Source organism: Ochotona curzoniae, unplaced genomic scaffold (assembly GCF_017591425.1).
Source record: "Ochotona curzoniae isolate NIBS_2020 unplaced genomic scaffold, NIBS_Ocur_1.0 contig_1071, whole genome shotgun sequence".
In the NCBI taxonomy this organism is placed as follows: Eukaryota; Metazoa; Chordata; class Mammalia; order Lagomorpha; family Ochotonidae; genus Ochotona; species Ochotona curzoniae.
This window is the reverse complement of record NW_024464939.1, coordinates 10,370,935-10,515,113: the sequence shown is the minus strand read 5'-3', so window position 1 is coordinate 10,515,113 and position 144,179 is coordinate 10,370,935. Positions and strand designations below refer to the sequence as shown.

The 144,179-nt window shown below is 42.7% G+C and overlaps 4 protein-coding genes across 9 annotated transcripts; 1 reads left to right on the top strand and 3 right to left on the bottom strand.

Annotated features, from left to right (window-relative positions):
* Positions 1-33,710: 33,710 nt before the first annotated feature.
* Positions 33,711-54,636, bottom strand: IMPA1 (inositol monophosphatase 1). Of its 3 annotated transcripts, none has more exons than XM_040994002.1 (9): positions 54,594-54,636; positions 51,544-51,609; positions 51,029-51,162; positions 49,395-49,499; positions 48,050-48,095; positions 45,477-45,585; positions 44,164-44,272; positions 36,875-37,026; positions 33,711-35,104 (listed from the first exon to the last, which is right to left on the bottom strand). In XM_040994002.1, exons 2-9 carry the CDS (start codon positions 51,604-51,606, stop codon positions 34,989-34,991), a joined length of 834 nt encoding a protein of 277 aa, XP_040849936.1. In that variant the 5' UTR covers positions 51,607-51,609; positions 54,594-54,636; the 3' UTR covers positions 33,711-34,988. The 3 variants fall into 3 exon arrangements, with proteins under 3 accessions (XP_040849936.1, XP_040849944.1, XP_040849955.1); XM_040994010.1 differs by lacking the exon at positions 54,594-54,636 and adding an exon at positions 52,179-52,210; XM_040994021.1 differs by lacking the exons at positions 33,711-35,104; positions 44,164-44,272; positions 54,594-54,636 and having other exon boundaries at positions 36,957-37,026; positions 51,544-51,789.
* Positions 54,637-60,114: 5,478 nt separating this feature from the next.
* On the bottom strand, positions 60,115-62,988 carry SLC10A5 (solute carrier family 10 member 5). Its single transcript, XM_040995417.1, has one exon. It carries the CDS (start codon positions 62,516-62,518, stop codon positions 61,211-61,213), a length of 1,308 nt encoding a protein of 435 aa, XP_040851351.1. The 5' UTR covers positions 62,519-62,988; the 3' UTR covers positions 60,115-61,210.
* A 4,011-nt stretch (positions 62,989-66,999) lies between these two features.
* Positions 67,000-84,198, bottom strand: ZFAND1 (zinc finger AN1-type containing 1). 3 transcript variants are annotated; one of them, XM_040993979.1, is made up of 8 exons: positions 84,128-84,198; positions 81,724-81,766; positions 80,013-80,052; positions 79,390-79,517; positions 79,194-79,285; positions 77,671-77,792; positions 67,675-67,830; positions 67,000-67,583 (listed from the first exon to the last, which is right to left on the bottom strand). In XM_040993979.1, the coding sequence occupies exons 1-8, from the start codon at positions 84,180-84,182 to the stop codon at positions 67,413-67,415; spliced, it is 807 nt and encodes a 268-aa protein (XP_040849913.1). In that variant the 5' UTR covers positions 84,183-84,198; the 3' UTR covers positions 67,000-67,412. The 3 variants fall into 3 exon arrangements, with proteins under 3 accessions (XP_040849913.1, XP_040849921.1, XP_040849925.1); XM_040993987.1 differs by having other exon boundaries at positions 67,675-67,809; XM_040993991.1 differs by lacking the exons at positions 81,724-81,766; positions 84,128-84,198 and adding an exon at positions 80,845-81,689 and having other exon boundaries at positions 67,002-67,583.
* A 12,831-nt stretch (positions 84,199-97,029) lies between these two features.
* CHMP4C (charged multivesicular body protein 4C) lies at positions 97,030-124,238 on the top strand. 2 transcript variants are annotated; one of them, XM_040995409.1, is made up of 5 exons: positions 97,030-97,318; positions 116,957-117,134; positions 120,058-120,172; positions 123,769-123,889; positions 124,136-124,238. In XM_040995409.1, exons 1-5 carry the CDS (start codon positions 97,129-97,131, stop codon positions 124,177-124,179), a joined length of 648 nt encoding a protein of 215 aa, XP_040851343.1. In that variant the 5' UTR covers positions 97,030-97,128; the 3' UTR covers positions 124,180-124,238. The 2 variants fall into 2 exon arrangements, with proteins under 2 accessions (XP_040851343.1, XP_040851334.1); XM_040995400.1 differs by having other exon boundaries at positions 123,769-123,922; positions 124,115-124,238.
* The last annotated feature ends 19,941 nt before the right edge of the window (positions 124,239-144,179 follow it).

Genomic DNA, 144,179 nt, shown 5'->3' with positions numbered 1-144,179 from the left:
TCTTTGCCAAAAGGAGCAAGAGGAAAAAAGCCACAAGCATAAAGGCAAATAAGGACACTTCTATCCTAACGCATCAGAAGGTATTCTTTCCTATATGCCAAGAGGCCGCAAAACAACTAGGGTAACAATTTCTCCAATACAGTGCTGACGTTGTGGCATTGTGGGAATAGTTCCCAGCAGTGACACTGCCATTCTACATGAGGGCCCATCTGTGTGTTGCTCCTCCATTTCTGATCCAGCTCCCTGCTAATGTGCTAGGAAAACAGTGGAAGGTGAGCCACATGTTTGGGTCCCTGCCAAACATGTCGGAGACTTAGAAGAAGCTCATGACTTCTTACGTAGACCTGGTTCTGCCTTGGCCATTGCAGCCACTTGGAGAGTTAACCAGGGAATAGATCTGTCTTTCCCTCTCTGTAACTCATCCTCTCCCGACGCCCTCCCCACCCCCACCCCCCCACCCCCCCGCCGCCAAAAACAAGGAAGGTGAAGGGAAGAATTTTGTTAGTGCATCTTCAAGGAACTTGGATTGTGATCTCCACACAGTTCTAGGAGGATCATCTTGGAAATTAGGAAGACTTAGTCTAGACATACAGATGCCTCTTTCCACTGTCTTTTCTGCCCCACAGTGAGCAGGGGCTCAGCTGCCCACTTGTCCTCTGGGCTGCCTGTGCTGTGAGTCTTCAGTTGCGGGAAACTGGGTCAATGATCTCTAGGAGGAAGGACAGGAAAAACAGCACAACTGTAGCCGAAGAAGATGCCATTATCCCAACAGTGTCTCTCTGCCTCCAAACTCACAAACTCTTCTGAAAAGGACCTTTTCTCTTCAGAAGGCAGCATTCAAATGGGTTCAAATGTATCCTCTTTGTAGTCTTACCATATCTTCCACCCAGTCCTAGTAGCTTGTGAAGATATTCCTTTTTAAAACTTAGCAATTCTCTCCCTGGAGGAAATTCCAGTGATAACGTGTTCTCCATCCTGGGATATTGTTAGTGATGTTTTATGCTCCTGGAGAGTGGTGTCCTGGTTGGCCAAATATGGAATCTACAAAGACTACACCATAGCTTTTTTCTCACTTATGAATCTTAGCACACTTCCTGTTCATAGGACATGCTAATAAAGGGGTTGGTTTGAACAGAGCCAAGGGTGATTTGAAGAAAAGGAGATCCGGTCTCAGTTGCCTTGCCAGATGCTTAATGGGGAAATCCTTGGTGTATCTTTTCCTGAGACCTAAAGAATAAACTCTCCCTGGTAACACAGGCCCATCCTCTGTAGAAATTTCACTGTCTGATGCTTTGTTCCTGAGAGTTCAAGAAAAGCCTCGGTGAACATTGCAATATTACTGCTTCCAAGCCACTGGCATGTTAAGGGTTATAATTTGTGTGCAGGATGAGTAAGTAATCAGTCTCTACAATTCAGTCCAGGGTCCAGGAGAAAGCATTTAATTTCTAAACTACTGAACTATAATCCAAGAGGAAGAGACCCTCACGTTGTTCAAACGATTCTTTATAGAAATGTAAGGTTCAGGCATCACTAAATGGGAAAACTGAAATAATCTGTTTATTTCTTATTCCTTAATGCCCTCCATCCTCATCCTCATCCTCAGCTAAAATGCAATCTTTCCTCCTGAATTTATTTTGAGAATAAAACTCAAGAAAAATATTTTCCCAACAGAATCATTTCCCAACACACCCTCAGCTGTATTTACCTACACCTGCCACAGTGATCTCCTGATAGAATAAAACCAAGATTCATAATGAGGAACATCTATTGAAAGAAAGAAAGAGATAGCTGGCCGTAATTGCTCGTCCTGTCTAGCCAGTTGGCAGCTCAGCACTCTTGGTCCCTGCAGTCCTCAAATCCCACGCTGAGGCAACTGGACTTGGAACAATGGATCCCATCTTCAAACTCAAGAGAAGATGCTGGAATTGAGGTCCCAACTTAAAAACTGAAAACAACAAACTAAATGCAAACTGTATTCAAGGACTTCTAGTATTATCTGTGTTGATTTATATCTTTTATACTGGATGGGCCATCTCTGTGTTAGCCAAACTGTCCAGTCAGAGGAACACAACCCTGCGAGTCCCAATAATACACTCAATACGTTATCCATTTTGTCTCCAGCATTTCTTCCATGCTCCTCCAGAACTCTGCAGGACATTCTAACCTAGGTATCAGAAAGATCATGTATTGTCTCATTCATTTTTCCTAACAACCTAAGAAAAGAAATATCATTACTTCCATTTTATAGAAGCAGACTTGGAAAGGTTACAAGAGTGATCTCTAGAGCATGCAAGCTTGCAGGTGGCTAGTAGGCTAGTTAGAATAAGTGCGCCTTGACTTTAAAATGCCTGTGGTGGCCCGGCGCGATGGTGTAGTGGTTAGGGTCCTCGCCTTGCACGCCCAGGATCCCATATGGGTGCCGGTTCTAATTCCGGCAGCCCTGCTTCCCATCCAGCTCCCTGCTTGTGGCCTGGGAAAGCAGTCAAGGACGGCCCAAAGCTTTGGGAACCTGCACCCGCGTGGGAGACCCAGAAGAGGCTCCTGGCTTTGGATCGGCATAGCATCGGCCGTTGCGCTCACTTGGGGAGTGAATCATCGGACGAAGATCTTCCTCCCTGTCTCTCCTCTCTGTATATCCGCCTTTCCAATCAAAATAAATCTTAAAAAAAAAAAAATGCGTGTGGTTACCCATGGGTGGTGTTGCTTCTCCGTGGAGAGTGAACTTGTTGAATTGATCCTTGGCTGCTTTGTCCTCGGGATCTGGAGAAGCCAGAGTGCTGCAGGTGGTCCTTGCCACTAGGCTAAGGCACGGCATCTTGGCTATCCTCCTCAGCACACCACCTTCCTGGGCAGTACACTCTATGATTAGATCGAGCAGAGTGTATGTCTTCTTTGAGAACATTTCTCACACATTTCACTTTCCTTCTCCAGCTCCTATAGCAATGAGGTATAGTGAAAACGTGACAGAAAGTTTCTTTTCCTATTCTGAGTTTATTTTTAATCATTGTGAGATCTTAAGCAAGTTATACTTGTTTTCAATTCAAATTTTCTAAAATAAAATAATTAGTCCCCACTCTCATTGAAAGAATTAAAAAATAGTAGGCCCAAGCTCACATTCCAAAAAGTTGATCATTGTGTTAGTAACAATGAACCCATTGATCTAAACTGAATTTTCATACATGAGATTTTCTTTTTTTCTGCACTGGTGCTGCAGATTAGAATCTCATATTCACTCATGTTAAAATGCTGATTTAACAGATGACTTTTGGTAGAAACCAAGATGGTTGGCAAACAGGTTTCCTATTGCTGTGGTTTGTAGTGTGGCTCTGTAATATAGCCACATGAAACATTGGTGTGTTCAGGTGGAGAGGCACAGCATTCAAGCCTGGGGCCACAGGAGCTGGCAGTCTGATTCTGAGGGCTTGGGCAGCAAGCAGTGACGATTGGGAAGATCTGCCTTCATTTTCTCTGTGGTGTGGGCTTAGCCTGAAAACAGAGCAGACACTGCCATCTTTCTTTCACCTGTATCTCTTTCTACCAGGATGCAGGAAACAAAACACCGATTTGAGAGACATTCTTTTCCCTAGGGTTAAGTTCCAGAGGACTGTGAGTGAGTAGCAAGGGATTGGCACAGTGTTGTGGCATCTGTTGGCAGGGGACGTTGGGTCTGAAGTCATCAGTCCTGGCAGGTGCCTGTGCTCATGACCCTCAGGTGATGACACTCTCCCAACCGTGCTTAGGAACATGGGGCTCTTGGTGCGGCTTCTGCCCCATGCTTGGACACAAAACCTCCAAAAAACTCTCCTGATCACCACTGGGCCATCTCCCTTTGGAACGTTTGTACCCTCTTGTGTTGTGACAGAATGGCTCAGCGTGACTTGCCAGGGGCAATATCTACAAGTCTACATGGAATGGACAGAAGCAAGAGAATCGAAGACAGAGAGCCTGGCATATAATGTCTGAAATCTATTTTACCTATCAACTGCTTGTTGTGCAAAACTGTAGATTTTCCTCATTTTTATTATTGAAGAGTTTCCATTTAGTCAGATGCCCTTATTTGCCCATTGAAGCATCATTATAGAGACCACATTTGCTTATAATTAAAATGTGTTTTCTTTTTAATTTTTTCAAACTTATTTTCATTTTTATTCAAAAGATAGAGAGACAGGATCAGATCAGCAGATAAATAAGGGTTTTCCAGGCTCTGGTTCATTCACTCCCCAGGCCTGAGTGAGGCCAGGTCAAAGCCAGCAGCAAGGAACTTGGTCCGGAGCTTCCACAGAGATGACAGATGCAACAACTTAAACCATCACCTGCTGCTTCCCAGGTGCGCAACAGCAGGGACGATAGCCATCACTCGGATAGGACATGTGGCTATCCCATATGTCATCTTGGCTGCTGTGCCAAACACTAGCCCCCTCAAAGTTGTCAGTCAGTTAATACTTGAAGATTCTCCATCCCCTCTCCAAAAAAGCCTAACGTCTTTCTTTCCTCTTAATTTCTAACTTTTGCTTATCATCTGACCTAAGCCATACAATGGCTAGAATGATAAAACCTAAAGTCAGAAGCACAAAAACATTTTATTTCTATGCCACATTTACTGGGCTGGCACATCAAGGGAGCCTTAAGGTCACCCTTATGAAGGATTTATATAAATTTCTTTTGCAATTCCTTTAAAATTTTTTTAAAGATTTACTTTTATTATTTTCTTATTGGAAAGGCGGAGATACAGAGAGGAGAGACAGAGACGAAGATCTTCCTTCCGATGATTCACTCCCCAAGTGAGCGCAACGGCCAATGCTATGCTGATCCAAAGCCAGGAGACTCTTCCGGGTCTCCCACGCGGGTGCAGGGTCCCAAAGCCTTGGGCCGTCCTCCTTTCCCTGGCCACAGGCAGGGAACTGGAAGGGAAGTGGGGCTGCCAGAATAGAACCAGCGCCCATATGGGATCCCGGGAGTGCAAGGCGAGGACCTTAACCACTGCGCCACCGCGCCGGGCCCAATTCCTTTAAAATTAATTGTAACCTATATTTTCACAGTTTAAAAACTCAAGTAGTTATAAAACGAAAGGTCTTCTCCCACCTTTGTCCTCAATTTAGTACTTTTCCTTAGAGACAAAACCCCCATTTCTGAGTGTATTTTCAAAGGTGTCATATATTATAGAAAATATCCATATATGTTTCATATTATATATACTGTTTACACGTTAATTTTTCCACTTCATAGTGTATCTGTGACAGTATTGCATCCTAATACACAGTTGATTTTCTTTTTTTAGTTGCTTTGTTTTCAATTAAATGACTACATGGTCAGAATAGCCTAGAATATACTGCAGTGGCAAACCATCTCTGAATTGCAGAGACTTAATACTGCAAAGCTCCACTTCTAGGTCATGTTACATGTTTGTCAGGAACTGATTCAGAAATCTATTCCGTGTTTATTTCTCTGGATGCACCAGGCCAATGGAGCAGCCTCTATTTGGTGACTCTGGCCAAAGGTAAGAGAATTCTAGAGGGAATCACACTGCATTAAATGCGGCTGTCTTAAGTGGCAAATGTCATTTCTGTTAACAACTTTGGCCACTCACAAGCAGAATGGACCCAGGGAGCTGGAAATGTTCGAGTGTCTTTACCAACAACCAGTGAACACATCGTACTCTTAGAATCAGTTTTCTGTTCATGAACCTTTATTTTTAATCCTTGACATTTCGAAGAAAAGGCCAACTGTAACCTTGAATATGTGAATCTACCCTTAGGATATATTCCTAGAAGTTGAATTTTGCCTCTAAGAAAGCCCATCCATGGCACAGGGCATGTTAGGAATTCAGTTTCTTCACATTTGATATTCACAGAACACGCAATAACAAAATTGCATTTTCACTTGTAGAGTGGGAAGTGAACGTGAATATATTTCAATAAAAGTGTTTCCTTCAAAAACCTCAAGAGCATATTTTGTTTGTGTTTGTCTAAATGCATTGGCTTTAACAAAAGTCAAGCTTGGGCCGAGCCCTGTGGCCTAGCAGCTAACATCCTCGCCTTGAATGCAACAGGATCCCATATAGGCGCGGGTTCTAATTCTGGGGGCTCTACTTCCCATCCAGCTCCCTGCTTGTGGCCTGGGAAAGCAGTCAAGGACAGCCCAAAGCCTTGGGATCCTGCACCCGTGTGGGAGACCTGGAAGAAGTTCCTGGATCCTGGCTTCAGATTGGCATAGCATCGGCTATTGATTCACTCACTGATTTCCTAGGTGTTTCAACTAGCAGATGGGCTGTAAAACTGAGCAGCTGGGACTCAAACAAGCCCTCTGCTCTGGGCTGCTGGTGTTGTGGCTTACCTATGCTCAATGCTGAGCTCCAAGCTCTTGCTCCTTAATTGCTTTGCCATGGTTACTTTAGTGCTTTCTCTTAGAAGTCTTCCAGAGATACAATTGACCACAGTACATTCTAAGCTAGAATGGGAAGCAGCAATGATTATAGTATGTGGGTTGCTGTTCTTCATCTTAATCTTTTAGGAGTTACCTTTAAGGTACAGTCAAATCAGAACTATAATCACGAATGCTGTCTTGAAAGTTGCCATTAGGGATCCAGTGCGGTGGCCTAGCAGCTAAAGCCCTCACCTAGAACTCGCTGGGATCCCAAATTGGTACCGGTTCTAATCCTGGCAGCCCCGCTTCCCATCCAGCTCCCTGCTTGTGGCCTGGGAAAGCAGTACAGGATGGCCCAGAGACTTGGGACCCTGCACCCACGTGGGAAACCTGGAAGAGCTCCTGGCTCCTAGCTTCGAATCAGCACAGCCCTGGCCGTTGTGGTCACTTGGGGAGTGGATCATCAGATGGAAGATGTTCTTCTCTGTCTCTCCTCCTCTCTTTCTCTTTCTCTCTCTCTCTCTCTCACTATATATATATATATATATATGACTTTGTAATAAAAATAAATAAATCTTAAAAAAAAAAAGAAAATTGCCATTAGGAAATGACATCTCCTAATGATTTATTTTCATTGGTTTTTCCAATAGTCCAAGGGGAGGTTAATTATACTATGTGAAAATACAATTCTATCATCGAATTATGTTTGCAAAGCATCATGAGCTGACTTTTTCTTAAGATTTTTTTAATTTTATTTTTATTGGAAAGGCGGATATACAGAGAGGAGAGACAGAGAGGAAGGTCTTCCTTCTGATGATTCACTCCCCAGGTGGCCGCAACTGCTGGAGCTGAGCCAATCTGAAGCCAGGAGCCTCTTCCGGGTCTCCCACGCGGGTGCAGGGTCCCAAAGCTTTGGGCCATCCTCGACTGCTTTCCCAGGCCACAGGCAGGGAGCTGGATGGGAAGCAGGGCTGCCGGGATTAGAACAATATTTTACACAGCTTAAATGAGAGCAGTGAAGTAACTATAAATTCCCAACAAAGAAATATACCTGGTAGTTTCTCAAGATTGTTTGGCCAAGAGGCTATTATGAGGCTAATAATAACCTAATTCTCATCAGTATTTGTAGGGAAATATTGATCTATGATATTAATGACATCAAGCAGCAAGTAAATATTGAGGATAAATTTTATTCTAACTCCATGTTCATCATTCTGCGATCACAAAGAAGTAAGTTAAAACCTTGTCTCAAGTAGGCTCTTGGGAAATAAATACCAAAAAAATAACATTAAAACTCCAACAAATCCCTGCTATTTATACAGAATATAGATACGCATTTTCTTGACACAAAATATTTTGTTTTCCATATAGATTCTAACCCTTTGAGTCAGTTCTAGTGTCCCTTGCGGCATTTACTAATTCATTTGTAATGAGATCAATTCTTTCAGTCCAATGGATAGTACAAGTGAAATTCAAAGAAAACAAATGTTGGTAGATTCATGGCATCCATCTCTTTCTTTTATAAAGATTGATTGATTGATTCATTCATTCATTCATTTTGAAAGTCAGGGTTACTGAGAGTAGGGCAAAGAGAGAGTAAGAGAGAAAGAAATCTTCCATCTGTTGGTTCCCTTCCTAAACGGCCACCATGGATGGAACTGAGCTAAGCTGATGTGAGGGTCTTCATCAGTGTCTCCCACCTGGACCAAGCATTTAGGCCATCTTCCATTGCTTTTCCCAGCCCGCTGCTAGGGAGCCAGATCAGAAGTGGAACAGTCAATGTTAGTTCTTACGTGCAACCAAGGCCTCTTTTAGGATAAGTTTGCCACAATAAGCCAAAATACCCTGGTGGCAGGAGAGGGCTGCCAAGGAAGGGGAGGGGGGCAAGACGAAGAAGGACGGGGAAGAGCTGGGTGGGGGTGGGGCAGCAGTGTGCCTGTGGAGGCAGGCAGGACCGGGCTGTGAGGCATTGGTGGGTAGGACTGTGTCAGTGCCACAGGTAGGTGGGCGGGGATTGGCAGATGGAGAGGGCTTTCAGGTCCAGCACCATGAGGTTACAGTTACCAGAATGATGTGGGCAACCAGAATGATGCGAAATTTGCCAACCACCGGAAGGGGAAGCAGATATTTAAAATAATGCCGAGCCCCAAAATAGCAGGGGCCTTCAGGGCTGATGTTTGAGTCACTCCTGACAGGACACAAACGCATGCCCATGTGGAAAGCTGGCATCACAGGCGGTAGCTTTACCTGCGTGCCACAGTGTCAAGTCATAGTTTCCATCTCCAGTCTGTCCTCAGAGTCCTCCTGCAACACTGAATGAAAATTCTTGCATAAAAAGTCTGAGCCGGGCCCGGGCCCAGCACTATGGCGCAGTGGTTAAGGTCCTCACCTTGCACGCCCCGGGATCCCATATGGGCACTGGTTCTAATCCTGGTGGCCCCGCTTTCCATCCAGTTCCCTGCTTGTGGCCTGGGAAAGCAGTCGAGGATGGCCCAAAACTTTGGGACCCTGCACCCACGTGGGAGACCCGGCAGGGGCTCCTGGCTTTGGACCGGCATAGCATCAGCCGTTGTGCTCACTTGGAGAGTGAATCATCGGAAGGAAGATCTTCCTCTCTGTATATCCGCCTTTCCAATAAAAAAAATAAAATAAATCTTAAAAAAAAAGTCTGAGCCCAAAAAAGAAACCAGAATATATATATATTTATGTATATATATATACACATAAATCTTCTTTATAAGTTACTCGGTCTGTGGTGTTGGGTCATTACAAAAAAGTCAAGTGAACTCCCATGCCTCCTGTGTTCAGGAGCCTCATGGCCCTCAGGATGGCAGAGGACTTCTCTCTAACCTAAGACTGGATTGCTTAGTATCCTGGGGAGGAAAGCTCAGTAGGAGATCAAATCTGAGTTTGCACAAATAAGAAATTTGACCCAAGTGCTATGCAGCAAATCCATTGCCCTGATACAAGCCACTGCTCAGGAGTCTAAATCAAATGTTTCTAGAAGAAAGCATTAAAAAAAAAGGTTCCGAGCAAAGCAAAGCTTATTGCTTAAAGAGGAAACCTAGGAGGCCTTCCAGATCTGACGGTATTCTGTAATTTGTCATTGGCTTTTGCAAAGCAGAATGGAATTCATGAGGTTTAAACTTGCCAACTTACTTCACATTGCAAGGAAACTAGGTCCTCAGAGTCCCAGAAGGAAATAATTGCTCACTGATAAGAGCCCAAGCAGAGGAGTGGCTAGGAACATTCCAAAAATGTGTGGAATCCACACAAGGCATTGTCTGGTCTGGGCCTCCAAGGGAGGCTCTGCCGTGGCGCCATCAGTGGTGCAAGCAAGGCTGATGAGCTGGTGGATGGCCAATGAGGGCCACAAGCGGAACACCAGTGTGATTAAGCTTGCGACTGGAACTGGACGTAGAGGAGGAAGCAGATCATTCAAGCCTGCTCTTTAGATGGATATTTTTTCCTATAGGACAGGCTTTTGTAGAGGACCAGATTTCTGATTAGCAATTTGAAACTTCTATCAAAGGACAAAATTACAAGAGTTTAGTTGAAACATCTTAATTAGTTTTAGTTGCAATTGTAGAATCAAGCAACTCTTCATTTTGTTAAGAAGAACAGGTATTCTAATGGGCTGAGCAGGACAGGCTGGCTGAAGAAAGCAGAAACCCAAAGAGCAAAAGGCAGGTCGGTCATTTCCAAGTTAGAGAGAGGGCACAGAACCGCAGAGGAATAGCTAGAGGGTTAGCACTAAGTTAGTTCTTTTCCATAAAGGTTAAAGCAGAGAGAGTTTCATTATCATGCCTTGAAAATCAGTGTGTTTATGGCAAATCGGGCTATTTTGTTTTTGATTCTGATTTCTCCAAAGTCAGATAAACAGTTTCAGCATCCTGATGTGGAACTTTAGCCTAACTACTACGTTTTGATATTTTTCATGGGGGTCTGGTGTTAAGATCTTACACCAAAGCAATGAATGGCCTCTTGTAATTTTTACATTACATTTCATGGGATTATCTGAATGGATCCTTCCATTGGCTGAAGCAATTCATTCTGCAAATCTTAATTAGATATCCACCATGCATAATGTGCTACTGGGAGACACAAATGTGAGAGAAATACAGCGATGTAGACGATATCACCTTGTCCCTTCCTTCAGGAACTCAGTTGGAAGGGAGAACAAACAAAAATTGCTGCAAGAAATACTTGTCTTGTGTTAAAGCAAGGCAGCACAAATCACTGAGACTTGCAAGCTTTCTATGATGGACTTAGGACCGCTTTTCAAGGACTATATATTGTACTAATATAGGAAAAATCAGTGGGGGCATGACGTTTGCATGGAGGGGACATCCCAGAGCCTATGGAACTATGTAATAAAATTTTTCTTAAATTTTAAAAAGATAATTAGAATAAAAAGAATTTCCTAAGAATAAAGCATTAATCTTTTTAAGCCTATGAGATATACATTATTGTTGTAGTTTTTATAGAAGTCAGGTTAAGGAACTTGCCCAAGTTCCCATAACTCAGAGTACATCTAAAATTTGAACAGAGTCCCAGGCTCCAGACTGCAAGCCCTTAAATGCTTCTGTGAAATCTGGTAATACCTAAGAGTGGGAGGGTGACACCAGGCAAGGATTGCCGGCAGAAGTCAACAGACACAGCAAGAGGCAGCAGAGATGCTGTCCCCAAGAGCCTCTGCAGAGAGCTGGCGCCTAATGACATCTCTATGTGGGCCCACGGTGAGAGGGCACGTTTCTGTGAAGTCACCATTTCGTGGGAATTTTCTATTAAAACCACAAGAAGCCAATATAAATTATTATTTAAGAACATCTACATATGCTTGTACCACCACATATACTCAGGATTCAGAAACGGGACCAAGCTGCCTTGGCTGAGATCGGTTAGCACTGATGGCAAAGGTTGGACAAGGGCGGTCTTCAGAGTGGCACCTGGAAAACACACTCCTCTGGGCCTGGTGTGGTAGACTAGTGGCTAAATCCTCGCTTTGCACCTGCCAGGATTCCCATAGGGGTGCTGGTTTGTATCCTGGCAGCCCCACTTCCCATCCAAGCTCCCTGCTTGTGGCCTAGAAGAGCAGTGGGTGATGGCCCAAAGCCTTAGAATCCTGAGCCCATGTAGGAGACCCAGAAAAAGCTCCTGGCTTCGGATCAGCTCAGCTCTGACCATTGTGGCCACTTGGGGAGTGAACCAGCAGACAGATCTTTCTTTCTGTATATCTTCCCTTTCCAATAAAAAAAAAGATAAAATAAATCTTTAAAAAATGAAATAAAGATGGATGTGGTAGGGTGTGCAATGGTTTACAGGCTCATCTTCTACCTGCAGAGCCAGCTTCCTGGCTGCGCCACTTCCAATCCTGCTCCCAGAGAATAAGCTGGGAAAGAAGCAGAGAATGATCTGAGGACTGGGACCCCTGTACCCATGTGGGGAACCCAGCTACAGGCTCTTGATTTCAGATCGACTCAACGCTGGCCATTGTGACTGTTTGAGAAATGAACCAGCAGATGAAAGAACCCTCTCTCTTTCTCTGTAACTCTGTCTTTCACATAAAAATAAATCTTACAAAAGAAAAAAGATGTGGTGAAAGAATGAAGTCAGCCATATCATCTAAGTTTTACCTAATATGACTCTTTCAATATATGAAGACATTCTTGTTTGTTCTTATCCTATTAATATAGGTCTCCCCACCCCCTGGAAAATATTTTAAATGTTTCCATCTAGTAGTTTTTAAAATAATCAATATTTACTCTGAGTACAGCATGTCAGTTTGTGTGTTTTCCGTTTTTTATGATTTCTTCTTATCATGTGCACTGTTTAAGATTACTGGAAGTCTTAAGATATGGAAAAAAATGTGAGTGTTGCTAAACTTAGCATAGCTGTTTATATTCTTGTCATTGGACATAGGAGAGTGCTTCAGAAAGTTCATGAGACAGTTCAATCAAAAACAAAGCTTATTATTGTACAAAAAAAAAAAAATGAAACCCCTGCTTAGTTTTCTCACCATACGCATGATCCTTAAACTTCCAAGTTTTCAAGCTCTGCCCTTGACCTTGGCCTCTGACCTCTCTAAGCTTCCATCTCTGCCTGATCTCGCCTCTCAGGGCAGTTTGAGGACCAGGTTAGAATGATAGTTAATCCTTGCATGGCCACAGCCATAGTCACCCTTGTGCTGCGGCTGATTTCAGGAGACTATTTCTACCGAAACGGCCCACTTTAATGTCATAAACTGACATTTCAGGAACTGAGTGAAATTCTTCATGGGTTTGCCCCAACCTTCAACCTCATTTTACTTAGCTCCCCAAATTCAAGCTCTCCTCTTTCTCCTGAGCCCTCTGCATGCTTTCTTTCCTCAGCTTCCAATCTCAATACCCTAATGGCTAAAGTCCTCCTCTTGCGCACACCAGGATTCCACATGACACCAGTTCATGTCCTGGCTGTGCCACTTCCCTCACAGCTCTCAGCTTATAGCCTGGCAAAGCAGTAGACGATGGCTCAAAGCCTTGAGACCTTGCACCCATGTGGGAGACCCAGAAGAAACTCCTGGCTCCTGGCTTCAGCTCAGCTCCAGCTGTTACAGTCACTTGAAGAGTGAACCAGCAGACAGAAGATCTTTGTCTCTCCTCCTCTCTACAAATCTGCTTTCCCAATAAAAGTAAATGGGCCCGGTGCAGTGGCGCAAGTGGTTAAGGTCCTCGCCTTGCACGCCCAGGATCCCATATAGGCGCCAGTTCTAATCCCAGCGGCCCCGCTTCCATCCAGTTCCCTGCTTGTGGCCTGGGAAAGCAGTCGAGCACGGCCCAAAGCTTTGGGACCTGCACCCGCGTGGGAGACCTGGAAGAGGCTCCTGGCTTTGGATCGGCATAGCATTGGCCGTTGCGCTCACTTGGGCAGTGAATCATCGGATGGAAGATCTTCCTCTCTGTCTCTCCTCTCTGTATATCCGCCTTTCCAATAAAAAAATAATAATAATAAATCTTAAAAAAATAAAAGTAAATGATAAATATTTTTTAAAATATTATGTTTGAATGGCAAAAGCTCAGAGACTGAAGTGCTTTGCCCCATCACTTAACTGTTTTCCTCCCTTCAGCCTTTGTTTCATCCAAGTGTCCTAAAACCTGATTGCCTCCGCCTCCAGACTCTTACATGTGCTTCTCATCAACTTCTATTTTACTCTTTACTCTTGCACCTGTTCATTTAAAAAAAAAAAAAAAAAAAAAAAGACTTTCCTCTTGGACACCTTCCTGCTTGATCTTCCCTAGGATTCTTGAGCACAGTCACTTCTTCACTCACTAAAACACCACAAATACGTGTCCTATTACAATGGAAAAAACTGCCACTGACAAAGTCACCTAGCTGACTGTGGACTCAGTGGTCCTTCTCAGAGAATAAAGGAGATGCCTTGACAGCAAGGTGTAAGAGCTTCCAGCGGCTCTTTCGCCATTAGCATCTGCTTGGTGCATAACCACGAACTCAGCCTGTGAACCGCAGGCTTCTTTAGTTGTCACAACAGTCTGTACAGAGATGCTGCGGGTGACAAGCTGACACAAGCGTAATCCGTGACAAGCTTCGTGGAGCATGCGGCGTGACACCAGTACTGACAAGCAATGCAGAAAACACAACAAAAATGCAAAAGGGCTGTAAGTTGAATCCTCTGCCCTGAGTGGAATGTCAAAAATAACGTACTTGAAATGTACTTGAAATACGGTACTTACTAGAGAGGGAAATGATGGACAAAAAAGCACATGACGGCAAAAGACACCAGCGGATCGAGTTCAACTGAGGGCTAATGTTCTGCCTGGAAGAGCTGGAATGGAAAACAGAAAACCGTCCCAAAGCCCCCGGAGAAAGAACAGGCGCTGTTTTGTCGACACTCGCAGCTCCACCGGCAGTCCCGGCTGGAACCAGGCGTGGCTTTTTTTTTTTTTTTTTTGCTTTCTTATATCTCAAATGTAAACTCACACTTAAGATTATGAGACATGTCTACCTCGTTCCAACTTCTGTGAATCCCCAGCAGAACCTGTACGGTTCCACTCGGCTTCAGGAGCTCAGCAATCCCCATGGGGGAAATGTTCGCCCAAGTGTTTCGCTGCTGGACGGGCCAGCGGACGGGAGCGATGGCATGGCGGAGGCTTTCACACCCAAGCACATCTCAGCCTGGAAATCTGTGTTACTCCCTGTTCTCCCTACGAAAGGTCCTTGAACTGCCCCCACTGCCAGCTTTCCCGCCTGCTCAGCTTCTCCCCTGCCTTGCCGACATCCCAGCCCTATGCCCAGGTAGGAGGGGTGAGCCGGCCCTTCCCATGTCACATGGGACACCTCCAAGGTGAGCCGAGGTGAGGACAGCTGTGCCACCTGTCTCCAATGGGCACCTTCACCCAGCTGGGTCTGACACCTGGGCCTCTCTGCTTCCCTGTCCCGGTGTTCCCAGGAGCCCTGGAGCCCTGCTCTGCTCTCCCCTTGAAGGCAGCTTCAGCAGCTGGCAAGGACGTGGCATCCATCCGGCTTGCCTTCCGGAAACCACAAAGAGCTCTGGCTCCTCCTTACGAGGCAGCCCTTGAGACGCCAGTTGATCCAATTAGCCCTGATTAAAGAGAAGAGTTTAGATCGGCAAGCTCAGATCAGGCGGCCGTCTCAGGGGAGGAAATCCCAGCTCGTTTTCTTTCAGGTGGCACGGAACCAGAGGAGCATTCCCTTGGCACCAGTTCTTGGGGCTGCGGTGAGCAAAGCACCTATTTCTCCTGAGCCCTGCTTGCTCCCAGGTACTTCCTCACTCTGCAGGCAACTCCCAGGTCCCCTGTGGGAGCCAGCCAGCCTGGAAAGCAGGCTAGCCTTCCAGGGCGACTGGCCTGAAGCCCAGGTGCCTTCTGCAAGTTGGCATTTGATCTATAGAATGAGTTGGGTTCACAGCTCTAAGTCGCTGAAGCTCCAAACGACAAGAACGTTATAACAGTCTCTAGATTTTACAAATCAAATCCATGTGGAAAGCATTTCTAAACATACCATAATTATGATGATTTAAAAAAAAAACTGCATTGAAGCAATAGCCTGGCTTACCTGTGAATTCCAGGCAGTCACATGCTAGTGGCCTGAGTCCTGGACGTGAGGCTTCCACCTGTGTGCTATGCAGAGGCAGCACGGATCGCCAGTCCCCGCAGCCAGGAGATTTGCAGCCTCGGTCTGGGGATTACCGTTCTATTTCTGCTTCCCTTCTCAGCAGTTGAACATCTGTTCCACACTGCTTGGGTACTGATCATCTACTTACAAACTGCATTCATGGATCCGAGATAAGAAGAAAAGAAGTTTAACAGAAAGCAAAATATTATGATCTCGCATTTATCTGGATCAAGCAAGCAAGAAAGTGTGAAAAAAGAGAATGTTGTCCAGCTTTAATTTCTAAAACAATCAAGTAATAACGTAAGGATTCTTATTGCATTGTAGTTTGAGTATCCAAAGATTTTTTTAAGTGAGCAAATGTTTATCTTTTATAGAAGATTGTGTTTTCAATGATAATTACACAAAAATTATTTAATTCCTCTACTGTTTTTAAAGACTTAGTTTGAAAGTTAGAGAGACAGACAGAAAATTTGGCATCCTCTAATTCATTCCCCAAAGGACTCCAAAGGCTGGGCCAGGCCGAAGTTAGGCGCCAGGAGCCAGGAGCTTCCTCCAGGTCACCCACATGGGTGCAGGGCCCAAGCCTTCAGCCATCCTGTGCTGTTTTTCCCAGGAGCTGGATCAGAAATAGAGTAGCTGGGTCGCGAACCAGCACCCATTTGGGACGCTGAACCACAGGCAGTGCCTTTGTCTGCTATGCCATGGCACCGGCCTCCCTTTGATTTTGATTCTGCTGGAAAGATTACAGAAATTGCTCCTCAATTATTTCTTTTTGGCTACTACTTGATTTAATCTAAGGCTACTAGAGAAAAGACATTTACTTAGACCCACAGAGTCAGGCCAGGTCATAAACTCACCATCACTTACAGGCCTTCAGAGTCAGAAGTGTTTGAGAGAAGCTGACCTGTGTTAAGTTAGATTTTCGTTTTACTGGATAATGACAGAAAAGAAATCACTTGACTCTCTCACTGAAGATTCATTATAATGTCCATTTCTGGTTTTGTTTGATTGTTTTTACTTGGCTTCTCCACAGAAGGCTACACTGCCCGGGACAGGCCGTTGACCTAGTAGCTAAGACTGGGCACTTGTTACCCACATCAGAATGCCTGAGTTTGAATCCTGACTCCCTGTGATTCCAGCTTCCTGGAAATGCACTCCTGACAGCTCAAGTGGCTGGGCTCCGGCCCCGCCCATCAGCAGCTCTCAGCTCCTGGCTTCCGCCTGCTCTAGTCCTGGCTGCCGTAGGCATTTGGAGAGAGAACTAGCAGGTGGAGGGTTCTCTTTTTCCTGCCTTTAAAAACAAATGAAGCTAAAAATTCAAAACGTATGTTCAATTCACCAAGGTTCTATCAAACAGGTAGGAAGGGCATCATACCCAGGGGTTCCAGTGTGGAACACGGGTGTCTTATTCAGGTCTTAACTGTTAGGCCAAATGCCCACCCACTCCATGAAAGGCTTTGCATTGTCCATCTCCTTCATCTAAAACATGCTCCCCTCCAGAAGAGAAAGCCCACTTGTTTGTTGCACAACCCCAGCACCTAAGGCCTGCCTTTTAGTCCTTAAAAAGAAGTGGTTAAGTGACTCAACAGTAACGAAATAAATAAGCAGAGAATTAAACTAAAGGTGTTGATGCTGACATCCTTCTTAACAGACCCTGCCGAGCTGGCCACAGCTCCTACCAGTCCACTCGATGGTCTGCTTGGACAGCCACATGTCCTCTCCTTCCTGTGAAGAAAAATGAGGCTAAAACGAACCAATTATGATTCTTTCCAAAGACTCAAAATCTTTTAAGCAGCTTCTCATGTGCCACCCCCTCTAAATCTCACCACGAGGGGGCAATACAGAGCAGTTTCAGGGGAAGGGATTCCCCTTTGAAGGGTCTATACTGTTGTGATAATACGGGGCGCGGGGTGGGGAGGTGGACAACAGCGAGGGAGGAAGTAGCAGTGGAGGGGGGAGTACCTACATCTACAAAACCATATCACAGAAAAGAATAATAGCAATAGAAAAAATATTTTGCCAAAAGGTCCCTCGTGCCTTTTATGTCTGTGGAAGCCCTGTGCTGTGCCTGTGAGTGCAGAGCAAGGGCAGTTGGAAGGGGTCACTGTGCGTGGTTTTGTCATTTATTTCTAGTAGTTATTTCCTCCATCTTGAATGGCTTACAGAGCATTAGTTTCATGAGCAGAGTCACTCGAGAGCCTGATAGCTATCATTCAAGGCTGTTAACCTTTTTGGTGAGTTTGAAAGTCATTAGCAATGTCCTGACCTAGGCTGTCAATTGCGGAAGGGTAAATATTGAGCGAGTGCTCTTGCCATTCGAAGCGCTGCTGGCTAGAGAGTGTTTGTTCAAGGTGGAGCACTGCCCAGGTAATTACAACAGAATGAGGGCAGATCCCCTTTCAGTGCTAGGACACGCAGGAAATATGACTGAAGCCAGCAACAGCTTCCAACAGCTGTTGGCAGCAGTGAGTCTCTCTGAACCTCCTCTTTAGGTGTGGGATTCGGACAGTAACTGCCAGAGTGCTCCTATTAACAAGAATTAGACAACCTAGGGCCCAGCACAGTAGCCTAGCAGCTGAAGTCCTCACCTTGAATGCAACAGGATCCCATTTGGGCGTCAGTTCTGACCCCAGCTACCCTGTTTCCCATCCAGCTCCCTGCTTGTGGCCTGAGAAAGCAGTCGAGGACGGCCCAAAGCATTGGGATCCTGCACCCACGTGGGAGATCCAGAGGAAGCTCTGGGCTTCTGTCTTCAGACTGGCTCAGCTCTGGCTGTTGCAGCCACTTGGGGGGTGATCCAGCAGATGGAAGATCCTCCTGTCTCTCCTCCTCTTTGTATATCTAACTTTCCAAAAATAAGTAAATAATCTTAAAAATAATTAGGAAACCAAAGCAAAAAGAAGAACTGAGAAGGAAGTTGTATCAGGCCAACAATGATTAAAACATGTGCATACAGACATGCGTACGCATCATAGGCGCACACTTGTACACTTGCACAGGCACACAGCTAAACACACCCACCTGTGCATACATGTGCACACACACACGCACACTGGGAGATCCTGGGAATCCCAGACTAAGAGGCCTACCTTGTCATCCAAACTTTACTGAATTCACAGAGGTAGTTCTTCCCCCCTTGTTAAGTTGCTCATGTTGCAGCTCTGTGAGATCAGCTGCTGGCTGAGTCTGTGCAGTTCTTAACCCCGTTCAACTTGTGATCAGAACTGATCATGGACAGCTCATTTTGACAGGTCAAGAGAGCAGCTTCTGAGGGAGTTACACTGTGTTAGCCACCACTTTCATGTTGCTCATTCTGCCTGCATTGTCAAATCAAGTTCTCAAGATAAACCCAGGTGGCAGACAGACTGCTCCCATCTGTTGACTGACTCTCCATGCCTGCAATGGCTGACTGGGCTGGCCAACACAAGGAGCTGGAAACAGAATCTAGGTCCCTCAGATGGGTGATGGGTGACGGGAGCCCAGTCATTGGTGTCGTTGCTTAATGCCTAGAAAGGTGTTATTTGCAGAAAGCATGAATTGGAGGGGGAGCTATGGTGAGAACCCAGCACTGTAATATGAAATGTTGGCACCTTAAGGACTAGACCAAATGCCCAGCCCAGATTTTCCCATTTCTGACCTCTTCTTGCCTTCCTGCAAACACCTGTTCTGTGGAGTCAACTCTCCTGCCAAACGCAGGTAACTCTTGTGTCTTCCTCATTCTCCCTCCCTGATCTCCATATCTACATTGGCTCTTCTCCTGGGCATCTCCCGCTGGATTTCCTGCACTGGCTGGAAGCTCAACTTCTCCCAAGCAGAACTTACCCCCAAATTAGCTCCTGGGTCCCCATCTCCCTAATCATCAAGATCGGGGCTCTGGAATCATCCCGCCTTTTAACTGATCTCCAGCCTTCCAGAACACTCCTCATTGCAAACTGCCATTGCTTCATCTCTAAATCCTGTGTGCAAGCCTCTAGCATCCCTTCTGATGCCTGGGAGCTTTGCCTAGTGCATTGGCAAACTACAGGGAGATGCCTCAGTGCAGCCTGGCCCCCAAGGCCCTCCACAACATGGGTGCTTACCGCGGCCCTTAGACCTACGCTCGATGCACACACATTGGAGTTCTCAGCGTTCCTTACTCTAATCAGTTCCTCCCTGTCTCCAGTGCTCCTCTCCTGCCAGCCTCAACTCCATCTTCCCTGCTTGTATCCATTTGTAAAAGACTTCCAACTCAAATTTTGCTAATTTGAGTTGCTAATTTTTGCTAGTTCTGCTGAGATATTTTCCCCTCCAAACCTTTTTGATCACATTCCCATGATGTTTTCCTTACTTTCATCTTGGTATTAGTTATTGATGTGTATGCGTGTGTCTTAGTCTTTGTACACACACACACATACCCCATGCTGGAAGAGGGCACAGGGGCTGAGAAAAAGCAGGTGCTTGGGTCCTCACCCTGACACCTATCCAGAGAGCCTTGTGCAAGTTTCTTATTCACTCTAAACCTAGTATCCTACTTGTAAAAAAGAAATATTAGTCAACTTTTCCGAACTACATCCAGTGATACATGTTAATTACCAGATGCTCACTGCGTGCTAGCTCTCATTAACCACCCGCCTCAGGACACAGGGCCCTTAACTTCCCCTCCTCCAGTGCTGGGGAGGCTAAGCCCACGCCCACAGAAGAACCTGCTCAGAACACCAGGTGATCTGAGAGAGCTCATCTTGAGGAGGGATGCTTGGCTTAGCACTTATCCCAGAACTCAAGAGCAGTGCACTCGCGCTGGGTTGATGCACAAAGCACTGTACAGCACCTCCAAATCAGGTTTACCAGACTCTGGGATTCCTTGCTGCGCTCAAGACAGCCCTGCTTTTCCCTGGTTGCTGCAGCACTGCTCCAGGTCTGGGCAAGTCCAGCGGCCATGTATGTTTCAGGGCACATGGGACCCTGGGACAAGCAAGTACCCCAAAACTGAAAACTCAGGCAGCCTCTCTCCTACTTTGCAAGCCAGAGAATGGCAACAGGCTGCATTCCCCAACGCTTCCCTGGGGTCATTTAGCTGAGTCTCAGTGGAGCTGCTTCGTGGGAATCACTGAGGAGAGCAAAACAAAATGAGAATGTCTGGCCCTTCCAGCTGCAGCAAATGGCCAGTGGGTAGATACAGTAACCAGCTGCTGTGTGGGATAACTCCCAGACTCAAGCCGGTTTGTAGTAATTCCACAGGCAGGGCGGTGCGCTGGAGATACCAGGGCAGGGTAGATTTCTCCCTTATCGATATGTATCAGCACAATAAGCATTTCCTTCCTCCTGGTCGCTCTTTTTTTAAAGATTTATTTATTTTATTGCAAAGTCAGATATACACAGAGGAGGAGAGACAGAGAGGAAGGTTTTCATCTGACAATTTACTCCCCAAGTGACAGCAACAGCTGGAGCTGAGCCAATCCAAAGCCAGGAGCCAGGAGCTTCCTCTGCATGGTCCACTTGGGTGCAGGGTCCCAAGGCTTTGGGCCATCCTTGACTGCTTTCCCAGGCCATAAGTGGGGAGCTGCATGGAAAGTGGAACAGCCAGGATTAGAACTGGCAGCAATATGGGATCCTGGTGCATATAAGGTGAGAATTTAGCCATTGAGCTGCCTCACCAGGCCTCACTCCCAGTGGTTCTGATGATCACTTCCAGAAGCTCTGTAAGTTAGTGGCTGCGCAGGAATCCATCAGCAAAGTAGTAATGCATGATCAGACAGACTAAGCTGGCAATGTTTGGGGCCCCGGAAGAAAGAGCCAGAGAAGGGAACCGAGTACCCCATCAAATGCTCACTTCGCTGAGAGGAGTTTCCTGGCTCCTGTGTATGCTCCGAGTGTAAAGCAGAGGAGCTTGAAAAGCAGTTGCATTTCCATAGACAAATAAAGGCATACAGTAATTCTAAATCACACGCACAAGCTCTTCCAATCTTACCCTCAGCAAGGGGAAGTGTGTGCCCGCACCCCAGGGGCAGTGTGTGCCCGCACCCCAGGGGGAGTGTGTGCCCGCACCCCAGGGGCAGTGTGTGCCCGCATCCCAGGGGCAGTGTGTGCCCGCACCCCAAGGAGAGTGTGTGCCTGCATCCCAGGGGCAGTGTATGCCGGCATCCCAGGGGCAGTGTGTGCCCGCATCCCAGGGGCAGTGTGTGCCCGCACCCCAGGGGGAGTGTGTGGCTACACACTCGCCCTCTCACTGGACCCTCTGCAGGTCAGCCGGGGGGGGACTGACTCCACACCAATCACCAATATTGCGTTTTCTTCCTAGTATAATAATTATTATTTACATAGCTGTGTGATTACGTACCTGTTTCTTGTCATGCTGCAAAAAGCATTTGAGATGGTTTATGAGGGTATGTAATATGGCAAGAATTTGCATTAGGACTGAATTTAACTAAGAAATCAAAACACACCAAGAATGACAGCACAGGAGACAGGAAAAGCACCTGAGCAGCAACGGCCCACACGTCTGCTCCCACACAGCACAGAGCTGCACTGGCTTTCTGCTGAAAGGCTAAGGAGCAGCCCCATCAGTGACGTCAGGCACGTCTCTATGACAGATCCTCAACAGGGACGACAGTGTCCAGCTGCAGGCGGCATGATGCCCACAGAATCCTTTAGTCCTGTCTGCCAGACTTAAAAGTCAGTAATCCACAGTAGGTTAACTTTTGACCTGATCACTCAGTACACAAGTGATGTGATAAATACCCAAATGGCCTTTGGCAGGAAAAAAAAACTGGGTTCCTATCCCTGCGTTACCTGAAGACCTAATAAAACTAGAATCATTCAGACCTCGCATTCCAGATTTCAAATTCTGTAACTCTGAAATGAGATCCTTAACACATCCCTCCAGAGCTCCCAGGAACCTCTCAGATTAAAGCAATGCAAATAACGAGGGCAAGAACCATTACTTTTGATATTACAACTGTAGATCCTTCTGTTGAGAAAGACACCTTTTAGAAAGAGAGCCTTGAGACACATGACCAGCATCCTCACGGCACGCCAGACAGGTCCAAAGGTCCCTCAGGAGGTGGCCTTGCCTCACCATAGGCCTGAGCAGTTATGTGGGAGCAGCAGCAACAGTCAAAATACGTTTTCAGGAATCTCCCCGTTTGGCACTTTGGTCTAACCCAGACTAAGAACTTAAAAAAAAGAAAGAAAAAAGTGTTCATTTCTAGTCAACGTCATTGCTTCTATACCAGGCTAACGATGAAAATCGCCTGCATGAGGCGGCCAGCACAGCACACACTCCGCAGGGCCTGGTCAGCGCCGAGGTTTCCCTGCAAACCCTGCTGCGCGTTTAGAAGAATGTCACCTAGCTCACCTTGGCTTTAAAGTGTGTCCTCCCCGTGGCCCCGAGCTGGGGTGCGGGCGGAGGGAGCTGGAGTGGAGGCGAGGTCGGCTTCACGGTGCAGGTTGCTCTTTGCGGAGACCGTTTCAGCAGATCGCTACAGTTGCTGAGGTCTCCATAGCCATGAACTTCACAGGATCACGGGAGCTTTCATTTACATCTCTTCATAGCTGAAGTCACGCACTGGGTGTTCTTTATGGCTGACGCCAGTTGCCTTGAATCGGCAAGATTTGGGGTGTTTCACAGGGTTTTGTCGGTTATGACAGAATCAGCATGACATAATGTAACATAGTACGGCAAGCTGTCAGAACGAAGAAATGCACAAACTTCAGGAGAAGAAATGAACCCACTTTTGGGCGGTCAGGGAAAGGCTTTCGGAGAAAGTTATACAGGACCTAAAACTCAACACACAGATTACATGTATGCACAAGATGAACATGTGAAGGTGGCTGAACATACTTGGGATGAAATTTAAAATGAGAGGCGAGAGAATGTTCTCAGAACGAAACAGACCCTTGGGAGGCTCAGTGATCATTACGTTGTTGAAGCTGAATGAAATCCATGTCTTCTATGTGGTCCTGCCCATTGGCAGACAGAAGGGGGAATTACAAAGCCATCCTGTTTTGGCTTTGGAATTCCTATCAAGGAATTTATAAACTATCCCAAACAACTGAGACACCCATCCAGCCGGGGGCTCTTCCTCGCCTCTGGAAAGAGTACTTGAGCCTCTAAATTTCTCAGAGATTTCACCTTCAATCACGGGCTGAAGGTTGACCCTCAGGCTGCATCTTAGGTTGAAAATCTAAGGCGGTGGAAGAAGTGTAGACTGGAGGATGCTATTGCTGATCGGAAAGCCCAACAGCAGGTGCACTGCTCCGCGGGTGTGCTGCGTTCTGAATGCCCTCGTGTGAAAACTTGGAAACACCTGGACAAACCGGCTGTCAGTTCAAGGTCAGAGATGTGGAGAGACTCTGACAGTTGTGAGAGAACAAATCAAAGATAAAGTTAGCGCATGCTTTGCTCCCAAATTGCATGTAAGTAGTACTTTGTGTATTTCTCACAAACCCTACTTCCATATTGCCATCACCTGTAAACAGTTTCGAAGAAGCAAAGGGAAAATGGGCATAGAGTAGTGTCAGAGCGCCCTCTGCCGTGTGATGCTGGAAGTAGCACAAACTCCCCAGGAAAGGCAAGCCGAGTGTTCGCGAAATGTCTCTTCTGAGCTCGTTGACTATCTCACAGGGCTAGTGAAATAGATCGGGGGGAATGCTTCCCACGTGTGATAATAAAAGACTAATAGATCACCTTATACAGGTTTGTGACAATTGAAGCCCTTTTAAAAGCTAGAGGTGGACAACAAAGGGATGCTTAAAGGAATGTGAGTCAACTCAGCAAAGAATAAATAAATATGGACTCTCAGTACTATCTTTTAAACTCAAATATTCACTGATGAAGTTATCGGAAAGAAAATTAAAATGTTTCATAACCGAAAATACAGAAGCCGATGATTTCCTATGTGTAGCCTGCCACCTGGTGTTCATTCTGGGATAACGGAGTTGTAGCTAATCCCCTCCTAAGTGGAAGTGGGAGGCTGAATTGCTGAGTACAAGAAACGTTACTTCCGGGAGACAGTGGTTCTCAACAATTCTCTGGTCACTTGACATCACTTGAAAAACTGTTCAAGAACGTAGATGGCTAGGTCAAAAACCAGATTTACTCAGATGGGACACACAATGATATCCTTTTTGAAAAGCTCTCCGGGTGGGTCACTGCAGAGGGGTCTGCGCCCACACCGAGGCTCACACGGGTGCTCTGTGTAGTTTTTGGGCCTGTGTGGGTGGTTATGTAGGCACTGCAGACTCCCCTTGGACACTGGATCCTGTGGCAGAGGAGATGAGGCTGTGATTATGCCAGCTGACGCAATCCTCCTCTCACACCTAGGCTGTGTGTTGACTTGGACTTTCGCTGCACGTTGAAGTACTGGACCCACCCAGCCCACGCCTCGAGACAGCCGCTGATGGAGCAACACTCTACCAAGCCACAGGGGAAGAGTCCAAAGATAAAAGTCATCAGAAGAGAAACCAACAGGTATTATAAAAATAAACGCAGGAATACAAGACACACGAACAAGGAAAACAGTGTGACTTCCCAAAAGAAAACAACACTTCAAATGTTAGAATGCGAAGATGTAGAAATTGATGAAATGCCTGAAAAAAATTCAGAAGGATTATTGTAAGATTACTCAAAAACAAGAAGCAAATATATGAGTTTTTTTCTTAAATCTATAAATGACATCAATGAACAATTCTGCTAGGAAATAGATACTAAAGAGAAATAAAACATAAATATTAGAAATGAAGTATTCAGTATGTCAACTGGGAAATCTTCACAACAGACTTGATGTGACAGAAAAAAGAATATCCTAGCTAGAAGATAAATCTTTGGAAATAGCTTTTTAAAAATGATAGAAGAAAGAAATCAAAAAGACTGAAAACAGTGACCAAGATTTACACGGTATGATCAGGGCCTAGCACAGTGTTCTAGCAGCAAAAGACCTACCTTGAATGTGCCAGGATCCCATATCGGCACCAGTTCTAATCCGGGTGGTTTTAATCCGGGTGGCTCCACTTCCCATCCAGCTCCCTGCTTGTGGCCTGGGAAAGCAGTTGAGTACAACCCAAAGCCTTGGAACCCTGCCCCCTCATGGGAGATCCAGCAGAAGCTCCTGATTCCTGGCTTCGGATTGGCTCAGCTCCAGCCGGTGCAGTCATTTGGGGAGTGAATCATTGGATGGAAGATCTTCCTCTGTATATCTCACTTCCCAATAAAAATAAATAAATATTTTTAAAAAACGGTTTATAGGATACTATCAAATGACCTACCATATTTATTTTACAAGTTCTGGAAGATGTGGAAAGAGAGAATGAATTATAAGATCTATTCAGTGAGACAGCACCAGAAAACTTCCCTAAGTTGGAGAAAGGGGCACCAAGTAGAGGAAGCACACAGAATTCCCAACAATCAGGAAAGGTCTGCATACAACGCGTGATGGTGACGGTCTCAAGCGTAAAACGCAAAGAAGAGACTGTAAATTTACACAAGAACACCAGATTACCTTCAAAGGATCTCCAATTAGACTCACAGCTGATTTCTCATCAGAAACCCTACAGGACAGGCGAGCACTGAGAGACATAGTCCAAATTCTACAAGAAAAAAAAAAAAATCTGTCAACCCAGAGTACTGGACCCAACAAAGCTCTGATTCATAAGTGAAAGTGAAATGAAGAGGTTCCAAAACAAAGAGAAATTGAACCCATCACTTGTCCAGCCTAAATGATATTTAAGGTTGTCCTTTACACAGAAACAGAGAAACACGTTCATTGTTATGAAAGAAGATGAAGGCAGAAAAATCTCTAGTAAAAGTACAAAGAAAACCCAAAGCAAACAGTAGAGATAGTTACGGAAAAATGGAAGGACCAAATTGTTGCTTACCGATAACAAATCTGAATATAAAGATCATACATTTTCCAACTAAAAGATACAGACTGACTGCATGGATTAATAAACAAGATTCATAATTTTTTTGCTTACAAGAAACCCATGTTACCAAGAAAGATACGCAGAGACTGAAAGCTAACAAAAAGCAAAAACAAGCAGGCTTAGCCACTCTCATTAGCAGATAATACAGACTTCCACACAAAAACTGCTGAAGAGACAAAGGACACTGCATAATGATGAAGGGGTCAAATAAAACAGGAAAATGTTACCACGGTCAAAGTCAAGGCACCTGGGTATTTAAAACTAATGTTAAGGGACCTAATGAAAAACACAGTCTCCAATGCAACAGTAACAGGGGACCCCAACACCCACTTTCATCAAAGGATAGTTAGAAAACCAATAAACAGAGCTAACCTTTACTATGGGTCATTGCTGGTGAGCATGTGGGGGAAAAGGTACCTGAATACGCTGCGGGGGGAATGTAAGCCAATCCAACCATTACAGAAGGCCATGTGGAGATTCCTCGGAAATCTGAAAACATTTCCACCAGTGACCCAACCATCTGAGAAAATTCCCAAATAAAGTGAAGGCAGCACAGAAGAGCTATCTGCACTCCTCTGTTCACTGCAGCTCTATCTACAACAGTCAAGCCAAGGTAATCAATCCAAATGTTCTTCCTGCTGACTGCGCTAAGACCATGTGTGAAGAAAATGTGGTTAGATGCACCATGGAATACTACTCAGCCATAAAGACAGAAATCCTCTCTTGCAACAAAACGGATGCAACAGGACATCATTGTATGTAATGAAATAGATGAGTGTTTTCTCTGCCCTCTGGCAGTAATCTGAACCACAGAACATGTACAAGAACAAACCAGACAACCTGTGACACGACGGACACTTTTAGCCCTTGTTTTCACTCTCATGAAACTGTGCTATTTCTACTTTTTTCTTGTTGAATATTATGATTAGTGGTGAATTAAGCCTGTGAGCGGAGTGCATTAAAACCCTATCTTTTTAAGATGACATCAAGTGAACATCCCCCATCCCCAGGCACTGATGCAGTTTGGCAGTTGGGAGCAGCGTGCACACACATGCTCCTCCCCTCCTCTCTGCCCAATACAGGAGAAAAGGGAAGAAAAGGGAAAATTAGAACCATTTGTTCCACCTTGACCTTTCCACCCACATCAGTGATGCTCATGTATCCTTGGCAACTATGTAAATATTGAAAGTAAGTTATTTTTTTAAATTATGTCTGCAAAAATTAAACAAGATAAGTATGGAAATTGAGGATATAGAAGAGAGAGTTGGGTATTTATGCAACTGTATGTGTCTTTATGGAACTATACGTGTGAAATCTGTTTTCTTTACATTAATAATTTTATAAATTGAGGTCCTGAGGCAATGCTTCTGTGCTTCCAGGATAAGGACCCCTGGGAGATGAGGACGGTCTGCCTTGGCACACACAGCTTCTACCTGTGTGTCTACAGAAGCCTCACCACTCAGCTGCCTCACCCCAAGCAGGCAACGGTGCTCATCCAGGAATATATAACTGCCTTAACAAAACATGGATAATAACCTCCCTAAAACTATTCTAAGGACTATATATGGTCATGAATAGCAAGTGCTTAGCATAACACATGAGACATTTTGCTCAATAAATGCTAAATATTATTAATACTAAGGGTGATTATTATGTGATAATCACATCCTTAAAAGCTACTTAAGGGAATAAATTACCTAGGTGATGTGAATACATTAGATATTGGAACATTTAACAAATGGAATACTTCTATTTACCCTGGACAGAGACTCACGGAACACCAATGGTTGGAATGCTGACGACCATCTCAAAGCAAAAGTGTTGATACTGTAGACTGTTCTGAGAAAGAATATTCCCCGCCCCAAGATTGAGAGGTGGCCAGTTTTCAGTTTAACTGAAGAACGGGATTGTTAGGGACATATGATGAAAACCTAGGTTATGACAAGTTGGGTATAGGGGGTGCAGGAATGATAAACACCCAACATACCGGGTTCTCGCTTGATGCTAGGAAGATGACACACAGCAGAGCAACAGCAAAAATCATTCTGAGCAGCCACCTAACCAGCTGGGTTTCAGACATCTAGGTGGGGTCATACAGAAGAGAGCCAAAGAATTGGCAAGATGAATCAAAAGGAAAGCAGGCTGTAGATGAAGACTGGGCACTCATCAGGACAGGGAATGGACAATGTCACGGGCACACAGCAGTTTTCCTCAGTGACTCCATCCTCACGAGGGAAGACACAAGGATGGCTCTTTGGAACAGAATCATCACCAGCGAGGAAAACCCAGAAGGGAAACCTGTGAAATGGTCAGGAAGAAAATGTCAAGCATCATTTTAGAAAACAGACGAGCAAAGAAGAGCCGTAGAGACGGAGTAACTAAAGGCAGAAGAGACTGGTCTTCCACAAATTAGAATATCCCTGACACCTGTGAGTGAGCAGGACCCTTGGAGAGGTAAGAACAGGCCATCTGCCTGGAAATCAACCACATGATCTTGCATAGGCTGCAGTCCACGCCCTGTCCTCGCTATTCAGCACTTAGTGCAGGACTGTATCACAGACTGCCACTGTGTTGGCACGCTTGTTCTCTGTTTAGGTCTATCGCAGTAATTATATAATCCATTAAAATATGCATTTTGTGAAACATGCATAATGAGTAGTTCAAAAACTTCATGGGAAATTTTGTGATATGGAAAACACTAGGCATGAATTTCAAAATCCTCTCAACAACAAAAACTATGTTCTAAGTTCACTTCTCACAAACTTTATACATCCCAGTACATGTATGGGCATTTGGAATATACCAGTAATTGCAGTTGCTGGTAACAGGTGCAAGTGTTAAGAGATGCTACCAGCCTCTGAATATGGTTATACTGATGCCAACCTTGCCAAAACGTACATGAAATCAAGGCCCAGCACCTGCCTTAGGATGCCTGGGGTCACTAGGGAGTTGATTGGCTTGTTTTTGTTATTGGATTTTTGTTTTAATTTCACCACTTAGGTAGATGGTATAATATCATTGGTTTATGTTTCTTAAATGATTGAGCATTTATGTTTGCTTGTGTTTGAATATATTTGTAAAGTACATATTCAACTTATTAACTGCATTGCCCTTTTATTGACATCTAGGAGTAATGTATATTTTCAAAAGAACTTGATATTTGCACTGTCCTCCTTGTGGGCTGTCCTTCTGCCTCTTTCATGGGTGTATTTTGATGACAGAATGATCAATGTAGCCCAATTCATCAATCCTGCCTTAGGAATAGTACTTTCATATGTTTTGCTTACCAAGTTTTATACCTAATAAATTCAGGAAGACATACTGCTCTCTTCTAGTACTGTTTCACCTTTTCTGTCCAGATCTGGACTACGTCTGACAGAATTCATTTTTGTGCACAATAAAATGGGATCAGCATTCTTTTTTTTTCCATCGATTCCTTAGCATTTATTGAAAAGACCCTTTTTCTTACTGTACTACAAATATATTATTATCAGAAACTAGATAGCTGTGTATGGTTGAGTGTATTTGTCCAGATCTGTGCTGATGTCACTGCTTGAAACCCAGAGCTCAGTACCAAGGCTTGAACCCTGGTGTGCGGTCTTCTGGCTTTGTTCCTCTGCTTCACAATTCACACTTTCTTTGGCTCTCCAAATTGCTATATAAGCCATCAGTCCTCCTACACTATCATACTCCTCACCTCAAATTACTGGGATTTTAATTAGGATTGTAGTGGATCTACAGGTCAACTGGGCAAGAAATGACAGCTGAACAATTGCTATCATTTCAGTCAAAATAGAATCTGTCAGTACTGTTATTCTGATTTATTTATCTGAAAGGCAAAATTACGAAATCAGAGATGGAGAGAGATCTATCCTGCATCCACTAGTTCACTCCCTGAGTGAGCTCAGCAGCCAGGGCTGGACCAGATCTACAACAGGAGCCAGGAGCAGCATCCGGGTCTTTTAGGTGGGTGCTGGGGCAATCTTCCACTGCTTTTCCAGATGTATTAGATAGCAGCCAGATTGGAAGTGGAACACCTGGAACTAGAACCGATGTTCATATGGTATACTTGCATAGTAGATGGCACCTCACTCACTATGCCACACCAACCACCAACTCTGGTGATGTTAGCTTTTCCGGAGACTTTGTCCACATCTTTCATTAGCATTCTGACAAGCTATCTAGTAGCTTTCTGTTTTTGTTTTTGGTTTGTTTGTTTGTTTGTTTTTTAGGAATAGAGAGAGCTCCTTTCTTTGGTTCAATCCCTAAATGCCTACAACACCCAGGAAAACTAAAGTCAGAAGACAGGAACTCACAACATTCCCAGTGAATGAGTGGATGATGGGTAACCAACTCTTGGCTCCTGGTGTCAGCCTGGCTCAGTCCCTACCATTTGGTAAGTGAACCTGTGGATGGAAATGCACTCTCTCTCTCTCTCTATCTCTCTCTCTCTTTCTCAATGTGCTGCCTCCCCCCGCCCCCGGCCACCCCCATTTCTCCCTCTCTGTAACTTTTAGATAATTTTTTTTTACAAAGAGCTAAAAATAATTATCCCAACAAATAAAATATAATGAATGAAATGAAAAGGGAATGCTTAAAAAAGGGTTAACTATTGGAAGATAAAGTTGTGGAAATCACTAAAAAGCTAATGCAAAGAAATGTTTAACAGAGAAAGTAAGTTGCTCACTGTAGGAGATTCAATACATACGACAGCATTTCCAGGTAGAGAATATAATAAGGAAGAGAGGAAATTATCAAAAGAAGCAAAGCACTAAAAACTTGAGGTCTCTCCAGAATCAGAGTACACGAATTAATGCTTATCATAGAAAACTGCAGAAAGAGAAGAGTCCCAAACAACATGCTGACCAACAGAAATCACTGCATTTCAGCAACAGTGAAGCTAAGAGCACAAAGCAATTACAAGAATTTCCGAGGGAAAAAATATCAACCACAAATTCTAGCCCTACCGAAACTATCAATCAGACAAGAAGCAATGGACATTTTCTGCCCAGGCAGATCTCAGTTTTGCCTCCAGAACACCTGTGCACAGTTGGGCTCACCAAAAAGGCAAAAAACAGCCAGGACATATAGAAGATTTAACATTAAAGTGGGAGCCAGCATTGTGGCACAGCAAGCCAAGTTGCAACCTGCAGTGCTAACATCCCAAATGAACATCAGTTTAAGCGCCTGATGCTACATTTCCAATCCAAGTCCCTGTTAGTGTCCCTAGGAAGGCAGGGAAGGTGGCCAAGACCTTGGGCCCCTGCCACCCACATGGGACACATGTACATAGTACAGGCTCCCGGCTTTGGCCTGGCCCAGCCTTAGCCATTGCAGAATTCTGGGGAGTAAACCATGGGATAAAAGCATGTCTCTCTTAACTTTGCCTTTCAGATATTAAATACCTAAAATAAATAAATAAATAACAAAAAGGGAAACCCTGAAGGAACAGGCAGCACACCGGGTCAGCAGCCAGTTAAGACAGCAGAAGGGGGGGCCCAGCGGTGTGCCCTAGCGGCTAAAGTCCTCATCTTGAACACACCGGGTTCCCATATGCTGGTTCTAATACCGGCAGCTCCACTTCCCATCCAGCTCCCTGCTTTGGGACTCTGCATCTGTGTGGAATACCCAGAAGAAGTTCCTGGCTCCTGGCTTCAGATCAGCATAGCATTGACCGTTGCGCTCACTTGGGGAGTGAACCATCAGATGGAAGATCTTCCTCTCTGTCTCTCCTCCTCTCTGTATATGACTTTATAATAAATAAATAAATCTTAAAAAAAAAAACAAAGACAGAAGTAGGGAACAGAGTCCCCAAAGATCTGCTTCCAGAAGAAAAAGAAAATAGTCATAACAGAAGAAAATTATTTCAGTAAGCAAATGGAAATTGACAAACTTTTGAGGCCAGCATTGTGGCACACCAGTAAAGCTGCTGCCGGCAATGCCGACCTCCAGATGAGAGCAATTCATGTCCTGACTGTCCCACTTCTCATCCAGCTCCATGCTAACGTCCCAGGAGAGCAGCAGACAGCAGCACAAGAGCACAAGCCCTTGGGCTCCTACACTCATGCGGAGGACCCCAAGAAGCTCCCTGTTCCTGGCTTTAACCAGGTTTAGCCCTGAATATTATAACCAGGTGGGGATGAACCACTGGATGAAATATCACTTCTACCTCTCTGCTAAAGCCTTATTTTCAAATAAGTAAGTCAATCTTTTTTTTTTTTTTTTTATTGGAAAGGCGGATATACAGAGAGGAGAGACAGAGAGGATGATCTTCCGTCCGATGATTCACTCCCTAAGTGAGCGCAACAGCCAATGCTATGCCAAACTGAAGCCAGGAGCCTCTTCCGGGTCTCCCACGTGGATGCAGAGTCCCAAAGCCTTGGGCTGTCCTTGACTGCTTTCCCAGGCCACAGGCAGGGAGCTGGAAGGGAAGCGGGGCTGCCGGGATTAGAACCGGCGCCCATATGGGATCCCGGCCATGCAAGGTGAGGACCTTAACCACTGCGCCATCGCGCCGGGCCTGTAACTCAATCTTTAAAAATAAAAATATGGACCTAGAACGGTAGCCTAGTGGCTGGAGTCTTCACCCTGAATACACCAGGATCCCATATGGGTACCTGTTCCAATTCCAGCTGCTCCATTTCCCATCCAGCTCCCTGCCTGTGGCTTGGAAAAGCAGCAGAGGACAAGCCAAAGTCTTGGAACACTGCACACACATGGGAGACCTGGAAGAAGCTCCTCGCTCCTGGCTTCGGATCAGCTCAACTCTGGCTGATGCAGCCACTTGGGGAGTCAATCAATGGATGGAAGATTTTTCTGAATCTCCTTCTCTCTATGTATCTTAAAAAATAATAATAATATATATATTAAAGACAAAATTTTGCAATCCTGTGAGGAACCTGTTAATTATAGGAAGAGAAAAAACTTGCACAGAAAAGAAATTTTAATACAATGCTTGTTAAATAACTAGGGAAAAGACGTCCTACATTCTACAACGAGTAATTAATTTAGCAAAAACTGTATAAATCACTATGCTAAAAAGAGGGAGAGATAACTCAGGGGGTCATCACTTGTAATAGTAAGTTTTCAGATAAACAGTTAAGTGAAAAAGTTATGACACCCAAGCACATTTACACTGGAGCTGCAGAGCTACCTATGGGAAAAATGGTAAGGCCTTTCGGAAAGTCACAGCAAACCAAAATATACAATCAATCACCACTACATCATCATTGTATTTCAAATATGTAATTCAACACAAAAACCCCTAAAAGTAATTTAAAGTATAAACTTTAGTACTTCAGTAATGTATCGACTACACTTTTTATTTAAACTTTTATTCGTGATAGCATTAAAACAGATTTAACCGCAAAAAAACACCTGAACTTGGAATACAGTATGAGATTTTTAAAGTAAAAGTGACCAACAGTTTAGGTACAGACATTATTTATAACACCTACATCTTGGTATCATATATACTTAACATACTAAGTATATACAACAATAAAATAACCTCCCTATCTTGAATACTACAAAGAGGCATTTTTCATCTTATCCATTGCAAGGCTCATACACCCACAACAGAATTTAAAAACCTGTTCACAAGTCAAGGGACAAAGCTAAACAATGCATTAATCTTTTAGAAATGTCTATGAACCAGTACAATTTTCTTCTTGAGTTTCACAGGCCAAGGACTATGAGGAAATGCTGAAAGGCTTCGCAGGACCCAGCAGCAAGGAAGTTAAACAAGGAAAGATCAAGAAAACACACCATGTATCTGCCAGCTCAACCACAGCAGGGTGAGTACTCAACTCGGGAAAGGTCAGGCCGCACCTAATTACAACAGGTACCTGAGCGAGTGCTTCTGGGCAACGGTTTCTTTTCTGACCCGAGGATTTGGACATTTAAGGGAATCCAAACATCCCGTAATGAGGTGATTTAGAAAACAGTAATAAGTATTAACTACAAAAATGTCTACAATTGGTGATACCACCTGGCAGCACGGATGGTAATGTGAAATATAAAAAGGAAAACTAGGTCAATTGTTACTTTAGGACCTGAAGCATACAGAATGCTGAGTCCATTTTGGACCATCTACGGTCTGGCAGTTACTATGCCAGGTTCTCTGGGCACACTGATTCACAGCAAGGGCGTCCCTGTTACATCTTTACACATATTTAAAGATGGCCTGAAAAATCAAAGGGAAAACTGTCTCCACAAAGCAGATGTTCTGATGGAGGGTTCTTGTAGATAAATATTTCTGAGGCTCATGTTTTCCTGAGGAACACATCTGCCCAAAACACACATATCAATGCACACTTCTGACCAGCTTAGTTTGTGATACAGCTATCTCATGAACAGTTTACTGCTTTTGTATTTGTCCTAAAGTGCATTCTTAACATGCAACATTTTTTAAAACAGTGAAGCAAACATGGGTACTACTCTTACATATTCCAGTCTTAGTCTATGGAGCAATTGCCAATTTTTTAACCTGGATACCAAAGAAAATTTAGATCAGTACCCCACGTCTGAAACAGATGTCCATCAGTGCATGAACAAATCTGGGGGGAAGTGGCTGTGACTGTGAGCTACCGTCACTAATCCTCATCGTCCCTCTGGAAAGGAACGATCTGTATTTCTTTGGCGATCCTTTCTGCTAATGTTCTGGTGCTTGCTGCAATTATTCTTCGTGACATCAAATCAAATGGTCCTCCTAAAATCAAATCAAATACAAAAAATGATTATATCCCGCAGAAAAATAATCCAGAATGCAGCCAATCCAAACATTTTCTTAACATATATTTTCATGTTTTATTTGAAAGACAAAGGGAATGAAGGAGGCAGAGAAAGAGAGAAAGGTAGAAAGTGAAGAGGGGAGAAGGAGAAGGGGAGAGAGAAGGAGCGGGGAGAAAGAGAGGAGGAAGGAGAGTGAGGGGGAGGAAGAGGGAAAGGGGGATAGAGAGAGAGAGAATCTTCCATTCCCTGGTTCACTCCCCAAATGCCAACAGGACTTGGAACTGGGCCATGCTGAAGCCAGAAGTGAAGAACTTGGACCTTAGCACTTACGCCGTTATTCGTGGCTTCATAAGGCGTTCATTAGAGCATCGAGCCTTGGCTCTCAGCTACACACTCCTAGGGAATGCAGATATCCCGAGTGGCGACTGGACTGCCGTACCCAGTCTTCAGTACTCCTCAAAAAAATCCACTGTCACATCATCACAATGTTTAAGCCCTAGCTGCAGGTAAGTGATTTCTAAGCATCTTTAAAAAAAAGATTGAGAAGCAGAGAAAGAGACAGAGGTAGACACAGATTTCCCATCTGTCTGCCCAGAGTAGCAAGACAGAGACCAAGAGCCAGGCTCTCCATGCAGGCCTCCCACGCGGGCACCAGGAAGGCAGTGACTTGAGCCACCACTGCTGCCTCCCAGGGTGCCCGTTAGCAGGAAGAAAGAACTGGGAGATAGAGCCAGGCAGTGCAATGCAATTTGCAGGCAACCTAACCAGCATACTTTTAGGCAAAATGTCCACCTTTAAGCATATTTTAAATGATTTGTTCATATATTTGAAAGAGACACAAAGAGAAAAAGAGGGACAGAGAAAGATCTTCGATTTGCTGGTTCATTCCCCAAATGGCCACCATAGCTGAGGATGCGTCAAGCAATGCCGGGAGCCCAAAACACCACCAGGGTCTCCCCTGTGGGTAGCAGGGTCCCAAACACTTGGGTCACCACCTGCTGCTTTCCCAATCACATTAGCAGGGGACTGGATTGGAAGCAAAGCATCAGAGACTTGAACCAGCACTCATACGGGATGCTGGCACTAACTGTGCCACAGCACTAGCCCCTGGGCATCCCCTTTTAAGTAAACCAACCAAGATGCTAGTGTAGAGGTGGAAGAACAGATCTAAGCTAAAACTAATTTGAAAAATTGTAGGTCCCGGTCTCCCAAGGGTTTTCCAGTTTCTTTTTTTTGTGCAACTTCATTACCTATTTATTGCTTGGCTTCTATAGAAGAAATTTAACTCCAGTTTAAATCCAGCCTGTTTTTATGTCAAGTTTTGCACCACTCTCCTTCCAGCCTTAACTTGTGGCCTTTCCACCAGATCACTGCTGAATTATTTCAAATTTAAAAATTCAGCATCAACTCAAAGCAAGTATTCATCATTTCTAAGCTGAAAGTGGAAAGTGCTGGTGGAGGAATCCACTGGCAGTCTCCCCCAGCATGAGCCAAGGAGCTCTCCTTACAGGCCTCAGACTCTGCCTGGCCAGCCTTCTGCAACTTCTCAGCGCTTCCTGACACTCAGTCAGAGACAGTCAATTATTAGCCATTAACTACACTCCTGTCACGCAATGCTTATTCTGACTTTGCAAAAAATTACACTGCCTGTTTTTATATCAAACATTTCAAAACAAGATAAAGAAAAGTTCATCAGAAGTGAAAACAAAAAGCGCCTTTTGATTTTTTTAGTCTTCTGTGATTTTACCTGTTACATCCATCAGCACGCCACCAGCTTCGGTAACAATGATGCCAGCTCCTGCCATGTCCCAGCAGTGAATTCCCATTTCGTAATACGCATCTGCTCCTCCAGTCGCCACGAGGCACATATTTACGGCTGCCGTGCCAACACCCCGGATCCTGACAAGCAACATTCCAAAATAAGACCTCAAAAATAATCCTTTCAAACAAGCCATCCCTTCTCAACTTTAGTTCTTGTGTTGGGTGAAACAACTTCAACCAATCTAGAGAGTCAGTACAAAAAGGGGCACAGAGTATTTAACTTCACAGTGAAAATGTGTAAAATCTAGTTATCCAAGTTCTGTGATAAATCACAGACCAAGTCTCACAAAAACAATTAGTTAAAAAGATATGCTAGTGGTCACTGCCAACTGAGTGGGCACCACACACATGACCGCAGGCCCACCAGCACGCCCAGGCTCTGCCCAGACCCCAACCTGCCACGGCAAATTACTGCAGGGTTACCTCCTCACAGCATCTCTTCTTTAGAGCCATACTAAGATAAATATGAATACTACTAGATCGTCACCCTAGGAATAACTGAATTGGGCAAAATCATCAATAAACACTAAAATTAGCAGCCAGCCATGTGATATTTACCATGTCAACATATGCCTCAACATATGTAACAGTTAAAACAGGAAAACTAGCACCTTTGCAATTGTCCACCATTACCAAATAGTCAAAATCACATCACTCTGAGGGCAGTGTTGTGGTATGATGGGTTCAATGTCCTCTGTGATGCCAGCATCCCCTACCAGTGCCAGTTCAAACTCCAACTTCTCTACTTCTAATCCAGCTCCCTGGTAATGCTCATGGGGAAGCAACAGAATATGGTCCAAGTGCTTGGGTTCCTGTTCCAACATGGGAGACCTGGATGAAGTTCCTGGCTTCAGCCTGGCCCAGTCCAGCCACTGTGGCCATTTGGGGAGTAAACAAGATTCTCTCTCTAACACTGTCTTTCAAATAAAATAAGCAAAATCTTCAAAAAAAAAATATCACCCATAACAAAACAAAAAGTATACTGTGTTTCCTGGATGAACACCGCGGGCAGTGCATTCCCTCTGTGGCATTCCTATGAAAATGGACAATCTAAGCACAGACAAGAAGAAACAATACAAACACACAAGACAAAATCAGTAACCACACCAGAAAACAGCTGGCCTATACGTCTCAAAAACGTCAAGGTCTCACAAAGGAAGCTAGGCAACTGCTCTAATCAAAGGAAATTGAGGAGAAATGACAATTAAACCCAGCGCATGACCCTGGACTGGAACTTGCGTGATAATTTTTTAAAATATTTTTTTATTTTACTTGAAAGCCAAAGTTACAGAGAGAGTGAGAGGGAGCTATAAAGAGATCTTCCATCCAATGGTTCACTCACCAATCGGCTACTAGGGTGAGCTGGGCTGGTCCAAAGCTGGGGGCGACAAAGTCCTTCTGAGTCTCCCACCTGGGTGCAGGGACCCAAGGCCTTAGACCATCCTTTGTACCTTTCCCAGGCCATTAGCAGGGAGCAGAGCAGCTTGGACTCGAACCAGCCCTCATATGAGATGCCAGCACCACAAGCCTAGAGTTAGCCTGTGATGCCACTGTGCAGACCACATGGAAAACAACTTTTTGAGAACTTGTAGTCTCTGATACAGCTCCCCCTAAGGCATACAGGAAAGCAGTAGAAGATGGCATGAGTGCTTGCACCCCTGCCGCCCACATGGGAGACCCAGATGGAGCTCCAGGCTCCTGGTTTCTGCCTGGCTCAGCCCTGGCCATTCTGGCCATTTTAAGTATAAACCAGAAAAGGGAAGATATCGCTCTCTCTCTCTCTGTTACACTTTGTCTTTTAAAACAGAGACATTGACACTGAAAAGTATCATGTCTACAAGTCACTTTCAAATGGTTTTTGTCCAAATTCTTTTTAAAAAAATTGCAATTCATTTATTTGAAAGGCAGTGTGTCAGAGACAGGTAGGATGACATGGAACTCTTCCCTCTCCCAGGTTACTCCCCAGACAGGTGTGGAAGCTGGCCTGGTTGACGCCAGGACTCTCGAATCTCATCTGGGTCCTCCCCATGGACAGCAGGGTCACAAGTAACTGGAGCAGAGCTGGTGGAACTCAAACCTGAACACTAATATGGGATGTTTGTCACAGGCAGTGGCTTAACCCACAATACCACCTAACTGACCCATCACACTTTTTTTTTAAGCTGATTCAGTTAAAACTGATCATGTTTCAGCCCTGTCCCGATACCACTCCCAGCTATGGGCATTTGGGGGATGAACCAGCAAATGCGAAGGTTTTGTTTGTCTCAAATAAAAGAAACCTAAAATATTGTTTCTGATATATTTTTCACCCCAAGGTAAACTTTTTTTTTTCAAGATTTATGTTTTATTTAAAAGGCAGAGTTACAAAGAGACAGAGACAGAGACGGACAGAGATAGTTTATCTGCTGGTTTATACTCTAAATGACCATGACAGCCAAGGCCCAGCCAGACTGAATTCCAGAGCCAAGAGTTTCTTCTGTGTCTCCCCTGTGGGTGTAGCGGCCCAATCACTCAGGCCACCTTTCACTGCTTTCCCAGGCCCATAGCAGGTAGCTGGATTGTAAGGACAGCAACTAAGACACAAACTAGCACACATTCTGGATGCTGGCATAATAGGCGGTGGCTTTACCCTCTATGCCCAATGCCAGCTCCCTAAAGCAAATTTTAAAAAGGGTGGTGGGGGGAACAGTGGGTGATATGGTACAATGGATTAAGTCACAGCTTGGGATGCCCACATGGTACATCACAGTGCCTGATTTAAGTCCCTGCCACAAATTGTTTCTAATCCGGCTTCCTGCTAACCGATCTGGGAGGCAGCAGACGATGACCCAAGTGCCCATATTCTTGCCGCTCACGGAGGAGACATGGGTGGAGTTGCTGGCTCCTGGCTTTAGGCTGGCCCAGCCCTGCTCACTGCAGGAACTTCAGGGGTGAGCTAGCAGATGCAAAACACTTGATGCCTGTCTCTCAAGAATAAAAACATGTAAGCAAACAGAAAGAATAAGGGTGAGCATATGGCTCAGTGGCTATGCCGCTGATTGGGAAACCAGTACCCAACACTGCAGCACCTGATCCAAATCTAACATCCTCTGCCTGCAATCTAGATTCCCACTTCCATGTACCATGGGATGCAGCACGATGACTCAAGTACTCGAGTCCCTGCCGAGACAACTGGATGGAGGGGCTCCTGCCTGTCAGTGTTGAGGACATTTGCGGACTGAACCCGAGGATGGGAGAGCTCTATCTAGTTCTCGCTCTCTTCTCTAGCTCTCCACTTTTCAAATAAAACAAAAATAGTAAGTGAAAACAAAATGTAAATGAACAGAATAGCATGATGTCTGGAGTGTTTTTGTGCCCATCAAATTTAAGAACTACAAAATGCAAATCCTTTCTACAAAGTTGCCCAAATAAAAACAAATTAACTTTAATAACTTCTGTTTTTCCATTTATAAAAAGTGTATTTCCCCTACCTTTGTACATGGGATGTGTAAGCATTCACACTTCACGCTATGAGAGGAAAATATGAAGACCTTTCACAAGTAATCCCTTAGTATTCTATTCAGAGATAAAACCCTGATCTAGAACTCTGACAGATATCAGCAATGCTTCTCAATCTACTTTTTTTTTTAAAGATTTATTTATTTGTTATTGGAAAGGCAGATTTACAGAGAAGGAAAGACAAAGCTCTTACATCTGCTTGTTCACCCCTCAAGTGGCCACAATGACCAGACGCAAACCGAAACGAAGCCAGCAGACAGGAGCTAGGAGCTTCTTCAGGTCTCCCCTGTGGGTACAAGGTCCTAAGGCTTTGAGCCGTTCTCTAGCTGGAAGAGAAGTGAAGCAGCCGGGAAAGAAACTGGTACCCATATGGGATCCTGGCGCATGCAAGGCAAGAACTTTAGCCACTAGGTTACTGTCCTTGCCTTGCATGCGCCGGGATCCCATATGGATGCCAGTTCTAATCCCTGCAGCTCTGCTTCCCATTCAGCTCCCTGCCTGTGGCCTGGGAAAGCAGTCACGGATGGTCCAAAGCAACCATGTAAGAGACCAGGAAGAGGCTCCTGGTTCCTACCTTAAAAAAAAGTTTATTTATTTATGTATTAGAAATGGAGGGCCAGGCGTTGTGGCCTAGCAGCTAAAGTCCTCGCCTTGAACACCCCAGGATCCCATATAGGTGCTGGTTCTAATTCCGGTGGCTCCACTTCCCATCCAGCTCCCTGCTTGTGGCCTGGGAGGGCAGTCGAGGATGGCCCAAGGCTTTGGGACCCTGTGGGATGCCCGGAGGAGGTTCCTGGATCCTGGCTTCGGATCGGCATAGCATTGGCCATTGGGCTCACTTGGGGAGTGATTCATCGGACGGAAGATCTTCCTCTCTGCCTCTCCTCCTCTGTATATCTGCCTTTCCAATAAATAAATAAATCTTAAAAAAAAAAAAAAAAAGAAAAGAAATGGATAGATAGGGGAAGGGAGGGAGAAAGGGAAAGATTCAAGGGTGGAGGCGGTGGGTGGAGAGAGAGATCCTTCCATCTGCTAGTTCACTTCCCAATGGCCAAACAGCCAGGGTTGGGCCAAGGAAAGCCAAAGCCTTTATCCTGATCTCTCACTGGAGTATGTAAACACCCAAGCACTCCGGCCATCTCCTGCTCCTTTCCCAGCCAAGTCATCTGGAAGCTGCACGGGCAGATGAGCAGTTGGGATGCAGCCTGGCCTCCTGATATGGAATTTCCACATTAGCAGCAGCAGTTTAACCCAAGCACTGCAACATTGGCCCCATCTACTTCTAATGAACTTCAAGGGCTCTCTGCAAGGCGTCTCGCAGGCAGCAAGAGCATACCCCTTAATAGATAAATATTACCAAAGAATTATTAAAAAAAAAAAAAAGACTGCTTGGTAGGTCGTTAAGACTACCGTGCAGAATATGTACCACAGCCTGACCCACCTGTAGTGCTACAGCGGACAGAGCAAAGAGGTCTTCGGTGTCACAGACAGTTGGCCATGACCTTCAAAACAGTTTTAGCTTTCCTGTCATTGGAATAGTACTGGCAACTTACCTTAGACCACTTTCGTAATGACTTTTTTACAAATGATTTACGTAGTAACTAGTAGATTTCTTAACACATAAATGGGCCTTAATTTCAACTAATTATGAGTATGATGAAATTATTCATAAAGCCATGATGCCAGCAAGCTTGATACCACATACAAAATGGATTTCAGCTACTGAATTCCAAATTTAACAAAGGCAATGGATTGACAAGATTTCATTTTATCTCCTAGACGTTATCTCTTAGTTAAGAGCTACTAGATGCTTCTCCTTGTTTAAGGCATCTGTTTTATGACTCTTCAGGTTCACTTTGTTCCATAAAAACAATTCAGAAATCACACTGAAAAACTGAAGAGTCATCTGAATGCAAGAGATCCTACAACGAAAGCAAATCAGCACTGCTCCTTGGTAACATTTTCCTGGTTTTAGTTTTGAAAAAGAAATCCTGATTGAAAAAAAAAAAATTCCTTTTACTTTATCCAACAGCAAAATAAAAGGTTCAAGTTGTAAACCCCTTGGCACTCTTTTACAGCCAATAGAATCATTTTATGGCCTAATGGCTAAAGTCCTTACTTGAGACCAGCTCCCTGCAGTACTGTGTCGGGAAAGGCTCTGTACCTACATACCAGGGACCCACGCTCTTACCCGAGTACTGCCACAGGCCACACACTGACCCCATAACTACAGCTGGGACAACGGGCAAGCTATATCCTGAGTGTCCCAACTCCTAAAAGGGATTCTTACACTGGAGAAAGAGAAAGTATCTGGAAGCCAAAGCTCTAGCCTTATTCACAAACAGCTGCTCTAAGCCTCAGCCAACCTCTCAACAACATTAGAGAGGATTAGCTGCCGATTTTGATCAGTTAAGAGTCTTACACGTCAGTGATACTGTTCTCAGGGAGGAAAATGTAGAAGAGTTAATGGTGAAATAAAACCATAAAAATATTTTATTCCACAGCTTTTCAAAGTATGGTTTTTTAAGCAACCACAATAAACGTCAGAGAAATGCTACTAAATAAAGCTGGTAGCTATATTAAGCCTAAGGTTCTCAAATGGTACCTTGTTAAAGATAAACCTTTGCTTTTAATTTAGAGACTGACAAATTTTTCATTACAAGACTCCGGGGGTTTGGTCTGTAAGAGCGGCATCCTGACTGAGATGTCCTGTCTACCTTGGAAAAAAAAGAGACCAATTACATTAACAAGGAAGACAGAAAATCCACAGATCTATTGTCAGCATTTCTAGGAATCAACAAGCATAGACACTATGAAAAGAAAAAAACACTAAAAAATAAGGTGAATGAACTAGGAGAAAAAATGAGGTAAAAAGAAAAATCGCAGCTTAAATATTTTTATTAATAGATATCCCATTTAAAAGGAAAAGAAAGGAAACCAAAGTGAACCAAAAGAAGCTACAAGAATGAAAATAAGATACAGGAGAGAAGCAGTAGATGAAATTAATAAATTATTATCCTGGTTCTTTTAAAAACTAAACCAAATATACCTATTACCAGGTAATGTAACAACATTGAAACATATCAGAAAGAACAAAAAAGGCCCAAATATACTAAATAACAAGTGACAAGAGGGAAATAACTCCTGAGATAAACCAGAAACTGACGAGTACAGCTAACAGATTTAGGTCACAGAAACCATCTAAATTAAAGGAGGCTAAAGAGACCTGGTAAGTTAACGCAGCGCCAAATCTAGTCCAAATCTTCCACTGGAGAAAGAAAAATGCCACAAAGGGATTATTAGGTCCACTGACACAACTGAATATAGGTGGCAGAGTGGACGAAAGTCCACTGATAAAGTCAGTAATTATACCATGGCTATTCAAGAGATTATTCTGAGGAAGTGAATAAAGGATTCAGAAATAAAGGAGTCACAGCACGCCCAGGAACACATCCATCCACACAGAATATAAATGGTCAAACAATGGAGTCAGACACAAACACGTGACTGCAGATAAGGATTATACAACTGTTGTTCACACTACCTCTACAATTTTACAAGTTTGAAATGATTTTCAAATAAAGTCTCCAAAATTGCTTCTCAAAATTACAATTATGGTATTGACCCCATGTCTATTAGTAAACATTTTCCTAGCTGTAACAAAGCACAGTCCTTTACAACGTTAAATGATCTGGACTCTTAGCTAGGAAATCTTACCCATGAACAGGAATGCAAAGAAGTTTCTCCATATTAGAAAGAATGATTTTTACAGTCTCTGGTGTTCTGGAAGAGCCCAGCTCAGTCACCAAGAGTGATTTGGTAATATCTAAAAATAAAACATATAAAATAATCACTAGATAGCAATAATCAACAACCCAAAAGCTGACACTTCTAATTTAGACTAAGCATTTGTATTCTTCTTCCTAGCTTTATTAAATCTGCTTCTAAGCCTTAAAAAATGAATAGTGATGATTTTATTATCCTTGTCAAAATTTTTACAAAAAATTTAGCTTCCATGATCTTTACCCAAAAAGTACAGAATATAATAAATTATATTTGTAATTAATAAATCAATCTTCCTTCTTGTAGGGAACGAGCAAAAATATTTTAAAAGTAAACAAATCAGAAGTTAAATTCACTAGGAATTTTAAGCACAAATTTGCAATTAAAGCCACAGTTAAAATCTGTCCTCTATTGTCTAGGTTGATTCATTGCCTGTGACTTGCATTTCCCTGGAATATGCTGTGATTTCAGTTTGTACACTCTAACACTCCTCACATTTCCACTCTTCCCATGTACTACTTCTAACAGTCACTGAATTAGGTTATATATTAAATAAACTGAAATATAAACATAAAAATGCAGTAAATTCTATGAAAGCTATCACATTCCTTCAGTTCTATGTTGCATGTTAAGAGCTAAATAAAAAGGAAACAACTAGAAATCTCTCAAGCTACATTTTTGACTGGGGCAAAAATATAATACCTAGAAGCCTTCTGAATTCAGACTGTCTCAAGCTGTTCTATATTCCTTTAAAAGTACAAACTGGAAACATGTTGAATATGGTTAACAGAAGAAAGGGACTCAAAATTTCATTCAGCTATCATATAAGCAAAAGACTTCAAATACACTCATCTAGTTTATTAAACATGATTCCCAGTTTTAAACTGTCTTTTTTTTTTAACTTATTATATAATTATGTTGGTCCAGTGGCTGATTGTCAGAGGAATAGCATGAGGAGCTTGATACAGGAGCTGTAATGAGAAACCATGGATTCTACAAAGGTAGGCAGGAACCTGGTCTCATGTTCAAGTTTGCAACGCCCTAATAAAAACAGCCTGAAGTGTGTTTGCTCAATTACACTGCTTCCCTTGCTTCTACCACCATACTCAAAAATGTAGTCAAAAGTGGGGTGGGGGGAACCACATTCCATGAAACTGTTAACATGTGGAGAACTCCACTGGTTAACATTAAAAACAGGAAAAAAGTACTCAGTTATCAACAACACAAAAATTGGATGATAAACTTACCTTCCTGTTGTGAAACCTGAAGCTTTTGGCCATTACAAAAGGCACCTTTTCCTTTTCTGCCAGTATACATCTTATCTTCTATACAACTGTACACAACTCCAAATTCCATCTGCAGCAGGAAAACAAGTTTTCCTTACTGAATCCGAGTTTTCTTTATAAAACCATACTCTTATTGAGAAAGCACTATCAAACTCAGGTATACCAGTAGTACTATATTCAAATGGTTACATTTATAATGCTAAAATCTAGCCTTAACAAAGAGGTTAGCATGCTTACAACCTTTTTACTTGCCTTCAATCCTTTTCTAAACTCTGGTAGCAGCACCCTGACACCTCCTCTGTTCAGTCTCAGATGCTTCTATTTCCTATATTGAACATTAGCTTCTGTGTCATAATTCCTGGCCTCACAGGGTCTCTCACAAATTGTTCCATCAACTGGTTCCTCCTCCTGTTACATTTCTTTTCTGGTACATTTTCATGAAGTGTCTCTATCCCTTGCTGCTATAGTTCAAACCTGTGTTCTCCAAAGCTGATGCTGAAATTTAATTATAGGCGCAATAGTGTAGGAAGCAATTAGGGCAGAAGGACTCTAAGACACAATAAAGGCTTAATGAAGGGGCTTCCAGAGATGAATTCCCTATCGTCCCTTCCACCTTCTGCTATATGAAGATGCTTCCTGATCCCCACTGGAAGACATAACGTCCAAGGTCTGGGAAGAAGACAATGAGGCCACCTTTCATGAACCAGTCAGCACCTTGGCCTTAGACTTTCTGAATCACACACCACTAAAATTGCACTGCAAAATATCCTACCTCCAGTCTTTTGTTATATCAAGTGAATTAAGGTGATTATGAAACCTGCTTTTGCCTTTACACTGCATAGTCTAATCTCCCTGCAATCACATTACTTCTATCCTGACCAGTCATCCTGCCACACAGAGATCACCAGTGAACTCGTAGTGTCCTCATCCACCTTATCTAAAGGACTGGAGACTGCTGGCCACCACCAACACTTCTTTAGCACTTAATTCAAAACCTCCAGTATCCTCTTGGTCTTCTTATTTCACCCAATCAGTGCAACGCACTCGGTGTGATTCTGAACATCCTTTCTGCTTAGCCCTTAGAAGTTGTTTCGCCTTCATCCACTGCTTCCACTTCCGCTTTCAGTTCTCCGTATTCTTACAGATTGGCCCTTTCTTGTTCCACAAATTCAGCTACTACCCACAATTCTGCCTCCCATTAACCCTGGTAGCAGAGATACAAATCTTTGCTTCAGAACAAAATCTTGCAGAAACCTGAGTTCAAAATCAATCAGTGCCTCATCATGTCTCATTCCTTCTCCACAAAATTCTTCACTTTTTATATTGTAAAATACCTCCTGATTTTATATTTCCATGGATACTCTCATTCTTCACCTTTGTTCAGAATCATCCCTTCAGCATAATCCCTACACTGTTGGAATTACCTCTCTTTCCATTTACAAATATCCTCTAGTTTCCAACTTCCTAGAAACAAAAATCTAAATTTCCTCAAGTTAACGGACCGGAGACCTCACAGTAAGGCCACTACTGCTTTGATGAACATTTCACTGCTACCCTCAAAGAGCATGCACTTCAGGTTCTCCAAGGTGTTCTGCTTAAATCACTGTCTTTTGGGCTGGCACCCTGGCATAGCCAGCTAAGCCTTGACCTGTGGTGCTAGCATCTCACATGTGCGTAGGTGTGAGTGCTGCTGGCTCCACTTCCAAACCAATTCTCTGCCAATGTCCTGGGAAAGCAGCAGAGGATGGTTCAAGTCCCCCAGCCCCACACCTGCATGGGAGACCTGGAGGAGGCTCTAGGTCATTGTGACGTCATCGTTGTCTCCCAAGTGCTCCAAAGTAGAAAGCAAGTGTCTTAACCACTTGATTAAACATCTACTTCTACAAAGCATTTTAGCTCCCAAGGCAATTCTTACCATACGTGACTCTACTATCACATACATGGTAGTGTCAATTTTTCTTAATGAGCATTATGTTTTAATTGTTTTCTATTTAACTTTTTTTTCCCCTTATCTGAAAGGGAAAGAGACAGAGAGAGACAGTAACACACACTGAGACCTTGCCCTCGCTAGCTCACTCTACTCCCAAATGATCACAGAAAGCATGGGAGAACCAGGAGCCAAGCACTCAGTCCAGTTCTGCAATGCAGGTGATGGGGCCCAGGAACCTGCTGCCTCTCAGTGGCCATTTGCAGGAAGGTGGAATCAAAGCAGAGTCTGAACTTGACCCCAAAGTCCTAAGCAATATCATACCCATCTTCATTGCTGCACCTCACATCCATTCCTTTAGTACAGTTTAAATACTGAATTGTATTTCAGTTCTTTACATGAATTTTCTTACAACTACTGCTCTGAGAAAACACTGTATTTCCTTCCTTGGAAATCTGTCATGAAGTGTTTAGTGATCTTGTAGTGTATATTCAAAATAATACAGCAATATAAATTGAAGTCAAATCTAAATTACGGAGATAAAGTTAGTCTTTCTCACAAAACAAGAATAACATGTTTTATCGATCACATATTTAAAACAACATACCTTTTTATTTACAACAAAGCCAATCGAAACAGCTACAAAAGGAAACCTTTGAAAAAAAATGCAAATTTAGTAAGATAAACCAGTTCAATAAAATTTATCTATTCATAATGTGGGTACTTACAAAAATTTTCATTTAAATAGCACAATCCTTCCTTTCCTCCCCAAACAAGCCAGATATAAAACACAGTATATTATATATAATACTTTATGTAAAATAAGAGGGAAAAGAGTAGTAAATATGTGGGATTTTTACAAAGTTCATGGAAATGTCTATCACCTTTTAATTCACTTTTATCTGTGAACTTTTTAAAGTGCTCTCCTACCCACAGATACAATGGGGAAGGGTGCATCCACAGGCATGTAACATAACTGAAGAAATTATCACAAAATCGACCACACGGTCACCTCCAGAGAGGATTCCAGGTGACTCTTAGCCCTCTCCCCATTTTAAATGTTCTGAATATCAAACATTATAATAACTACTATATGTACATTATATAGTTCCTTTCCAAAACATACAAATAAATCTTAAAATGTTTGAACTGATCGTGGTTTAAAAAAAGTCTCCTTTCTTGGGCCCAGCGCAGTGGCGCAAGTGGTTAAAGGTCCTCGCCTTGCACGCCCGGGATCCCATATGGGCGTCGGTTCTAATCCTGGCAGCCCGGTTCCCTTCCAGCTCCCTCTCTGTCTCTCCTCTCTGTATATCCGCCTTTCCAATAAAAAAATAATAAAAATAAATCTTTAAAAAAAAAAAAAAAAAAAAGTCTCCTTTCTTTAGTAATTGTTTTGGCACATCCTGGTCTCACGCTAAAATTATAAAAACCAGTTATCTGTTTTTACCACAACATGCAATCTGGAGCTTCACGCATGAAAGGTTAAATATCTAACATTGTAGTTTTAGCAAAAATATTATCACAGTGTATCACAATCTTATTTTGAAGATCTTTCCACATTTAAAATATTTGACAATTTCATATTCATATATTCTAGACCTTAACCTTACACACTGTAATAATTCTATATACAATAGAAATATGTTCAGCTACATAGTATCTTCAAATATAATATTTATGTATAATCTTACCAAACTGGACTATCACTTTAACTCCCATATACCACCCACTGTGCTTTCTTCTAGTGATAATAAAATACTGAGTTAGAACACACTGACTCTTGTGTCAGGCTGAACACTAAGTTCGTACACAATTTATACATATTTTCTAAGAGTAAAAAAGAATAAGCAAGTTACACAATTCTCCAAAGAGTACACCTTCCTGGATGAATGGCTGTAAAGGACAACTGGGCTATTGTATAAACTGGCAATACTGACAACCGAAAGCCGTACCTATGAACAAAGTTGGTGGTTCCATCAATAGGGTCAATGATCCACGTGGGGTTGTCGGTTAAGACACTCTTCTCTCCAGCTGCCACGGACTCCTCACCAATGAAACTGCAAACAAGCAAGACGAAGCTCCTGAGTATCACTCGACTCTCAACCATCTTCAAAGACACAAAACCTACCAAAAGTCTCTGTACTCCTTCCCAACCGCCCCTTCTCCTTCCTACAGTCACAGCAGGGAGGAATCCTTACGTCCCCAGAGCAAAGTCATGTGTAAAGTCACAAAACTCACAATTCTACAGTGTGACTGCCACACGTGTACATCTGAAACAGCATTTGTTGCATAGGAGAAATTAATCAAATGTGATGGTTCTAAAACTAAGTTCACCAACTCTCTAATATCCCTCTCTTTGGGTTGTACAACCCAATATCCTTGTCTATGATGGATACAAGACCAAGTGACTCATTTCTAATCAGTGTGTCAGTCAGAGATCAGTTCACACCACAACCCTACGGTTTCCATCTTGTTCCTCAGGAGAAGCCAGCTGCCAGGGAGTGAGCTGCCCATGAAGAGGCTTGCATCCAAAGAACTGGGGCAGCTGGCAGCAGCCTCCTCCCAGGGAACTGCCTGCCAACAAGTCCGTGAAGGAGCACAGCCTGCAGTCCCAGCTGAGGCTTGTGATGACTGTGGACCTGACCGACAACCTGACTACAGGTTCATGAGCGGTCTTGCCGAGAACGGGCAGCTAAGCAGAGTGAGGACACTGTGTGACAATAAATGCTTACCATCTACACCTCAAAGTTTTTAGGATCATGTGCATCTCAGTAATTGACAACTAACACACAGCACTTCGAGAAAGCACATCACCCACCATGGGTACATGACTGCCTAAAACACTCCCTGCTATCAAGCTAACGTTAACTCCGGAAGTGGAATTCCAGCTCACTGGCTTTCTTCCTTCCTATTTTTTATTTATGCTCCCTTATTCAACACTGAATTGTCCTAACAATAATTACCATCTTCTTCTTTTTTCTCCTCTTTTTTGAGCTTTAAACCTTTCTGCTTAGAGGATTTGGCTATAACTTTCAACATTTTTTTCTTCTTTCCAAATGTTAGAAAGACCAAGAACGACCAACAAGGAAGTACAGAAAGAACACTGCCATGGCTTCCATGTGAGAATCAAAGTCTGATTCTGGAATTGTGTCTGTCACCCTCCCATATGAAGAAGTCTGCAATGTGACGAATAAAATCAAACTTCTAAATCATGACAACAGTAAACATTTCCCACATTAACTTCCCACAACATTGCAACATCCCTCTTATTAAAAAGGAATCCCCACCCCGACCCTCTCTGAGGCCCACATGGGCAAGCATTGCTCTCAACTCTGTAAGTTAAGAAGAAAAAAGAAGGAATCCGAATGCTGCCTCTTCCTTGCTGGCCGGCTGCGCATGGGCAGCAAGTTCAGGGTCCTGCAGACTTGTCCCTGGAAAGGGTGCCACAGATGAAAGGCCTGCCCACACCCACACCATACCCCGCACCTCTACAGCTGGGCCTCTCTCGTTGCCCTGAATTTGCCTGAGCTACCTGACAACAACCTAGGTTAATCATTTGATGGTATGAAATCGAAGTAAGAAATACCTGTGGGACGGGTATTTTTCCTTTATGGAAGCAATAAGCATTTTCTCAACTTTTTGGTCAGTAGCCGTCACCAAATCAGCAGGAGAACTTTTAATCATAACATTCATTTCATTTTTCAGAGCTTCACGAACCACCTGAAAAAGATTTTTTGTTAAACAAGCAAAAACAGCCTCAATAATCTTAAACAGTAAGATGAGATACAGAAATAGTTTAAACCACTGTAACATGTCTTAAGTGACATAAACAAAAAGTTTTCTTGCAAAAATGTCTACAGAGTAAACCTGTAAAGGTTAGAAGCGACTAAGGACAAAATTCTACATTCTTAGCGCTCAAGTTTCATCCTGTAAAACCTGGAGTAGTCACTGTATTTATAACGTGTTCAGTAAATTAAAAAAAAAAAAAAAAAAACAGAAAGAAAGAAAGAACTGTGAATTCATCAAAATACAAGTTTTATTTAAAAAAGTAACCACATTCTGCCTTCAGCCACATCACCACAGACAAATATCACTCCTTACCTCTCCAGCCTGCCTGGCCAGCGTCACTGCATAATCCATGCATTCCTGCCAAGGGTCAGCCATCTCCTGGACACAGCAACAGAGAACACAGCAGTCACGGATCTCATCTGTTCGTTGTACAAATCAGTTCACAAAAGCCATCTACAGCCAAAGGCTTCCCTTGCCTATCCTAGAGTTTAGTTATTGAAGGTTTATGCACAGGCTTTGTAAAATCAGTTTTAATCTAAATTACCTCTGCTGTAGAAACATTTTCATTACAAAAAAACCATTCTATAAAATTGTCTCCCAATGTGTGCATACTTTATCATATCAAAAAGCCAAAATCAAACAGGAAAAACCACTTGTTTGCGAAGTAAGGAATAAAGGACTCAGGAAGCATTTTAAAAGATAGGTACAAGTCTGTGTGGAGAACAAAATGAAAATGAGAAACACTGGGAATACAGAAATAGAAGAAGCAGTGAAACCAAGACACACAGGCCCAGCATGGTAGCCTAGTGGCCACAGTCCTTGCCTTGTACACACCAGGAGCCCATACGGCACCGGTTCCAATCCTGGCTGTTCCACCTCCCATCTACCTCCCTGCTTGTGACCTGGGAAAGCAATCAAAGATGGTCCAAAGCCTTAGGACCCTGCACCTGTGTAGGAGACCCAGAAGAGGATCCTGGCTCCAGGCTTCGGATGAGTTCAGCTCCTGACACTGCAGTAGCTTGGGGAGTGAACCAGCAGACAGAAGATAATTCTGTCTCTCCTCTCTGTAAATCTGACTTTCCAATAAAAGTAACTAAAATCTAAAAAAAAAAAAAAAAAAAAAGGCAAGGAACACAAGACGGTTGTGCTGAGTAGCAGGCAGCTAAGGGCTCTGCAAAGGAAGTACTACTACAAGGTTGCGAACACAGAGAACTGGAGACTCAGAGAAGTCATCTACCCAAGGTCCCAGTCTCATGACACTGTCACAAACTCAACAGCTCCAACAGTCTGCAGCTCTATTAGATTTATTATTCCTACCCTGAAAATCTGAAACATTCCAAAACCTGGGACTTTTGTGAGCGCGGATGCAGAGCCACAAGTGGAAAATTCCAAACCTGACCTCAGCACGATTGGTCACAGCAGACAGGGACACAGAACCTGTGCACAACCACCTGCAGGCTCTGTGTACCGGGGGTGCATGAAACAGGAACAAATCGTTTAAACCTGGTCTTATTCCCAGAATATTTCATTATATATGTACAAATATTCCAAAATCTATAAAGCAGTTCTGGCCCCAAGTATTTTAGAAAAAGGATATGAAGACTTGTATATATTCTGATGGAAGACTCCAGGATTGAAAAAAAGTTCTTAAGGCTACAATAAAACTTATTTCCAGGAGTTTCAGGCGTGGGGGAAGCAAACATATTTGAGTTCTCAACTATCCCAGCTTTCCACTGACTCCTGGAGACTAAAATAGCAGTGTTAGCTTCAACCGCACTGTAATAACATGTGTACTGAATGCACTGGCCACTTTAAAGCTGCCAACCTCAGAAAATGTGTTATGAATAAAACAACCTTAGTGTTGTCTTCTTTAAAATGGGGAAAAACTGACCAGGTCGTAGAAGACTACTCAAACATCTCAATCAGGATTACCACGTTCTAGCAGAGCAGAGGCAAGGAGGGCAGGAGGAAGGGCGGCCACTGTTGGGCTTCCGCTAAGTGTTTCATCTTCCTGATGTAAGCTTTTGAAAGAGTTTAAAGCACAAGCCCTTATTCTTGAGTTAAAAGTAACTCTTAGTGTTGTAGGGTTTTTTGATCCCAAATACGGCAGCAACCGCAATTCTTGTCTCGCAGGAAAGAAGAATTTTCGTGCGGACACAGTTTAGCTTTTATTAGAGAAGTTGAGAAAGGAGACTCCTGTCCTAGTGACGGGAGGGGGCTCCGAGACAGAAAAGACCCTTAACCCCCGCTGTAGTGGCAGGAGGAAAAGAGGAAAGACCCTTACCCCCTGCCAGAGTGGCAGGAGGAAGAGTAGAAAAAGAGACCCGTATTAATAGTGGGGTACGCACCTTTTAAAGGTTTACTTCAAAGGGGCTCTCCAAGGACAAAAGGAAATTCCTGGTCCCCCTGGTATCTGGGTTTGGGGCAAAAGATCAAACAGGTGTCAGACCTTGGACATTCCTGGCCTTGGGAATGAGTACTATTTTCTCCAGTCCTTCAATGATAAGGAGACCAGCCTGAGGCCCTCCTATACAATGGCCAGAGATAATGGCTGATACTTCAGGTGGGCAATTGATATGCTAATATCACCCTTGTCCCTTGGAAGAGACGTGCTCTGGTGAATCCAAGACATGGTGGGGAAAAAATTCTTTTATATTTGAGGAAAAATGACTTGGGGACCCAGAATTCCCTAACTGCCTACTACCCAGCCTAACTCCTCTCACAATAGGAACTTTTCAAGAACTGCTGCAAACTGTGCCTTTTGTCATTCTTCTCCCAGGTGTGAGGAGAAAGGCTGTAGACAGAGGAGTTGGGGCAAGAGACATCATTTGCTTTGGGAAAGAAAGCTTAGCAACAGAACAAATACCGCTATTAGAGAGAGAGGGAGAGAGAGAGTGTGTGTGAAGGACGCCCGGGCTTTCCACCTCGGCCACGGACAGAGAAGGGGGGACCAGATCTCATAGCTGCTAATGTAAACCAACACCTTTATAATATGAGCACACAGCAGCAGAGGTCGGGGGTCTGCACTGCACTCCTCAGGAAGGGACAGAGAAAACTTGGCACACCATGCAGGCAGACCTGCAATGCCCCCCTTACACGTGCCGTGTCTTCTCATTTCTTCAGAGGGGCTACGTCTTAGGAACTTTCCTTTCCCCCACACCACCATCGCAAGGGCTGGGCTCCACCTTGCAGTCCCTGTCGCCGGACAGCGAGGTTGGACGGACCCCGCGCCGGCCGTCCCGCAGCGACAAACCGCTCCTCCCGGAGACACGGGGCGGCGGCTCGGGGTGCCACGCTGACCGCCACGCCGACCGAGCCCGCTCCCCGCCGGCCAGGGAGGAAGGCAACACCCCGGCTCTCACCTCACGTCCTCAGCCGTCCCAGACGCAGCCGGCGGCATCCACGACTCAGCTCTTCCGGAGGCAGAGGGGCTGCCCGGGACAGGAAGTCCCGCCTCTGCAAGGTCCGCCCCCGGGGCGTGGCCTCCTGGGGACCGCCCAGTGCCGGAGCTGGGCTTTAATCTCGGTGGGTTCCCCAGGACTGGTGATGACGCCGCACACCAGCTTTGCGCCTCAACACCGACTTCTGGCTTACTCCGGTCCTTCCATCTTCCCTTCTCCTGCTTGCCATTTCTTGTCTACATTTTTAAAAATTTCCTTTTTGTATTCAATACTAATATTTTGAACAGAGCACAGATTCAAGGTATTTCTTCGCTTGTGCAACTGTTTATTAAACCCATGCTGACTAGACCTAGGCTTTGTTATAATTGAGAACCAGGTCCAGTTGTTTCTATTCGTCACTCGTCTGAATACCGTACTTCAGGCAGCTGTATTTTATGTGCATTGTTTAACGTAAACGTGATCACAGTTCCATGAAGAAGGTATGATTGGCTTCATGCTAGTGATGAGAAAACTGACAACTCAGAAATGGTAATGGTTTGTCCTGAGGTCACATGGCAAGAGCAGAGTAGAATACCCCAACTCCAAAATCCCTACACATGGAACGTATATGAGGTTGCATCATGTGAAGTGCAAAGTCTAGTACATGGTGCTTGAAATGTTTCCTCTTCTTACAATAGCAAATCTGACCCTACAATTATTCTGGTGCATTACCATACTGCAAAAGGCATTGCACATCTGTCCTCGACACACTGGGACTAGAGAAATGGGTTATCTGCTTCCCTGCTAGCAGGGAAATCCTGTCCTTTGGCTTAATCAAAAGACAAGATGTAGTTACCGATGCCAAGCACCTCTGAGGCGAATGAAGGGTGTGAGCTGTGGACCCGATCCTTGAACCACACGAGGAGCCATCTGTGTCTTCATTCTTGTAATGAATGAATGATACCTTAAGCCTCTGATTTGGATACTTGTATATCCAATAATATCTTTGCTGTCACCAAAAACTCCTTCAGAAACTATTTTATTGGTTTTTCACTGTCAATCATGTTAAAATGAAAATCTTGCCCACCACATTCTGACTAATGTTGATTTGTAACAGAATAAAATTTTCCAGGCATTTGCAGAAATGTCAGCATCTTCTATAAGGGTTTCATTCGTTAATGTTTTTCAATAGACAATGTTCCCATGATTTGGCGAAGCTTCTAAAATCAGCATAGTTTCAAGTAAGATAGAGAAAAGGATGATGTCTTATTCTTCCAAATTAAAACCACTTTAGGTATGCTGTTTCAAATGAGCAGCAAGTCCAGTTTTGTCCAAGAGGTCTTAGTTGCTGTGTCACAGTTGTTCTCAGGAGACAGTCTGTTCAGACCAGAGATTCTTTTGCTTCCAAATACCTTCTGAGAGTGAAGTGAAGGACTGGCATGGCAGCTCAACCGATTAATCCTCCACCTGCAAGTACCAGCATCCCAGGTGGGCGCCAGTTCATGTCCCAGCTGCTCCACTTCTGATCTAGCTCTCTGCTTATGGCCTTGGAAAGCAGCGAGGATGGCCCAGCTCCTTGGGATGCTGAACCCATGTGGGAGGCCTGGAAGAAGCTCCTGGCTCTTGGCTTTGGATCAGCTCAGCTCTAGCCACTGCAGTCATTTGGGGAGTGAACCAGTGAGTGGAAGATAAAAATAATAATAAAGAAAGTGAGGTGATACATCTACCAGTGCACAGGGCAATCCAATGTTCAGATTCAGTGGTCAAAGTGGCGCACTGTCCCACACAACTCAAAAGATCTTACTGGATTCCATGAAAATAATTCAGGCAGCTGCATAGACCTGACTACGTGAATGTGATGATAAAACTCCTGAGATGTCAGGAGAGTACAGATAGAGAAACTGGCTGATAACTTCAGGCCAAACCAAAAAATAAAAAGCTCTGCATTTCTGAATACATTGAAACCCTGGAGATTGACCATTAGGCCCTACTGCATTCAGTTTACCACCACAGCCAATGAAGATGCAACAAGTACTCCTTAGGAACTGACTTCTTACTCCAGAACTTTGCCCATTTGACTTTGTCCTGTTCTCTTATCTAGAGTCAAAATCATGCTCCCATCACTCCCTAGCAGTGAATTTCTGTGTTTAGGTCTTCGATACCCTCTCCTGGCCTCTGACCCCATTGGAGGTTCTAGTTATAGTAAAATTCTAATTGGAACAATGGTTGAATTTAATGCTCTGAACACCCAATTATACACAAATGGCCATCTTTGCCCATAAATGACAGGTTTCTAACTGTCCTGTGTTTACATTATAAAGAGGGACCTTCACTGGGACTTTTCCTCAGACATTGTGGGAATCTTGCTAGCTTTTCTTAGTCAGTGTGAGGTTCGGGAGCAAAGAGGTCACTAAGATGGCAACTAACAGTCCAGGTCACTGGTGGGCAAGATGGCAGCCAAGGACAGAGCCCTGGGCATGAACCAGGGCAGGAGTCACGTAGCTCCAAGGAAATACTGATTGACCAGGGCCATCTCACTCACCTACCCCTGGCTATGGTAGGTGGCTTCCACAGTCATTCTCCTAGTAATTGGATCCTAGTTTCTCCCCTCCTGGAATTCCCGAAATTCCTGGCCTGAGGCTATCCCTTACCCTATATAAGAAATTGAATTTTCCCAATAAATCGGAACTGCTTAGACAGAACCCCTGTCCGTCTGTTTGTCTCTCGCAGGCCGGGAGGTTGGGTGGTGGGCGGCAGGTTCATCCCCTCTGGTAACAGGATACTAAAGGAATCTGTGGGGGAGACCCCACAAGTCTGGAGCTGATTGGCCATAATTCTTTTCACTAGAGGACAATTTAGGTTCCACTTTCCCAGACTGTCTTCATTATTCATTGTTTAGTGGACTTGGCTCTCAATGATTAATACATACATCAGCACAACTCCTCAAGAGTGAAATATATGTTTTGTTTGGCATACACATATTGAACCTGTTGCCCAAGCAGTGGAAAAGCATACACAGATGGGCCAAAGGACATGGCAGCCAGCTCATCTAGGCTAGCAGTGGAGAGCAAGTGCCTCCTCAGGATGGAGGGTGTAATAGGACCAACAACTCTCATAGCCAAGCCTGGCAGCAAGTGTCTGGGACTGTGGAGGCACTAAGCTGGATGCTGTCCACAAACAGACACTAAAAAGATTTTCTCAGCCTTGGAGCAACAAAACCAACATCTCAGAACTATCAAATCCAGTCAAGCAACACCGTCAGAACATGCTTCCCCACACTGAAGTCTTTAAGACTTCAAATAGCACCCTCCATCTCTGGGTGTTGATGTATTTGACCCTACATGTGACGAAGTCACTGCAAGCAGTGACCCTACTCCAACCCCACCAAGCCCCTTTCTCCTACCCACCTTCCTCCATAACGTGAACCTCCCCACCCTAATCTGAGGTCCACATAGGCATGCAGCCCTCTCAACTATGCAAACAATATTAAAAAGATTTTTAAAATAAAATTTTGAAAAGATTTCATGTTTTGATATAATATAGGTTGGAGCTGTAGTATGGGTTAAAACTTTGACCATGTCCCTATAATGCTGACATCTTTCCCAGATTTAAGAATATGCTCACATGTATAGAATTATTATTCTTGGAATTATACCTTAATCTAAAAAATCTCTTACAGGCTGGAATTTTTTTTAAAAAAATCTGGCATAAATTTTTGTAGATTTTGCTCATTGTAGCTATATAAGGTAGTTGGTATGAACTGAACTGCTTAGAAAGCCTGGTTTATAGCGCTCATTTTTAAAACTTTGAAAAAATTTTAAAAACTTGGATGATTTCAATCCCATCAACAGTTTCAAAGAAATTTAACTGTGAAGAAATTTTTCTTCCATGAACCATACAAAAAATAAATAAAACATATTATAAAGTTTATCTATACACTTTCAACTACTTTATGATTTTATTCAAACATGGATATAGTAACAGTAATACTTTACATTATTATGTCTTAGACATTATTCTGAGGACATAACATTAACTCATTTAACCCTCACAACAACACCATCAGGTAGGTACTCTTATTATCCCTGTTTTCTATATGATGTAGCCACAGAGATGGTGAATTGACAAGAGCTGGAGTTGAAGATGGATCTTTGTATGTAGAAATGCTGATTTACCAATAAATGTTTAAAGGGCATATGCTCTCTTTAGTGCATTGTGCAAACCAAGTATGGGATTTAAAAAATAGTCTGTATTAACTACAAAAAAAAAATACTATGCATTTCCTGCCCTCAGGAAGCTTGTATTTTGGTGGCTGTTCTAATGAGAAAGCAACAACAGTGGGTAGTTATTGTTGTAACCCTGAATGTTGTTCAGTTTGTTCCATCCACTTATGGTGGATGGAATATGGTGCTGGGGTCTAACATGTTATACCAGAATCACAGACTGTTACAGAACTGAGCAAGATATTAACCTTGGCTCAGGGATTTATTTTTTTTCAGATTTGAAAATTGAATCACAAAGAAGTCCATTGCTCCAGGTCACAATGTTAATGAGGAAACACAGCTAGAAGGGTAGGTCTCCTGTGTCCCAGTTATGGTCATTAAAATGTATATAAATTAGACTTGCATGAATTTCATTATATTTCCGAGCTCTAAGCAGAGATTTCTATATAAGAGAGCATATAGAAATCGATATCAATGCAGGAAAACATTGTAATCAGATGTTGTAAAATCACATATCTTAGGTCTTTATAAATTTTGTTATTCATATGTTGAATCTGATGACATCAAAATAAAAAGCCCTTGGTTATCTTATTAGCCAGCAATATAAACAAAAGTTCCAAATACTATGGTTCAAACTGTGAATAATAATAATAATAAGAGAATGTTAAGCATTTAGTCTCATAAACAACTACCAAATTGATATCCCAACCCATCAGAAAATATATCAGAGCCAGAAGTTTCAAACCTGAGAAAACAAGCATGGTAGTTCACACTAGGCACTCATGATGTACCCAGCACATGCATGCGCTACTCAATCTGATAGAGCTGATGTTACCACCTCCATGTTTGGATGAAGTAACTGGACTAACTAGGAAAATCCAATGATTTACCCACACCCACTTCTAGGAGACAGGGAGAGGATTATTTACAATTATATTTTCTATTCTTGATAAATGTTTTCTTCTCTTGGAGAAGAGCACAAACTGGGCCTAGACAGTGACATTTCCATGGAAAATTCCAAACTAGTATAAAAAAATCACATTGTTGGGACTAGTACAGTAGCTCAATAGGTTAATCCTCTGCCTGCCAGCATTAGCATCCCATATGGACACTAGTTCTAGTCTCTACTGGCTCCCGGCTTCAAATCAGCTCAGCTCTAGCCATTGCAGACATTTGGGGAATATACCTGTAGATGGAAGATCTCTCTCTGTCTCTCCTTCTCTCTGTAAATCTGCCTTTCAAATGAAAAGAAATAAATCTTCATACACACACACACACATCCACTTTGTTCATTTGGGTTCCAGCCTGTGCTTCAGTACTTTTTTTAATTAGCACATTGAATATATTGTGCTAGATATTACAGGGAGTATAAAATGAATAAACATGACTCTTAGTTCACAGACACAGAGCAAAAGAGGAGGAATCAAGTAAAACACAAATAGTTGTACAAAGAGGCAGGTTGGTTTGCATGGATGTCATGTCATTTAATTTGACTAAAGGAAACGATGAATATCAGGAATCAGGAGATGAGATCAAATTAGATTAAAGTTAGACAATAGAATGTAATACATAACATATGAAGGAATAAAGACAATTTAAAAGTCAAAAAAATCTTCATTACAAGGAAATTATATCATCAAAGTTAGATTTTCAAGATTCATCTGACAGTGACTGGAGGGTAGACAGAAACCAAAAACCAATTTAGAAAGGTTTAGGGAAGAAGTAAATGAAGGCAGAAGGGAAGTACCATACTGGGAAGGGCATAAACTGAGGGAAATATATTACAGAATATTTCTATAGGAAATAGCTTGAATATTAAGAAAAAAGAGAGTAGGACAAAGTGTAAGGAGAAGAGACAGCCCCGTGTTTCTGGATAAACCATAATATCTTTGGTGCAAGACATGGAGGACAGGAGGAAGTACAGCTATGGGAGCAGAGGTGCTTCATTTGGTTTAAGACACTGCTTCTAATGAGCCAGTGTGAGCTCCAATAGGAATTTACACACTCCTTCACTGAGAGGCTGTTTTTGTGACTGTCTCCTATGTGGATCTCCCTTCCTTAAATATTTAGGTTGTATCACACTCAATAGAGCGTGGCTTTGCTCCTTTTTCGTTATGACACTATAGTAAGATGGCATATTCACACCGTCCTCTCTAATACATTCTCATACGAACTTAGTTGTGAAAATGCCACTTTTATCTGCTCCTGAATAATATGCTAAGCTCCTTGCATACTTAGCATAATGGTTTATATACAGACTTTTTTTTACATTTTACAGTTTTAACTAGATAATAAATAGCTTTAAGAACAGCATCATTTTGCCTATTTGGATCTCCCACAGTATGCTACTCAGTGTAGGAGTTTAGTACTGCTTTGTTAGACCTGGGGGATTTTTTGTCTTTTAATTTCTGCAGTAAGGATAAATCTTTTCTTAGTCTTGTAAATCAGAAGGATCAGTAGCATTTCACAAGCGGAACACAGGGCTACCGTGAAAGGGGCCACAGACGCCAAGTCTGCCCTGGACTGTGAGAAAGACAACTGGATAATGGCGAGGGCTAACAAGCTATTTAACATCCCGCTCTCAATAGCAACAGTTTTACAAACAGGAAGAGACAGCATACAGACTTTAGCAAAGGAATACCCAAACAGTAAACCCAAAGCAGGAACTAAGAGACCCAGCAGGAGCACCTCTAGATTAACTGTTTTTAGAAATACAAATCCCATTCTGAAAGTCAAATAAATCCCTGCAAACATTAAACTGAAACTCAAAGGTCTAATTATTCTCTCTAAAAACTTTGCTTTCTCGGGTACTTTGTACTTGATCACTATGCCAACTGATACTGGTAGTAGTATGAAAAGGAGTGTTGACACAATTTTAGAAACGGGAACATGAAATGTTCCTGACAGTCCTAATAGCCTGCTATATATGTAAGAATTGATAGGCATCATTATCAGGGCTAATGATGTTGATATGCATGTCATTAAAATAGCCAAAGTGACATCTCCTTCTAGAAGCAGCGCGAAGAGATAACCCCCTCCTCCTCCTGGGCAAGTGCAGGTCATAATGAAGCCAAAAGCTTGTACCAAAGGCAAAGCTAAAATCTGAGACAAAAGAAATCCACAAAATGGCATAAGAAAAAACTGTGTTACTATTCCAAGAATTATTGGCAAAGGTCTCTTCCATACCGTGTGAAACACCTGTAGTTCAATCTTGCAGCCAAAAGCACATTTGTTTAACAATATCATTGGTAAAAGAAGCAATAGGATATTTCTGTCAATAAGCCACGACGCTTGGAAAGGACTGTCTTGTCTTGGTTTCTGCACCTTGACTTTGACATTCTTTATTTCTTTAAGTAGTTTTTCTTGCCTACCTTCAGAATCCCAGAGCTGAATAGTCAGATTTGTCTCTCCTTCTTCACCTGTCACCAGGTTTATGGTAAAATCTGTGGCATCTGATGGGGTCTTGGTCACATTCACCACTTGCAGCATTTTTGGATCTTCTAATTGCACGATGATGTAGCTGTAGTTACCTGTGTAACTCGACTTCACAACGATGGTTTCTTCAGGCTCCATGAAGAGTAGTGTGACAGCTTTTCCTGTATTCCGAAAACTGAGAAACGATTTCCGTGCCTCTCCCAGCGGCACAAACAGCAAAAGCAGGGTCATAAAAAATTTTCCATTCATTTTTACAACTTAAAAAATGCATATATACAAAACCACTTTTACAAAAAAGATTTGTTATACAGGTGTTCCACTAACTATGAGAAGTTGAGTTAGGCAATAGTTGTTTTTACTGGGTCAAGGTCCAGTGGGAGGGACTGTTCTCTTTAAACTAATACAAGCTATCTAGTGAATGACACAACCTGCTTAACGTGTAGGGCAGAAAAATTAAAAGCCATGGCACCAAAGTGATTCAATTTATCACAGAAGAAACCGAATCTCCTTCCTCCTGACTTCCTTATTTCTCTTCATGAAAAGAACAGCCTTCTCTTTGTCCAATTTTAAAGCCTCTATGTCACCATTTTTTACTTTCCTTCCTTGCTAAGAAAAGTGTATGCCAGGAGTTGGCACAATGGTGGAGCCAGTAAAGCTGCTGTCTGCAGTGCTGGCATCACATACGGGTGCTGCTTCAAGTCCCAGCTGCTGCACTTCCCATCTAGCTTCCTGTTAATGAGCTGGGAAAACAGCAGAAGCTGAAGTAGTTGGACTTCCGCCACCCACGTGAGAGACCCTGATGGAGTTCCACACCCCTGGTTTTGGTCTGGCCCAGCCCTGGCACTTGTGGCCAATTGAGAAGTGAATCAGCCAAATGGAAGAACATCCCTCTATTTTTTCATCTCTCTGTTTCTGTAACTCTGTCTCTCAAATAAATAAATATTTTTTTAAAAAAATACATGTATACTAGAAGCAGTCAAGATTAAAAAACCTAACACATGTCTGCTCAGCCTTTTGGCTAAGATCGAGTGTAAAAACCTAACACAGATACTGAGGTGGTCTAAAGATCATTTTACTATTTTATTATTTGAAGATAAAAACCAAATAAACATTTACTTAACATCTGCTTGCTGGGAACACTGAACTAAGAGCTAGGAGTTTATACATAGCAATTAAGGCAGTTGCAGCCTGTTCTGCCGGAGTTTAGTCAAGCCTGTTATTATTACCTAGAAGACTGGCAGAGCCTAATGTCTGACCTTGGCAGCATCTCAGTGACTCAGTCCATCAGACAAACACTGAAACTGTTTTTGCTACCCTTAAGTAGAATGATTTCATTGATAGTTAGCAGTTAACTTGGGAACAGAGGGAAAGTAGGTAGCTGGTACCACGGTCAAAGCTATGCCCAGGGCAGCAGCTCCTGCTCTGTGACACTCAGATCCTGACACAGCAGCATGATAGAAAAATGCTGGTGTTAACTCTAATCTCTTTAACCTTTTTACTTATTTATTTTTGTTTGAAAATCAGATTGAGGGGGAAGTGACAAAAACAGAGAGAAAAACATTTTTTTCACTCCAGCAGACGCACAATTGTGTATTTGCCAAACAAGGGAGGCAATTCTAGTGTTGAAGCAGCAATGAAAACAGACAAACAAGCAAACAAAAACACAGTAAAATCTTAAAATAGCGCAACTGTACACTACTGAGCCAACAGATTCAGGTCTCTCAACAAGTGACCACTTTAGCAGATCCTTCATGCAATCATGACAAAATCTGTGCTAAATGTAATTGAGGAAAATTTGTATCAAGTGCTTTAGAATACATTTGTTTCTCAAAAACTGTCAGTTATTAAAATGGTTTAAAAATTATTTTTTACTTACTTGAGTGAAGCAGCAGATAGAAGATCTGTCTCTCCCTCTCTCCATAAATCTAATCAACCTTTCCAATAAAAAATAAATAATAAAATGACAAAAAGGGAAGGCGGGGAATCTGGTGCTATGGCTCAACTGGTTAATCTTCCACCTAGAAGTGCCAACATCCTATACAGGCACTAGTTCATGTCCCAATTGCTCCACTTCCTATCCAGCTCCCTGCTTAAAACCTGGGAAAGCAATGGAGAATGGCCCAACGTCTTGGGACCTTGTTCCCCTGTGGCAGACCTGAACAGGCTGCTAGCTCCTGATTAGTCAGCTCTGGACACTGTGGCCATTTGGGGAGTGAACCAGCAGATGCAAGAGCTTTCTGTTTCTCCTTTACTCTGTAAATCTGCCTTTCCAATAAAACAAAAAAAAATCCTTCAAATGACAACCCGTCTCCCAAAAAAACTTTTTAAAAACTAAAACTATATGAACACTTAATGTCTTAACAACCAAGTGCTTTTAACTATTAATAATACAAGTAAAATTACTTTCCTCTCAGATTATTCTATCTACAACTTTCTCCTTCAGTTTTTCCAAGTCTTCTCTTTATGTGGGAACAATCTGAGTATCATTCACATGAGCTTGCTGCTTGATTCAACTAATGCTCTTTGAACCAGTGTTACCCCAACTGCATTTCTGAATTTAAAATTTCTCTTTGCAGGTCTTTCACTTACAATTTTAGTTGCAAATAGCAGAATGAAATCAGGATGGGGTACAGTAAATTCTCTCATTTCTTTTAGTATGCTCAACTGAGAACCCTAAAAGGAAACCTGAGAAACTCGGCCTGACTCAGAGCTATTTGGCAATGGAGAGCTGGGGGGACCGATAGTCTCTCCCACCCAGCACCTATTTCTTGCAGGCCAGTCCCATGTATTAGTTAGATTATTACTATAAAGTTCCTGAGGCCAGCTCCTTGATAATGGAGAAACTGATTTTGGTTCATGGTGTGGAAGTTCACAGTGGGAAGTCAGGTGGGCCGCAGCACTGCGACTTCTGGGGATGGCGTTCTTGCCAGTCCTGAGTGTCAGAATCTAGGAGGCAAGGGCTTGTATGACTGTCTCTACTTTACAGTGTTCTGATACAATATCACCTCTCAGCATCATAACTGGATTAAGTTTCAACCTCATAGTATGAACTGGAGTTTTAGTCTCTGCTTGAGTAGGTAAAATATAGCGCTCCACTTTCGGGGATCCCTAACTTGCAGTTAGTACACCTATTAAGTCCTTTCTTCCATGTCACTTTGCTTTCTGCCTGTTAATAGGGCCACTTCTGCATTCCCCTCACCAGCTTTACTTCTCTTCTCAACCCCCATCACTATTGCTTCTCTGGCAATGGATGCTAAAGTATTAGTATTAGTATATATATAAAGTATATATATAAAGTATTAGTTTGCATTCATTCATTCTGTATCTGTTTTATAGTTTCTGGTAAAAGAGGTATTAGAGTATAGCTATATTTGGGTCTACTCAGTTAATATCTGTTACACTAGTTTGTTTTATAGTTATGATATTGTATATATTAATACGTGGTATCCACTGTGGCAATAAGAAACAGACCCTCACATTCAGAAGGTACTCAGATTAAACTAGTGAATGAAAGTTGGAAATTATTTTCATTCCTCATATGAAAATCTTAAGGAAAAATGAAATAAGCATTGAGTTTATTGCTTTAAACTTAGACATTATACATGTCCATGATAATAAAAGAGAAAAGGTCAGCAAACAAGTATAGATAACCTATTACTTCCATAAAGTGCTACCTTTTATATAGATGGAAATCATTCATCAGGAACATTACTTTGGATTTCTTGATAAAATGTAATTTTTTTGGCATGCTTTGCTGTGTTGGTATGCAAACATCATAATGAAGCTGAGCCATTCTATCTTCTCATTTGTTATATTCATAAAACAAGATGAATTCTACTGACGGCAGGCCTTTATCAGAAATATGCTCCAAAGCAATTAGGTGACACAAAACATCATTTTCCAGGGCCAGGCATGGTTGCCTAATGACTAAAGTCCTCACCTTGCATGCACCAGGATCCCAAGTGGGCACTAGATCATATCCCAGTGGCCCCACTTCCCACCCAGCTCCCTGCTTGTGGCCTAGGAAAGCAGTTGAGGACAACCCAAAGCCTTGGGATCCTGCACCCACATGAGAGACCCAGAAAAGTCTCTGGGCTCCTGGCTTTGGATCAGCTCAGCTCTGGTCATTGCATCCGTTCGGGGAGTGAACCAGTGAGCGGAAGATCTTCCTCTCTGTCTCTCCTCCTCTCTGTATATCTGACTTTCCAATTAAAAAAAAAAAAAAACTTACAAACATCATTTTCCCTTCCTCATTCACAAGCTTAAGAGATAGGAGATGATCTCTGAGTTGCTGCAGTTCACATACACATACCTTATACACAGCACTGTGTGGGGATTTAGTAAGTGTGTACATGTTTTGGCTCAATGACGCCAGACTTGGAGTGGCTTCAAGTACAAATGATACACACACTTTCTCAGACCTAATTGAAATACCTGCCCATTTTCCCATCTGTCCTAAGAATAGCAATATCTCAAAAAGGGGTTGTGCTCTCAGCTGGCATCTGGAGTGAGGACTACCTGAGGCAGTGCTACAGTCAATGAACAGCTGACATTAACTTACACAAGAAACAGAGTTCTACTGTTTTTTAGCAGCATAACCTAATAATATAATTAATGAAATACAAAATTTTTCTTACTTTTTAAAAAATTTATTTATTTGAAAGAGATACAGAGAACAAGAGAGACAGGGCTCTTCCCTGTACTGATTCACTCCCCAAATGGCTGCAATGGCCAGAGCAGGGCCTTTTTGAAGCCAGAAGCATCTTCCTAGTCTCCCACATGGGTGCAGAGGCCTAAGCACCTTAGCCATTTTGCATTGCTTTCATAGGCACACTAGCACGCAGTGAGTTCAGAAACGAACCATCCTGGACTTGAACTAACATCCGTGTAGGATGTTGGTGTCATAGATGGTGACTTGGCACATATGCCACAGCACCAGCCCCAATACAAAAAGTTTTTAATAAGTATCATTATAAACTTTAAAACCAAACCGCAATACGTAAGAAAATTGAAAATATAAATTATAACACAATGGAGATAAGTTAGAAAGCAACTTCAAAACAATGATACTTTTGGCACAAGAGATTGACTTAAACGTGTACGTGGACTTTCCTTTATGATTCGGGCTTGAATCCTTGAAGGACTACTCCAAGTAAGAGTCGACATGTTTTAAAAACCGTTCTTCATCGTTTAGATATTCTAAAATGATATTTCCACCATTATATAAAGGGTACTCTTCATTAGCCATCCAAGTTTCCAAAGTCTGATCCAAGGGTAAAGCTTCTCCAGAAGTGATGTGACACAGCCTTAATTTCTGTAAGAGAGACATCATGCTGTAATAAATGGGCATGCTGGTCTAGAATTTCCGCAAGTTATCAAGGAAAAGTAGCATAGCTAAATACTACCTTAGCTGTTAGTTTGTTATTGTCATTTCTCAGACTGGCTAGAGAGGCTGCGAAGTCTATGGCCTTTCCAATGCTCCATCGCTGGCAAAAGAACATTGGTTTGCTCTTCTCTTTACTCCCTTTAGGTAAGAAAACCTGAAAGTAAACTCTTTCTGTCTGTAAAGATAAAGAGTTAAAACATAAATTATACACACACACACACACACACACACACACACACATATAGTAAGACATCTATATGGTACATCCTTTCTTTTTCTGGACAGATAAAGATAAACCTCTAATGATACAACATTTAGTGACTTTTTTTTTTTCCTACAAGTCATAGCTGGCCACCATCCATCCAAATGATCAGGATTCTGGTCAGGGTGATCTGTGCAAATTTATGCATGTGACCTAAACTAGTGAACTGAGATATTTTTCTGAGATCTTAAGTTAAAAACTGATGCAAGAGAAACTGCTTTATCTGAGTTGTTAAAAGTCTCATGGATTTGTATCTGTATTGCGTGTGGCTAACCCTCAGTTACTCCTCAATTAATATAGAAAAGTAGCCACAAATGGTAAAGAATGAGTTCAACATAAAGTGAATAAAGAGCAGAGTCTGCTTCTCTTGATGTTAAATCCCTCCATCTGGTCATTCCCCAGTAAGTGAGAAAAAACATTCTGAGAACCAATAAGCTAAAAGACAAATTAAATAATAATAAAAAAAATCTTGCACAAGTATCTTACCAACAGAAGAAATGCACAGATGGTTTATTCAGTATTCTACAGCCTATCTGCTTCCATATTGTTAATTTTTTTTACCTGCTTCCTTGTGTTTTATTTTGCTCAATGAACAAATGCAGGAAAAGGTAGTTGGCATTGATTGTCACTGATTCCTAAACTACTGCTTTAAAAAGTGCTGCCTTTATAGAACAATTCCTGCTACAATAAAATTTGGGCATAACTACAGATCACAGTCCCCATCTCAGCACAAGAATTTAGACTTGCTGAAGACCAGAGGAGTACGTTTTTACAGAAAATAGACTTTTTTTTTAAATCACTAGAAATTCAAGTGTTGGACTAATTCATACCCAAAGAGTTCTTGTGTTCTTGTTCCAAAAAGAAAAGTACAAGAAAACAGAAAATAATAAAGTTGTTAAAAATATTTTACTTAAAAAAATGTAAAAATCTAATCTAAAATAAGAAGGAAATATGTCTGAGGATCAAAGATGAAAGAGGCAGTCATTATTCAACCTGAGGGCAAAGGGGAAACAGCAGCAGCGCATGGAGATCAAGATCAGCTCCTGATCTGACGTCCTGCTTGCACGCTGGGAAGGGTACTCAGAAAGCGACGCCAGTGAAGTTATTGCTGATGTTTTAGGCTATTAGTTATATAAACCAAGACATAAAGAGGCAGAAAAGCACAGGCACCACCTTCCAGCAGTAACCAATGCCACGTCTTCCAGCTCAGAATCTGTATATAATCCAGATGTCTCTATGAAACAGAAGCACAGTCTGCCAACATGAAACTGAATTTGCAATCCAGGGCAAGATGAGGGATTGGGGGGAGACATGCAAAACTGCTGGACAGGGCCCGGCGCGGTGGCGCAAGTGGTTAAAGGTCCTTGCCTTGCACGCCCAGGATCCCATATGGGCGCCGGTTCTAATCCCGGCAGCCCCGCTTCCCTTCCAGCTCCCTGCCTGTGGCCTGGGAAAGCAGTTGAGGACGGCCCAAAGCTTTGGGACCCTGCACCCGTGTGGGAGACCCGGAAGAGGCTCCTGGCTTCGGTTCAGCGTAGTATCGACCCGTTGCGCTCACTTGGGGAGTGAATCATCGGATGGAAGATCTTCCTCTCTGTCTCTCCTCTCTGTACATCCGCCTTTCCAATAACAAAATAATAAAAATAAATCTAAAAAAAAAAAACCAAAAAAACTGCTGGACAGCAAGCAGTGAGTAGAAGGAAGAGAGACACAGAAGCATCTACTCAAGATGAATATACAGACCCAGTAAAACCAGATTCCAAACAAGTTACAGCTGAACTGATTATGGGACAATAAAAATACCTGAATGTAAAAACGATATTAAAATGAGCTCTCTAGGATGCACAAGGAGATAAATGATTTCCATAAAAAGGAACAAGAAACTATGAAGCCAAAACAGATACAAATAAAGCAACATAGGAAGAGGCAAACAGAAATATAAAAATTATCCACACAGTTACTGAGGTAAGAAATTCAAATGTACTGCAAATTTCAAGCTTAATACTTAAAAGGATTTCATACCTAGAAATACTGAACAGAAACTGGAAGATATTACTATTAAAATCTTAAAGCTATAAAAAGAGATAAACCATAAAACAGCATGAGTTAGGCTGAGTCAGATGAGCATGAGTTAGATGTTTCTCCAATTATAGGTGGCAGATAACAATGAGCATTATATTAAGAGTTGAAAATTTCTATCCAAGACACCTGCTACAAGTGAAATAAAAGCATTTGCAGATTTTTTAAAAAAAAGGAATAAGAATTAATCACCAAGACCATTACTTATTAAACTATTTAAAAATCTACTTTAGCAAAATAAAAGAAGCTCTAAAAAAAGAAGAAACTGAACTTAAAAGTGTTATGTAAGATAATGGAACCAGGAATATTCAGCTAGATGAGGTCAAACTCTGCTTTATACAGTAGGATATGATATTAAGTAACTTTGGATTTCAAGGAAAAAATTTAGTATTTAATTACTAAATGCAGTACATGCCTACTATCATCATTATTATAAACCATTCAAGTTGAGATGCTAGATAATGCAGCACAAGATGTTGAATTAACCAGTAGACCACGCAAGAAAATTTAAAACTATTCTTACTTGCTAATGAGGTGAAACTGAAGACACGAGGTAATTTAGTGATATGACTGAAAAAATATGTATACAGAACTTAAGATTTTTCCCCCATCTACATTAACAGTAGATATCCAGAAACAGAAGTGAGGGTGAGAGAGATGTTTTCACAATGGGCACAAAAATTCTAGAATAACTAGTGTTGAAAATATGGAGTATTTAAATGAATAAACCTATTATAAAGCAATCAAATATGATATAAATAATGAATTATACACATAGTTCTAAGGGAAGAAAATGTCCTTGCTCCCGTGAGTATCACAGAATGCCGATTAAATGTGAATCCTTCAGGCATGAATCTCTGACCCAAAACCTGGACTTGCAAATGGATCTGCTGAGAAATTGATTTTTACTTTATCTCCCTCAGATAAATCAAACAGGAATGTGCTGAGGAGGCTTTATAACTATTACTAAATCTTGTGAGCAGGAAAGGAATCAGAATCCCGGCACAGAATTGAGACCACGCCCATGAGAACGGCCAAGGAGCTTCTTAGAGTCTGTTGGGAGCCTCAGACTTAATGTGCCTTAGACTTGGCATGCTTGACAGCCTGTTGCATTGCAAAGCCTGCCTCGGGCAAGCAGGGCCACAGCAAGCAGGATATTGCGGCCAGAACATCCTGTGTAGAGCAAGCAGAATAGAACCTGCACCCTTAGAATCTCCACCCTTGCTCCTGTTCAAATAATTAGTTCCTCCCCTGTTTCAATACAGATGATTAGTTCCTTCCCTACTTCAATGAAGATAATTACTTCCAGGAAACCCACCCCTCTTCCCCTCCTCCCCTAGAGAAGAAGGTATATATGAGGAGTCAAATAAAGAGCGAGAGGCACTCTTTTCCACCAAGTACGTGTGTCCATGTGTTTCTTGGGCCAACAGCCTGGCATTCCCAGTCCACCCTCAGGGTTTGAGCGTCGTGTCCTGCAGGTTGGGACAAGAATCCAGCTCTTCACTTGCTGCATGCACTCTAAGGGTGCAGAGGGGAAAGAACCCCATCTCTGTCCAAGACCATGACGTACAATCCCTGAACAGTATCTGTTGAAGTCTGCCATCACAACCTGCTCCCAGTGTCCTAACCAGCAGCATCCCAGGAGAGTTATTTTTAAACATGTGTACATAAAACCATAGGGTGTATCTGGATGAAGAAATCCTTCTTGAAAAAGCCTCATGAGGAAAAGTATGGGAAATGTTTGGACCTGTGTGATCAGATACACTAAAACATTTTTATGGAGTTATTGGATCAAATAAATGTAGGACTGACATACAAGTAAAAATCAATTAGTGAAATACACTAGGAAATTAAAACACAGATTCATATAGAAATAAGGTAACTTATTATAAAGGTGACATTTTGGTATTTTGATTCAATGAAACAAAGGTTGTTTTTGCTTTTTTAATAATCAAGTGACATGAAGCTAACTAAGCCAATGGAAGAAAATAAAACTTGGTTTGGGGGCCTGATGTGGCACAGTGAGTTACCCTGCTGACTGCAATACCGACACCCCATGTCTCAGTGTTGGCTTAAGTCCCAGGTGCTTGGCTTCTGTTATATACTTAGAAAGGCAGCAGAATATGCCCCCCACATGGGATGTGGTTCTTGGCTGTTGGGACCTTTCGGAAGTGAACAGCAATATGACTAGTTCTAATTTATTTGCCGAATTACAAAGGTATAAATACAGTTTTTTCATAAAATATATTTCCCATGAATCTTCTGAAGATCCCTGATATATACCTCATAAGCTAATTGAAACTGTTAGAAAGGGTCTAGAACAAAGTTAAATGCTACAGCTTTTGCTACCATGTTTTAAGTCTCTTATAATGAATAATATGAATAATATTATTGGATGTTTAGTGGAAACCTCAACTTTTGTCAGTATTGACATGTTGGGCTAGAAAACTCTGTATTGTGAGCACAGTCTTTTCAATGTAAGATACTTAGCAGCACCTCTACCCACCAGATATGGGTGGCACCCCATCCACAGTTGTACCAACCAAGAAAATCTCCAACATTAGTATCCCTAGAGAGTAAATTCACCTTCAGTTGAGAATCACTGCTTCTCTGAGAGGGATGAAAATGGATGACAGATACAAGAGGGATTTACTTTTCTATATAAATCTTCCGTCACCCATATTAAAAAAATAGATACAATTTTGAAAAGGATCCAGGAGTCAGTGTTGTCGCATAAGAGGTTAAGTTGCCACTTGCAAAGTCAGCATCCCGGATGGGACTGAGTCCCAGCTCTTCCACTTCTGATCCAGTTCCCTGCAAACGTGCCTGGGAAAGCAACAGATGTGTCAATGCTTGGGCCCCTGCACCTACATGGGAGACCTGGTTCGGGCACAAGGCTGTTGCCTGGCCCAGCCCCTGCTGCTGGAGCCACAGGAGGAGTGAATCAGCAGGTAGAACATCTCTCTTTCTGTAACGTCTCCTTTTAAAGAAAATAAAGGAAAACATTAAAGATAACACCAAAAGAAAAAAGCTGTGATTAATGGTTTGTAAACCACTATAAAACAAAAAATTAATCAATTAAAAAGGAAGAGAATTAAAAAAAAAAACAGATGATGAACAGAATGTACAAGATGAAAGAACACTTCCAAATGTTCTCAATGAGGACAACAAATACAAATAGGTTTAAGTCACCTATAAAAGAGACACTATCAAACTGTATTAAAAAAATAAAGTCCAGCTATACACTGCTTACAAATACCCTAAAACAAAGTAACACAGAAAAGTTTAATATAAAAGGATGAAAAAAGGCAAAATAGTTAAATATTCACTAAAAGAAAGGAAAGCAATATTACAGTTTTCCTGGCCAAGCTGTGCAGCATGTTCCTGGATTTGCCAGTGCACTTAGGTAGACTATGTCAACCAATAGACTTTGGAAAGATTTTTCTTAACCCTGCATCAGCAAAACTGCAAACTTCTAGGAACGATCAGAACCATTCAGGTAACACCCTCGGAAAACTCTAATGTAGTTTGTGCTGATGTAGTGTGACAACAAGGAGCGGCCCACTACCCTTTATCCTCCTCCTTGTGGACACAGGAGGGGCGAGAAAACCCAAAACATTCAGCCCATTCATCCTCCTCAGCACCCGCGCCTCCCACCCTACCCAGGCACATAGGGGCATGCATCCCCCTCAACTATGTCCACAATCCCAGAAAGAAAATCAAAAATAAAAAAGAATGTAAAACAATATTAAAATTCAAATTAAGATTTAGGGTAAAAATCACAAAGATGTAACAGTGGAGAAATTTCATACATTTGATAACACGTAATTCAGCAAAACAATTAAAATTATAAAAGGACCTGGCTCAGTAGTCTAGCAGCTAAAGTCCTCGCCTTGCATGCACCGGGATCCCATATAGGCACTGGTTCTAATCCTGGCTGCTCCACTTCCCATCCAGCTCCCTGCCTGTGGCCTGGGAAAGCAGTTGAGGACGGCCCAAAGCTTTGGGACCCTGCACCCATAGGGGAGACCCAGAAAAGGCTCTGGGCTCCTGGCTTAGGATCAGTTCAGCTCCTGACATTAAGGCCACTTGGGGAGTGAATCATCGGATGGAGGATCTTCCTCTCTGTCTCTCCTCCTCTCTGTATATCTGACTTTCCAATAAAAATATATAAATCTTTAATGACACACACATCTATTTTCTCACATGGACAGAGATGGAGACAATAATAAGGCAATAGAGAAATATAAGACAAATAGAGAAAAATTTAACTACAAATGAGTAAAAGATAGTGAAAATGTTCCTCATGCCACTTTCACAACTCTTCTGTTTGAAATGGTATCAAGGTAAAGAACAAAGGTAGTAAACAAACAAACAAACAAACTACAACCAAACTCATACAGCTAACGCATCCTGAAGAAATAAGGTCACCACACTGTATGAGAAGTTAGTACAACATGAAAGAAAACTCTAAATACAGAAAATAAAAAGAAACAATAACACAGTAGGAATTACTGACTGTGTGCCAAAACTGACTGCAGAGGAAATACAACATCCAAATGAATCAAAAGGTATGAAATACACATAAACTAGTATACAAAACTCCCCTCTCAAAAAAGAAAACAGGTTCAAATTATCCAAGAGATTCAATATGTTACCTCAGTTTCAAGAACAGATAATCATTTCCATCTACAATTATAATAAATTTTTTAAAAGAAATATTTATTTTTATTGGCAAGGCAAATTTACAGACAGCAGGAGAGACAGAGAGAAGGCTATTTCACTTGCTGGTTCACTCCTAAGTGGTCAAAATGGCTGGAGCTGAGCCAATCTGAAGCCAGGAGCCAGTAACTTCCTCCAGGTCTCCCATGCAGGTGCAGGGTCCCAAGGCTTTGGGCCATCCTCACTGCTTTCCCAGGCCACAAGCAGGGAGCTGGCTGGGAAGTGGAGCAGCAAGAATAGAAACTGGTGCACATATGGAATCCTGGCACTTAAAACGGGGAGGATGTGCAAACTGAGCCATTGCAGCCAGCCCACTGCTTCACCATATTGTAAGTACAATCTTGCTGCTCATGTCATTCAATAACATATTAGGAGATCAATCTAGCAATGTATCTTAAAAGAATCAAGCAGTTTATCCTGGAATATATGGCTGATTTAACAACAGAAAATCAATCACACTGCTAATGAAAAAATGATTTTACTAGATGTAAGAAAAAAATTTACAGTGAAATTTAACCCTTACTTCTAAGCCTTTAGCAAACTAAGTATAGAAAGAAAGTATCATTAACATTATAAAAGCTAACATAATACTTGAAGAAACTTCAGGTCATTTCCACTGAAGTCAGAACAGGAAACTGACTGGCTGCGCTGACCTATATTATGCAACATTGTTGTGGACCTGTCAGCACTAAAATGAATAATGAGGAAAAGAAATAGAAGAGAAAAAAATTCACAGCAAAATTCCCCATGAAAACTCACATTTGTGGAAGATATAATTGCACAGAAAGTATGCCAGAAAAATCTACAAAGAATGGGAAAGTGAACAATTAGGAATTTCTCTGGGTGGAAGGCCAACATACAAGAACTAGCCAAGACCCAATGAGGAAAATGCGATTTTTTTTAAAGGGTATCATTTAGAGTGGCAGCAAAAAATATAAAGACTTGGGGCCAGTGTGGTGGCTTAACAGATTAATCTCTTACCTGCAGGTGCTTCACTTCCAATCCAGCTACCTGCTTATGCCCAGAGAAAGCAGCAGAGCATAGCCCCAAGGCCTTGGGCTCCTACAACCCCTGGAACTCAGAAGATGCTCCTGGTTCCTAGCTTCAGACCAGCTCAGCTCTAGCCATTGCGACCATCAGGGGGAGTGAATCAGTAAATGGACACTCTCTCTCCATGTAGCTCTGATTTTCAAGTCAAGATAACTAAATCTTTAACTATGTTTATATATACACACATACTAATATATACACATATACACAAGTAGCCTAATAATAAGCCTAAGAAAAGATATTATGGCTGGGAAGATAACCACAAATACGACTGGAATGAATCAAAATTCTAAAGTTATCAACTATCTCTAATCTAACATTTAACACACAATTTCAAAAAAAAAAAAGATAAAGGAAAAAAATGCATTTAACAAAACAGAAAGAAGTGATTCTAAAGTTTTTATGAGAGAATAACTGAGCAGGAATAGACGCGGTTGAGAACACTGCTGGCAGGAAGCGGACAGTACCAGCACTGGCAACAGGGACAGCCACAGTAAAGCTGAAGACGCATGAATCCTGTAACTCAGGTTTTCTCTCTAGATCTATTTCCCTGGAGTAGTATTTGCCTACCAATGGCCTTACTTGATCACAGATTAGATAAGTAAGTTTTACAATAAACAGATTATGGTAAAAAAAAATGTGACTACACATCACAAATTCAATCTAAGTATCAATGAAACTAAGTGTACATATATGTTTATGTATATACTGACTTACTACATAAATACAAATTGCAAAATGTGAAGGGACTGTTCGAGAGATCTCTCCCACATGTATCAGGACATTCATTGTTTGGTTTTTCTTTTTCAGGACATTCATTGTACACCTGCTCTTAATTATAAAAAAACTAAAACAATATGGATTTTATTAGTTAAAACAACAGGTAAAGTGAGGTATATTCATACTGTGGAATAATACGCATCTGTCAAAATGAAGGAACTAGAATAAATCTGTCAGCATGGATGTTAAAGAAATGATGCCAAGGACCCAGTGCGGTGGCCTAGTGGCTAAAATCCTCACATTGAATGCGCTGGGATCCCATATGGGCATCCATTCTAGTCCCAGCAGCTCCACTTCCCATCCAGCTCCCTGCTTGTGGCCTGGGAAAGCAGTCAAGGACGGCCCAAAGCCTTGGGACCCTGCACCCGTGTGGGAGACCCGGAAGAGGATCTGGGCTCCTGTTTTTGGATCAGTACAGCACTGGCCATTGCAGTCACTTGGGAAGTGAATTATCGGACAGAAGATATTTCTGTTTCTTTTTTTTTTTTTTTTTAAGATTTATTTGTTTTTATTGGAAAGGCAGATATACAGAGAGGAGAGACAGAGATGAAGATCTTCCATCCGATGATTCACTCCCCAAGTGAGTGCAACGGCCGATACTTCGCCGGTCTGAAGCCGGGAACCAGGAACCTCTTTCGGGTCTCCCACACGGGTGCAGGGTCCCAAAGCTCTGGGCCGTCCTCAACTGCTTTCCCAGGCCACAAGCAGGGAGCTGGATAGGAAGTGGAGCTGTCGGGATTAGAACCGGCACCCATATGGGATCCCAAAGCGTTCAAGGCGAGGACTTTAGCTGCTAGGCTACGCCGCCGCCCACCCACCTTTTTTTAAAGATTTATTTGTTGATATTTCTGTTTCTTCTCCTCTCTGTATATATCTGACTTTGCAGTAAAAATAAATTAATCTGAAAAAAAAAGATATGATGCCAAACTGGAAAACAGAAACAAAATCCAAGTTGAAAAACGATTCATTTGATTATCAGTTTTGTAAAGGGAGAAAAACACAACAAAGCTAAGAATTAGGCAGATGCCATGATACATATCTGTTACTCGATCAGGGAAGGGGAATAAAGGAACTTCAATTATATCTGGGATACTTTTGCTTCTCCAGCTCTTTAAGACTAACCTGTGGCAATGACTTATCCCCATCAGCATGCATCTTTAACTTCATCAAGGCAACCTTTGCAGCTGTTGCACTGTTTTTTGCACCTTTCCGTCGCTTACTTGTTGTCTCTCCTGTTTTGGAATCTAAGAAATAAGTGTAATATGTGTAAATAACTTTCATATTACTTCTTCCCAAATTTTATTAGAAAGAGTTTATTGAAGTCTTGAGACACAAACAACTTAGACCCAATATGTGTGTGAGACATACAGAGACCACAGTCACGTTATCAGTATTATATTTACATAACCATTGGAAAGATTGCATTGGAGTTGACCTAGGTGCTGTCCATACAAGCATATTCACCATTCTGGGCCAGTGTTGTGATACAGCCAGTTAGCCTCTGCCTGTAATGCTGCCATCCCATACAGGTGTTGGTTCACGTACCAGCTGCTCTACTTCTGATCCAGTTCCTTGCTAATGTGTCTAGGAAAGCATCTGAGGATAGCCCAAGTGCTTGAGCCCCGGTACCCCAATAGGAGACACAGAAGAAGCTCCGGGTTCCTGGCTTCGGCCTAGCCTTTCCAGCCATTTGGGGAATAAACTGGTATATAGAAGATTGCTCTCTTCTCTGTCTCTCCCTCTTTCTATAACTCTTTCACATAAATAAAAATAAAGCTTAACAAAATTCATTTTATCCTTTCTAACCTAGGCCTACTCAAGCAAAAGCAATCTAACGCTTCTACAGAGAACTCTGAGATATGCAAGATTTTCATGAAAGTATTGTCATCAATCCATAATAAATGTTGCTGATCCAACATGTTGCCAGAGAGACTGATCTAAGCCATAGATTCCTCCCTGGCACTTTGTACCATCAATACTCACGGGAGAGCAGACTCGGCTTGGAATTTAGTCCTTTATAGACAGCAATTAATTATGTCATCTTCATGAATACCATATTGAGCCACAATGGTTAACCAGTTGATTTAAATAGCCCAGGAAAAGATATCATCTGGGTGAGATTCTAATAAATAATTTCAAAATTTTCATACACAATTGAAGAAATACTTTAAAATTTTATTTGAAAGAGTTATAGACAGAAGGACAGAGAAAGACAGAGATCTGCCATCTGCTGGTTCAATCCTCAAAGAGCCTTTTGCTGGGGCTTGGCTAGGCTAAAGTCAAGAGCCCAGAATTCCACCTGGGTCTCCCACATGGTTAGCAGGGACCATAAGCACTTGGGTAACCTTTCCTTGCATTCCCAGGTGCCTGAACAAAGAGCTGAATCAGAAATGGAATAGCCAGGACTAGAACCCAAACTCATACAAGATTGTCAGCGCTGTAGGCAGCAGTTTCTCTTGCTGTGCCAGAAAACTGGCCCCAAGAAATACTTCCACAAGAATCCCATTAAAAATTAAGTTGTTATTATTGGCAGTGTTAACCATGCCTTCCATACTTGGCAAAAAGACATAAGGAGAAGGTTCTCTGGAATCAACAGAGTGCATAATGACAATGAAAGCTACAAAACCAGCTTTCTAGATACTTACCAATAATGTCTTTAACAAGTTTTTGAGTGGCAGCCATACGAGGCTTTGGGATTTCCAGTTTTTCACACTCATGATCTGACTGATGACGGTGTCTGAGCAACAGAAGAGTGACAATGGCTTGTATATTCATATATGACACATGTGCGTATATAAATATACATACATACATAAAAATTGAAACGCTCTAAGTGATCACCTCAGGCAAAAATTCTTCTCACAATAAGGACATATAACTGCTACCAGCTCTCGTTCAGTACAGTCCTTGAATGAGCATGGGAAAGATTTGTGTGTGTCTGTCTTTAGTTGCTCATTGGTTACAGTCACCTGAAAACGTAGAATGGGCAAAATGTCATTTTACTTTGTTCTTAAAGCAAATATACAAATCTTAAGTAGTTTTCCCATGCTTTTTCTTAGATGCATCAGAGCAAATTACACACCTTCATATAAAAATCACTTTTGCAAATATTTCTTCGTAATTTTCTAATGTGATACATTTATCTGCTAAATTACAATGACTGCAGTTCCTCTCTATGACGTTAATCTACTGTATAGCAGTTCCACACAAAGATGTCCCATAAAAATGCGGCCAGGTGATAATCTCATCAACCTTCAAATAATAAGTTGTATCTACTTTGTATACTGGATTTAGTGGATTAAATGCTTATGGGATAAAACATTCAACAAGTACACATTTACCTATGAAATAAACAGTTCAATGTATTAGGTCATCTCTGATGAACTGATTAGTTTAAATCAAATTCTAAATGAGAAAATATGACTACAAATATATTGTATCAGACTAGAAGAATATTAACATACCTCTGGACAGCCATGCGAGTCCCTGCTTCTGTGTTCAAGGCTTAAAAAAGAAAAGTAATATTGGTCCAAATTCAATCGAACAACATACTTGAAGATAACTAGATACTTCAATGTCTAGTATCTTAATTATATTTACATAGTAATAAGACTGCATGAGAAAAACTAAAATGGCAGATAGACACCAAAGAGCTTTACTCTCAAGTTTCAAAACACCAATGTTCAACTTCACCGTGAATATCAACAATTCATCACTCTAAATAGCATTACTATAATTTATAATTATGAATCTTATAATTTCTTTTAGTTCTTACAGACCACTGGCAGTAAAATGTCAAATGAGTACTCTACTTCTGAGTGACTTTTAAAATATATATTACTTTTATTTATTTCCAGCAAGCTTTTTAGCATTATGATCTTAAAAGGGTTAAAACTTTCAGCCTCTGCTTAACAAGCTAAATGCTTGATATCTTAAAGTTTGATCGTCACAAAAAAACATTTTCCAAAACTTTTATTAGTTCATTTGTTTCACTTTGCATGTGAACATGTGATTAAATTAAAAAGAATTGAATAGTTGGGCTTTTTTCATTTTATTAATTAAACTTGAGTGATAATCACAGATAGATTTTTTTTTTTTTTTAGTCCAGAGGTCTTTTATTTTCCTGCTCAATGTGGGGCTCTGGGGCGATCGGGACACTAATTCGACAAGATGGCAGCTAACAGTCAATGTCACTGGCGAACAAGATGAGGCCAAGGGCAGAGCACTGGGCGTGATCTAGGGCAGGGGTCAAGTTGTTTCAAAGAAAGACTGATTGGCCAGGGCCATTTCGCTCACCTCCCCACCTTCCTATGGGAAGTGGCTTCCACAGTCATGCTGATGACAACTGGCTCCTAGTTTCTCTGGGACTCCGGGAATTCCTGGCCTGAGGCCGTTCCCTACTCTATAGAAGAATTTCTATTTCCCAAATAAATCAGAACTGCTTAGTTGGAACCCCTGTGTGTCTCCTGTGCACCAGGAGGCTGGATGGCGGGCAGCAGGCTCATCCCCTTTGGCAACTGGGTACTAGAGGAATCTGTGGGGGAGACCCCACACTCAATACACACATTTATTCTCTTGGCAAGAATCTTATCCTTGACTTGTTTACAACAATGCCAACAGCATGCTGTGTAACACTGCAGACTCTTCCAGTTTTGCCATGGTAACTTTATGCAGCATTCCTTTTTGAACAGTACCCATGTCTTTGATGGTTACAATGTCACCTTCCTTGTAAATGCATATGTATGTGGCCAAAGGGAACAATGCCTTGTTTCCTAAAAGGCCTGAGAATGCGTGATGGAGCTCTCCTTTCTTCTTCCTCTGCATTCATCATCTTGGGGAAGGACTGGAAGATGCTGGCTCTGGCCGAACGAAAGGCCACAGATGGATTTTTAAAAACCATACTCTTTCCATGTGGTCATTATTTTCTGCTTGTAATTAAAAGACAAAACTTCACATAATCCTTTTCTGCAATATTAAATATTGGGCACATATATGCATAAGTTGTCAGAGCCTGTGACTAGGCTGTTTCTTTTTATCTTATCCCAGTGATTATTGAATTAAATGTCAAGTATCAATGCCTAAAGTAGCAACTATTTAAATCACTTCCTTTCCAGAAACAAACCCCACATTACAAACACTAAAATTACTGCAGCTTAAATCTGCAGCTTCACTTACCAAAATATTCCTGAACAACCATCACACACAAATGGAAGAAAGTCTAAAATTGAGGGAAAATGTTGTATGTTATGGTCAGTACATGACTTGCTTCTTGCTTACATTTTCTTAAACAAAAATCACCTTATGGTATTAGACCATGTCCATAGAAGGATTTTCATTGATATTTTGGTGTAGTAAATTCCTACATGCCCACTAATGAACAGAGGTTACCACAATGGCAGTACTCCTGCGGGGAAGCAACTGCTTACACAGGCGATATTACTCTTAGTGACTGTGTTAAGTCAAAAGAAACAAAGTTCTGAGTTTTTCTTTTGTTTCCCAAGACTTATTTTAGGTATTATTTTTGCACACTACATCTACATTCAACATTTGGATTAAAAACAAACAAAAACAAAAAAAGCCTGAGTGTAAAGTCTGATTCCACAGTGATGGTGGTGTGCACACCGCATTAAGCCACAGGCTCAAGCTGGCATCCTATTATGAGTACCAGTTTGTGTCCTGGTGCCACAGCCTTTTAGGGAGTGAATAAGTGACTAACCTCTCCATTTCTCTCTGCAACTCTATCTTCAAATAAATAAATATTTTTTACAAAATTTTTTTCTACTGAGTACTCCTCTAGTACTCCTCTAGCAGTTGTTTTTCTTTATTTTTATTGGAAAGGCAGATTTAGAGAGAAGGAAAGGAAAAGATCTTCCATCCACTGGAGCTGAGACAATTCAAAGCCAGAAGCCAGGATCCTCTCCTGGGTCCCCCATGCGGGAGCAAGGTTCCAAGGCTTTGGGTCATCCTCAACTGCTTTCCCAGGCCACAAGCAGGGAGCTGGATGGGAAGTGGGGCTGCCAGGATTAGCACCCATATGGGATTCTGCAGCGTGCTAGTTGAAGAGTTTTGCCACTAGGCTACTGTGCCAGGCCAAAGCATTGTCTATTTATATTTGGTATAGTATGCAGTGTTTGCGTGGGGTTCTCTGTACATACATGTATTCATAGACACACAAAACCAGGTTCTGTTGTAAACAAAAGGGACCTATGGTTACTTCTACTGTGGAATGACTGAGCTGAAATCATTTTTCTACATGTGCAAAGTAGACTAGAACTCTCACTGATGTTGTTAAGCCATGACATTAAGAGCTTCTGATTCCTACCAAGCAGTTAACGACAATATCTGCTAATGGGAGAAACTAATTGAAGCATGTAATACACTTACTGGAAAGTTGACTTTTTCCAATATGGAAAAATTGAACATGCTTACTACTTTGGGGCTTTTGGTAACCCACTGTGTGGCAGATACAAGTCAGAATGACCCAGGGAAAAGAGTTAAATTGAAATAATTTTCTGAGGGTCCTACACAGTGGCCAGCACTGGTATCCCAAATGGGTTTGTGTTCTGGCAGTTGCACTTCCCATCCAGCTCCCTGCTTGTGGCCTGGGAAAGCAGTCGAGTACAACCCAAAGCCTTGGGACCCTGCACCCTCATGGGAGACCCAGAAGAATCTCCTGTCTCCTGGCTTCAAATGGGCTCAGCTCCAGCCAGTGCAGCGACTTGGGGAGTGAACCATCAGACAGAAGATCTTTCCCTGTTTCTTCATATCTGTAAATCTGCTCTTCCTATAAAACTAAATAAATAAATACATATTTTTTTCCTGGTACGAGACAGGTTGTAACAGCACAGCCAAGTCACCATTAATCAAAGATGGCAGTGGTATTGAATCTAAGCTAACCCTGCTCCCCTGTCCTTCTAAACACTGCGACTCGGGTACCAATGATTAAGGTAATGAGGGGTGCCACACCTTGGAAACAAAGATTGAGCAAGCACTCTGTGTGGCTCTAAGGTTTCCTGAACTTACCCACTCTGGAGAATGGCTCCCGACTGCCTATATATCAAAGTCTCTAGGATCAGCAGAGAAAGAACACCGCGCTACGACCAAAAGCTCCTCTTGGCAAAAGACAGTAATGATCAGATCAACAATTGCCCGAGCCTGGGTGCATAAGGAGTATCTGATGGAGTAAGGCAGGGCCAGGACCCCTTGGGAATCTGACCAGGGCCAGGGGCTTCTGAACTCGTCCAACCCTTCGTCCATCACTGTATGGGAAGTGGCCTGCCCGAGGATGGCGCTCCCCAACTCTAACAGCGGGCTTCTAAGGCCAGGCGCACTTGCAAATCAACACGGGCTTTGCCTGGGACGCTTTCAAGACCTGCCCGGCTCCCTTCCACGGTGAGTATAAGTGAATCCCAAGGCTTAGTGGCCGCAGGACCAGCACCCCACGTCTCACGGCAGACCCAGGAGGCACGCGCCCGCTGCGCTCCTCAAACCCACCCTGCCCTGCCTGCGGCCTCCCTCCGGGCCTGCACGCGTGAAGCCTCCATGTCTGTCCCGGCGGGGGTGGGGACTCCGCAGTCACCTCGCTGCCGGCAGTGTTCCACCTGGCAGTGCTGCCCGATGTCCAGCTCCGCCATCTGCCTAGCTCCACGAGGGGCGTGGTCGAGCCGGAGGAGCGGGGCAAGGCCGCGCGCACGCAGCGCCTGCCGGGAGCGTGCCGGGCCAGGGGCGGGACCTGAGTCAGGGCGAGGGCCGGAGGGGCGGGGCCTGGGCGGAGCATGAGGCCGGGAGCGCGGCCAAGCAGAAGGGGCGGGACAGGGCCGTCGCGCACGCAACGCCTGCCGGGAGCGTGGTGGGCCAGGGGCGGGATCTCAGACAGGGGGAGGGGCCTGGAGCCAGGGGCGTGGCGAGGGCCAGAGGGGCGGGGCCTGGGCGGAGAATGAGACGGGGACGTGGCTGAGCAGGAGGGACGGGGCAGGGCCGCCGCGCACGCAGCCCCTGCTGGGAGCGTGCCAAGCTAGGGGGCGGGGCCTGAGAAGAGGGCGGGACTAGAGCCGGAGGGGCGGAGCCAGGTCGTGCACGCAGCGCCAGCTGAGGGCGCGCCGGTTCGGGGGCGGAGCCTGAATCGGAGGGCGGGGCTTGAGCCGGAAGCCGGCCTGGCGAAGCAGGTGATCGTGTGCATGGCGGCACGGGAGTTGTCTTGTCTTTCCCTGAACGACAGTCTCATTTGCTTTAGGAAACTCCCAGTCTCGCTTCTCCCTGGCTCGGTGCCGCGGTGCCCTGGGTGTGGACACCGGAATTGAGAGCGGCTTCAGGTGGACTTTTTTTTTTTAATGAAGTTTTCTTCAGTTATTGTAACCCCAAGGAACCGGCACGGTGCCTGACACTAAGTTTTACCAAGTAGAACAAACAGATCTTAATTCTTTTGCTGCGTGCTAAAACGACTCACTTAATTATACGGTGGAAGTTACGCACGTGATAATGTGTAGTTGGAAATAAATGCCCTTGACAGTAAGAAATTAAAGGATTTTGCCAGCCCCGTTTTCTGGCCTGCGGTGTGGGTGGAGGGTCATCAGACCTGAGGTTCCCAGCCTGGTCAGTTGGAGAACCGGCCCAGGTAAAGTTCGTGGGCGTTCCGGGCATGTCCTTGATGAGCCACTCCTAAAGGAAGCAGAGGGCACGGGGCATGCCACTGCCCAGGGACGCCCAGGGATGAGCTACCCTCACCTGCAACTGGGAAGGCATCCGCAGCCCTCTGCTGGCCCGGAGGGAGGAGGCGCGGGTCTGGGGAACACGAATCATTGTTTCAGGATTTGCTCTTGAATGTAAATCTGTTTTAAATTTCCATGTCAAATACCGCATGCATTTCCCATATATGTGGGAGCTAAAATTTCAAACAAAAAAAAATCAGAATTGTTGCAAATATGATTTTGTAAAACTGTTTTATATCTTTGTCAAACCAATGGTTAAGAATGCTGTATTACTGTAGTTTTAATAATCTGTGGTCACTTTAAAATTTACTATACATGGATTAGAACTGGTGCCCATATGGGATCCTGGCGCATTCAAGGTGAGGACTTTAGCTGCTAGGCCACGGCGCCAGGCCCATTAAAGCTGATTTTTAAAAAAATAAATATGAGTTAAGTTAGTGATCATAGAGATTAAGAAGTTGTTAGTGGAACAGAGCTGTGCTATAGCAGAGTAAGTCACAGAAGATGGCCCAAGTATGTGGCCTACTGCCATCCATGCAGGAGCCTGGATGAAGTTCCACGCTCCTGCCTTCAGTCTGGACTGGCCCTGGCCTTGCGGCTCCTTAGATCATGAACTAGCAGCTGAGAGATCAGGCTCTCCTCTCTCTCTCTGTCATTCAAGTAATATTAACAACAACAACAAAAGCCAACAAAAAAGATTTTCACATTAAAGCTGTTACTAGTGAAAGCCAGAACTAAAATCCAAGCACTGAAAGTATCTGGGGTATTCTTGAGTTTAAGGATTTTGTGCATATTAGCTGAGCATATCATTAATAGCACATAGTCTGGAATTTCACTGTTTGTAATATTCTGGACAGGTGGCCAACATATTTTCTCAGTCCGATCAGAATGAAAATGTTTCCACTTTTTATGAGTTTTTGGAAGCCTCTTAGAGCATTAGATGGTTAAACTGCTGGGATTGCAGTTGCTAGTTCCTCCATCTCTGGAAAATTTTGCTGGTTTCTAGGTGATACTGAAAGCACATTTGTTTCTCTCCCACTCCCCATGTTGCCTTTGGTATATTTAACAATTTATAACCTCAAATAAGGGAGGTCCTCACAGTTTCAATGTCAAAGACACTAAAATCCATTTTCTCAGTCCTGAGAAGTTTCTCCAAAGCAGAGATCTGTTTTCAACTATCTGCGTACTGTGTCCATGTGGGTCATTTGTCATGCAAGATTGGTTCCAAAATGGAATGCTGCCTTTCCATAACACCCCCATCCTAACAAAGACAACCTACTGTACGAGAAACACTGGGTCCATTTGCCACTTTTCCATGTTGGTTTTCTCATGGAAGTAGCCAACAAATACTAGCAATCCTGCCATGAGAATGTCTCGCAAATCCATTACGTTTAATTGCTCCAGTAATCACCTCCAACCCCCACTGCCACACTCTTCCTTATCTGAAATCTTCCACTGCTTCCCTGTTACTCTCAGGATTCCTTAGCTTACTCAGTAACATATTTCACAAGTTGGGCGCCATGCTTCTCCCCAGCCTTAACAACCATTTCCCCAGGTCTCCTTACTCCTCCATCACTTCCTACATGCAGCTTCTGACCTTTAATATTTCCATACTCTGCTCTTGAATTTCCTTTCCCCTAGACTGTTGTTGTATATACCTGGCTTTCCCAAGCTTTGTTTAACATGAGGTAGGTCGGGTGCTACCGATAACCCTCCTTGGTTCTGATTTAGAAAAAAAAAAAAAGTGATATTTTAATAAGTGCCCCAACATTCAATCTTATTGTCTGGTAAGTTTAGGAAAAGCATTTCTCTGTTAGTACTGTAACTAGAATGTAATTCTGTTATCCCTTCTTCTGGAAAGTTTCTCTGAAAGCACAGGCAAAAGATGTCCTCAGGACCCAAACATCTGCTCAGTAGCACTAATCAGGTCATGCCATGATTTACCTGCTCCATCCCTCCAGATAGTTCAATGGTTTTTACTAGCTTCAAAATAAAATCTGCACTTAAAGCACGTTAGCAAGTGTTTTGAGCATCTACTATCTATTTGATATTACCATGTGTCTGTAAGAGAATTGAATAAGACATGGTCCCTTGCCTCACTGAACTCGCATAGTAAAAAAGTAGTGTCTCTAGTCAACATGTTAAGGATGTTAAAAAACTCATGGCACGAATTTGGAGGCTGATGCACTGCTTGGTTTTCTAATTGGTTACAACAGGAATAAACTCCAGAGTGAATTTTCTGGCAACATGAAAAAATGAGATTAAGAATATAAACTAGCGGCCCAGCCCGGTGGCCTAGCAGCTAAAGTCCTCACCTTGGATGCGCCAGGATCCCTTATGGGCAATGGTTCTAATCCTGGCGGCTCTACTTCCCATCCAGCTGCCTGCTTGTGGCCTGGAAAAGCAGTAAGGACAGCCCAAAGCCTTGGGACCCTGCACCCGCATGGGAGATCTGGAGGAAGTTCCAGGCTCCTGGCTTTGGATCAGTGCAGCACTGGCTGTTACGGTCACTTGGGGAGTGAACCATCCGAACGGAAGATCTTCCTCTCTGTCTCTCCTCTCTGTATATTTGACTTTGTAATAAAAATAAAATAAATCTTAAAAAAACCAAAAGAATATAAGCTAGCCTATATAATTGTGCTTAGTAAATACTTTTTTTTTTTTAGGTTTATCTATTTCTATTGGAAAGGTTGAGTTCCTAAGATAATTGGAACGACAGAGAGAAATATTCCACCTGCTGGTTGATTCCCCAAATGGCCACAACAGCCAGAGCTGGGCAAATCTGAAGCCAGGAACTAGGATCTTCTTCTAGGTTTCCCACATAAGTGCAGGGGCCCAAATCTTCCACTCCTTTCCCAGGCACATTAACAAGGAGCTGGATGGGAAGTGGAGCAGCTGGGACTTAAACTAGTGTTGGTGTGGAATACCAACCCTGTAGATGGGGGGTTGACAAGATACACCATGGCAGCAGCCCCAGTAGCTTCTCTTTTAAGAAAGAGACAGATTGGCTAATTATATTTATTTTTACATTTTTTATTAAATTTTATTTTTGATGATGTTGACATAGTTGATTAAGGTAGGAATGGTTGAAGATTAGGGGAAAGGGGATGAGACCGTTGTTTCTAAATTTTCTTTTTCTTCTTCCTTATCTGAAGGAAGAGGGGAGATATAATATTTAAAATTTTAAATCAAGAGTAAAATGCCCAATGTCATGTATTTGAAAAAATGCAGTATCATTTTACCTTTAAAATTTCATATTATATAGTCATCGTTATTTACTGTATATTTCAGATCTCTCATTATATAAATTTTTGCCAACTATTAATATTATTAATTAGTATGAATAAATATGGATTAAAAATAGAAAATATAACCTATCAAAGCTTATTATTCCTTAATTGAAACTTGTGATTTGTTATAAAGAAACAGTGCAGTTTGAATTATCATTCAGCAAATATTCAGTTCCTCTCCACTTACTAGGGCAAGGTGCACATTACTACTTCATGTTTGTTGAACATGCCCTTGTACTTGTGTTGAAGCCCGGTAGATCTGAGGCAGGTGCAGGCCTTGAACGTGCTTCTGCGCTTTGGGTTTGCCCCTTGCCTTCTACTGCGCCATCAGATTGTGATCCAACTAGCTGCTGCTTTCAATATGGCCTTTCTATGAGCACATGTGGAACAGACTTGAAGCCAGCCCTGAACATGGACACAAGTTTGTTTGATCTATTGCTTGAAGAGTTACCGTATCAAGGTAGCTCTTTTAGCCCAAACAAATAGCAATACTGCCAAATGTCTGTGAATTTTATTAGAATTTACAATGTTCGGGACCCAGCAGCGGCAGCGTGGCCTAGCAGCTAAAGTCCTCGCCTTGAACGCCCCGAGATCCCATATGGGCGCTGGTTCTAGTCCCAGCAGCTCCACTTCCCATTCAGCTCCCTGGTGGTGGCCTGGGAAAGCAGTCGAGGATGGCCCAAAGCTTTGGGACCCTGCACCCATGTGGGAGACCAGGAAGAAGTTCCTGGCTCCTGGCTTCAGATCGGCGCAGTACTGGCCGTTGGGGTCACTTGGGGAATGATTCATCGGACGGAAGATCTTCCTCTCTGTTTCTCCTCCTCTCTGTACATATGACTTTGTAATAAAAAATAAATAAATCTTTTTTTTAAAAGAAGAATTTACAGTGTTCTAATTCCTAGAGCTTTGGAGTACATCAAGTATCATTAGCTGAGTAGCATACTAGACACAAAATAAACAAACAAGTAAACAAATATATGCAGTATACATACAATAAAAAAGTGAGATATTCCATAATTTGTAGCATAAAATTATTTCCTCTTTTTCATACTACGCTCAAAATATAATCTTAAACATTGCCAATTCAAACTTTTCTTAATAGCCTGAAATTAATCAATCACTTACTGTGTACCAGGCACTTGAATGTCTTTTCTCATTTCATTTTCACCACCTCCCTTGAAAGATTCTCTTTCCTCCATTTTATGGAACTGCTTACAAAAAAGAGACAGCCCATGCCTCCTCTGCAACAGCCAAAACTATTCCTTCATGTCCCCGCTGCTACATTATCTGTATTTATCATTTATTCTGCACAACATATATGTCCCATTTCTTAGAAAAGGTCTCTAGGATGGAATGATTGCTAAGATGCAGACTAAGATGTCTGCATCCCATATGGGAGTGCCATTCTTTCTTTTCAAAGAAATGAGCAAATAAATAATTTAAAAAGGCCTCTACAAACTGCTCCAAACCTTTTGTACTGATTTCTGTTCTTTAGCAAATTAGTCCATAGTGACTTAAAATAAGCAAATACATTATCTTAAAGTTCTAGATGTGAGGCGTCTTTAAATTGGTGTATTGACAGAGCTGTGTTCCTTCTGCAGGCATGAAAGGAAGAGCCACATTCTCATTTTTCCCACTTTTAGGCTGCTTTCATTCCTTCCGTACGACCCCTTCATCTTCAAGGTCATCAGGGAGACATCCTCCAGTACCGCTCTTCTTCCTCAACCCCTCATCCCTTTTCCTGCCGCATGTTCTCTGGCTCTAGCATCCAGTTTTCTCTTTCATTGATCTAAATGATATTTTAGAAATTCTTATCTCATGAATATCAATAATTACACTGCCAAGTTCTTTCTGATACCTAAAGTAACTTAGTCACAGTATCAGGGATTATGCATATGGAAACTTGGAGCCCATTAACATTTTTAAAAGACCGATTTGTTTATTTGAAATAGAGAGACAATGTTCTACGCACTGGTTCATTATTCAGATGACTGCATCAGTCAGGGCTGGCACAGACTAAAGCCAGGAGCTAGAAGCTTCCTCCAAGTCACCCACATGGGGGGCACGGGCTCTAGGTGATCCTTGGCAGAAAACTGCCAAGTCATTAGGGAGGTGGATTGCAAGTGCAGCGGCAGGAACTGAAGCAGGTGCTCATATGAGATGGTGTTGCTGCTATGCCACAACACCAGCCCTAATTTCCAAATTTATTTTTGTATGATTGTTGATTAATATCTGTCTCCTGACTGATATCTATCTACTGAATCAATGAAGACACGTCAGCATCGGCAGATGGCTACCACGGAAGCAGTTATAATGTCAATCAGTATTAATAAAAACATAGTCATGAACATGGCAGCTTGCTCCATCCTGACTGGCTGGTCGAATACACCTGAAATGGTGTTACTATGTTCTAAAAACCATGCTTCAAGACTGAAAGAGGCAACTTGAAGCCTCTAAAGGAAATCAACAAGATAGTGGGTTGAAAACAGCAACAAGTAAAATTCAGATTGCTAATACTGTTTAGCGCTTAATTAGTAGAGATGAGGAAGGGAGTGAAATAAAGGGAAGTCATTCTAACGACCATCGCCACTATTATCACGGCAGCAATTCTGTGTGCATGTGTGTCTTCAAAAGTGTTGCCTTTTTACAGCAAGAGTTTGCCCCAGCAGATAGCTCTGTTACATTTTCTCAGGAGGATATTATTCAGAGGTAATTTTAATAGTTGTGATATATAAACATAAACTTATTTTGAAATGATGGCTTAAATTGCATTTTAGCACACAACATAAATTTTGCTATAATTAATTTAATTAGCTGTAGAAAAAAAAATTATGGTATTATAGCAACTACTGTTAGCTTTGCTTTTTGGAATTCCTACCAATGGAAATGAATCACTTAGAAACAGGAATTAGATTTTAGAAAGTAAATTTTTTTAAAAAATATTTATTTATTTTTATTGAAAAGTCAGGTATACAGAGAGGAGAAGAGACAGAGAGGAAGATTTTCCATTTGGAAACTGCAGCTGAGCCAATCCGAAGCCAGGAGCCAGGAAATTTCTCCAGGTTTCCCATGCGGGTTCAGGGTTCCAAGGCTTTAGACTGTCCTTGACTGCATTCCCAAGCCACAGGCAGGGAGCTGGATGGGAAGCGAGGTCTCCAGGATTAGAACCGTTGCCAATATGGGATCCTGGTGTGCTCAAGGTGAGGACTTTAATTTCTATGCTATAGCACCAGGCCCTAGAAAGTAAATTTTCAATGAGAAAGTGATTATGTCTATCTCTAGATGTGATGCTAGAAAGATCCAAAGGAAAGAGCCAAGGTTTTCTCCTTTGCTCCAGTTAACAGGTGCCAGACATTTCATAAGTATCATTGCCTACTGGTCTCAGAATTTTTAACTTTCTAAGTTACGTGCATCTTATCTGAAAGACATAGACACAGAGTGGGATGGAGAGACTGAGATTTTCTATCTCCTGGTCCCACTCCCCAAATGACTGCCACAGCCAGAGCCAAAACCCAGAGTTCAATCCAGGTTTCTGACACAGTGACAGGGACCCAGGTAGTTGAACCATTATCCGCTGCTTCCAAGGAAGCTAGATTGGAAGCCAAGAAGTTGGAAGTCGAACCAGGTACTCTAACGTGGGATGTAAGTGACCCATGGGATCACTTAACCATGCTGCCTAACACCCTCCGGTGTCACAGATTTAATGATCAGAACCGTAGGGCTCTCCTCTGCACCACCACAGTGACGACACAGATTTGGGGGACTTGGGTATGTTTCTAAGTATTCTCATAGTTTGGATATCTTACCATCAATGCTGTCGTGTGTTGAGGAATTTTGGTAAAATGCCTGAAGTATGCAGTGGAAACACATCAGTGAATACAACAAATTACAGAATCCCTACTCTCACAGGAGCATTCCAGCTGGAGGGGGAAAAAAAAAGAACCCAAATCAGCACATGATAGCTGGGGATCAATATGATGCAGAAAACAAAATAGGATTCAGGAGAAGAGTCCTAGGATGCTAAGGCGGTGAGAAGAGAGGGCTGTAATATTAATAATATCATGGTGGCATGAGAAAGTGATACACACCTAAAGCAGGTGACAGAGTCTATCTGTGTGGGCACAGGTTTCCAGGTAAAGGAACAGCCTGTGCCAAAACCCTTCCTGGGGTATTCCAGCCAAAGTGGGACGCCTGGTGTAATTACAGCAAAGTGAACGTGGAGAATGAGAGGCGCATGGACAGGGAGCTCCCGGTGGAGTAAGTGTGGACTGGGTATTTATTAACACACATAGAAGCTGCAAGACCTTCCTGGCAGAGCAGTAGGATTGTGAGAGTTTGTGTGTTTCTCAGTTACATACAAATCTCATGTAATTATGATCAGGTAAAAGAAACTACAAAAATCAAGTTTGATTGTATTGTGCAATATAGGCAGTAAGAGTGGGAACTTCTCATTATATGTCCCTTCCGTGGGTGGTGTAGGAAACACTTTAGAGCCGGATCTTACCTTGGGTCTTCCTTACTTTCTTTCCTTTCTCTCTGTTGAGGGGTGGACAAAGATGAGAAGCCTGGACAGAGAACTGCACAAGCAAAAACAGTCGCAGGCATTATTTATCTTCATTGTGGTTTGGGGCAATCCAACCTTAATTTTTGAAAAATTATTTTTTCACAATGGCCACTTTTGCACTCATTATTGTGATGGAACATTATGCATGGTGAAATATTGGTTCTAAGAAACAGGAAGAACTGCTGATGAAAAGAATGTGAACATGCTTGTTGAGCTGCTTAATAAATAACTATTTGATGATGATTCTGCACTATGTTTAGAGGGTAATTCTTCTTCTGTTGCTTTAGAGAGTTCATTTGGCATTCGAAAATGGATGCAATTTCAAGATGTGGCCAAAATGTATCAATTAGCCTGACATCTAGGTCTTTTTAACAGATCTATAAATTTCCAATTTCCTTTGCCATCTTAACCATGCTAAATCATCCTGAACAAGATCATTCCTTTGAACAACAGCCTCCTTATTAGCTGAGATCAATTGAGATTAGAAAATGAAAAATACACCAGATGCTGAGAACTCTTTATGAAACCGCGTTTGCAGGATGAGTATTGAATGAGGATTAATGTGTTATGTGCAGCTTCTAAATCACTGGCTGAAAAATTTATTTTTTACATTTCACTGCTGGATTAAACACTAATATATATTTGGATGGTGTACTTGCTTGCAAGTGTTATCTTTTCCCTACTGAGTTAATGTATTAATGGAAGGAAATGATTTTTAATTTTAATGCCTCTTGCTTTGTCTGCCATGTGTGTTTCTGAAAGTACCTCACATTAAATTGGGTAAATTGATTACTTTCTTCCATTGAATTATAAATTAGCAGCTAGATAATTTGTTTTAACTTCTGATTTTAATTTGCTCCTTGGATTTAAAAATAAATAAATAAGAAGAAGCAGGGTCCCTAATACATGATGTGGACTCCGTGACCTGGAGTCTGCCTCTTTTTAAAAGCAATGTCACCTCACTTTCTATCTGCACGCCCCAGCTGCACTGGCTATATTTTTTTAATGTCTTTCACTTTTTAAAAAAGATTTATTTATTTTTATTGGAAAGGCGGATATACAGAGAGGAGAGACAGAGAGGAAGATCTTCTGTCCGATGATTCACTCCCCAAGTGACCACAACGGCCAGTGCTGTGCCAATCCAAAGCCAGGAGCCAGGAACCTCCTCCAGGTCTCCCAAGCGGGTGCAGGGTCCCAAGGCTTTGGGCCGTCCTCAACTGCTTTCCCAGGCCACAAGCAGGGAGTTGGATGGGAAGCAGAGCTGCCAGGATTAGAACCAGTGTGCATGGGATCCTGGAGCATGCAAGGTAAGGAGTTTAACCGCTAGGCTACCGTGCCAGACCCTGTACTTCCTACTCTTAAAACTAATACTTTAGACTCAAGCTTTTGCAAATATTGTGAAAAATTGTAATCATCTGATATTGTCGATTCTTTTTTGCCTGTTTGTAAATAAGCTGCAAAATTCATATATACATATCTTTCTTCACTGATGAATTTTTTGCATCGAAAAATGTGTCATACAGAATGTGCTCAAAAAACAATTATAAATAAATGAGTAAATTAACAAGATGAATGGATGAATTTTTCTTATCCTGGAATACTAAATTACCATCTCTAAATTTAGGAGCTTTTTTTTTTAATTTAGGAGCTTTTAAAAAAAGATGTATACATTTTATGTGAAAGAGTTATAGAATAGAGAGAGAAGAAGAGAGAGAGATATCTTCCATCTGCTGGTTCACTCCCCCATATGGTTGTAATGGCCAGGGCTAAACTGTTCCAAGAAAGCCAGGAGCCAGGAGCTCCATTGGGGCTTCCCATTTGGTATGGAGCCAGGGTCTCCCTTCTGCTGTTTCCCCAGGCACATTAGCTGGGAGCAGGGTTGGAAGTGGAGCAGCTAGGACTCAAACTGGCACCCATATGGGATGCCAGTGGCATAGGCAGAGGCTTAGTCAACTATGCCACAGCACTAGCCCCAACCTGGGAAATTTCTATCCTTCATTCAATTTCCAAGCTTAACTGTCATTTTTCTAAGGGCACTCTCCTTTGACCCCAATTTTAACTTATACATGCCATTGTTTGCGTGATGGTTTAACTTCTATTTGTTTTTCTCTAAGCTATACTCTATTGGGACAGAAAAAAAAATCTCCTTCTTAACATATTCCCAACTCTAGCACAGTGCCTGGAGCATATTTGAATGTCCAACAAATATCTGATAAATGCAAACATGGAAATATGGAAACATTATAAACTCAGTACCTCTGTAAACAACAAAGAGTAACTGTGGAACGACAAAAGAATATTCTAGTACACTGCATAAGTTGCTAATTAAAATGCCCTTCCAAGAATTCAGCAGTGCTTGCGGGATCACTGGTGGCAAGCTCCCAGGGGACTGACTGTATTTGCGTTTCCAGCCCTCATACACAGAACACACTCACTAAATGGTGGTTTACCTGCCCAGTAGTGGGAACCATAGTGGAATATGCGCTGCTTCTTAACCCTCAAGGGGTTTAAAATTCTAATGAAAATTGCTCTAGAGATTTTGATGAAATATTTAGATAAGAGTTATAATTTTTGCTGTTTGTATACAAAATACATGCAAAAGTAGAGCAAAGTATGTATCATGAATCATAAGTGCTTTGGATAGCCACGCGAGAAATAAGGCAAGGTGTAAAGGTCCACTTTTTGGAAAATGATAAGTTCATATGCGTGTGTATGTAAGGGGTGTACTGGCAAGCATCCTAAATAAAAGTTCAACTTCCTTGGCAAATTTTGATGCTGTTTAAACTGATCTTGGAAAAATGGATTTTCTTGGTACTCTCTTGTTGGATTGAAGGCAGACAACAAGGGACTATTTGCCTGGGTATCACTATGAATGTGTCATAAAAATGGGTGTCTTTTCCTGCTGTCCAACAGTGGATAGCTAATGATCACAAACAGGTTCTGATAATGTTGTACGATGTTGCTCAAATAGGGCTGCATTATGCAGAGTACAGGCTAGTCCTTGGAAACTAAAGCACAGACTCAACTCCAGGTTCCACTGTTGGAGCATGCTCAGCAGAGGTCCTCAGCTGTATTGTATCATCTGTAATTATTATATACAACGCTGTCCTCACAACATGCCAACCTCTTCCTCTGCAGCTCTCATGGATGGACAAACTGTGAGCATATAAGCCAAACAGAGCTTTTTTTCCTCCCTGTTAGGACATAAATAATCTGGTTATTTAAGGGTTTTGAACTTCAGGGTGTTGAGGGTGAAGTTCAATGTTACCACCATCGGTAAAAAGAGATGAACACCTTCTTTCACTCACTGTGCCAGGTAGCGATTATCTTGGAATACGCACACCAGCAGCTCCTACCCTGGGCACACCTGTGCCACGCAGATGTCCAGGAAGCACTTGCATTCACACACTCATAGCTACACCACACACACACCCAGAGGAACATATCTAGAAATTCTTATCCTCACATCTCTGCGCATGGGGACACCACACCCTCCCCGCACCCACCACACACGTGCGCGCGCGCGCACACACACACACACACACACACACACACACACACACACACACACACACACCCCACACACACGTACACATCTCTTGCAAATCCAAGTAGGCGACACAAGTCTCCCAGCCCACTGGTTTGTTTTTCTCTCAACCAGGCTAGGTTTTCAACCCTGGGTGGTGTCCCAGCGCGGGTAAAGCAGAAACTTTACCGCCCTCTCGGCCGTCTTTTTAACTTTCCCGGCGCTCCCCTGGTTCCCATGGGGCCAGGTGGCGCCGGCCGGCCAACGACTCCCGCGCCCTCCCCGCCGGTAGCCGCGCCGAGGGGCGGGGCCGAGCCGGCGGCCAGGAAATGCCCACGGGTGCTTGTCACCTGCCCCGGACGACTTGTTGATTCCCAGGAGCACCGCCTTTTCCGTCGCGGGCCCTCGAGTGGACGCTCCTTACCTGTTCGCCAGGTGCGGCCCGGGGAGCTGCTGGGACTCTCCCGCCGGCCCCACACGACGGCACAAGCCATGAGCAAGTTGGGCAAGTTCTTTAAAGGGGGAGGCTCCTCTAAGAGCCGCGCTGCCCCCAGCCCCCAGGAGGCCCTGGCCCGACTTCGGGAGACCGAGGAGATGCTGGCCAAGAAACAAGAGTACCTGGAAAATCGGATCCAGAGAGAACTCTCCCTGGCCAAGAAACACGGCACCCAGAACAAGCGAGGTAGGCTCGGGAGCCCTCCCTCTGCTGGGGCCCTCAGCCACAGGGCCAGCCCTTGGAGACAACCGGCCTGTGGTCCCCCCCAAACCCCCAGAAGGCCAATTTGGCTCCTTCAGCCTTTCTGGAGACCAGTCCACCCCCGCCCCCACCCCGGGCCCTGACCAGAGCCGGGCACTTTATATGAATATTTAAAGGACACACAACACAGAAAAATCCTTGATGAACAAGATACCCGAATGATAACCGAAGACTGAATCAGTATTACTATTGTTTTGCTTTTGCCTCGGGCTCCCAGATGGTTTGGTATGATACTTCCTTAAAGCTCTTTTTTTTTTTTTTTTAATGTGATAGTTTATTCGTCGTGGATTCTTTTTGTTAATTTTGAGTTTTAAAAATATTGTATTCAGATATTACTTATATTGATGACTGGGTTTTCTGGTGACCCCCTGAGTTTTGGTGGGGGCCACTTTTCCCATTGCAATCTTACTGATTCTAACAAGATATATGGGGTTTTCTGCTGCGCGTTTTTATATTGAATTACACATTTTAACCTGTCCATATCCGGTGAAGCCTATTTAGGTTGTTTTGGTTTACTTTGCTCCTCAACTGTTGAAAACTTTAATTGGATGTTGTGCAGTTGAGATCTTTAAAAAACAAAGAATTGCACGTTCCATTTCCTGCCGCTGGCTTTGGGCACACACAAGGAACTTTGAGCCAGTTATGATTCGTAGTGCTACTTTGCACCTTGGACTATCTGTTTCTTGCCGGAGTTAATTGGTTTTTTCAGTGTGCAGCTTTCCCAACACTCAACAGTACCCACGGTGCAATTGACAACTCAGGGAGAAAGCTCAAGTGATTTATTCTTGAAACATCGGGTCAATAGCAAATCCAGAAATACAAGGAATTGGCCAAAGAGATGTCAGCTTACCATCAGACCCCGGAATTTGCCTCCTCTAGTTGAGGCCTCTTGGTTGTAAAGAAGCCATGGGGTAATTTAACTTACCTAAATGATGCTGTCATTGTTTCATACAAAGAAAGAATGGTGTCCGGACAGGTTGACCCTGGAAGCCCTGCTTCTTCCCATACAAGTGTGTCTGATATATTTATGCCTACTTATTACTGACAATAAGAAGGTCAAGTTTTATGATTCTCTGCTTTCGGATATAGCTTTTGTCTACTTTATTGCCTGTTTTCGAGTTATGTACTGGTTTCTGTTTTTATTTTAGGGTTGAAAATTTTGGGGAAAGTTATTAAGTGGCAATTTCTAAAGAGGGACTGTGCCATTATGGCTTGCTACGAAGGCACAGTCACTCTGCCCTCCTTCAATATGAAATGCATTCTGCCGTTTGCTCAGTGTCTGTCAAGGGATATATATATTTTTAATCCATCTGGATGTGTATATAGTCTTGTCTATTGTGGTTGTTCAGCAAATACTGTTTTTCAAAAAGCTGAAAAATTGAACTACTTCTAGGGAGTGATACAAATATAAGTTTGCTTCTAGAGTCAGTGATGTAAAACATAGTATGGGGGGTTTTTGGGGTTTTGTTTTTTCATTTATATGAAATACATGAAAGTGTATTAGAAACTTGTTTATAAATAAAGACCAAAAAAAAAAAAAAACCAGTAAGGACAATACTAATTAAGAGTACCAATCTAACTTATAAATGTTAAATGCAGATAACCAATAATGCTAGAAAATCCATGAATCTTTTTCTTTTTTCATCACTTATCCTGGGGGAATTCACTGGTGCTGTGTGCAGTGACCCTGAGAATGAGGAGGCTGCTTGGACAGAGGTCAGCTGTGTTCTGAACTACAGAAAGAATTCAGTGACAGGCCTATGCATTAAAAACTGCATCAGTATCATTATATTCCAAATAAACTTGAGAACTTCTTATGCATATAGTTACTGTCTCCCATTGCATTGGGAGTTACCCATTCCCAATGTCGTTGCTAGAATGGCTGCGATTTATATTATAATCAGGGTGACATAGTGTATGCATAGTTTAAATTTTGCTTCTGGAATGACTGGTTGGCTAATATGGTCCCAATAATAGCAGCTGAATACCCAGATAGCAGTATATTAGAAAGGAGAGAGTCCTGACCAGGGCAAGCTCTCCCATCGTGTGTTTGTCTGTAACAGTATTTTTTTCCACAGCATTCTGAATGTGCAAAACAGGTTTTGTTGGAAAAAAAAAATGAGTGCTTTTTAAAATTAGGATAATAAATGTTATTCTTGGGCTCTCTTTGCTACAGTGGCAGATATTCTAAATATATGGGTTGTATAAAATGATTAGATACTTTCTGGTCTTCTGGGGCTCTCCTGCCAGGTATGAACAAGTAACAACAATCTATTAGGTACACAATAAATTAGATATTAGAATGCTGCCTAAGGCTTGATTTCCAAACAGTGCAACCTCTAGTCATTGGTTCAGGTGTGCTTTCTGGTTGAATGGATCTTCCATAGGGCATGACACCTGCCAGGAAAGGTTGCTGTCTGTGTCAGTAGAATTGTTCAAAGGTATATTGAGGACCCTGTAAGGACAGAGTTGGGACTATATTGAGCCTAGGAAGCAGCTTTAAGGAACTGTGTTTCTAAGATTCAGTTGTTTTTATTGGAAGGGCAGATTTACAGAGCGAAGGAGAGATAGAAAGATCTTTTGTTCAGTGGTTCACTCTCCAAGTGGCTGCAACAGCTAGAGCTGAGGTGATTTGAAACCAGGAGCCAAGAGCTTCTTCCTGATCTCCCATGTGGGTCCCAAGGCTTTGGGCCGTGCTCCACTGCTTTCCCAGGTCACAAGCAGGGAGCTGGATGGAAAGTGGAGCAGCCAGAACACAAACTGATGCCCATAGGGGAATCCCAGTGTGTGCAAGGCAAGGATTTAGCCATTGGGCCATCACGCTGGACCGAAGAAACTGTTTTGCTTGCTTCCCAGTGTATGTGTATTTAATATGTGAATACAGAACTTAATCTTGCTTTTGTAATAACTTGTACAAGGTAGTGCAAGGGTACCTAACTCTCCCCACCTCTGTTTTTTTCCTTTTTTTTCTAGTTACCTTCATCGTGTATCAGTATAAAAAACCTGTGAGCATATGTGGCCACATTGCCTTTTACTGCAGCTATGCTGTCATGTACACAAGGCTTTTTGATCCAAAAGAGTGAGTTAGAGTGAGAGTCATAATTTTGTTAAAAACTTAGGAGGCCCAAGTTTCTTGAATGCAGTTTGTTCGGATTACTATGATTTAACTCCAGCTCTACAGCTTGTAATCAGCTTTCTGGAAAAGCAAACCTTTGATACATCACTGACTTTTTTCCCCTTACTTCTGAGAATTTTCATCTCAGACAGTTTTGAATCCTGACTATATATTTAAAAGCACTTGGATGGCTGGATTCTCTGCTGTAGATTCTCATATAATTGCTTCGTCTGGAATTCAGGCAAGTTTTCTGTTGTTGTTTGCTCGCTCTTTCTTTCTTTCTTTCTTTCTTTCTTCCTTTCTTTCTTCCTTTCTTTCTTTCTTTCTTTTTCTTGTGTTTAATGCCTCTAGCTGCTTGTGCCTGTTGTCAAAAAGCAACAGGAGCATAAAACATACGGATCAGGTCTCTTATTGACCCAGTCCTGTGCACGGGCCATGAAGTTCTGTTGCTTTGGCTGGGACGGGACAGGTAGCCCTGCACTCCTGATGCCCCAGGCTGGTGGTCTCATGACCGTCAATATGGTAGCACCTTGCAAACAGAACCTGCTATGCTGCCTTGATAACAGTCCTTAGGGGATCACTCATTTTTAACTCTTTTTGAAATCTTAATAATAAGTAGGTGCTCACTGATACTTAGCTCCAATATATCATCCCAATATAACTTTTGTGATTTTGATAGAAAGCAACTAGATACTCTCGTCAAAAGCCTGAGCAATCAGCCCTGCATTGGATCCCAGCCTCAGAGTCCTTAAGCCAATCATCTGCCTGTCGTGCCCCTGATTTTCTCATCAACATAATGGCAATGATAAAACTGATGGGCTTGTGAGGATGAATGATGTTATGGTATTACATGATCATTGGACCTGAACAAATAGCAATTGTATTTTTTTAAAGGCCCGAGTCTGCACATGTATTGGTCCACAGTTTTTGCTCTGGAATAGCACCAGATGAATCCACTGCATCTGCCCCGTGAAGCTTGTACACATATTTGAAGACAGCAGTCAATTGTCCCATGGCTTCTCATTCCCCCTTTCGGTGGCCCTTGGCTGTACAGAGGTTTGTTCATTGGAGCCAGGTCTAGGAAGAGGCAGGTGGGGTGCATGGAACTCGCGTGGGACATGTGTGGGACATGCGTGGGGCAGTGAGAATGCTGCTTTATACTGTGCACTCACATGCATCTTTCTCCCTCACGCTGGTCCAGCCCCTGTCACTCACATTGCCACGTCTGAGTGGCAATCCCCAATATGTCATTATGTAAAAAAGGTGGATTTGGTCTGGGGTGGTCTGCTGGGTGCTGGCTCTTGGGTGGGCACTGTCTGTTAGATAAACAGTTGATGCAAATTTGGTCAAAACGTCTACTTCTTATCGCTACTTATAATTTCATTGAAATCTGAAGCTGCAGCTCTCCATCTCCTCTCCAGAGGAGTGTCCAGCCAAACATCCTCCATCGGAACAAACCTTCTCACTTGGAAGCTCAGGCTGGGTATAGGTGAGACTGTGAGAATCAGGCAGCAGATTTATTTTTCTTTGGGGTAGGAGTGTGTGCACCATCCCACTCTTAGCTCACAGGAGGAGCTTCCTCCAGCTCTTGATTTTGTCTTTTGTTATAGTTCTCGTGGAGCTGAAATCTTCAACCCTCAGACCCTGGGACCCGAGAGTATCTGTGAGAAGAAAAGCATAGCACACAGTCGGCTGAATGCAAAACCTCTGAAAGCCAAAACACAGCTCGGTGAAAAGAGCCTGTTATAGATTGCAGGAGCTGATGGAGGCTCCCTGGGGGTTATGGCTTACCTCAGGGGGCTTCGGCTAACCTCTGGGAGATGCGGCTTATCTCGGAGGAGATAATGGCTTACCTGGCAACCTCCTTTCTTAAGAAAGTTTCTCAGTGTGATTCTCATATCAGCTGCATCAGAACTCCTTCTGGATGTTTACTAAAAATGCTAATTCAGTTGGTTGAGTATAGGGTCCAGGAATCTGAACTTCGTGTGTGAGTAACTCAATGATTTTGACCTCCACTGTGAGAACCTGTGATGCTGCTCTTCTGGAGGAGGTGTCATGCTCTGTTTTCTTTCCATGTTCATTCCTATCACTTCTCCTTCCATCGTTGCCCAGATACCAAGATGAGAACCATCTGTCCACTCTCATCTTTGCTTGTTCCTAAGGAATTCATGTGAGGAGTTTCTCACAGCCTTCCTAAGCTTCCTGGATTACTTTTCCTTAGCAAGGTCCATGTGGATCCAATGGTGCTACAAGTCATGCTGGTTACGAAGGGTCTCAGTCTATTCTGCATTGAAAGTACAAGCAGATACCATAATGTATTGTTCTGTGTGTCTTTATTTGTTTCATTGTTTTGGACCATATTCAGTACTCTGAGCTCTGGGGGAAGACATGTTTTAGTTTGATTTCTTGGGACTAAATATATATACACATATGCATAGATTACATAGGTAGCAGAGAGAAAGAGGGAGAGCTCCCATTTGCTGTTTATCTCCCCAGATGTCTGTGACAGCTGGAGTTGAAGCTGGGAGCCAGGAACTCATCCAGCTTCCCCACATGGGCTGAGCATCCCAGCCACTTCAACTATCATTGTCACAGGCAGGGGTCTCCCCTAACAGGGAACCAGAGTTTGCAGCACAGCCAAGAACTGAGCCCAGGCATTCTGATGTGGGTGTGAGTGCCCCCCTGCAGTCTCTTAACCACTGGACCAAACACCTGCCCCCCAAAGTGAGTTGTATTCCCAAAGCATCAACAACCAGTGCCCAGGCCAGGATGTGCGCAGCTGCCCTCCCTCTCCTAAAAGAGAGATCTGAGGAAACATGATCCTTCCCTCAGCCTTCACCTTGATTTCCCTTCCTTATCGCAGAAGCTCCATTTGTACCTTTACTGGATGAGAGAACCTGAAAGATCTACATTAGCCCCCGAGCCCTCTCTATTCAGTGAAATTGCTTTAAAACTGAAGATTCTGACTTCCTCTTCCTCCTTCTGCGCTCAGATCCCGGGCAAGGATTCTACACGCACTTAACACTCCCTCACCTGCTTAGATGCTGACCCTGCAGAGTACCTGAGCTTGTTATTAACACAGCCTGGATTTGCACATGCCTTTTGAGATACCCACATCCTTCTGCTTTATATCTTTTGGGGGATGGGGAGTTAGAACACCTATACAGCTGTAGTCTCTGCCCCTTGTTATTTATATTTGTATGTTAAGCATATATTTAATATTTTATGGTTGTTTCTATTAAATAGTTAGGAAATTGAGGTATTCATTTTACTTGAAAAGCAGAAAGAGGAAGTCACACACACACTGTTTCATTCAGCAAAAGCCTCCATCAGCCCGGGCTGTGCTAAGGCAAAGGGAGAACTGCAGCACTCCATCCCAGTCTCTCATGTGGCTGGCAGGGAGTCAGGAAGTTGAGCCCTTCGCCTGCTGTATCTCAGGGTGTCCATTAGCAGCAAGCTGGATTGGAAGTGGAAGAGGAGACAGGATTCAAAAATCAGGTGCTCTCACAGGAGATGTGAGTGTACTAAGCGATGATTTAACCCCATAAAGTTAAGATTCTCAAATCTGAATATTACTAATTTGTTAAAGATTTACTTATTTATTGGGAAGTCAGATATACAGAGAGGAGGAGAGACAGAGAGGAAGATCTTCCATCTGATGATTCACTCCGCAAGTGATTGCTATGGCCAATGCTGTGCCAATCTAAAGCCGGGAACCAGGAACCTCTTCTGGGTCTCCCACACGGGTGCAGGGTCCCAAAGCTTTGGGCTGTCCTCGACTGCTTTCCCAGGCCACAGGCAGGGAGCTGGATGGGAAGTGGAGCTGCCAGGATTAGAACCAGTGCCCATAGGCGATCCGGGGTGTTCAAGGCGAGGACTTTAGCTGTGACCGAGACTGATCCGTATGTATGGTGTGCCAGTGGATCTGCATTCCAGGATTGCTCGTGCATGATAGCAACATATCATTTAAAATTCAGCTCAGGCATGCTTACCAATTTGACAGATGAACACGCAATGACCTCAGTCATTCATTTGGCCAGGAATTTCCTGACTCACACTGCGAGTCCATATCACACACTTCTCCAGTTTTCTCTTGTGACCCATTGACTCAATCTCCTAAGCTGGTATCTTTGCTAGGTACTTGTGAAAGCTTTCACAGTTGCTAGTTTGTAAATTGGTGGAGTAGCTTTGTCACATTCACGGGACAGCTTTTTAAAAATGCCTCACTAAGAAATATTGTGTTGGGCCTGGCGCGGTGGCGCAAACGGTTAAGGTCCTCACCTTGCACGCCCGGGATCCCATATGGGCGCCGGTTCTATCCCGGCAGCCCCACTTCGCTTTTAGCTCCCTGCCTGTGGCCCGGGAAAGCAGTCGAGGACAGCCCAAAGCCTTTGCGACCCTGCACCCGCGTGGGAGACCCGGAAGAGGCTCCTGGCTTCGGATTGGCATAGTACTGGCCGTTGCGCTCACTTGGGGAGTGAATCATCGGACGGAAGATCTTCCTCTCTGTCTCTCCTCTCTATATATCTGGCCTTTCCAATAAAAAAATAATAATAATAAATATTAAAAAAAAAAAGAAATATTGTGTTAAGGAATTTGGGATTGGTTCAGGACTGTGGCTCTCACAGCTTCCTGTATGGTTTTGATGGACTGAAAGCTAGGAAGCCAATAAAAGGTCTATGATTTTTCCTTAAATTAGCATCCAAGAACCTGAAAAAATAAACTTATGAGATTAGTTTGGTATTTTTTATCTGTGTGAACTCATACATTGGCTTGCACCAATCACTGTCTTTTCTGCCTAACTCTTCAGAAACTAAGTGTAGAGTATTTTTGTTCTGGAATTCTTTTTCTAAGAGTGTGTGGCATGGAGTTTAGCAGAATGCTGATACACTGTAGCTACTTCTGGAAGAACAATTAGAACTGTTTCTTATGTAATGTGATAGCAAGTTTTAACATCAATGAGTTTGGAACAGTATTACAAATGTGACAATATGCATATTCTTATTAATTTGAATTCTACAGTGGTATAAAGCACTACATTTTTAGAAGTGGTAATATTAAGAATATGCATTTCGGGCCCGGCGGCGTGGCCTAGCGGCTAAAGTCCTCACCTTGAACGCCTTGAGATCCCATATGAGCACCAGTTCTAATCCTGGCAGCTCCACTTCCCATCCAGCTCCCTGCTTGTGGCCTGGGAAAGCAGTCGAGGACAGCCCAAAGCTTTGGGACCCTGCACCCATGTGGGCAATACCCGGAAGAAGTTCCTGGATCCTGGGTTTGGATCAGCATAGCATTGGCTATTGCGCTTACTTGGGGAGTGAATCATCGGGCGGAAGATCTTCCTCACTGTCTCTCCTCCTCTCTGTATATCTGACTTTCCAATAAATAAATAAATCTTAAAAAAAAATAAAGAATATGCATTTTCTTGTAATTTATTGAATCAGGAATAAAAGACAGAAAACACTACAAAATATACTCCTGACACAATAATTATGCCAAGGTCATGGGTGATACAGTTTCTGACACCGAAGCTGTACAGTACTTTGGATGTTTTTAGTAGTGCTAGAATGTTTATCAGTATTTAGGACTATTGGTTTAGGATTTTTTTTTTTCAAGAGAACAAAAATGCTCATGGTACTGAAGAAACTATGATCAGTGAGATAAGGCAGGGATTAATGAATAATAATAGTAGTGATTTTTATTTTTAGTTTATGTTTTGTTTTAGGACCTGTCTTAATGCATTTATCACTGCTGTCATAAAACATCTATTACAAAGAAATTTGTAGAGAATAGAAGTTTAAATGTTTACCCAGTGCACGGTTCTAGAAGCTGAGAAGCCCAGTGTGGGGCACCACTTCTTGGTATCAGGTGAGGATCTTCTTGATCAACATAGAGGATATCGCATGTGAGATGCTGTGAAGACCAGCCGAGTTCTCTCTTCTCATAGAGCCACCAGTCTTATCATGGGGCCCCACCCTGGTGACTTTATCCGATGCCTATTACATCTCAGGGGACCCCTGTCCCAGTACCATCAGAGGATGAATTTAGCAATCACAATTCAGTGTGATTTTGGATGGTACAGTCAAACCATGCCAAGGGTGAGGTTTGGAGTCAACGTGAAGGATGTGATCTGTGAGCATGCTTTGCTGTTCGTTTCAGGTAATGCACCGTCGTACATGCAAATTTGCTTTTGCTTTTAAGGGACAAAATATCATCAAAATTTAAGAAATTTACAGAAATTTAAGGTACACAGGTTGAGGATTTGTATATATGTGTGTGTATATAATATTTATTATATATATTATATGTATAGTATTTATTTTTATTGGGAAGTGAGAATTACAGAAAGAAGAGATACAGAGAGGAAGATCTTCTGTCTGCTGATTCACTCTCCAAGTGGCGACAATGGCCAGAAACGAGCCAATCTGAAGCCTGAAGCTAGGAGCCAGGAGCTTCTTCCAGGTCTCCCATGTGGGTTCAGGGTCCCAAGGCTTTGGGCTGTCCTTGACTGCTTTCCCAGACCACAAGCAGGGAGCTGCATGGGAAGTGGAGCAGCTGGGACACAAACCAGCACCCATATGGGATCCCGGGCATGCAAGGCAAGGACTTTAGCCACTAGGCTGGTGTGCTATCCAAGACTGAGCGTTTTATTCAATCACGTTAGTATTTTTCATGCATACTTGGTAGGTTGAGTTTTTTTCTGACTGATTTGATAAAAGTTCTAATGAGCACAAGATTGGCTTAAAAGTGTGCAGAAGAAATAAAATAATGAGAGTCTGGATGAAATTAAATATAAAATATATAGTGAGCCATTTCCTAATGGATTGACTTTCATTTACTGGAGATTCAAATATTTAGCAGAGACAACTGGTGCATAGCGAACCCTCTGCTGAAAATACTTAGGATTCATCCAGCGCGTTTCAGCTCAGGCAGTGAGCCATAAAGGGCTCCGAAACCAGTGACACTTGCTCTTGACCATCACCAAGCTTCTATTCCTGGAATTTTTTACTCCCAGGGAAATGAGGAGGTAGCTAAAAACTCGATTTCCCCTGCACTCTGGCTGTATGCCATCACCTCTTTCTCCAGCTAGCAATCTAGTGACTTAAAATACCACCAGCGTGACCACTGTCCATAAAACCGAACAAACCTAGAAAAGGAAGCAAATGACAGTGGAAACTTTAAAATTACAGGAAGAGAAAAATAGATGATTCTCTGTGAAAAGTTGGGAATCCTTATATTCATCCTTGATTTAAAAATTTAAATTTCTTATCAACATCTACGTTAAACATTCAAGTTGACATTTAAGTTAAAATGAGTAAAGTTTACACATTTATATTTAGGCTTACATAAAAAATTCAGAGTCAAATAAATGATGCAACCGAAAATTTGACAGGCGCTTTGAGCATTTTTTTTTCTTGATTCCTGCTGCGTCTTTGGCTCCCTCACGTAGTGTTGTGTTACGTGCGGTGTGGCCAGAAGGGGTGTGTCTGGTCTGCTACGGCAGCAATGTTGTTCAGCAGGCCTTGCTCAGTGGGCACTGCTCATTACATTCCCATTTCTTGCCACGTGTTTAGCACATAATGAGTGAAAGTAAACATAACCTGGGGATTAGGAGAAACAAATTATCCTGTTCTCAAACTTCTAGATTAAGTGCAGCAAAAACATAATAAAAAAAAAAACCCAAAACCAAAATAAAAGCATATTATGTTGAGCTAATCTGTATGTATGTCAAAGATGGCTTATATACGAATCCATGCTTTCTCATATTGTGAGAAACTTGATAGGTTGTATATTAATAAGACTATCTTGACTTGATGCATATTACTTACATTTGAAAATGGACGAGTAGGAACTTAACCACAGCAGGTACAATGCAGTGCTGGATGCCTGCGTCCCACATCCCAGGGCTTGAGCTTGAGTCCGAGTTCTGCTTTTAATTCCACCTTCCGGATCATGTGCAACCTGGGAGAAGCAGGTGAGGGCTTCTGGGTGGGGTCCCGGCCACCTGCTCAGGAAGCTGCTTGAGATTGGGCTCCACGCTTCGGCCCTGCTTAGCGTCAGTGGTGTGGCAGGGTTTGGGTGAGTCAACTAGTAGATGCAAGATCATCATCTATACTTCCTCATTGTTTGTCTATCTTTTGAATAAAATTCAGTATGAATAAAAATTAAAAAGGCTAATTCCTTAAAAATCAAAATGTAATTATCAATTAACAATTACAATGAAAAAACTTAAAAAGTAGTTAATCATCACTTCAAACAAAACATATTCTTATAAAACTTCCAATATCAATAAATTTCTTGAGAAGCTATATATTTTGTAAGATTTGCTAGTCAAAGTATCTGAAAGGAGTAGACATAAGACTGTGTACCTTAAGAGCTGAAAGGGACCACCGCGGTTTAGTGTGTTGGTTCTTGAACACTTCAGATGTTAGAGTTCCTGTAAGATATAGGCATCGTGTTATGAAGCATCATTTGTGCTATGAATTAGGAATTTTTTAGTATGTTGAAAGGGGCAATGTATCTGTATCATTTATGTATATAGGATAAATTGTATTTATTCATTCTGAAAAATTAACCATAACTAGCTGTTTTCTGTCAATATTTCCTAATTTGCTATTCCTACTGTTTTCTAATATTCTAGGTGATAACAGTCTGACAAAAATGACTGGTTTGTGAGATTATGAAGAATTCTAGTCACAAATAAAAACTCATTAATTCCATTAGTTAGGTGTTCTGCCTAGTATCAAACGCTTAATTGGATTTTTTACAAAGAATATAAAGCATATTTTAATTAGCATATTGCTGTGTTGTTCCAATAACAAGTTAATTCCACTTGCCTGCCAATTGACCTCTGAAGCAACTAATTATAAAATATGGGGATTTCAGTAGGTGTTTAAAAGTATTTCTCCCTTTCTGACAGCTCGAAGCTAATAACATTTTTGGTCATGAACTTCCCCTCTGCAATTTAGCTCTTCTCATGAGCAGTATTCTTCTAGCAAGGCTGCTGCATTTTCACAAGCAGGTGAGGGCTTCGAATGGGGAAGAGATCATCATTTCCGTTGACAAACGGCTTTACCTCCTTTGTCTACTTGATGCCGTAGGTAGAAGCGAAAAGACACCGGGCAGTCTGTCCTCCTCCCTGTTCCCACTTTACAATATTAATCAATTACCATTTTAAACATTTAGTCACTTGAAGAATGAGAGAGAGGGGAAGAGTGTGAGCTCGCTTTCCTTGGTTCCCACCCAGTTGGCTGTAATGATGGGGGCTGGCTGGGATAAAGCCAGGGAATGGCAGCTCATTCTAGTTCTGCTGTGTGGGTATTAGGAACAACCATTTAGGCTAGATGTCCCTCAGCCCTAGCCAGGAATCGAACCCAGGCACTCTGATGGGGGAGCCAGGTGTCCACTTACTTTCCCCCCCCCCCCCGCCCAACCTGGTAGCTTTTTACTGTTTGTATCAATTTGTTTTAAGGTAACTAGCTTGTTGTTATAGAATTGTATATACCACTCCTGTATTCTAGATGTCTTTCAGGTTACTGTTTACCATCTTTGTGATGTTCAACATTGATGTGGCTTCTGAAAACATGGAGGATGCCTGTAAGAATCCAGCTGACCTGGTCAGCTGGTATAATTTACTCTGCTTCTGAGATTTATAGTTCATTCTTTCTAATATATCTCAGCCAGAAGTTTTGCCATGGTCTGAGATTTGTAGTGGGGAGTGAGTTAGGAAGAGAAGGAAATCTTTTGTGTAGTATCTTTGATGACCCATTTCTTGTACATCAGTGTGTTGTACTGATGGGCATGCAGTCCTTGGGTTTCTTCTGTGTTGTTTCCTCTGTGAAGCCTTCACTTCCCTTCCGGAGAGAGCTTCTTCTTCTTCTTCTTTTTTTTTAAAGATTTATTTTTATTATGTTTTTATTGGAAAGGCCAGATATACAGAGAGGAGAGACAGAGAGGAAGATCTTCCGTCCAATGATTCACTCCCCAAGTGAGCGCAACGGGCCGATACTATGCCGGTCCGAAGCCAGGAGCCTCTTCCGGGTCTCCCACGCGGGTGCAGGGTCCCAAAGCTTTGGACCGTCCTCGACTGCTTTCCCAGGCCACAGGCAGGGAGCTGGAAGGGAAGCGGGGCTGCTGGGATTAGAACTGGCGCCCATATGGGATCCTGGGCGTGCAAGGCAAGGACCTTAACCACTGCGCCACCGCGCCGGGCCCTTCTTTTTTTTTTTTTTTAAGATTTATTTATTTATTGGAAAGTCAGAAATACAGAGAGGAGGAGAGACAGAGAGGAAGATCTTCCGTCCGGTGATTCACTCCCCAAGTAAGCGCAATAGCCATTGCTATGCCGATCCAAAGCCAGGATCCAGGAACTTCTTATGGGTCTCCCACACGGGTGCAGGGTCCCAAAGCTTTGGGCCATCCTCATCTGCTTTGCCAGGCCACAAGCAGGGAGCTGGATGGGAAGTGGAGCTGCCAGGATTAGAACCGGCGCTCATATGGGATCTTGGGGCGTTCAAGGCGAGGACTTTGGCCGCTAGCCCATGCCGCTGGGCCCTGGAGAGAGCTTCTAAACTGCATTGTCCACTCACTGTAACTTGAACGTGCTCTGCTTATGCTCTGCTACATCTCCTGTGTTGCTTGAGGTGATAAACTGGAGGCTGCATGCATGTTAGTGTCTGTGGTCCAGAGGCTATCATATAGTAGCTGCTTTACAAATTCTTGTTATAAGTTGACTGGTAATCAAATGCCCATTTCAGATTTTGCCCCTTTGAGTCCCTGCAGGGCTAACATACGCCAAGCAAGTGGTAGATGTTGTGCATGTGCTTGTTAAGTAACTGAAAAGAATGCTTATATATATGTATATATGTGTGTGTATGTGTGTTTTTAATGGAGAAGTTCAAGGAAATTCAAAGTGTGATTCCCCTGAACAAATAAACTTTTATAGCATTTTCCTGATGTGCAGTTTCTTTCCCATCTATGAAATGCTTATGATACTTACTCAGTTGTGTTTTTTGACAACTAAAACCATGTACCTTAAGTGGAAGGCATTTATTAATGAGGTGACTCATGTATGACTAAGAAGAGGGCTTGCATGAAAGTTCCCCAAGTAAAACAAGATCACGAGGCTTCCCAGTTAAAAGCCAAAGATGACTCCAATGATTCACTGCGATGGATGCCTCTAGCACTCTGTTAACTGTGCCTGCTACCAGAGCCTCATCGTAGCCTTCTCTAGGGGTTATTCATTCCTGGATGAGAAAAGAGCTACGATCATATTATAGAGTCTTCACCAACAGGTTTGTCTGTATTCACTGGGAATGGTGACACCTAAAATCTCTTCCTGTTTGCCAACTAATGGCTCAACAATGTACAGACTCATACACCTGAAGGTGAATGAACAACAACAAATTGCCTTTTACAATCAAACCATCTTGTACATTATATGAGCATGAACAATGCAAAGGAATGCTTTTCTGCCATTGTAAGGTGCTTGGCAAAGATAACTGAAAGCCTTCCTCCTTTGGCAGCATAATAGGGTGAGTTTAAATTTGCTTGGAGAAGGCAGCTTCTTGTATTTTTAAATATTTATTTATTTGAAAGTTACATATTTAGAGAGGAAGATACGGAAGGGGGAGGGGAGCGGGCAGGCTTCCATTTGCTGGTTCATTCCACAGTTGCCTGCAACAACCATTGCTGGGCCAGGCTGAGCGAGGAGCCTCTAGGTGTCCTGTAGGATGTCAGGAGCCCAAGCACCTGAGCCATCCACCAGGAGTAGGAGATTGCCAGATGATTAGTGAGGAGCTGGATGAGAAGTGGAGCAACTGGGACATGAATCGGCACACATTGTTCTGCAACCCCATGGCGGGAAGAGCATCACTGTTATATGAGGAGAGAAAAAAAACCTCTGACTGTTTTCTACCACGAGGAATACAGCAGATTCCTTTGTTTTAGGACAAATGCTAAACATACATGCAGGAGTTTGGAAGACTGAATTGCACCTTCTACTCAGTTGAAATTACATGGTTCACAAAATGTCCTTCTTTGTCAAGTGCAATGCTTGATTTGCAGTAAATGTTGCATGCCTTAAAAAAAAAAAAACAGAGCAATCTCTTTTCCAAATTATTTATTAGGGAGCAAAGTCAAGGCCTTTCCAACTCATAATGTGTCAATGGCATCATCATGTCATGTCCTAACAGCTCGCAGAGAGACAGTCACACATTGCTTGCCTCGTGGAAATGAAGACCCTAGTGTAACATATGGAAACAGCTTCTAGTTCCAGACAGAAGGGTCAGTCAGTCCAAGTGTCCTAGGACCAGATCGAGCCATTCAAAAGTCATTGGTTTCACTTACGGAGGGATTTTGTTTTACATGCAAATCAGGATTTAAAATTGAGGCATTTTGTAGGCATATCCAGATTTCTCGCCTCTGTAGAACACTTGGAAGGCTGCAGGCCTGCATGGCGTCTGTAGACTGGAGCCAAGTGTGCTGCCGCCGTCAGCTCAGGCTGACCGAGCCAATTTCACCCTCCCCCATCTTCATCTTTACCCTCGGTACCGGGGTCAGGGCCCAGTGCCATTTATCTTCATCTACGTGCTATTTTTCATTGTTTATAGTGGAGAAACATTTTTCTCTCCCACACAGGGGAGAAAATAAAGCCGGCCCTTTTCTTGACCCTTTCTCTGCTTCACTTCCTTTCATTACCTGCCTGGCTCCCTTGCGTGGCTCTGGTTGTTAGCGTGGTTAGCCTGTCTCGAGTGTGATATGGTAAAGAGAAATCTAAGCCAGCTGATGGAACAGAAATTGTTTCAGTTCTTTCCTAAAGGACAAGTTAAACAGTTGAAGGCTGTTCTATCGATAAAGCATAAACACTGTTTGGCAAGGACTTGAATGGTTAGTGCTGCACCCGGAGAGGGCTGCGGAGCGGAGCCTCGGAAAGGCTGGCCCGGCACGTGAGCAGGGATTCATAAGAACAGTCATTCCCCATACACAAGGAAAGGGAGAGATTCCACACCTAAAGGACAGCCCAGTTGTAAGTGACCCAAATGGTCGGTATCCTTACTCACTGTCCACAGAAAGAAACCTGCCTGTTGGCATACATCACTCACTTATTTCTTCCTCTCTTCCCATCCAGGCTCTTCCGTACAGCTATGGGCAGCCTTGCCTGGAAAAACACGCATATAGGATGTGACACGACACACACGACACATTCTGGTTTTTTCCCTTACAAGGATAAGCCCATGATAGAAAATCAGAGGAATTCTAAGGAAAAAGTGAGTGTATGAAAGAAGAGGGTTTGGATAAACAGAGGAAGCAGTGGAGATGGAGAGAGGAGAGAGAAGTAAGACATGAAAGATGCTAAAGGCAAAACTGTTAGTATTTTCAGGAAGATTCAAAGTGCTATTACACTTGTAAATCAACAATTCGTTGCCGTAAAAATGTACAACTAGAGAACAAGGACCAGTATAAGTGTAAATATCAGGGAAGGGGGAAAAGGCTAATGAATACAGATGACAACTAAATTAGGAACGTGGAAAAGGAAATGAAAACTTTCCTCCAGCACAAGGATAAAAAGATAGAGATGAAAGAATTGGAGGATGAAGTTAAATACATCAACATCTATCTAATAGGGGATTTCAGTTGAGGAAAAACCAGAATGTTGCGAGAGAGGGGTGTTGGCATGGGTAATTAAATAAAATACAAGTAGAGATTTTGGTAGACAGTATACGGATAATACTGGAGAGTAAAGATATAAAGAAAGAAATAGTAGAATACACCTTTTTCTAGCTGCAGGAAGACTTGATTTTTCAAAAGTAAAAACACTCAGCACAATTTCATTGGAAAAAAGCATGAATGGAAGTTAACACGCCTAGACCTATACTGGTGAGATTTCACGAGTCCATTTGTGGGAAAGAAAGTCTTAAACATTTCTAGAGGGACATGAAAGTGGATTATCCACAGAAAGAACGACATTTGCCAAAGACAATGGCAGCATAAAGTTTTTGAAATCTTTTAAATGTAAAATTCTGTGAGGATCCAAATTTCTACTCAAGCTTGAAACAAAATGAAGACATTTTATACTTATTGGCAACTGAGCATACCTATGCATCTTTGTATGTTTGCCTCTGCAGTATTTATATCTATATATTGAAAATGCATTGCTGAAACATAAAAATGTATTCCAGCAAAATAAAACAAAGCAATCCAGTAAGGAGAATAGTTTGGTTGAACACAAGCAACAACAGGAGGAAAATGACAGTTTGACATTGTAGTCTTGTGTAATTGTTGAAACTGTCTCTAAAGCTTACTCCAGTTGTTAAGAAAGATTTCCTTACAAAATTAAAGGAAAACAAAAAGACGGGAAATTATTTTGAAGTAAGAAAACTACAGGTTTTTTTTTGTTTTCAACCTGATGTTGTAGGGTCATGATGATAAGCAAATCTTGTTTAGAAAGAGTAAAATAGCTAGGCATGTGTTTGCAAGCAATGAATCTCAACTGAACTTGAACTATGGTTATGCAACAAGGTGGAGGAATCCACCATGGGGGGAGGGGTATGGGAGGGGTGGGGGGGATCCCCAGCGCCTATAAAACTGTACTACATAATACAACGTAAGGAACAATAAAAAAAAAAAAAAAAAAAAAAAAAGAAAGAGTAAAATAGGGCCCGGCACGTAGCTTAGCGGCTAAAGTCCTCACCTTTCATGTGCTAGGATCCCATACGGGCACCGGTTCTAATCCCAGTGGCCCTGCTTCCTATACAGCTCACTGCTTGTGGCCTGGAAAAACAGTGGAGGACGGCCCAAAGCCTTGGGACCCTGTACCCACGTGGGAGACCCAGAAAAATCTTCTGGCTCCTGGTTTGAGATTGGCTCAGCACTGGCCATTGAGACCACTTGGGGAGTGAATCAACGGACAGAAGATCTTCTCTGTCTCTTCCTCTTTGTATATCTGCCTTCTCAATACAAATAAAAATATTAAAATAATAGTAACATGTTTACTGACGAATTTCTATGAGTGTTTCATTATATGTATGTATTTCATATACACTGGCATTCATTAGGAGAATGTATTTAATGTACACAAAATGGAAATATGAGCAAAGGATAATTTGATCAATCTACATAAAAATTAAAAAGCTGAGAAAACAAAAAATGTAACAAACAGAAATTGCAAGATAGAAGACAGTTAAAAGGCCACAATAGATGATGTATCAGTTATTACACTAAATGAGATTAAGTGAAAAATCTTCCATGAAAACAGATTATTTAAATAGATTTAGAATAGTAGCATAAACTACATAAGTAAATGCTGCTTGTAAGAGACACATCAAAAATGGTCAGATGAGCTGCAGCTTTTAAATAGAAGTCAAAAAATTACTGCAGACAACTTGTGGCTTAAGGAAGTCAAAACATTCATTTAATGTAAAAAAAACACACACACAATTTAAGGAATCAAAATAAAATGAAACATGAATAATATTTTAATTGAATAAAATATTAGTTAAAACCTACCATGAAACAACTTTGTGTACCCAAGAAAAGCTGTTGGAATATATAAACTCTATGTATTAGAATTACAAGAGAAAAACAATTGACCAAGACTTGATTTAGAAGAAAGACGTGTGTACTGTACTCTGAGACTGCAAAGTTTTGTGAGTTCTTCTGTCAGTTCCATTGATTAGCACTTGCCTCCATGTTAGCATGCTGCTGCCCCTTCCTTGCACTCCCCCCGTGAGTTATTAGAATGGACATGTAGGGCCTTTTGGGGTGTCATGTCTTCCAACGAGATCGGGCACATTCAGGGTGGTATGGCCGGAGCCTGGCAGCGGGTGGGGGGCGGTCATGCCTTCCATTTAGTTTCTCTGAAAAGGATTGACTGACTCTCTTGCTGTTGTGGTTTCTGATCATTTGCATAACTGTTTCTCTGAAGGCAGTGATTTTTTTCTCACACCAACATAGCATCTAATCCTCAAATATGACATTTAATAACAACCTCTATGTCCTTTCAGTCCAAGATATGCCACTTGCTAGTCTAGGATCTGGTCCAGCTGCCTCTGACTGTGCATCAAAACAAGTCACGTGGGTTCTGTGGGACTCAGTGAAGATGCTGTAAGAACAGAGGGCTGACATTGGCCATCGTTAGATCCTTCCCTATGCTAAAGGATTGTTTTTTTTTAAAGATTTATTTATTTTTGCTGGAAAAATAAAATCCAAGGTGAACGGAAGCATTTGCATAGTCTAATTTCATGTAATACGAAAGTTGACATTCTGTAACAGAATGTTTGTGGAAGTGGCAGTTGGTGAAGGAGATCGGGAAGATGGAGATGGCCTGTAAGTTCCTGGGGTCTTCTAGTATATTCTTTGTCCCAAGGAGCCAACAAGCCTGAGTTCGTCCATGGTTGGTGCTAAGCACACTTCTGGCTGTCTCACAAATGTGCCTCTCCCTTATTTAGCTGCCTTGCAGGCACTAAAGAGAAAGAAGAGATTTGAGAAGCAGCTCACTCAGATCGATGGGACACTCTCGACCATCGAGTTCCAGAGAGAAGCCTTGGAAAACTCACACACCAACGCCGAAGTGTTGAGGAATATGGGCTTTGCCGCGAGAGCGATGAAAGCAGCTCACGAAAACATGTGAGTGACCTGGTCTCCCTCGAACTCTTGACTTCCTGCAGCCTTTGCAATTACTGATGATTTGGGCAGACATGGGCTTATTCTCCTGAGGCTTTTTGATGTATTGAATGCAGTGCTCTCTCAGAAGGATTTTTTTTTTTTTTAGAAAGAAACAATTCATGGGAAAGGAATAATAATAATATCTACTGTTAATATTGCTCAGTTCTCTTACTTTGGTCTGAACGCCACTTGTAAATATAAGTGTAAAGATTTCAATGATAGCTTTTGCTGGAGTTCTAGGACTATTTTTTTTTTTTTTAATATTTGTTTGTTTTCATTGAAAGGCAGATTTTCAGGGAGGAAAGACAGAAAGATTTTCCATTCCGCACGTGGCCCCAGTAGCTGGAGCTGAGCTGATCCAAAGCCAGGAGTCAGGAGCCTATTCTGGGTTCCCAGGCAGATGCAGGGACCCAAGGCTTTGGACCATCCTCCACTGCTCCGTAAGCCATAACCAGGGTGCTAGATCAGGAATGGAGCAGCTGGGACAAGAACCAGTGCCCATACAGGATGGTTGCTGGCCCTGGCAGACAGAAGATTAGCCAGTTTAACACTGCTTTCCCATCCCTCCGCCACTGAGTTCTGTAATTAATGGTGATTGTCCAGTTTTGGTGAGAACTTGCAATTGTTCAGACACTTTGAATGTGGAGAGTCTGGACTCTTTATTTAACCATAGTTTTATTTTTTTATGAAAGAGGAGAGTCTGGACTCTTTATTTAACCATAGTTTTATTTTTTTATGAAAGAGAGTAATCAATCCAGCGTTTTAGGTCACTCCCCAGTGACCTAAAAAGTGTCTGCAACAGCTGGTACAGAGCCAGTGCTGCTGTTGGGCCAGGGTGGGGGCCAAGAACTAGTTCAATCCATTTCCTACATGGGAGGCAAAAACCCAACTACCTGAGCCTTCACCTCTACCTGTCAGAATCTGCATTTGCAGAAAGCTGGAATCAAGAGCCACAACCAGGAATGGAACGCAAGAACCACGATGTAGGATTGGAGCTTCATAATGGCTAGGCTAAATGTGCTCTCCAGTGCATCTTAACTGCTTTTGATGAGGTTGTTCTAGGTTATTCTGGTAGGTTGTTCTAGGTTATTCTGGTACTACATGAGGCTGAGGAACACTATTGTAGAATAATCGTCATGAGCATAGATTCCAAGGTCAAATTGTGTAGGTTCTAATCCCAGTTTCACTGTGACTATCCTTTGTGCAACACATTCCACCTTTCCCTGACTCAGTTTCCTCGGTGGAGATCACTGTAGCAGCACTTGCCACCTGAGGGTGTTGTTGGAGTCAGTGAGACGCCAGACATGATACATTTAGCATAGTTCCTGCCACAAAGCAAGCTTTCAGTAATTGATATGGACAGTGATAGTGGGACGGCTGGAAGTTTGCTTTAGAGTCACACTGGAAAATAACCTGAGCCATGATCCTTTCCGGACACTTGATCTGAATGTGAAATGCAGGCCTAGCTTGTGCGAGAGCAGTGCATGTCCAGAGATGTGGACGGTTTTCCAGATGGGAAAAGGTGGCCGTGGAGCCCGGGGGCAGTGAAGAGAGCCTTGCTAGTGTTCTTGCCTGGGTAATTTGTTAACAATCAGATGTCATTTTCCCAGCTCGGAGACCATTCGATTTGCTATGACAGTCGAGATCCTGTATGGTTGCTCTAAGTGGGATGAAGAAAAACTCACCCCCAGGCCCAGATTTTTGTCATGCATTTTCCTACTGCTTTTTATAAATGTATTCTTTCTACATTTGCTATTAATGAAAAAGATCCGGAGGTGAATAATGAGAGGAAGGTGGTACAAAGTGTTGTTTTTGATTTGCACATAAAATGTATTAGAAATCTCAGCTTTGTTCATACATGGACACTGAGAAACTTAAAAAATAAAATAAAAAGGGTTCCAGTGGGAATCCAAGTTTTGGTGTTGAGGTTACATTTTCTGATAGTATTCCTTCTTTTGTGTTCCCTGTTTGTCCTAGTTTCGGGACTGGCGGACTGATGGGAGACAGGGTGCTATGGTAACAGCTCAGAATCCAGTCTCTGGGCACTGCCAGCTGAGATGGAGGGTTAGGACACGGCGGGGCCCTTGGCTGGAAACTTTCCTTGAAGGACTCTCCCCCTTGAGCCCAACGTTCTCTGGATTCCTTTGCTGCCGCTGCAGATTCCGGTGCGGTCTTCACTGGTCCAGTTCTGCCTCCGTGACTGGGACTTGGGGACGATCCCCAGGGAGTCAGGATCTCAGAGCTCAGATGCTCTAGGAAGCGGATGGGGAATTGCAGAGAGGGCTGCTGTCAGAACAGTGCCCGCGAGCTGCCCTCATTTGTCTTACTCACGGTGGCCCGTGGCGTTCCTTGGCACTTTTCCTGGAAAATTGATGTGCAACAGAACACATTTGAATTTTACCTACGTCCTAGCAGGCAACATTTCAAAATGGATCTACGCATACTGCTGGTATAAAAGTAACTTGATTTCCAGTGACTCTCAAATGTCATGGCTATTTAATATTTAAACTCTATGTGCATATATATGATTGTTAAGGATGTGTTTTGAATTGCAAGTGGTTTTTGAGATTGACAGATAATATCACCAGGAATCTTTATTAGCCTATTGAAATAACTGAATATTAATATGAAACTGACTTAGTTTTTATATAAGACCATATTTGAATGTGTGATTGTTTGCTAAAATTCTTTTTTTTTTTTTTTGCTTGTTTGCTAAAATTCTAAAATAGCAAAAGGGAGAGATAAGCAGAGGGAGAGAAGTGCCATTATGTTCTTAGGACTGTATCTGTGAACCACACTGAGTGTGTTCTCTTTGTATGAAATGTCACATCAGCATGAGAACTGATGAGAACAACTCACTATTTTAACTAATACTATTTCCCAGGGATCTGAACAAAATAGATGATTTGATGCAAGAGATCACGGAGCAGCAGGATATCGCTCAGGAAATCTCGGAAGCGTTCTCTCAGCGGGTTGGGTTTGTTGATGGTTTTGATGAGGTGAGTATGATGATGAAAGAAGGCAGAATTGTGGCTGCTGGAAAGGCAGCTTCATTTTTTTTTTTTAAGATCTATTTTATTTTTATTGGAAAGTCAGATGTACAGAGAGGAGGAGAGACAGAGAGCAAGATCTTCTGTCCATTGATTTACTCCCCAAGTGGCTGCAACAACTGGAGCTGAGCTGATCTGAAACCAGGAGCCAGGAAGTTTCTCCAGGTCTCCCACACGGGTGCAGGGTCCCAAAGCTTTGGGCCATCCTCGTCTGCTTTCCCAGGCCACAAGCAGGGAGCTGGATGGGAAGTGGAGCTGCCGGGATTAGAACCGGTGACCGTATGGGATCCTGGCACATGAAAAGCCAGTACTTTAGCCACTAGGCTACCGTGCCGGGCCCCTAAAGGCAGCTTCTTAGTATATACAGTAGGCAGGTTCCTTTATTGCTTACAGATCCTGTGATATTTGTTAGAAATATACTTCTCTTTAGAGGGAAATGAAGCTTAAGTAGCTCTGATTTAAAGGAAAGATTAATATAGCTTGGCAAATAGCCTGCTAATTAAGTTTTCAGCTATTAAGGAAAACACAGCAGGTGATTATGTAAAGTTAGTGACTTTTAATGTTTGAAACCTAAATAGCCCCATTACAAAGAATCGCGTGCTTGCACATCTGGGCAAAACAAAGCAGACTGTGTCACTCTGCAAGGAACAGAAGTATTATGCTCCAGAGCTGTTAAATTAGAGGTTGGGTTGCCTCTGTTTATTACTCAGGCTATGAAACCAGAGTCAATGTGGAGTGGCATTATTAGCACACACATTCCATTCAGACTAATCAGTCTGATAACACAGACAGACTATAATTATAATGGTGGAGTCGGCACTGTGAATTTCAATTGTTCTACTCGAAGCACATGCAAGTTGGGCTAGTACATCTTCAGCAACATTTCCAAATCTGAAATTAGCAGGGCAAAGAATTCAACTTCCCGTATGTATGCACTGTTAAAAGCGAAAATCTGACACATACGAAGATTGTGTCATGGAGCCTTCGAAAACAATGCTTGGGTGTCAGTAACTTTTAGAGCTAGTATAAATCAGGAGTTGGCAAAATGTGACTCCCACGCCAGCCCTTTCCCATGGCTTGTTTTTTTGTGGCTCGTGAGCTAACGATGGTTTTCCACAAATTTAGAGTGTTATGGTCTTTTTGTTATTTGTTGAACTCTCTATTGAGAAGAACCATTAAGCCTTTGGCTATAATGTAAATTAAAATTGTGCTTGCTTGAAGAAATAAATATTGAGTTTAAAAAAATGTGTTGAAGGAGTTGGCACTATAGTTCATTATACTAATTCTCCACCTTCTAGTGCCGGCATCCCATATGGGCGCTGGTTCATGTCCTGGCTTCTCCACTTTAGATCCAGCTCTCAGCTTATGGCCTGGGAAAGAGATGGCCCAAGCCCTTGGACCCCTGCACTTACATGGGAGACCTGGAAGAAGCCTCTGGCTCCTGGGTGTGGATTGGTTCAGCTCTGGCTGTTGTTGCCATTTGGGGAGTGAATCCGCTTATGGAAGATCATTGTCTCTCCCTCTCTCTATAAATCTGCCTTTCTAATAAAAATCACTGATTCTTTAAAAAAAAAATGTGTTGAGGAAGACACAAAGAGGACCATGAGACAGAACAGGATATGTGGCTTCCAAGGCCTGCAGTGTGCTCTGCGGCCGTTCTTAGGTAAGCTTCTGCCAAGCCCTGCCGAATGCCAGCCAGTACGTAGTGAGTGCATCGTGATATGGTTGGAAGGGATCGGGGCTTGTAAGGCCAGCTGGGTTCTACAATTTATTATAAATAAATCCCTTTACTTTTCCTGCCCTTCGTTTTTCACCTGTATATATCAAATAGTTGGGTTAATGGAACATCTCTAAAATTTCTTAAGTTTTGAAACTCCTTTATATAATCATGAAATAAACAAAAGATTAGAAATGACAGGTCCCATCCACTTGGGCAGAACCTTAGGAACACGTGCCTTCGTGGCCCTGGGTTGATATTGGGTGGCCCTTCCCCATCCTCAGGTACTAGACGGTGGGCAGGTTGGGTATGGCCTATCCCCTTACTTCGCCCCTCTGCCCAGAAATGGGAAGAAGAAATAGAAAGCTTGGAAACAGTGATCACACCCGCTTCTCCCTAACACTAGATCCTTCTCACCCTGATCGACTATGTAAGCATCATCTAAAATGAAAGAAAAAAAAAAAAAAGATGGGGGAGGTTTTTACTCCGTCATCGTATTTGCTGAGGAAAACCTCAACATGTTTCTCATGCTGCTGCTAAGCACCAAGCACCATGGAAGTTTTATGCACACCTTCAGCACAAGAGAGCTGCTTCGCTCGTACTATATTGACTCCAGCCATAGCTAGTCATCAGTGTGTTTGTTCTGATGTCATTTTGTTTGTACAGTCTGTGGAGAGGCATGCAGCGCACTGTGTGATTTCACGTGACATGATGCACCTGCAGATTTTCTTTCCTACCCGAGAGGGTCAGCCTTTCAGCTTGCTGCAAAATTGTCATTCGTTGATTCCATCAAATGATGGATCTGGCATGAGTATTTCCACTCTTGCCCCGTAATATGATCGCTGTAGGATAATTATCTGTGTGCCTTTCTCCCCATCCAAGTGTTAAGTCCTCGAGTGTACAGAGTATCGATTCGACTTTGCATCTGCAGTGTTTAGTTCAGAAGCTTTCCAGGTGGGAGATCTCCATTAATCTGTTGAAGGACGTGAATGCAGACTCTGTGGGGTTGGAACTAAGGGCGGCCGAGGGCATTTCTAATCATGACAACCTGTAAATTCCAATGATGACAGTTTTAGTTTGGATTCCTGACCTCCTTCGGAGACAGCTGGATTCCAGCTGAGGACTTGGGGAGCCAGCTGGAGCTAAACTGCCTGAGGTCATCTCAGACTCCGGAGAATGTGACTTAACTCCTTTAAGTCTTCAAAACTAATCTTCCCTCTCTACAGTGTCTGAGCAGAGAATAGTTTAGGATAAATGCACACTCTGTGGGACTATTGTTAAAATAGAAATACAGAGCGCCCAGCCAGAATGGAAGTCTCTCTATCCAGACACACAGCATGATTTACATTGGCTTTGACAAAGGAACTGCATATTCTTGGATCCTGTTTGCTTTTTGTACGTGAGGATGTGCTTGACTTGCTTTATTTAAAATAGCATTAGATGAAGTAAAAACAATGTTTATTTTTCTCAATTGAACAGAATTTCACAGATTCTCAATTGGATGAAAGAAAAGAATGAATTGGAAAAATAACAGGCAAGGTGTACTTTCCCCAGAAACTACAAGATTATATATTCAGCTAACACAAATTACTCGAAGGGTTGTTTGCTGGAGTGTTATAAGATTAACTACAACAAATCTGCACAACCCGAAACACTCATTTGCTAATCATTGCTCAATGTTGCACAAAAGACTTAGTTCTAAAATAAATATTCCATCTCACTGGGTTCTCACATATCAATTGGGGAGCAGATGTTCTTGTTATTGTGTTTGAAGAAAGCCACATCTTGAAACGTTAAATCCATAATTCTTCCTTTCTCCAATGTTCAGGATGAACTGTTGGCTGAACTTGAAGAACTGGAGCAGGAGGAATTAAATAAGAAGATGACAAATATGCGACTTCCCAGTGTGCCTTCCTCCTCTCTTCCCACACAGCCGGAGCGGAAAACCAGCAGGGTCCCCACTGCACACCGGTCCCGGGCAGGTTGGTTACTCAGCTCTCTGTGGCTGGATGGTTCCCTAAACTTAGAGCCAGGCCCATCCTGTTCATCTGTCAGCTTTGATTTCATAAGTAAACACTTTTTTTCTTTTTGCAAAGATTTCATGCCAATTTGCTGTAGTGAATGTGTGAATGTCACCAATGACTAATATTTGTTCCTCTCTTTGTTCCTTCCAGCTTCTTCCAGGAGGACGGGAGAAGAAGAAGATGATATCAAACAATTGGCAGCTTGGGCTACTTAAAGCAAGATGGAGTTGTTTGACACCTAAATTAATGAGCTGTATATAAGACAGGAAAACATGGTTTTGCCACGTTCAGAAATTAATGCAGGCCTTGTTTAAATGTATATGGGTTGAATATTTGTCTTTTAAGTCTCATAAGTAAATATTTATGAGTTGTATGCGGCCACAGCCTCCAGGATGGGAGAGGGCCTTCTTGGGCTATCTTGTAGCATCTCTTCATGCTGGCCTGGGGTGGGGCTGTCCACCCCAGCTCTCTCTATTCTGACAGGTGCCTGGCTGCCTACCCTGCGTCTCTGGATTCTGATATTACGTGTGTGTCCACGCTGAGTTCCTCCATGTTGAGGGGTGGAGCATGGCTGTTTGCCCTGGTTTGACTCTCTGTTTCTAGTTCTGGTTCATAGTTGGTGCTCTCTGCGATTCTGTTGAAAGAAAACTGAATTCTGCCATATAAGACATAAAACCATTGATAATCCATTTAAGAGTGATGCATTAGGATAGCTGGTGAAAAGAAAAAAAAAAACACCTTCTCTTTCCTGTGTAAATGGGAGCTTGCAGATGTGTAAGCATATTCGTTTGTAGACATCCCCATGCAGTCCGTGCTGAATGGAAGTGCACTGCGTTTCTTAGGGGAGTCTCCCTGTAGCAAAGTCTTCTATGAGTCTACACATATATAGTTTCACTTAAGGAGCTTTAATTGACATTTATTATGCCAATTAAGCTTGGAATGGGGCAATGGATGCATTTCCCAAAGTCTAAAAGCACTAACAGCTTACACTGCTGAGCAAGAATCTCCTGGGTATAATTTAGCCACTTAGGGAGCTGCGTTCCCATTTGCAGGCCATTATGAGGCTGTAGCAGCTTCAACACTCGCGAGTGAGTGTGTTCATTCTTTTCCGCTTTGTGCGCCCTTGTACACTGGCTTCTGCTTTACAGCCCATGCCTTGTAAATACATCAACATATTGGTGATAAAATGTGTATCTTGAATCAAATCTTGGCTATTATTATTTTAAAATGAAAATAAATTATAAAATTAGTGCATTGATCTATAATGTATCAGAACCATAAAATGGTGAATATAAAATGTTCTAGTAGTGTCTGCTTTGGCTTAGCAGCATACTGGAATGCTGAAGGAGAGCGCCTGAGTTTCAGGCCTTACTCTGCCACTCTCAAGTTCCATGAGCTCTTCGTACCTTTGCTTCTCCATTGGGGAAGTCTATGGATTGGTCTAGAGCATACCAAAGGATTCCATTTTGTTCCATGCCTTTTGCGTGTGCTGCCCAACCCTGTGGAACACAGATGGCAAACCTTAGGGCTTCAATCTGAACTGCTGTCTCTCTTGTATTGGAAAACTTTTCTTGACTGCATAGACTACAATGTTCTTCCCATTTTGAGTTCCAGGTCTTGCTGCTGTCTTGCTTCTCATTGGTTGTGGTTTATGCCACGTTCAGATGAGTGACTCCATCATGATTGTTCTCCATGCTGAGCTGTGGTAACCATGAGGGTGGGACTGTATTTTTTTTTTAATTCACTCCTTTATCACAGTGCTCTGAATGATTTTTCACATACAGAGAAATATTTATTAACTGTGAGGCAGTTATGTTTTTATGTTATGGGCCATGATGGAATCATCAGCGCAGAATTTATCTTCTGTTCTTAATTGGAAAACTGGTAAAATCCACAAGATGTTTTTCAATCATTGGACACCAGGTGGCGCTGGGCAGTGATTCCTGAGCCTGCAAAGGAATGGGAACCCAGAGCATGATGGTCTTACTGAAGTGAGAAAACTTGTGGAGAAGAATCTTGAAAAACAGCTTGCTGAAAGGGGGTGGGGGGTGCAGGGAAGGTGAAAGAGAGAGAGAGAATGAATTGTGGTTTAAATGTTTCTGCTCCTGCCACCCAATATATATTTTGAAATACTAACTCCCAAAGTAATGGTTTTAAGGATGGTGGGTCTTTGAGATGTCATTAGGTTATAAGGCCATAATCTTCATGAATGGGATTGGTGCCTTTATAAAAGCAGCCTAAGGGAGACTGTTCATAACCATCCCACATGTGAGGTCCAAGCCAGGCATTCCATCTGCTGGTGCCTTTATCTCCAACTTCCTAGCTTCCAGAACTGTGAGAAACCAATTTCTGCCATTGGCAAGGCACTTGATGTTCTGTGAAAGCAGCCTGAAAGAACAGGTGGATTCCTTAGAATCTCTGGCTGAGAATTGGTTTGTACACATAATTCCAAGTAAGTATACAGAACAAAGCTTCCAAACATGGAAAAGAAAATTCACAAAGTTCAGTGTGCAGTCAGCATGTTTCAGGCTTGCAAAGAAGGAGGAAAGTGTAAGCCACAGTGGGGAGAGATTCAGAAATGTCACAGATGATAGGAGAGTGTGAAAGCAGCTTTTAGAAAACGACTCCCTCCATGCCCTGGGAGAGATACAGCAAATACACTTTGGATATAAGAAAGGAGAGGAGAGCTTAACTATGATGAGGATAGAAGTGGAAGAGATTAAAGTAACTCAATTGAAATTCTAAAAAGGAAAAATATATTACCGGAAAAGAACAGTGCATAATACAATAGATGGTTTTAATAGCACACCAGGCTCTGTAAAAGAAGCAAGAGCGAAGTTGAAAAGGCACTGTCCAAAAGAGAACGGAGCAAAACGGAAGGAAGAGAGGAAGGAAGAAAGGGGAGAAGGGTAAGAGACACCTGTGGGATTACTTAGCCACTAGCCTGAAGGTAACGGGTTCTGGAGTGGTGCAGGTGGCTGGGAAGGTGGGGAAAGAGGGATGGGAAAGCACACCTTTGAAGACAAGGTGATGGTCAAAATCTTTACAAATTTGATGAAAACTACAAGACCACAGTTCAGTGAAATAATACAACTGTCTTAGCCTACTTTCTGTTGTTGCAACAAAACACCCACGACCAGGCAATTTACAAGAAACAGATGTTTATTTCGGCCTAGGGTTCTGGAGACTCGGAAATCCAGGAACATGGCACCAGCCGTGTGCTCAGTGCCCTGTGCTGGCCTTGAGCTGTGTCGTCATACCAGAGCCACGTACCTCCTGATGAAACTCGGCAAGCTGCTGGTTGAGGTCTTCCTTCTTCTGGAGCCACCAATGCTGTTATGGTGGCTCTACTCTCCTGATGTCATCTAATTCAAATTGCCCTCCCAGAGGCCCCACATCCAAATATCATTGACACACAAATTCAAGGAATTAAGCTTCTAACCTATGAACACATTTAAACCCTAGGGTTATCTCCAGGAAAACTCCCGTGGCTTTTCAAAACAAGCTATTATGGACTGTTGAATTGTCCAAACCTCACTGTGAGGTCTGAGTGCTGGTTCAACGTCTCTCCTTGCCTTATCAGTTGATCTAGAGCTGGGAAGACTAAAGAAGAAGAGCCATTAGCCATATGAAGTGAGTGATGAAGCATTGGTTTTTCAAATTTTTCAATTTCACTTAAGTTTACATGCTTTAAATGTGGCAAAAGTGGTCCTTGATTCATTTGTAAGAAAACCTTATTTTTGAAACATGAGTATATCAATCCAATTTTCCAACCGTAAAACTTACAAAATTTATATAAACTATTTCTGGTATAATTCTGTATCTGATTTGACATACTATCTAAGTGTACATGACACATTGCTTCCAGACATTTAGAAAATAAGTTTGTAAAATATTTCTCAAATAATTTTATAATGATCATATGTTGAAATATTTTAGATGCATTGAACTAAATAAAATGCTATTAAAATTCATTTCACCTTTTTTCACTCTTAAAATATGTGTTAACTGGGAAGTTTTAAGTCACATATATGATTTTCACTATTTTCAACTGGTTGTTTTGAACCACACTTCCTTCTTCCCTCTTGGTGAAATACAGTTAATGCACTTGGAGTTCAAAGGTTTTTTTGGTTTTTTTTTTTTTGCAACAAAATAAACATCACTGAATTTTATGTTCTCAAAAACATTTTAAAGTGCTGTCATATGCTTTGAAGTACTAAAATACCATAGAGCTGAAAATAAAATTCCTGAAGTAACATCTTTCTCTGAGAAGGAATAGAAATATTTTGAAATAAGTTATTCTGTCCTGCTGTTGCAAAGAAGAAAGTGAACCAGGGGAGAGAACATTTAAATGTGTAGATCATCCTTAGCCTGAAAGGCATTAGGAAAAAAGAAGGGTATTAATCTGTAATCTAACAATTTCTAATAAGGCATCTTCAGAAAACTCCTGTTTGCAAATTGCAGAAGTTGGTAAAAAGAACGATTCCTGCTACATTACAAGGGCACCGTGGAGGTCAAGGGCACCGTGGAGGTCAAGGGCACCGTGGAGGTCAAGGGCACCGTGGAGGTCAGGGGCACCGTGGAGGTCAAGGGCACCGTGGAGGTCAGGGGCACCGTGGAGGTCAAGGGCACCGTGGAGGTCAAGGGCACCATGGAGGTCAAGGGCACCGTGGAGGTGGATTTATTTGGGTAGTGATGGGTAGCCTCTGTTGGTGCTCATGTGTTTAAAGGAGCTGTTTCCCCGTGTCACAGCCTTCTGTTGTTTTCGTTTCAGGTTGTAAGAAACACATTCAGGGTCGCTTCTGAGACGAACAAAGATGTATAGAAGTGATTTGGATAGTTCTAGAATTGATTCACTTCTTGGTCTTTTGGCTAGGACCGAGTAGAGGAGCGAAGGGAATGCTTCAAATGTAAATCAGGAAGGTTACGGAAGGTCTGTGGAGTTCCAGGCACTCAGATCCAGAAGGCTCCTTTTTTTTAATTTCCTCTGAGTAGCTCACAGTAAGCCGTAAGCCCTTAACATTCTGAGTCAAGGTTGCACTTAAGAGTAAAATTTCAGAGCCAGTATGTTGGGGCAAGCATGGCTCATGTGAGTATATCCAAAGTCAGATGCTTGTAGCCTCCTAAATGGAGAAGTAGGAAGGGAAATCTGCTGGCTCACAAATAAGTTGATCCTTCTTCAATAAGGAGGAATGCATGTTAGCCATCTAGAAAAGGAACATTGCCTAAAACAACAGTTGTCAAATCAACTACTAAGGCTAATTACAGGGGAACTGTATTATTGTTCTTAGAGAATATAGTTGTGAGCACTGATTTGGTAGAAATTGGAGTAGCATATAATTTGTTCATCACAATAGTATGTGTCTTACTAAAACGAATTGGATGATGTGTTAAAGTTAGGAAGCCCAGGAAAAAGAGGGAAATGGAAGAAAGAAAAGAGAAAAACCTAAAGGCGATAGGACTGATAGGGCGTCTTGGTACCATTACATTACAGCCTCAGAGAATAAGTTGATGAAGTGTTAGTCAATTTCTGTTTCATCTCTCTACTTTCTGTTATCTCTCTAATTTGAAATGGACATGAATATGTTGGAGAGTGCTTTTTGCAAAAGCTAAAATTTGCTTGAAACTTAGATTCACTTTGCCTCATTTGCTTGAAGAGTGACCAGATGTTTTATTGCACTCTCTAGCAGGCACTTGAGCAATTTTTCCGAAGAAAAAGACTAAGTATAAAGGAGTACGGGAAGGACAAAGCTCGGAATGGTTCTGCAGAATTGATGTCCAAACCCTGAGCAAGCAGCAGGTGGATGTTATTCCTGAGCAATCCCAGTGTTCACAGGCTACTGACAGTCTTTTATATACATGTGTTATTCATTTATTATATTAGGGGAAAAAAAACAGTTGTTTCCTTTTAGCAGCAAGAGAAAAAAAAAAAAGAAAAACTCTCCATAATTTAGGCTTCTTTATGGAGCATTAAAAGGGTGACATTGGAGGGCTTGTGTTGTGGCTTAGTGGATAAAACATCTGCAACAAAACTGGTAAAACTGGTATCCCATACGGGCGCTGATTGGAATCCTGGACGCTCCACCTCCAGTCCAGCTCCTTATTAATGCATCTGGGTAAGTAGTGAAAGATGCTCCAAGTGCTTGGGTCCTCACACTCATGTAGGAAACCCAGAGGAAGCTCCCGGCCATTTGGGAAGTGAACCAAAAGATGGGAGAGATGTCTCTCTTTGTCTCTCCTTCTCTTTGCAATTCTGCCTTTCCAATAAATAAATCTTCAAAAAATAAAAGAAAGTGTGATATCAGCATGGCTAATTCTTCCGGTTATGTTTTAGGTATTCATGTGTATGTAATGTGTGCATATGCTATTTCTAGACTCCTTTGTACCTTACAGGTTACGCACACTCTGTTAGCACAACCTGTATGTGTGCTACACTCGAGAAAGCCGGCTTCTCCTGACCCTCATTCACCTCTCTCTGTTTCCTAATCTTCACTGCTGTTTCACTTTGAGGGGCTTCCGGCCCCGTAACTCTGAGCCTTAAGCACAGTTTCCATGATTGGATTATGTACTGTCGCCTTTCTGTACTCCCCATAGATCTTCTTTTAAATTATAGCTGGAACTCCTACTTTTATGGGAATGTTTATAGAGATCAGGCATGCATGTATTCATGTGGTGAATCAGTATTTATTAAGTGCCTGTTATACCTTGAAATCTAAGCCAAATATGAAAATTAAATTTTTATAAAGTATCTCCCATCTTTATATTTATAGCCATGACCTTTATCCCAAGCCTGTCAACTAGAATTTAAGATTCTCTCTAGTTTTCTTGCCATCACTTCAGTATCAATATTTTTGTCTCAAATTTTGATTTTATAGTCTCCCAAACCCTATTTTGCTTATAGTTTAGTGCAATATCTTTATACATATTTTTACTCTCAACCTATACTGGTTTTGAATCTAAAATCTTTTACAGACAAATAATTGGATCACATTTTTAATATATGTAAAAACTGCCTTTTTTCCCTGTTCACATAGATGACTTTTTTATTTTTTAATAGTCTCTGTGTTAGTTACTGCACATGAGGGAAACATGTCTTTCTGGGATTAGCTTATTTCAGGGTTTCCAGTGGGATCCATTTTGTCGCAAGACAAAATTCTTTCTTTTCTTTTCTTTCTTTCTTTCTTTCTTTCTTTCTTTCTTTCTTTCTTTCTTTCTTTCTTTCTTTCTTTCTTTCTTTCTTTCTTCCTTTCTTTCTTTCTTTCCTTCCTTCCTTCCTTCTTTCTTTCCTTTCTTTCTTTCTTTCTTTCTTTCTTTCTTTCTTTCTTTCTTTCTTTCTGAGCAGTATTCTGCAGTGTATGTGTACCACATTTTTTTCTAATCCTGTAATCAACAGGTGCATCTCCAGGTTGATTTCATAGCTTACCTATTGTGAATTGAGCTGCAATCAACATGGGAGTACAGGTAACGCTCATATGCTGATTTCAGTTCCTGTGAGTAAAGTCCCAGCAATGCCTGGGTCAGCTGGTAGATCTATTTTCAGATTTTTGAGGAATCTCCATACTGTCTTCCATACCTGTTGCCTCAGTTTACACTCCTGCCAAGGGTGGATATGGGTACATCCCCACCCCCCCTCATTGCCAGTGTTCTGAATGGGGATGAGTTGAAACCTCATTGCATTTTCCTGATTGCTCTTGACCTTGATACAATTTTCATATATCTGTTGGTCATTTTAGTTTTATCCTTTGAGAGATGCTTGTTCAGTCTAGCCCATTTCTTAGCCAGGCTGCTTTGTTGTTCTTGAGTTCATGTGTTCTTGATGGAGTCTCGATATTACTTCTTCATCAGTTTGTAAATCCTTTTATTCTGTCAGTCGCTCTTCACTTCGTTGAGGGTTTCCTTTGCAGTGCAGAAGCTTCTTTTTTTTTCTTTAAGGTTTATTTATTTATTTAATTAGAAAGTCAGATATACAGAGAGGAGGAGAGACAGAGAAGAAAATCGTCTCTCCTTTGATTCACTCCCCAAGAGGCCGCAGCAGCCAGAGCTGTAAAGATCCAATGCCAGGATCCAGGAACCTCCTCTGGGTCTCCCACGCAGGTGCAGGGTGCCAAGGCTTTGGGCCATCCTCACCTGCTTTCCCAGGCCACAAGCAGGGAGCTGGATGGGGTCCCTTAAGGGATCCCAGGTTGTGCAAGGCAAGGACTTAGGCTGCTAGGCTACTGCGCTGGGCCCTGAAGAAGCTTCTTGATGTGATTTCATTTGTCTGTTTTTGTTTAAATTGCTTGTGCTTTTGGAGTATCTTCCAGGAAATCTCTGCCTCTGTCAATATCTGCGGAGTTTTCCCGATGTTCCCTCTAGAATTTGATGGGATCAGGCCTTAGGTTTAGATGCTGACCCACTCTGAGACAGTTTTTATGCAAGGTGCGAGGCAGGACTCTTGTTTCATACTTGTGCGTGTGGAAATCCAATTTTCCCAGCATCACGTGTGGAAGAGACTCTCATCTTTGCAGGGACTGATTTGAGCTCATGTGTTTGAGAATTGTGGGCTGGAGGTGGACGGACTGATGTCCGGGCTTTCTATTCTATTCCACTGGTCTACATGCCTGTTTTTGTTCCAGTGTCAGGCTGTTTCTATCATTACTTCCCTGTAACATGAAATGTGGCATTGTGATACCTCTGGCTTTGTTTCTGTTCTTTAAGATTGCTTTAGCTGTTCAGGGTTCCTGGTGTCTTCACATGAAGGTTTTTTTGAAAATATATGTTATTTTACTTGAAAGAGTTATAGAGAGGAAGAGACACTGAGAGAGATCGTCCATCTACTGGTTCACTCCTCCAATGGCTGTATAATGGCCAGAGATGAGCAGACCTGAAGCCAGGAGCCCGGAGCTTCTTCTGGATCTCCCATGTCATGTGGGTGCAAGGCTTCAAGGAGTTGAACTACCCTCTGCTGTTTTCCCAGGTGATAATCTGGGAGCTTGGAAGTGGAACAGTCAGAACCTCCCAAATGGAATGCTGATGACAACGGTGGAGATGAGCCTGTCACATACCCTTTCATATGGATTTTAATATCTATTTTTTTTTCTAACTTGGAAAAGAATGTTGGTCACATTTTGACTGGGGTCTCATTGAACATGTAAATTGCTTTGGGTAATATGGACATTTTGATGAACTCAATCCTTCCAATCCAGGAACATGCACAGTTCTCCCATTTCTTTCATGTCTTTTTTTTTGTTTAATGTTTTATGATTTTATTATAGGAATCTTTCACATCCTTGACTGAGTTTATGCCAAGCTATTGAACTTTTTGTAGTGATTATCAACGTTACTGATCTTACAGGTTCCTTCTCAGTTGTGCCACTGTCTGTGTACACAGGGGATGTTGATTTTTGTGTGCTGATTTTTTTATCCTGCAACTTTACCAAACCCAGATTATCAGGAGTTCCAATTAGTCTTTACTGGAACTGTTCAGTTTCTCTCTCTATAGAATCATCTAATCTGCACACAGGGATCATTTGACTTCTTCCTTTGCAATTTGCTTTTTGGTTTATTTTTATTGCTTAATGGCTCTGACTAAAACTTCCAGAACTATATTGAATAACAATGATGAAAGTGTACATTGTTAGGGCTGGCACTACACCTCAATTGGGCTCCACCTGCAAGCTTTGGCATCTTATATGGGTTCTAGTTTGTGTCCTGGCTGCTCCATTTGCCATCCAACTCCCTGCCTGTGGCCTGGGAAAGCAGGTGAGGAACGGCCCAAAGTCTTGGGACCCTGCACCCGTGCGGGTGGCCAAGAAGGGGTTCCTGGCTCCTGGCATCGGATCTGCACACCTCCGGCCATTGTGGCTTCTTGGGGAGTGAATCAACAGACGGAAGATCTTCCTCTCTGTCCCTCCTCCTCTCTGTATATCTGGCTTTCCAGTAAAAATTAAATACATCTTTAAAATAAATAAATAAAATTCTGAAATAATGAAGCGAAGTAGTATCTCAGAGACTCCTCCCCTTCCTTGGCTGTGGAGGGCAGCCGAGGGAGCAGCTGCAGGTGTCAGATACTCTCCTCTGCAGCAACATCTCTTTTCAGCGGCTTACTTTAATTTGAACAATAAAAAAAATTGCATGGTCTTACAGCAATGTAATGAGCTCTTGGGTCATCTTCAATTAACTAATTTTTGCCGACATGGGTTTTAAAAGAACATTTCTCCCTTTCACAAACCTCAACTGACAAAAAAAAAAAAATCACAGTAGTACCTCAAACACTGACAAAACCTAGACTCCCCTCAACATCTATTTGAAAATGAGGCATTTGGTAGATTTGCCCTGAAGATAGAAAAGCTCGAGATGATATTTTAAAAACCCAGCTTTAGAGGAATTTGAGCCATTTTCACCCACTTTTGTTTGCTGAAGAGATTGGCTGGCAGGCGCTGGAGCGCTCCGCCGTAGCCAAGGGCTCCCGGGGCTGCCATGCTTGGCGTCCCCGTGCAGACTTCGAAGCACAGTGTAGCTCGAATTGTAACACAGACACTCCTGGCTGCCCCGAGGGTCCTCACGCGTTCAGGGGCTCCCTTTTGCTTTTTCTCTCCAAAGCATCTTGTTTTTTTGGGGTGTCCGTAAATATTTACTATAGTGACCCAGAGACGCTGTAGGTCAGACTCGTGCTTAAGGAGATCTGACTGTGAAATGAAGAGCCCTGCATGAATTCCCTTCAACAGAGTCCAACCAAGCAAAGAATGATTGGTGAGTGAGGCAGTCCTAGAACCAGCAGGTCCTGATGCTGGGGGTTCAGAAGGCCTCTGTGCACAGAACAGAAATGAGGAGCGGCAGGAGGCAAGGGACGCCTGTGCACCTGCTCAGCTGGAGCATCGTTTCAGCACCTGGCCCCTGTGAGTCACAGTCAGGGGCAGTCATTGGAAGTGTATAGTCTCCAGGTAGGTTTTCTGTTAGATTTTTGTCTTCAATTCGATGTTGTTTCTCATGGAGTCTTCTTCAGGCCAAGGTCAGCCTAATACATTATTAAAATTTGGAGTTTTAAAAAAATATCCATGTTTAAGAAACCAACTTTAGGATTTTTATGTACCATTCAGAACAGGCTTATCGTTTGTTGGCTCGATTCTAAAACCATGAATCTCATGATTTATCTGTTCTGTCATGGGCAATAGATTCTGAACTAATTGAGGGCAAGAATAATAAAGACACTATCCCACCCCCACCCTACTAACCCCGCCCCTCAACGCAGGGGAAATGGTGAACTGAGAGCTGTTGGGTGAGCCCGCTGCTTTAGGACTTGGATTCTGGTTTCCCGTGGGCGGTGGTGAGGCTCGGCAGGTCAAGAGCATACTGCTGCCTTGCGGTGTCTGCTCACTGGCTCCAGGAGTGTGCAGCTCAGACCCCAGGGAAGCAGGGTGTGCAGGGCCCCTGGAAGGCAGAATGTCTTTTTAAAGAATTTCCCTACCTTTTCCACGATTTAAAAAATTGCTATTATTTTCCATGTCACAATTTTTCCATGACAAAGTTCATTCAGGACCAGAGTAAGAGAAAATCCAAGACAACAACAACAACAAAATAACAAATTGCAGCATGAAGCTTACATTCCTAGTGTGTGAAGGTGAAGAAGAAAAGTCCCCAAATATCCCACAGTAAACGATTGCAGTCCAATGGTGGCTGTTTGAGACCTGGTTCGGGTCTGGCCCTGGCTGGGGATGCGCATCTGGGTGGGGCAAGCACTGGCGCTGAGCCCTCACCATGTGCCACCTGTAGCTTTCCTGACCGCTCCACAGAACGAGGCTTTGTGAAGCGCTACCCCCGTCGTGCCCACCAGGCGGCACTCTAAGCTCATCGCAAACGCGAAGACGGCGCAAACCGAAATTTGCAGTCGGAAGCCTTAGCATTGAAAAATGATTTATAATCGAGGGGAAACCTGGTCTCATGAGTCTGAGAGCAGGCTCCTCAGAAGCCTTGCTTTTACTTTCTGTCGCTCTCTGATGCAGTCCTACCAACCATCAAGGCCAGGTGCCCGTGACAGTCACAGTGGTCTTTCCCGAGTTCAGGTGGTTTGGGGCCGCCAGGCCTGGGAGTGGGATGCCTGACAGCTGCGAGGTTTGCTCTTGCTTCTTCTGAGCGGTTTGTGAGACTAGGCAGTCTCGCTCCTCCCTCACCCAGCAGCCTCACAGTGCAGCAGTGACGGGGAGGGCTCCCTTGCTGATGAATTCAGGGTCAGAGCTCTTCCTTCTGCAGTCGTAGGCAGGGAGCTGGATGGGAAGTGGGGCCGCGGGGACACAAACCAGTGCCCATATGGGATCTTTATGCATGCAAGGCAAATTAGTCACTAGGCTACCATGCCAGACCCTGAAAGGATTTTCTTAGCTTGCTAGGAAACGAGAAAGTTCATTTTCTTGTCACCATTGGAAAGGGAAAAAACTCAACATCCATTTGCAAATCCAAGTTGTGATCTACCTGTGAAGTGCCTCTTTGCTTTTGTACCTGTCCAGTTTAGTATTAATCTGGGGCTACTGTACGTTCATAGGGTGGTGACTGGAATGTTCACTGAAGGACCTTGGACTCATTGCTGAACGGCAGGTACCATGGTCCTTCTTCAAGAACGTACCAGGATGTATGTGAGGATGCTGGGGAGAGTTGAGGACAAATTCTCTCTTCAGACGAGGCTATGAGATTTTGTCTTGCCTCACCTGTTCCATCTGATGATGTTTCTACACTGACATTTTCTCCTACTGACTCAGCCTGAACTCCCGTTGCAGCCTATTGAGAGTCTGCGGTGAAACCCTATATCAAGTGAGAAGGCAGAGCAGGGCTATGCATATAATTCTTCATTTTATCAACTGGAGGGCCAGAGTGATTGTGTGTGAGAGAGTCAGATAAAGAGAGAGAAAGAGAAATAGAGAAAATGAAAGCAGGGTCAGGGAAGGGGCGGTGGCTTTCATTTGCTACTTCATTTCTTGAGCGTCTGCTGTAGCCAGGGCTGGACCGGCCCTGGACTCACAAGCTGTGAACACAACGCGTGTCTCTCAGGGTGCCGGGAGCTGTCATGACTGCCTCCCAGGCTCTGCACTGGTGAGCAGAGCAGCGTCAGGAGCCAGAGCTGGGAAGTGAATGCAGATACTCTCCCGTGGGGTGCAGGCATCTTATTCGCCATGCTAAATGGCTGGTTTAACAGAGCTCGCTTTTATTGCAAAGCCATTCCCTGGATAGTCAGTAACGCATTCACGAGGGCAGAACCCTAATCATTCCAATCATCTCCAAAGATTTTTTTTTATTAAGTACATTGGATTATGCGACACAGTTTCATAGGCATCTCCAAGGATTCTACCTCCAGATAACATTGGTATATGCACTTGATGAAGTTTGCAACACTGACATTTTGGGGATGTGTTCACCTAGGACCTGAACCACAGCAAGATGAATTATGGAAATCCTTGTTCATGGCAGCACATGTTAAATACATGTGCCATGATGGAGCAGAATGGCAGTAATAATTATTGATTAAATGCCTGATGCATGTAAATTATAAAATATTAGGCAATTGAGAGCAACTTCCGAAATGTTTCTGAGATTCTTCTGTAAGCAGAATCCAGGATCAGAGCACATTGTTTTTGTTGTCACCATGGCCCCAGCAGCTCCACAGTCATGGGCAAAAATCTCAGCCAAGGACAAGTGGGTTGGTTGACCTGAAGGAAATTCCACTTCCATATCTCAAAATTCAACTGGCATTCTTAGAGCATACCTTCCCACTCTTGCAGAAGCTGCTGAAAAACTACTAGGTTATTCCTATTTAATTTCAAGCATTAAAAAGGAAAAACTCCACATTTATTTATTATTTGTATGTGTGAGCCGAAGCGAGTGCATTTATTTATTTGTTAGGTTAGAGAGAAAGGAGAGGCAGAGACTGGGAGATCTTCCATGTGCTGGTTCACTCCTAAAATGGCTGGACATCCCGGGCTGGGCCAGGCCGAAGCCAGGAACTAGGATTTTCATCAGGGTCTGCCACATGGGTGCAGGCAGACACTTGGGTCTAGTCTTGCTGCCCTCCCGGACACATTAGCAGGGAGCTTGACTGGAACTGGAGCAGCTGCTGGCTCCCAGTTTTCAATATTTTTTAACAGTTTTAAAGTTTCTGTGAGACTGAGTAAGGAAACATGCATCAGGCAAAGGCACTTGTTTAGTTACAGTGACCATTTTGTACTTTGAAAATAAATTGAGGAAGTGTGTCCGTATCAGTTTTTTACGCTTTGACAGTACAGAAAATCAATACTGCTCCCCTGACATACTTGAAAAATGACACTGAGCCAGAAGAAAATGGTTTCTAGAAAAAATTTAAAGAAATTGAACACCTGATCGCAAATAGTTCTACTTTCTTAATTTCTCTATTTCTTTGTGTCTTAAATAACCTATTCCTGGGCCTGGGCATAAGAGGATAAGCTGTTCCACTGCGGACCCAGCTCCTTGCTAATGGGAGTGGCTTGGGGCCCTGGGCCCACATCGGATATCCAGACAAAGCTTCTGGCTCCTGGCTAGCCCAGCTCAGGTCATGTCAGCCATTTAGGGAATAAGCCAGTGGATGGAAGATCTGTCTGTCTCTTCTCTAAAACTCTTTCAAATAAAAATACATAAGCCTTTAAAAAATACTATTTCAAGTCAATAAACAAAAAATTAACCTTTAATTTTGTGTTTCTAAGACTATTTGCAAACACCACTTGAAAGGCAGCAGGAGCAGGAAGCTGGGATTTCCCTAGGAAAGTACCGACTTCACTCCTCTAGAGAAAGAAAATGTTGTGCTGGAGTGTTCCGAGGTGGAAAATGTTTGGAACTCCCAGTGAACTGTAAAGGGCTGGGATGGCCAGTGGCTCGGAAGAGGGAAGGAGATGCAGTGTAGAAGTGAGCTTCAATCCACTGTTTGGTTGGACACATTCAACATTTATTTCCTTGACAATATTTATTTGAAGGTTCTATCTTTTTTGAATAGGCTTATAAAAGTCAGAAATATGGATGGTTCAGCATTGCAGGTAGCTTTTTTTTTTTTTCCGGATCTTCATACCATAACTGAATTGTTATTGCTTTGTAACACAGCTTAGTGGGTCTGGGTGAGGCATGAGGTCTTGGTGGGGAAAAAAAAATGTATCTACACAGGCACAGAAGATGGCACACACCTGGGCCACCACAGAAGCCAAGCACTCTGTGGGCTCCACCATATATTCCTCACATGCTTCCAATATGGCAAGCCAGGCTGCTGGCACCGACTGTCTCCGTTGGCACGGATACTGAGGCTGAGCAATGCTAAGCAATTTACCCTGCCTGGTAAGAAGCAGAGTCCCAACTCCAAGCTAGGTCTGTCCAATTTTAAAATATATCCTCAATCAGAATTAAAGATGGAAAGGCAGGTGAGCTGAGAAAATTTTGGGAATGTAAAAACTGGCAAAGAGAAACATTTGGCAGACATGAAGGCTCAGAACAGCAAATCCAACAGACTTCGGAAAAATATTTTGAGCAAGGTATTGTAAACACTAGAATATACCCATCAACCCTTAATCAACAATTACCATCTGGCTGGAAAATGAGACAGCTCTAAATGTCCTTTATGTTACACCTTTCAACACATACAATAAAGGAGTTTTAAGTATATTTCTTTCAAGATTTATTTTTATTTGAAAGGCAGAATTAAAGCAGACGAAAAGACTTTCATCCACATGCTCACTCCCCAAATGGCTGCCAATGGCCAGAACTGAGACGACCCAAAGCCAGTAGCCAGGAGCTTCTGGATCTCCCATGTGGGTACATAGGCCCAAGGACTTGAGCCATCCTCACCTGCTTTCCCAGGCCACAATCAGGGAGGCTAGGTGGAAAATGGAACAGCTGGGACTTGAAGCAGTGCTCATAAGAAATGCTGGCACTGCAGACGGAGGCTTAGCCTGCATGCCACAGCGCTGGTCTGAAGGTGCTTAATGCAATTTTTAAGACCCTACTAAATAAGTCACCAGCCAAGCATTTGAAGGGTAGGGGACTTTCAGGCTGGGTGCCCTTCCCCTTTGGTCTGGCTAGTTGTCATAACCCTCTGTCATTTGTCTTCTCAGATGCTTGAGTCTGCACATTGTTGTAATGTTTCGAAATCATGCCGAGGTTAATTCAGATGGAAGCCAACTCTTACTTCCCATTTCTCTCCTGTCCAGCCACCACAGGACCATTTTTACTCCCTTAAGAAAAAACCATTACCCTTATTTTTGATGGGTTTGCCTAATATTAGAGTTAAGGCCTGATAGACTAATAATGCCAAACAAGGGAGTGCAGTCAGCCATAAGTGCTTGGGTGAAAAGGGCATGACCCAGCCTACTCCAAGTACAAAGATGTTTAACAATAGAATTACTAGGTACTTGTAGCCCTGCGAGGACTTCTCCGACACAGTGGCAGACATGCCCTTTAGGGCCGAGGTGGCCTCACTCATGCCTGACAGCACACAGAACAGGGAAGGGCCAGAGGCTTCTTTCTCTGCTCTGCTGATCTGACGCACACACTCGCTGCCCAGTGTACCCTGCGTGAAGCCCCAAGCCCCATTTCTCCACTTGTATCCTTAAGGCACATAGCTTCTGCCCTGCTAATCGGCTTGTTCAGTGGAGTTGTCAACTTTCAGCAGATTTAAGATCTCTACCGATTCTTTCCGTTCGACCCGGCTCAGTCTGAAGGCTCCCATCGGAGTCTTTGTAAACGTTTCTATTCACCTTTCATCTCCAATTGCTTCCCTGAAGTGGGACGCATCTAGATAAGGATCTGCCATTCCAATATTTTTGTTTAATTAATGCTTTCAACTATTGTGTGCCATTGAAAGCAAACATTTTCAATATTATATAGATGAAAAAGGTATTTTACGTTGCTTATCATCATTTTTCAAACGCATTACTTGGAAATGCAAACAGAACAAAAACTGTAAACTGGATAGCCCCTATTCAATCCCTTGAAATGTAAAACACAGGGTAAATGACTAGCAATGTGGCTGGTTAGTGAATGCTATAAAGCCTGTTATCAGTATCAGCTCAGTAAAGTGTTGTTACACATGGCTATGTCTGAGCTGTCAATGGCAGTGGTACTCAGCCAAGGTTGGGATATCTACTCGTCTCTGAACGCCTCTGATGTGGTAACCTGCACTGAGCATCTTCACCCTTCAGTGAGGCTACAAGGCAGGCACAGCTCAGCCGGCACTGCCTTCCTCTACAGGACACAATAGGCTGAAGAATTTGCTGTAAATTCAAAACATGGTGGGACAACATGTATGAGCTAGTAGTTTAGATCGCCCTATTTAGATTTTTTAAAATGCAAATACACGTTTATGCTAAAGAACTAAGGAAATATAACTTCATGAAAAAAATTTCTAGTAAGTCTGCTTAGTAGAGATCATCTTGACTATTTTACTGTTTCTTTCTGTATGTAAATCCTCCTTACTTATAAGCTACACTGCTTTGTAACCTGCTTCTTTTAATTAGTGGTATGTTATGAATGTTTTTAATATTCTTCCACAATACACCAGTTTCAAAAACACTTTTCTTCCCCCTATGGCATGCAGTATTTAAGAAATCTCCATAACACTGGAAACTTTGTGTTGAAGTTTTTTGTAATAACTGGCCTGTGTATTTGTTGAGCTAAATCCTTATGTATCACATGTGTCTGCATTTTGTTTCCAGAAATGACAGCATTGCTGAGTTCATTTCCACATGCCATAATGAAAGTGCTAAGAAAAATCCTGACGCCATATAATGCCTTCTTAGAGTTGGAATTATTGTTTTCTTGATTACTGGTGACAATGAAAGATGACATTAAACTTTTTCATTGTATAGTCTGAATTTTCCTTCCGTTTTTGCTTTAAATATTAAATGTTATTGAAATAAGAACGAAACTTTATGATTACATGTTGTTACTGTATTTCCTCCAAAGGAACAAAAACGTAATTGTGGTATCAAATGACTTACAGAATGAAAAACAAAATAATTGGATGAGACACCCAGGGCCATCAGATCTATCTCCATGGTGCTTGTCTCCATGGTACATAGAATCATGAGGTTCTTCTAAACCTATTTCTTTTCAAGGCTGCATTTCATTTATTTATTTATTTATCGTAGGAGGTTTACTCCAGCGGGGGCAGGAATGAGTGCTGGGGGAGAGTGGTGGAGATCATCAGGGAAGAGCGGAAGGGCAAGGGAGGCAGGAAGGAGAAGAGAGCACATTTTATTTATTTAAAAAGCAGAGTTCCAGAGAGAGAGATTGATTTTCCATTCACTTTTCCACACCGCCCCCCCCCCAGTTGCAGCTGGTCAGCATGAAGCCAGCAGCCAAAAGCCTCGAGGGTCTCCCACACAGGTGCAGTGAACTGAGCACTCAGGCCATTCTGCACTGCGTCCCTGGGTGCATGAGCTGAGATCTGGATAGGAAGTGGAGCGGTTGGGACTTACACCAGCACCCATAGGCGATGTGGGCATTACGGGCAGCTCCTTTACCAGGGATGCACAACACCTGCTCTAATTTTCTTGTCTAAGCCTGTCTCCTCCCCAGTAACCTAGGGAGTTGAGTTGGGGAGTACTGATCCTCCAGGTGGCTGCATTTGGAAATGGGACCAGAGAAAGGTCACAGGGTGAGGCCTTTATCTGACCTAATAGAGACATGCCTGGTGTGATGGCTCAATGGCTATATCCTCACCTGGCAAGTGCTGGCATCTTACATGGGTGCCGGTTGTGTCCTGGTTGCCTCACTTCCCATCCAGCTCCCTGCTTGTGGCCTGGGAAAGTAACAGAGGACAGCCCAGAGCCTTAGGACCCTGTACCTGTGTGGGAGACTCAGAAGCTCCTGGCTCTGGATCGGCGCAGCTCTGACCATTGAGGCCATTTGGGGAGTGAACCCGCGGATGGAAATCTTTCTGACTTTCCTTCTCTTTGTAAATCTGATCTGCCTTTCAAATAAAAAATAAAGAATTTAAAAAAGAAAAACCTACTAGCATGTCTAAGCTTACACAAAAAAGAGATGACCTGAATACACAGTAAGATGGAAACTCCCCCAGGCCAGAGGAGGCTTCCGAGAGAAACCTACCTTGCCAGCACCTTGATTTTCATTTTCTAGGCTTCATAGTTTTAAGAAAATAATTTTAATCCACTCAATTTGTGACATTTTATTCTAGCAGCCCTTTCCCCCCCTCCCCTGCCCCAGGTAGTTAACTCTCCAAATGCCCACAATGGCTGAAGTTGGAAACCAACTCAAATGTTGAGGGGAATCAGACACCCAAAACCTTCAGCCGTCACTATTATACTCCTGCCTTCTAACAGGAGCCTGGAGTCAATGCTGAACTCAGGTATTCTGATGTGGCATGCAAGCATTTTAATGGGTAGGCTACATGCCCTTTCCTGTGCTTGTCTTCTTATAGGAAATTTTTCCTAAATAACTTCTGTATATCTCATTGGCTGTAATTATGACTGAGGCTCAAATTTAACTATGAGGGAAACTGAGAAAACAAACATTTAGGAGCTGGCATTGTGGTACAGTGGGTTAAGTCATTGCCTCCAGTGCTAGTATTCCATAGGAGCACAGGCTGGATTCCATATTGCTTCACTGCCAATCCAGTTCTGTGCTAATGTGCCTGGGAAAACAGCAGAGGTCCCACGTACTTGGTCCTTTGTCATCCATACAGGATATTCAGATGGAGTCCCTGGCTCCTGACTTCCACATGGCCTGATTCCAGTCATTGTGATCATCTGCGGAATGGACCAGTAGACTCTATATATAACTGTCTTTCACATATATAAGTAAATTAAGAAAAACAAAAAGGAAACCAAGAATTTAGTTCTTCCAAAATTTCTCTTGGAAGTGACAAAGCAGAAAAGGAATGCAAACACCTGTTGGGTCAGCCAGTGAAGAATCTGATGCCTGCAGGAACTCCCAGCTTGGATCGGCAGGCCAGCTAATCTGAAGGATCCTGCTGAGGCCCAGGCTCCATGGTTCATATTTTAGTGACCGACTGTAGTTACTCGTGGACCAACACTATCTACCTGGATTAGCACGCTGAGGTTGCAAATGCTGTATAACAGTATTTAAGGTAGGTTTCCACCAGCATTTATGACAACAAGGCACTACTTCATGCTTTTATTGAGTATATATTGGCTGCATTTTGTTTTGTGTAGGGAAGACACTCGCCTACTTTTCCGTAAGCAGTAACTCTAAGAAAGTTGCACATAAGGTC

What these genes read in the sequence shown, in the direction of transcription:
- IMPA1 (XM_040994002.1), bottom strand. Translation starts at nt 51,606, where the DNA reads ATGGCTGACCCTTGGCAGGAATGCATGGATTATGCAGTGACGCTGGCC. An exon ending in ACCACCAACTTTGTTCATAG is followed by an intron (nt 48,096 to 49,394) that starts GTACGGCTTTCG and finishes TTTTTTTCAAAG; the next exon opens with GTTTCCTTTTGTAGCTGTTT. An exon ending in CTTTGCATTCCTGTTCATGG is followed by an intron (nt 37,027 to 44,163) that starts GTAAGATTTCCT and finishes GTTGCTTGTCAG; the next exon opens with GATCCGGGGTGTTGGCACGG.
- SLC10A5 (XM_040995417.1), bottom strand. Translation starts at nt 62,518, where the DNA reads ATGAATGGAAAATTTTTTATGACCCTGCTTTTGCTGTTTGTGCCGCTG.
- ZFAND1 (XM_040993979.1), bottom strand. Translation starts at nt 84,182, where the DNA reads ATGGCGGAGCTGGACATCGGGCAGCACTGCCAGGTGGAACACTGCCGG. An exon ending in ACTTGTTAAAGACATTATTG is followed by an intron (nt 77,793 to 79,193) that starts GTAAGTATCTAG and finishes CTTATTTCTTAG; the next exon opens with ATTCCAAAACAGGAGAGACA. An exon ending in ATAACAAACTAACAGCTAAG is followed by an intron (nt 67,584 to 67,674) that starts GTAGTATTTAGC and finishes TCTCTCTTACAG; the next exon opens with AAATTAAGGCTGTGTCACAT.
- CHMP4C (XM_040995400.1), top strand. Translation starts at nt 97,129, where the DNA reads ATGAGCAAGTTGGGCAAGTTCTTTAAAGGGGGAGGCTCCTCTAAGAGC. An exon ending in AAAGCAGCTCACGAAAACAT is followed by an intron (nt 117,135 to 120,057) that starts GTGAGTGACCTG and finishes ACTATTTCCCAG; the next exon opens with GGATCTGAACAAAATAGATG. An exon ending in TTGTTGATGGTTTTGATGAG is followed by an intron (nt 120,173 to 123,768) that starts GTGAGTATGATG and finishes TCCAATGTTCAG; the next exon opens with GATGAACTGTTGGCTGAACT.